At 38.4% G+C, this 142,277-nt stretch overlaps 1 protein-coding gene across 2 annotated transcripts; it reads right to left on the bottom strand.

Moving 5' to 3' along the window:
• Positions 1 to 22,008: 22,008 nt before the first annotated feature.
• Positions 22,009 to 106,328, bottom strand: FBLN1 (fibulin 1). 2 transcript variants are annotated; one of them, XM_031597245.2, is made up of 17 exons: positions 105,797 to 106,323; positions 92,759 to 92,858; positions 84,089 to 84,224; positions 76,725 to 76,896; positions 74,510 to 74,569; positions 69,087 to 69,188; positions 67,925 to 68,062; positions 66,061 to 66,198; positions 63,914 to 64,057; positions 62,933 to 63,061; positions 62,318 to 62,443; positions 61,726 to 61,845; positions 60,762 to 60,893; positions 60,073 to 60,196; positions 48,069 to 48,211; positions 45,969 to 46,100; positions 22,009 to 23,188 (listed from the first exon to the last, which is right to left on the bottom strand). In XM_031597245.2, the coding sequence occupies exons 1-17, from the start codon at positions 105,873 to 105,875 to the stop codon at positions 23,049 to 23,051; spliced, it is 2,115 nt and encodes a 704-aa protein (XP_031453105.1). In that variant the 5' UTR covers positions 105,876 to 106,323; the 3' UTR covers positions 22,009 to 23,048. The 2 variants fall into 2 exon arrangements, with proteins under 2 accessions (XP_031453105.1, XP_031453107.1); XM_031597247.2 differs by lacking the exons at positions 22,009 to 23,188; positions 45,969 to 46,100; positions 48,069 to 48,211 and adding an exon at positions 53,147 to 53,584 and having other exon boundaries at positions 105,797 to 106,328.
• Positions 106,329 to 142,277: the final 35,949 nt, after the last annotated feature.

Genomic DNA, 142,277 nt, shown 5'->3' with positions numbered 1-142,277 from the left:
TGGTTTACATGATAAATCAAAGTTTGTTTCAGATGTTGATTTAAATATATATATATATTAAGGGGATTTATTCATACTGATGGAAAAGAAATGAAAGAAAGAAATGCAAGCTTGAAGCTTCAGAAGAGGTTCAAAGCTCAATATTCTTTACTTGCCGCATAATCTTCTCTCATCACTCATTGACCTCTGGCAAACAAAGAGTTGAGCTGACAGCAGCTTCCAACTTCCTTTCTCAAGCCAAGTTTCTCAGAAATACCTTCTTTTTAAACTTATATGTTAACTTCCACAGGCACTCTGTCCAAAAATCTCTCTTCAAAACACCATTCTACTTGTTTTTTGCATTTAAGAATCTTGCTAAGAGGACTTCACAGTGAGTTAGGTAGGTAGGTCTTTTAAACATGAATAAAAGAGAAACATTCCACAAGAAGCAAAGCCAACTTGCTTATATAAAGAGGCGATTTTCTTGTTCTGTTCTGTTCTGTTTGTTTGTTTGTTCCTTTAACTTATAAAAATGTCTTCTTAATTCCTGGATGATTTCTCTGAGGGGAAAAATATCTCAGATCCCTGCAAAACAATATAAGTGAGATTCCCATGAAGGAGAAAATATTGATCAACTTAATGATTAAACAAAAAGAGAATGTGTAAATGACTGAGGAATCTATCAGGGAAACATATTAACGGCAGTTTATCAATGTGTCTACCTTTGAATTCTTAATAATTCACTTAGATGAGTTGCTAATGTGGACTGAGTTAGCTCTTGCTAATATTAAATGTACAGACAATAAGGTGTTTTTTTCCTATTTAATCATGAAAAAAAAAATATTAAAAAATCCCCAAACATCAGGCTTTGTTCCATTTGTGAACATTTTTCAGTCTACCTGTCTTTGAGCTGATCGAGGTTTTCCAAATTATGGACAATCTTAAAAATCTGAATTGTTCATTACAATGAACCACCTTCAGCTGAGCACAGATGGAAAGTAAATTGCTTTGGAAATGGAAGTTGCTCAGAAATTTAGAAGCTTCCACTGGACTGATACAACGAAGAGCAAACTGCAATTACCATGCACAGTTGTTTATTCTCCCTTACTGCTCACTTCCTGAGCTCTGAGCATCATTGTCAATGCACGGTCACTGAACCTTGGCTGGTTTGCTGTGTTAGATGGAAAACCCTTACACTTACATGTTAGGTTTGATTTATAAATATTAACACAAATTTAATCTCCTTCCCACATCAGTCTGTGAACTTATTGGAAAAAAATACCAAGGTCTGCCCCTTAAATGACTTTAGCACAAATACCAGCAGTGCAGTACTACAGCTGTTCCCATAGTGCTCCAGTAAGAACAAGAGCTTGCATTTCAGTTTGTATTCAATTTGAAGCCCTTTCCCTGGTGACCAAAAGATGGTACGCATTCAAACATGATCAATACCTGCTGTTGGCATAGCACCAATCCATGTCTGGCAAGCTTCCAGACAGAGAGGTGTTATTTGTACTGGGTGTTGTGGAAGTGGTTAGAAGACCATGACTGACTGTGAAGGATGCCTAAGAACAGGGGAATGTCTGTCTCAGAGAGTTTGGCTGTTACTAAGGGGGTGAGATTTGAACCAATGGCCGTCAAGCCAAGGATTCTGCAATTCATTAGTTGCTTCACACGCCAAGCCTCTCCATCCCACCACTTAAGATTCATCTTATTACAGAACTTGTCTTTGTATCACACAGCAAAATATTGCTGGCTGCAATGCATAGATATGTGTTAGCCAGCTTGAGGCTGCAGAAGAGCTTACAAGAGCCCACTGGTAAACCAGGATATCAAGTTCTGATATCCTCCCTGGTGCATTCTTTTTTCCTTGCTCCAGCTGGGAACTTTCTTGTTTAGTAGTCATATTAGATGTACGTTATCTTCTCCTCCATGAATGCTCTCAAATTATAGGAAAAAAGCAAAAATTCCACCCACTTATGACCACCTCCATGTTCCTCCCCTCCCACCTCTCCAAAAACTGTCCCACCAATCTCTCTCAGACAGCTCTGGCCACACCTGTTGTTACCAAATGGTTTCAATGTGTGCCTTTCAGAAGAGTAGAGGGATGTGAGAGGAAGCTGTGGCTGCACATTAACCAGCAGAAGCTTGACGTGCACTTTCCCTGTTATCAGTTTGGAAACTGTGGAGTGGAGCAGGAAGGAGTTTCTGGTTGGTGTGCACATTTTCTCAGTTCAATTTAGCTGGAATACCACATACACATGTGGTTCATCCTCAAAAATGCCATATCAGGCCTAAAGCCAATGCAAACACCAAGTCTGTCTTCCATATATAGAGTGAAAAATAAATAATAGTTCCAGATCACTTCAAATTAGAATGTGCATGTGAAGAGAGGGAGCAGTGAAATGAAGAGGGCTCTGATAGTAGTTGCAGAGTTATGCTGAATTTGGCTCTTAAATAGTTTATGATGTGGAAGGCATAGCTATTTCCTCTAGCTGTCATGCTTTAGAGTAGATTGTAATACAAATAAAACACGCTCAAAAACAGTAGACCAAAGATCTCAAAGTAATGTGCCATAATTCTTTAGGATAAGAATTTGCACAGGGCCTAGTGGGAATTAAGGTGCCTGTACTCCGTGTAGTTTCAGAGAGAAAGCAAGACTTCATGCCCCACTCCAGTATGAAACTTCCAGGCTTCATTCCTGGCAAAAATGTGGTAACAAGTGTCATGATATTTGTTGACTTTGTTTTCAGAATACTGTAAAAGTCTGCAAAATCATCTTCCCCAAACTCAGCACTTTGTAAAAATGATCAAAGCTGACATTCAAACAGGCTGACATCTTCAGATCTATTTATTTTTCTTGTGTCTTAGTATCCCTTCATGGAAATAGAGCAAATGAAAATAAAACAAGAACTTTGCAAGAACTGCTGCAACTGAAATGGATTCAGACCAGTGTTTGATTACAACTCAAGTTAGGAAGAAGAAAAGAGAAAAATTAACTTTGTTTGCAGGTGGTGGGTCGCAAAAAATTAAATTAAAAATAAAAGAGACCATATAAATTAATAAATTATTCATGGCAATTAGTTTGCCAAGCATAAATCCATGAAGTTTTTATTGAGAATAAAGGATCCTAGTCTGGCTTTCTGGCTGGATTCCAGATAAGGTAATTACATTGTGCCTACTTAAATTTCCCCTTCAGTTCAGCATGATATATGTGTCTTCCTCTCCAAAAACTGTTGTCTAACAAATCTAAAGCCTGCCACTTGTCTTTTGATGGTAGATAGTTTCAGGTTTTGTTACAAGATTCTTTATGACCCTACACTGTTAAGCTTCATATTTCTTAGCCTGATAGCCTAAAAAATAGGGCTTAAGTCAGAGTGTTGCTAAATCCTAATACTTCCAGTATTTTCATGCAATTAAATATTTTAATGCGTGAGCCATTCCACAGAAACGCAGTTCAGCCCAGAAAGCACGCAAGCTTCTCCCAACCTCTCAAAGCTGCTGGGTGCTTTTATCATTAGTCAAGAGGTAAACTTCAGCCTGGCTACCTTCCACAGATAGGAACCTTAAATCTGAATGCTTCCCTGGGGGCTAGGGATTATCTGCATGTGACTTCACCTTTCAAAGCAAGCTTGAAAACTGTTCAAAAGCAGCCAAAGGCTGTTCCTGCAGCTCCACCTTTTGGGAGCTGAAGAGCAATCAGATTGCTTGAACTGATTATTTCTTTACTAGAGAAGGACTTAACCTTGTACTTATGGCTGATGATCATGTCTAGAATATAAAGAATAACATGCAGTGAAGGTCAGAAGGCCCTGAAATGTGTTCTGCTGGATACATTCTTTTCAGAGTAGTTCCTGAAGGCCACTCAGTATCAGTAGGGACACTGGCATATGTGCTTCTAATCATCATCATAAAAAAGCTTTCATCTGACCTTTCTGCTCAAGATTCACTTGAAATCATCATGCCAGATTGAGATGGGATATAAGTAAACCATATCAAATATAACAGCATGTAATCCATGCCAATTCTGTACTGTTCTTGCACATTCAAGTTGAATTTGGTTTCTAACTCTCCATTTTCACATATAAACGTGCTTGCAACCTAGAGACTTCATGCCGGAAGGTTCTGAGTTCTTTCACACCACTGAGTAATTTCTATGCTCCAGCAAGGACTCAGGTTGTGTGGTGCCTTTTAAAAGGGCCCAGTACATGGCAGAAGGGTGTCAGGGTAGTGGGATAAAGATATTTAAAGCCTATGCAAAAAGAAACCTCAATGCCAGGAGCTACCAGGCATCTGGAACTGCACTGCAGCAGAAGACTACCTCTGCTGGAAAAAAACAGGGCTGTGCAGGAGGCTGCAGAAGGTCCTAACCTACACAACTGCTTCTGCTGGGACTGTGTTCAAGTCTGCAGTGAGATTCAAGATCAGAAGGTTCTGCAGCAGCCAAGAGTGATCTTCAGGAGAAGCGCATCCCCACAGAATAAATCTCCTCACTTGTTGGTCCCACAAAGTGGAAGGATGAGTGAAAAAAAACTAATAACTCACAGATCAACAACAGAAAGCCCCTTTTACCTCTTTTTATTATCCAGCCATGGTTTACATTGCTTTGATGAATATAAAACACACATTTGCCTTTCATCACTTTTCAATTTCTAAACCTTGCCCCCAGACTCAGCCTCTGTTTCATACTGCTAAATATTATATGTGCACAGGAGCAATTTGGTGCATATAATGATAGGCACGATTGTTAAATTGGTTTCCAGTGTCTTTCAGGCTGTGTCCCTAAAGAATTGTAATTAAACACTTGACAAACCACAAGGCTGTGTTAATCCCGCTTCAAAACACCCTGACGCTGAGGATGGCAGCCTGCCTTACTGCTCCACCAGAGGCCGAGAGACCCAGTGTTACTTTGACTCTCCTTAAAAATACTCTGCTTTTCCCTTCGGCTCCCGGTTCAAGTTTCAGCTGTAACATTCGGCCTCAGCTCACTCTTGCCACGTAACAATCTCCCCTTTGTTTAGCCCTGCTACCTCATTTCTCTCTATTAGCCTTTAATCCCTGTCAGGGTTTCACCTTTGCAACGATGAGGTCACAGCTCATGTTGATTGGGAAAGGAAATCCTGATGATTGTTGCTGACAGAAAGCTGATAATGCTGGTTTTGGCAGCAATAAATTCTCAGTCTCTAAATGAAGACTAATCTTTGAGCCAGAAATCAGTTCTTTCAGTAGGTTTTTTTGGCCTCATTCACAAATATTTTCCCATGCTCAAGCTGCTTGACCTTTGGAGCATTCAGTGCACCTATGTTATTGTGCAGAACTGTTTTCTAGCGACCAAAATAAGCAGTCATCTATCAGTAAGAGACAGGTGAACTTATGAAAAAAAATCAATTATATATTCTTCGCTGGGAATGCAGCTCTCAGGGCTCTCTGTAGCTTCTGCAACTATAAGCATAAAATTCATATCTGCTGCTGTTCTGTCAGCATTATTATTTCTTGAACTGACTGTTGTCAGGACCAGTTTGATGTTTATTTTTTCATGGCAGAAGAGCTTTGCGCAGAGAGAAAGGAGAAGAGCAGAAAGGGTTGATGCTGTTAAATCCATGTTGCTATTCTGATGGGTGTTTCAATAAAGTTCTTGACTATCCCTGAGCAATGCAGATGCTTCTTATACAACATCATAAACTCTGTGTGATTCACCACCTTAAATCATGCATCGACATTGAATTGTCCCTTCTCAGCTGCAGTTTCCATTATGTGCAATGCCTGGGACCTCTTGCAAGAACATCTTGCCAGCAGTGAGAAGCAGGAAGTTCTCCACTGAGGAATGGAAAAATGAAGAAAAAAATCATTGAGTATCCAAAGCTGAAGAGCAAACAAAGTTGTCAATACCATGAAAAATTAGCTTCTGCATGTTATGTTCTCTCTGTTACTTTTTCTGTTCTCCAGACTAGATTTTCCTTAGCACACTGAAGGGAGCTAATTATCTAATAGAGTTCATCTCTGGTGCATTGCCTATATAAGATAACTTCAGTGTTCCCAAGTGCAGCTTTTTTCTGAATTAATTCACTCTTGGGCAGCTGTGTCCAGATTCAGTGCTCAATGAAAATGTTTTCTGGTTGAAAACTTCAGCTCGCTCTGCTGGTCCGGTCTGGCTTTTGGTTTTTGTTGTTGTTTTTTTTTTTAACTCTATAGCAGACTATGCTCACTTCTTTGATCAAAGTAACCCTGGACTTTGGTCTGAATGCAATTTGAACTTTACAAATTGGGTCTCCCCCAGCTAACAAAGTGGGCATTTTACTCCTTTTCTTGCTTGCAGCAACAAAATTCCATGCTTCTGTGCACAGCTGGTAGCATTTTAGTCAGGCAATCCCTATGTAATCTATTATAATTTTTTTCTTCCTTCCACAGTGTGTGGGTCTTCGAAATGGTGAAAATCAACCATCGCCTGACTATAATTCTATCCAAATACAGGTTCCAGCAGAGCTCCCTATGGGAGCAATCCAGGTGCCTGATCACAGATGTGTAGTGCCATTTGGGATGATTTAGGCTAGCTGAGATGCCCACATAGGGATATAGGAACTATGGAAGACACAGCTTTCCGGAGAGGCAGACAGAGACAAGGAGGGCTATGATAGTCTCAAACATCTCAACTAATTTCAAACACCTGAATCATTCCTTCAGCACCTCCAGGAGACACCACACAGTTAGAGGGCAGATTGCTTCTCAGCTCATTAGCTGAATGCTCTACACAAGTTTGCTCCATACATTATGAAGTGTCAGTAATGGATTATTTCATGATGGTGTAGAAACCAGCACTTCAGTTCTGCACTGGCATCCCTACCCTTGCAAGATGGGAATCAGTATGTTTGTATTGTAAGCCTAATGTTAATAGGTAACTACTTCATCTGTCTTACACATATCTGGGTGTAGCATATTTTTAGAGTACTTTTGTCAACTTAATCTGTTGGTCTATGGGTTGGACTGCCTAGAGGAGAAACTGAATCTTCCTTCTATGAATTATTTTGACTTTAGGATTCTTTTCAATCTTAGTTTATTGAGAACTCTAGCATTTGCTACACTTCATTTGTATGCAAGAGAAATTTCTCCTTAGAGAAATTTGGCTGAACCAAAACTCCTGACTGGACCTGCCTCATGCTCCTAGCCAAGAGCCCTTCTTCACACATTAGCATCCCACTTTCTTTCAGGGAGAACTCAGGATCTCAACAACAGCAACAAACACAACAGCCATGGGTCAGACCAAAGGTCTAGCTCTCCAATTTGGACCAAAGAATACAAAGCAGAAAAGCAGTTGCGATATAAAAAGCAAAAGCAGAGAAGATTGCCTGGCTACCCTGGTTTTCATTACTTGCTTTGGCTGAATAAGACTGAATTTCCTTAATAACTAAAGTGTTGTCTGCAAGGCACTGGGCTGGACAGCATATCCCTTGCTTCTGCTCTTCATTTGCATGCCCCTGGATGTTGTTGAGATGAAGTACTGCATTAATGCATGGGTAAATACAGTCCAGCATAGAAGTCAAACTCAACAAAACTACTGTATCATCTATCTCTTCAGCCCTCCTGGGTTATTGAGCTTACTGTTTTGTGCTGGCTCCTTGAGCATTTCTGCTGCTACTACACAACTTTATTTCAGGGGGTTTAAACCTAAAAATAAAAATGAGCATACTAATATATCCTGAATGGCAGATGTGTGTATAGACATGCTAATTGCTGATGGATAAAATCCCAGTAGGTTCTAGTTATTGCTCATGGACCAGATCAAACTTCCTTCTATGCATTGCAAACAGCTTTCCTTGCACATCTCTACATGCAGCTCTTAACACGCACACTATCCTGCTTTTATTACAGATCTGCTGCTAAAGAGGACATATATTATGCTTTTAGAGTCATGCTTTTGGTGTCTTGCGTTTTATACATCAGTGTAACATAAAAGTCAAGAAGAAAAATGAACTAATCCAGGTATTGTTGAAATGTTACCTAACCCAGCCCAACTTGCATGCTGAATCTTATCAGAAGGAAAAGAGTAAGCAGCCTAAGAAATGGAAAACCTTCTAAGGAAGAAAAATTGAGATGGCAAGTACAGTGCTACTATTCTGCAAAGCCATTTAAAGCCATTTACACAACTATGACTGAATAATTAATGTTACCATAAAGCTTTCTCTAGTTCCACACTGAATACATGATTCCCCCTTCAAAATGTAATCACTTAAGCTAAAGTTTACTGTCACAGCTCTGTTCTGCAGCAGCTAGATAGCACACCTTTAATCCTTGGCAAGCATTAGAGCTGAAGAGGAATCCTACAACAGAACAGCCTGAATGCTACACCATGATTACACGACACAAGACTGGGGACTGAGAATTGCCTTGAGTTTGGGAAATTTTATGTAAATAAAAGCTTTTTCTTGAAAAACAAAGAATTAATGTCATAATACCCCACTGCTGCAGGTGTTTCTCCCTCTAAGTGCATTTTCTATTCCACAGCTTACCTCTTTGCAGCACACAGTGTGCAGTGTTCTCTGCACACCATGCTTCTATTCAAGAAAATCCATGTGCTTTCAAGTAGCTCTGGAACCTGGTTTGGCCTGCCTCTGAATTTCATGCAGTAATTGGGAACTCTGAAGGGATGGGGTTAGGTTTAAAAAGAAAAAATACTTGGGCTTTATAAACTAGGAGGCTGACAACATATATATATATTTTAAAGTGATTAATTGCTAGGAAGCAATAGATCAGTACCAGCTGGCTCACTGCTGGAGCTGGGACTTCCTTATCCCCAACACCTAGAAAAAAATTTTATGGCTTAGGAATGACAGATCCAAAAGGGGAAAAAAAAACAAAGCCAGACCTTACCTAGTCTATGGGTAAGAGGTTAAATTTTATTTTCTGTAGTGTCACCCAGGTTGTATTGACTGATTGATAAAAAGTCCACATTTTGCATTGCACAAAGAACGTAGCTGTTGTGTGGGTCTGTGAAGGAAACGTGATGGCTTTGGAGCCAAAATCTGGACAAATAAATGAGAGTCACTACAAGCATAAGTACAACAAACAGTGTGTAACTTAATTCTATTGCAAAAGCAGGATATTTTTTCAAAATTTTTAAAAAATCCCTGTCTAGTTAGCTGCTTTGTTATGCTTACACAATCTTTTAGTGTAATGAGCTATGTAGTGTGCAGCTAAAAGCATCTGGGTTAAAATACGTTCCAGAGAAGAGAGATGTATTTATTTTTTAAATACAAAAAAGACTTGGTTTACAGCACAAATGACATAAGGTTAGCATTAACCACAGTACTAGGATAGGGAAATGGCATGCAGGGTTTGAAAAGTCTTCTGAGTAGTAGGAGCTTCTGAAGTTGGTGTTGAGAAGAAAAGCTGTCAGGAGCACATAACCAGTATCAGCTATAGGTGCATCCTGCATCGTATGTGTGAGCTGAGGCTTTCCTCCAGTAGCAGATTAAGAGCTTTGGTGTGAACTAATAGGGAACTTTTGCCCTTTTGGTAGATTCCGAAGATTTTTATGGAACAGATTTGTACGGGAACTCTTGAGTCACAGCCTGAATCACTGACTGTGCACGTGGGGAAAGGACTGGGTCAGCCTTAGGAGCACAGGTGAAGGCAGTTCAGCTGTGTGACTGAAAGGGGTGGAGCCTTGCTGCACCCCTCCTAGACCTCATTTAAGGGCTGACTGCCACAGGGGAAGGATCTCTTTCTGGAAATCTCTCCTTTTTGGTGCTTTCCACTGTGAGCCTAGATCCTCAGATACAATTAAGCATTTCTTCCTTGATAGTTTCTTTCTCACCATGATAATTTTTTCAGCTATAACACGTATAAAGTACCATCCTAATTGCACTACTCTTCCAACTATATAGGATTAGTTTTCATAAAGAGTGTCTGGTTTCAGGGGAAGCGACCATTCTGTGTAAATGTGTGAATGCCCAGTCCCCCAGATGCTGAGGCTGAAATAGAAATGTTCAATTTTCAGCACTTCACCATAACGCTGAGGAGCCAAAGTTTATATCCTATGCTCAAGAGAGGCTGTTTCTCATCACAGATCGTTCTCTATTGAGATGGAGAGACATGTGGCATTACTTTGTGACTGACAATCTGCAGAAGGAGCTCTGCTGTTTCCTTTTTCCATAATCTTTGTCCAAAGAGGTGTATTTCAAATATAATTAGTTAAAAAACTCGAATCATTGAAACTAATTTCATTTGAGTTTAGTTATATGAATTAGATTTGGAAGCTTCTGAAGGATTTTATGGAAGTGAACATTTCAGGAGTTGTTCTGGCATTTTAGATCACAGGGACACCTTGTCCTATTACCCTCTCTCTGGGAGTAGCCAGTACTGGGTAACTGGGTTGAGCACATGACGACTCTTCCTAAGGATACTCTCTCATCCTCCAGGAATTTGCAGCTCAGAGTTGCTGAGATGTAGGAGAAATATCCCTCCGTGAATTTTTTTTCCTCCAAAATCTGAGCAACCACTTTTGTAACTTAGTGAGCTTCTAGTATCTACAGTATGCTGTAGCATGGAACCCCACAGCTGAATTACCCACTGTGTAGAAAAAAAACCCACTTTTTGTGCATTCTCAGCCTAACCTATGTTTATCACACACCTGCTAAACATTATTGATCTTTGCGTAGGTATTGCTAAGTGGACTCAAATAGTATATACTATCTTATTTACTGTTAGGTTCCTACATGACTGTCATTATCATAAAAACTAAACATGCCTTGCATCTCAATGAGCTTACTATAGAAATATCTTTATGAAACAAGAGGAGTGAAATCGTTATTCACTTTAGCATTTTAAGTTTGCACTGTTACTGCACCTCTGAAATTATCTCCTGATTTTCCCCACCTGTTCTGCTTTGGTTTGCCCTTTGGAGAATTCATAAAAAAGATGGATTCAACCTGGATGAAACTAAACCAGAGATGCACATCAGCCTCATGGACACTTACTGCAAAGGATCAGACTTGACTTCACCAAAGGGAAAAATTCTCTGTAGGATGGATGGATGTGAGTGTCAACTCTTATCCTCAGTTGTTTTGGTCTCCAGCTCTAACCATTCCATTTCACTACTTGCTAGCGCAGACAAAGCCTAAGCAATTTGCTCAAGGCCATAGAATAAATGTCAGCAGCACTGGGAAGACTGCTCAGCCCTACTGAGTTTCTTTTCATCTCTTCAAGACATTCAACTCAATCCCATGTGCAGCTATATATAACCTACTGCATCCAAACAGCTCAGGCTAGATATAACCTCATGTCAGGATGCACATCTGCTCTGCCACCAGCTGTGGTCAGACCAGATGCCCCCCCCTATACATGGGCCTATCCCTCACATCTTTCTTTTCCACAGTAAAGTGCCTTTCCTTCCATCAGTGAGTACCACAGTGAAATGGGACAATTCTACCCACTGACTTCTGACAAACCAAATTAGTTGCGGATGATGATATAGCATGACTAATAATAGGTCAGCAGTGCACATACTGTGAGGCCAGAAAAAATATAACATGGTGATGACAGGCTGTTGGTGCTGAAAGAATAAATTGCCAGTGCTGCTTTTCAAATGAGATTTATTGACCATGAGCTGAAGGTGAAGAGGCTGCAAGTCTTTCTACCAGTAGACTTTCGCCCACTGTATAACAAGTGACTATTTTCTGTACTCTGTAGGTGGTTTACAGTCAGTTGATTCATAGCTCACTGATATCCTATATGATATTAACTTTTCTATGCCTGTCAGCATTTCTATTCCTCTGTCCCAGTTCAAGGGCCAATACCATTGTCATTTGTTTTGAATTTTATGTATATAAACTCTGGTTTAATTGTAAGGCTGGGCAGCAGGAAAATGCAACTTTATAGGAAGTCAAATGTATTTTTGGTATCATGTCTTTTTTGTCAAGAAAGACTGATATTTAAAAAAATGCATTTCTGTACATATTTTGGCATATATTTACTTATTTGTAACACAGCCAGCTTTTCTCAGGAGCTTAATGGCTAGATTAAGTAAGACACCTATCTGCCTTGATTCTTACGACAACTTCACTAGGTAGCTGCAAACCTTCAGAAGCCTGGCGGCGTGAAAAATGGCTTTGAATCTGCAGAACCTATCAAATCTTCATTCTTTTTTCTCCCCAGGAGTTTCCTTCGTAGTGAATAAAAAAGAATGTTGAATTGTTATAAAGGATTTATTGCATTTAGGAATGTAAAAGAGTAAAAAGAAAAAGACAAAAAAGTGGGGTGAAAGAGAGGCAGAGAGAGATTCAGTCATTAATGGAATTGTGAGTTTTCTCTAGTCAAAACTAACGCAAAAGCTCCACTGACTCCAGGAAAGCCATCATAGGCCTTGAAACATAAATGGAAGAAGAGATTAGAAGCAGAGTCTGGACAAGATCTTGATGAAGTATAAGTTCAGAGATGGATGTTACTCGGCCATTTTACCATGTTGCTTATCTGAGCACTCCTTATCTGAATATGAATGATGTTTCATACAGTGCTTACTAGCTGCAGAACAGAGTTCACATTGACACAGTGGCTTATATGATATTTCAAAGAATTACTAGAGAGTATGGCAGGTACCAAAGAGCTGTACAGTGCATGCGGTAAGATGGCTTATGTACATAATTAGTCTTGCAAAGGAAATTAAATAAGCTGAACATGATTACCAAGTTGGTATATGCCTGCTTTTACAGAGCCCTTGAAAAAAAAGTAAACTCTTTAGCATACTGCAAATAATTACATTCTTATATTTCCTTTAATCTCACATGTGTAGGATGTGGTTTGAAGATGATTTGTTGAATTTACTTGCATCTGATAGTTCCTGATATTGCATTTTAAGTTAGTCATAGCTATTTTGGTTATATCTAGGCTTTACCTATATACTTTATTATGACATCTTTTTGTTATGCATTATCCTGACTGCAGCTATCCTATCTGTGTTGACTTTTTCCAAATGCTGATGATCTAGAGCAGAACTGAATCCTGTCCCCTTAACTTGAGCTGTGAGCACATGTAACCAGAGAGCCATTTTGACTTCTGGTCATTTCCCAATCATATTAACTAAAACAGGAAAAAGCATTTGTAACAGTCTCAAGATTGTGTGGCATCCTTCCCATTCTAGGGATCTGTTGGTGTAATAAGGTTATTTTATCGCACCCTTCTTTGACTGAACTCAAATTCCAATCAAATGGGGCAGAATAGCGTGAGTGTAATTTAGAGTTTTGCATTTAAAGGTCACACCAGTTCAGTAAGAAGTTAGTGATATAGAAGTTAATTCAGTTAAACAGCCTTTTTAAAAGAATTCAGCTGCAGATCCTCACTGCCTTGTGATAGCATTCACTGGGCAATGAAAATCACGGGTAGAACTGAGTTCCTCCAGTGACATTTTCCTCTGACAAGACACTGATGGCCTTTTCTATAGAGTTGATGTAGTTTCCTATGTTATTACATTAACTTGATTTTGTAAAACTTATATGTATGTTTACAAATATATGTTTTAATATAATATGCAAATTAATGGAGACTAATACAGTATGACTTAAAATAGGGTGGAGAATAGTTTCATTCCTGCCTCACCACTAAATCATCCTGAACCCTAATCTCAGTGTGTTTCCTGTGAATGGGGAAAAATATTCATACAACTCTTTCATATATAATGGAAAAATAATGGGATTTAAGCTTCTTAGATTGCTGCTGGTCATTTCAACTGATAGATCCCTAAAGATGGAAGCACTTCATGCAGAGGTCTCCCTGAGCACAGCTTTGGGCAGAGTGGGAGGTCTGATTCTGTTTCTATAAAAAACCAGACAAATGATAGCACTTCTCATCCATATCAGAGTTTGTGGTCTATACATAACTTATCTGATTGACATACAGGTAGCATCAATCACATGCTCTTCTCTCATCTGAGCAGTTACACTGATAGTACCTGGCAGCCACTCAAACACCCAGCTGTAAACCCACTGCACCAAAATTACTTCAATCAGATGAAAAGGGAAGAAGCAAATAGATAAACTGTCAGTTCTACACATCTCCTTGTTAAATCTTTCTTTCTGCCTATATTGCTGTGCCATTTTGATCAATCTTTGCTTTAATATTTATTGTCCCAGTTTCTTCCTGGTCTGCATGTTCTATGTTTTGGATGATTAAGATCATACTGAACATTCTTCTCTTCCTTGCTTCATTGCTTGCAGACACCTTTCCCTATTGATAGCATCTGCTTTTGCTTATCCTCTCTGACAAGCATGGTGGGATGACAGAAAACAACCTTTTTGTCTACACAATTCATTATTTTCCTGTTATCTCTGCTAGATCAAGCCTCATTTTCCTCTTTTACAGTGGCTTGCCAGCATATGGTTATGAAAGCCCACCAGTACGGATCCCTGCCAGCAGTTACTCTGCTGAATTTGATGGTCAAATCCCTGTTGCTATCAATGACTGGCTCCAGCCCTACATGATTAACCACAGCCCTTGCCTATCAGATAGGTAGGAAATAGGAATGAGGCTAACATGCTAAAACCATTTAGTGACACCTTGGATGCCCCTGGTCTCCACCCTCTCACAGAAGGGTGTGTGTCTCCTTGAAGTCCTCCATCATATATTATGACAAGTCAGTTTTATCTTCTCTCTTTAACACACTCTCAGTAGGCTGTTTGCTTGTAAATCTGGGTTTTGTGAAGAAATAATAATAAATTAATCACATTCTGTCAATGTCCTTCAGTAAGAGCAATCTTTCAGTCACCCACACCTATCAGCTAACTCTGGCCAGACATCAAAAACAAAGTGAAGCCTGAACCACCAATGAATTCGGTCTAACCTTCACCTAGGAGGAATTCAGGGAAACCTACATGTTGTCAAACAGCACTGATGCCCACTTTTTGGCTGGCTAAGAATGGTGCTTTGCTGCACATCATGTCCACATAGTCCATAGTCTTCTTCCTGACATGGATTGAGAAGCTATACAAACATGTTGGCTTGGAGGGGCAAACCAGCTCATTTCAGTTTAATTGGCACAAACATCAGCAAATGAAGTGCTCTTTTCCTGTTCCCAGCTATTTCCCAGCTTACAGAGCTGGAGGTGGAACAGGGGATCAGGTGTGAGGATAGGATCCTTATAAGGATCAAATGGAATTATAAGGGAATTATACACATTCATAGAAAGGTGAGCAGGCAGAAGTACATGAGTTAGAAAGAATCCAGCTGCCTGGATGAGCTGAAGAAATATCACTGAAATAAGTCTCTCATATACAACTTATGGCAAAATGAACCTCAAAATTACTATAGAAAGTGAACTGATAAGGACTGATGAACAGCCAACAAAAATTAGTGGCTATGAATCAGGTCTTTAATCCAAAAGAGGCGAAGTGCATTGTGAAGTTAAGGTTACGGAGACCCTTTCTGCTTATATTTTGTGCAGCTGCTTACAAAGTACTTTTATCATCTGTTGGCTGCTTGCATACAGCCGATAGCCTGATGTTTCCTGGTGGACTGGACAAATGGTCACCAGCTCAGTATGCACAAACGTACAGCAATTTTTCCACTTTAGAAGGGAGAAGCATTCTTTACTAATTTCTAAATACTAGACAGCTGGCCGCAGTTAAAACACCATCTAGTACTTTCTGGTTAGCCTTACTTAAACACATATTTGTAATTTTCAAAACCTAAACTGTAGTTATGGAGTTATGATGGTATCCATTACACTGGTGCTTTTTTATCATTATTACAACTTCTGCCCAGAATGCTGGCAATATTAGAACAATCCAGCAGCATATAATTTAACTTGCTTTGCGTCCAGAGATGAGGGTGGTCCTTCAGATCAGGTTCAAGGTCATAGATGGGGCAGATTCGGAGAAAGTCACTTTTGCCTTTTTCAGGGTCAGTATGATTGGGGGAACCAAGCCTCTTGTCTCAGCTCTCCCTCATCAGCCCCGTGTGACCTGCATCACATCTCACTTGTATAAGAAACATCAGCTCAAGACGCACCAAAAGAGCAAATCACCATCCTGCAGATAAACCTGCACCAATCATGTTGTGCTAATTGCCAGCCCAAAACATCTATCATCAGGTGTCAGGCAAGACACAACTGTTTTTCTTTCATTTGATTTCTTTAGTGTAAAGGGGTTGAGGGAATCCATTTCCACCAGACCAATGACACGCTTCTATCACATGCACTCACAGAGAAACCCTCAGAAAAATAGATCTGAAAGCAGCGGGAAGAAAGTGTATTTATATCTCCATATAAATGTATTATTTCTCATAATTTTCCTTCATCTGTGGAGCTAATTCAGAGAATCAGAATCATAGAATGGCCTGAGTTGAATAGGACCACAATGATCACCTAGTTTCAACCCCCTGCTATGTGCAGGGTCGTCAGTCACCACACCAGGCTGCCCAGAGCCACATCCAGCCTGGCCTTGAATGCCTCCAGGGATGGGGCATCCACAACCTCCTTGGGCAACCTGTTCCAGTGTGTCACCACCCTCTGTGTGAAAAACTTCCTCCTAATATCCAACCTAAACCTTCCCAGTCTTAGTTAAAAACCATTCCCCCTTCCCCTATCACTAACAACCCATGTAAACAGTCGTTAATTCTGGTCCCAGCGTTTTCTCTGGGATCTGCCCATACAGACACGCTCACAAGGCTGCGTGCAGGGGTTTTAGCTGGACCCTGTGACACACTGTGGACGAAGCATGGTGCACTCAAAAACATTGTTTGCCACAAATCTGGAAGCTCAGTGATTCCCTCTGTGGCCTGTCTTCCAGCAGGGAGTGACAAAGTACCATCCCAAATAGGAAAACCCTACAGAAAAAGGGGCTTCTGAATCTTCTCTGTTGCCCCACATTGGCTATTCCACCTTAAAAGGAAGAAGTACATTGATTTAATTGTTAGGGGAAAAAAAAAGGAGAGAGTGGGCATCAACTGTCCAACGTAGGTGTCCATACTGGCATAATCTGGAAATGCCAGAATAAAATCTTTGGGGTATGAAACCAAGATGTGCCTCTGGCTATCTATCAGGATCCCAGGGCGGATTTTCTTTCTGCAGCTCTTCAAGGTCTCTCCTGTGGGTCTGGTGGACATGTTTAACTCCAATTGCTTAGTTTCAAGTAAACACTCAAACAGTGATAGAAGAAAAAGTAGAGTGGGGAGTAAGAATAAGAAAAGGGAGAAGAGAGTACAATAAATTGAAAGGGTTGGAGAAGATGAAATAGGATAAGGTGAAAGCAAAAAAGGGGCTTATTACAGAACAGATAGTGCATTATTAGCCCCAGCAGGAATGAAAAATCTTTCATCAGATCAATGATTTTGGAGACTTGGTGGGTGTACTTTATGTCTCTCTCGTCTGGGAGCAGCAATTTCTACACAGCCTCACACCTCCTGCGCTCACCGCAGGCAGCAGGGAACAAAGACACTCAGAAACGATCCTGGGAACGGCTGCGGAATTCCATGCAGTCGCGGAGCAGAGTAGCGCTCAGCGCCCGGCCGCACGGGTAATTTGAGGAAAGAGCCTCCACAGGCACGCGGTGAGGCCCAGCAGCCTGGCCATGGCGGGCAGAGGCAGAGGTGCAGAGGGCAGCGAGGGTGTGGTAGGCCTGTGTGTGTGTCAGAAACCTCAGGCAGAGCCGGGGCGTGAGGCATTAAATCAAGCTCTGGGGCCTTCTGGAAAAAGCAGCATTTGTTCGCTGGCTAAGTGCGCACTGGCCAACCAGAAGTGGCTCTGGCATTATTATCAAAACTGTGCTCGCTTCAGGCTCAGCCAAGACAGAACAATCAAGTGCTATTTGTGAGGGCGACTGACTGCAGCCCTTGGAACGAGCGTCTGGAGGAGTCCTCATCTGACATCTTTTAAAGATCCAGCAGAAATCCCGGCGGACGGAAAGAGCGATTTTCTTTTTTTCCTTTCAGACGGAATGGCCTATTCCACAAATCAAGAGGAGTATATTTAATTAGCTCTGACTGTGTCTTAAACCTACTGAAAAACAAAAACAGATCTGCAGCCAATGGACCCAAACTTGAACCTTTCTATTGAAAACACCTTTCAAAGGGGGTACATATAGTAGCAAGACAGTAGGTATGCCTGTAGAAGAAAAATTGCAGAATGCTTCTGTAAGCAGATTTTTATTTCTTTTTTAAATAAAATAAAAGAGAATATTTACAGATTTTGATTCTACTGAATTCCAACAACCGTGTTTCAAATTCACTTAGAATCATATCATAGAGTCATAGAATGGCTTATGTTAGAGGGGATCTTAAGTATCATCTAGTTCCATCCCCACTACCATGGCAGGGTTGCCAGTGCTAAATCAGGCTGCCCAGGATCCTATGTGTTCTGGCCTCGAATGCTTCCAGGAATGGAGCATTCACAACTTCTCTGGGCAACCTGTTCCAGTGCCTCACCACCTTCTGAGTGAAAAATTTCTTCTTGACATCTAACCTAAATCTCTCCTCTTTTAATTTTAAGCCCTTTCTTCTTGTCCTGTTTGTATCAGATAACATAAAAAGACAGTCCCCCTCCTGCCTGTAAGCTTCCTTCAATCACTTGAAGGCCGCAATCAGATCTGCTCAAACCATTCGCTTCTCCAGTCTGAACAAACCCAACTCCCTCAAGCTTTCTTCATAAGAGAGGTGCTCCAGTTCATGGATCATTCTCATGGCCTCCTCTGGACCACCCTCCAACAGCTCTGCATCCTTTCTGTACTGGGGATTGCCTGGATGCAGTACTCAAGATGGGGCCTCACAAGGGCAGTGGAGAGGGAGACAATCACCTCCCTCTTCCTTGTGGCCACTTCTCTTTTGATGCAGCCCCACATACTGTTGACCTTCTGGGCTGCAAGCACACACTGCTGGCTCATGTTCAGCTTCTCATCCATCAGGACCCCGAGGTCCTTTTGCACAGGGCTGATCTCAATGAGTTCAACACTGGTTGCCATAAATCAGTAGGTATAACCAGCACAGAAGCACAGAAATAAGAGTTAATAATATAGAAAATTATTGTTTCATTGTGGTTGTGTTTTTTTTTTTGTTTTTTTTTTTTTCATATATTTTCTAGAGTTAACTTTTTTTTTTCACAAAAAATTCTTAGGATACCGTTTGTGAGAATAGCAGGAAAAATGGGAGTTTTGATAATGATAATAGATGGTGCACTGCAAGCAAACAAGGCTAAGGATAGATGAGGAATTTAGTTTTGGGGGTTCACAATGAATCAAGGTAGTGGACTTCTATGATGGAGTGATGGCATGTTGGACAAAGAAAGAGCACCTGATGTCATCTACCTGGACTTGTGCAAGGCCCTTGACATGGTTCTGCACCATATTCTTATCGCTGAGTTGGAAAGAGATTGATTGAAAGGCTGGACTGATAGGTGGATAAAGAATTGGTTAGATGACTGTAGGCAGATCAATGGCTCTGTGTCCAGGTGGAGGCCAGTCATAAGTGGTGTCCCCTAGGGGTCAGTCTTGGAACTGGTACTCTTCAACATTGATAACAATGGCATAGACAGTGGGTTTGAGTGTACCCTCAGCAGATTTGCTGATGACACCAAGCTGAGCAGCACACTTGGCTTGGTGCCAGTCTTCAGAACTAGACACAAACTGAACAGACAGACATCAACCTGCTCCAGAAGTCCGCTTGCACCAAGTTTTTCACTCAACCCTGCCTTGCACAAGCTCTCTCACAGGAGATTTCACATGGGTCATGTTTGCAGCACTAATTGATTGCATTTGTTCAGTCACTGAAGCAGTCCTGAATGGGGTAGACAAAATGGATGCTATAATATTTTTCATGTGCATAGTGTGATTTTGTGGTTGAGACAGGAACACATTACTGGTGCACAATCTCTAAATAACATACATATTCACAGTGATGACAAGCTATTTGCCATGCTGCGTCATTGCAGTCAGTCACCACTGGCTTTCAACTGTTACCATGCTTTGCAGTTAGGAAAGTTAACCTGGACTGACACACAGCATTTCTCTCAAATCACAAAACAACTTTTGTCATCACTGCACCAGCTATCATACATGGAACATACTCATTATTGTGAAATGTTTGTTCTTTATTTCTATTGTCCTTGGCTTCAAAGCCCTCTGTAAAAGTAGTAGCTGTGCTACGATTACATATACTATGTTATTTTGCCTTCTCTGTCTGCTAATAAATTACACATGCATCAAGAAGTGCTTTTTTAACTGTGAAGTAAAAAGTAGACCAGTTTATTAGCAAAACAATCTGAAATATTCCCTTTCTGTTTGTTATTCATCATTTTATTTATTTGAATAAGACTAAGGCTACGGCCCTGCTTACTCAAGGACAGCTCTGTACACTGCATCATTTTTTAGCCAAACTGTTCTAATCCCCCTAGAAATAGCTCTGAAATATCTGTACTTGTTTGTTGTTATTACTCATTCTTTTAGTGGTGTATTCTTATTTTTCTGGGGCATGTGACATCATTCTGTGTGTGAGTCTTAAAAAGCAGACCAATAAACAGTTGGAAGTGTATACTTACTCTTTTGTTTTCTGCTAAATGCTCATTTACATGTGATTCTCAGTATCCCCAGGATTAAAGTGTTTTGTATCTAATGAATCCAAACGGAGCCCAGCAAAAGAAAAGCCCTTGAAGTGAGGGGATCTCAGTGGCTACTTCTAAGCATGTTCTTCTACTTAAACAGTTCTAATGATTTTCCAATAAAAATTAGAAATTAGAAATAAAAATTAGATATGGGTTTATTTTGTCCCATTTATAACAAATTATAGTTTATTGCAACAAGTTTAGAAGACACAAATGCTTAATCTATCCTATGGAATTTTCCAGATATTCCGTGCTGGTCTACTAAAAGTTAGGACATGTCAAAGTGACCACAGCACTCGATGCACTTCTGATTATACACAGAACAAAATTGTCCATGGATTAACATTCTCATATGACAACAAGACTATTTAAAAAGCTGGCTGCAATTCTTTAAGTGTTATTTGGGACACTGTAGGAAAACAGTTTTCCAAGAAGTAGCGGCAATCTTTTTTCTACCCTATTTTTACTCAAAAATGCAGAGAGAAGAAAGGGAGAGGTGTGTGGTGCTGTGTGGTTTCTCCTTTACAAAAATAAGTGTGTAAATTGGATTGTTCATCAGATTGATTCTAAAATTAGATTTCTGCTGTCCCAAATTTCATTCCACTGCAAGTAAATACCATGTACAGAGGAAATAAAGGAAATAAAATTACAGTTTAGAAAATTAGATGGAAAGAGTTTTTGTATTTTCGGTACTAAAGGCTACTTAGTTCCCTACTCTGGCAAGAAAAAGAACTTGACAACATAGTTGGAGTCTTCCATCCTCTTTTTCTTGGAGCAGAAGATAATAAAACATTTTTTTCTTTCCAATCTAAATCAGAATTACCTATGCTGGTAACCACTGAAATCAACCCCCACAATTTGGAGTTTTCCAAAATCCCCTTAAGGTAGCTAAATGATGGACGCTACAAATATATCTGCTACAAATATATCTGTTTCACAGCATTTTGCTACTCAAGTATAATAATGAAATTGGACTGTAATGAAATTGGACTGTAGAGGCAGCCACTGAAAATACTTACAATATATTCAGCTGAAGTCATCCTAAAAAGCAGGTTTGGTATGGGGCTGAGATTCTCTGTAAGTGCAGGGAGGGAACCAAACACTGCCAAGAGGGTAATCTTTACTCGACACATATTTATGAAAATGTGTTATCATAAAATCTGAATTTATAGAATGAGACAGCTGCAGGCAGAGAATTTGCCCTACCACAGAGAACTGCATGAAAGCTTCTGTATGTTCACAGTAAAGTTGCTGCGGTCATTTGTTTGCAGTAGATCAGAGTGGACTCTTTTAGTTTAACTTAAAAGATAATTCAGCTCAATAGAATGATTCCCTTTAGCTTGAGGGGCTTCTGTGTAAAGTTAAGAGACGAATGCATAACATACACATATAATTAATGTCCCTACTGGATATATATTTTTGTATATTCTGGTAAACAGAAAGCATAGCACACTTCTGAGTATTTCCCATTTGACTTTCTTTATTTTTTCATATCTTAACACATGTGACAAATGAAACATGGAGCTACTTATATTCCGTTCTGTAATAAAAATGATACATTACTTTGATGCCCAAAAAATTACATTAAAAATTCATTTATTTATGAACATTTCATTGTATTAGTATATATGCCTTGATTTGGTGCATAGAAGGTGTATAGTTTAACATGCTCATCTGAATACCAATTTTAAAAAGGTGTCAAGATAGACAGGAGATACAGGCTTGAGTTTCCATGTATTGCTGAGTACAGATGAGACTGGAATTTAAGCAATATTCCTTACCCTTGTATCAAATAATTTCACTGAGAGGTATTTGTTTAATTAGAATCAAACATAACTTTACAATCAAATAACAAGTAGCAAAAAAAGTAATTTTTTAATATGTGCAATAGCTTGTTAGTCTTCTACTATTTCTAATTCTTTTTGTACTTTCTCTTGTAACCATACCCGAATATGTAGATTAACATTTCAGAAATGATTAGTAATTTGGGGTGTCCATTCAGAATTACTCTACTGGAGCCCAAAAGTGAATATTTGGCACTTTCTGACAGTCTAACTCCTTCAAAGTAATTTATGTGGAGCTGAAACAACTAATCCTTACCGAACTTCTTCCATCCAAAGATACCATATATTCATCCCAGTGAACTCTGATAAGTAGTTTGTTCCACATCCTCAGTCGCTCTGGTTATCAGGCCAAGGAGCAATAGTTAAGTCTGCATAAACATTTAGAAAAGTTTTAAATTTCACTAGGCAGTTGAGCACTTTCACACACTACTTATTTATACACACAACTAAATCAGCTCACTTAATTTGCCCCACTCTATGTCTAATCACCATAACACCTTGTTATTTTGCTTAAACCAAGAACCAAATATTTAAAAACAAAACAACAACAACAACAAAAAACTCTACTGGGTTTTACAAACAAGTATATGACATAGTAGTTTGTTGTAATGACTTAGGTTGGAGCAGCTTGCTTGTCTGGGATCTTAAAAGCTTTCTCAGAACCAGTACTCAGAGACGAAGATGTGAACATTGACAATGTTACGATGAGATACCACTCCACCCATGACATAGTTCATCTCCAGTTTCAGGATGGCATGGAAAGGTCCAACAATGGGTCTCACTTGGCGCACCACGCCTGTTGGGACAGAGAAAGGTTGCTGAGATTAACGGGAATCAAATGGGCTTTTATGAATTATATAGCCTGTTTTGTTTCTGCAAGAGAAAAGCTCCCCTTCATTTTTGATATAGCTGAAAGAAAGTTACCAAGAGGATCAGTAAATAGCTTTCAAGAAAGCTTGCAATATAAGAATAAAACAAATTTTTGTTCAAAATATCTCGCAGAAGGTCCAGAAATAGCACTAAAATGCTGCTAAAGGCAGCATTCTGAAACTAGCTTAAATTTTATTCTTTATTCAGAGGCAAAGTCTGCATAAGAAAGAAAAAAACTCAAGTTGGACTCTGTTGAAAACTCAAGTTATGTGATAGCAAATCTTATTGCAAAAAAAATCAAAACTGCTTCATGATAGTGAGTTTGTTCAGCAGTGTATGGAAAGCATGGCAGGTATAGTACGCCCTGATAAAAAAAAAATGATTTTTCTGAAAACAGTTTGTCTCACCAGACTGTAGTCAGATGAAATGAAGAAAACGGGAAAATCTACCGAAAAAAAAAATGTTGGAAACGAAAGTTGCTAATTTCAAATTTTATGCTGTGGTGATAGTTGAAAGTATTGATGCTTAGATATGGCTCGACTTGCCATTTTCATTAGCAGTATTGATAGTGAATATAATGTCACTAAAGAAACGGATTCTTTGATGCCACTGAAATACACAACTAAATCTCTTGATTTGTATGAAGCAGCAAAAAAATAAATCAATTTTCTATATCCTTTGCCAACATATCTGCTATTGCTACTGATGGTGCCACAGTGACGGTTGGGAAAAAGGAGGGACTTGTAAAATTAATAGAAGATGATGCAACTACAACTGATGACCCACATTCTATGAAGTATCACTGCATTAGAAATCAAGAAAAATTATGTGCAAAAGCTTTAAAAATGGATAATGTCATCAAAGCTGTGAACTTTGTGCAGTCAAGGGGACTGAATCACCTCCAATTCGAGGAGTTTATTGTACGTATGGCTGCATCAAAAGGAAAATTTGTGTCAGAATGTGAAGATTAAGAATGGCTCACAGATTTATCATTTTTGGTGGACTTGTCCACTCATTTAAATGAGTTAATGTGAGTCTTCAATGTGAAAATCACCTTATCTGTTCTGTGTTTCATACAACAACAGCATTTGAAATGAAACTTTTATCATGGCAAGGTCAAGTTATAGCAAATAATCTCATGCATTTTGATACACTGGCTAAACACAGTCCTGTGAACAGTGAAAAATATGCAACCTTATTTTTTTACTCTGAGAAAGGAATTTTAAAAATCATCTTTTTTTTTGTATATTTACAACTCCATTTTCAGTCAAAATTACTTGCAAATTTTCACATGGAGTCTATAGAGTTGGAATCAGATATTCAACTCAGAGAAACATTTGGTCATGTTTCTTAAACAGACTTTCATAAGACCTCTCTTAACAAAGAATATCCCTTGCTTCACAGTCATGCCGTATTCATGTCATCAGTTTTTGACAGTACGTACATTTGTGAGCAGTTACTGTCAAGGATGAAGTACAGGAACAGTAATATTTCATCCAAAATCTCTGATGAACTCCTTGAGAACACACCGGGAATAGCACCAACTTCCACTGAATCAGCCTAATGCGTGAGTTTCACAAAAACAAACATCCCCCTAGTTTTATGGTTTTGTCGCTCCCTGGTTTTTATGTTTTAATAATAAATAAAGAAATAAATAAGTTTTGTTACTTATATACATTAAGTTTATTTTATATTTTATATGTGGCAATTCCTGTTCAATGAACGTGGCCCAGGAAAGCCAAAAGGTTGGACACCCATAGTGTAGGGCAAGCCCTTCTGGGCCACAAGGGTTGTATCAATGCCCTCAGGATCTTGACATGACATGGCTAAAAAGAATAGCATTAAAGCCTTGGACCTAAACAAAAGAAAGTCAGCAGGAGTTTTGCCATAGACTTCAACTGCCTCAGGATCAGACTGTAGGCATGTTCTCACTTCGCATTTATTTTTGAGGCCTGCTGTTATTTTAGTAAGGAGCTACCAAACTCCACGTATCAGAAAAGGTCAAAATCCTGTGAACCTGAGGTAAGTCTGCAAGCAGCTGGAGCCTGGTGGAGACCACTCCCCAGATGCTTCCTTCTGACAACAGACCTATCTGATGTGGTGTTGGATTCAGAAGGAAGTGTGCAGTTTATGAGTTATTTAAGACATATTCTTTCTGCATGCTGGGGGTTATGTTTCACAAGCAGGCAGCACAACAGAGCTTCCTGGAGTCCCAGCCGAACTCCTACATCACTCCCCGACAAACACACTGGCTTAAGATCTGATGGGAGAGATAAATGTTTGCTTATGTAGGCTGTCAGCACCTTTTTCCAAGGCAGTGATGACATTACAGTTTTGTCTTGTTTAAATACCAACTAATATCTTCAGCATCCAGTAAAATTGCAAACTTTTCACCACATTCACTTTGCTTGCCTTATTTCATGAATATGCTTTTCAAGCATTCTTCCCCCCATAATTTAGATGTACATACTTACACACACATACATATATTAATATATATATACATTTTTTTAGCTTTCTTGGCCACTCTCCTGCACCTTATAAAAATTACTGGGCTTGGCAGATGAAACATGGAAGAAGAAAAGCCTTGTTTAAATTGCCCTCCCTTTAGGGTAGCATTTAAAGCATTTTACTAACAACACATCACATTATTGCAGGCAACAATTTAACTGACAACCACGGAAACACATAGCATTGGAATCACTCAATACTGGCAAGTTGTTTAACCCACACAGTTAAGGTCTAATGTAGCAATCACCAAGCATCAGATGACAAAGGCTGCTTTTTCCATTTAGTAACTTTTTGATAGTGCTCTACACTTCCTTGCTCTACTTTATCCAGAAGTGTGATATCAAATTGTGCTGGTTTTTTTTCTGATGTGATACAATTTTACTCGAGCTGATCCATATTACAGTATAGCACTTATCCATACATTGTTGACATGTCGTTCAAAGCAATTAGTAACTTTCACATTATTTGGATATTCTCAGCTATTGGGCAGACCAAAAAAAAAAAAAAAAGTGCTCTTTATTTTCCAGGTAGAATGCCATCATCCTTGGGGAGTAGGTTTCTACATGGGGAGTACGTTTCTACATAGTTCTGCTGAAGTTTTAAAATCAAGCATACTAATAGTATGCAGATGTAATGAATTTAAGGAAAATAGAAGGAAACATGCCCTGTCCCTGGAGGTGTTCAGGGCCAGATTGGATGAGGCCCTGGGCAGCCTGGTCTAGTATTAAATGGGAAGGCTGGTGGCCCTGCATGTGGCAGGGGGGTTGGAGATTCATGATCCTTGAGGTCCCTTCCAACCCTGGCCATTCTGTGATTCTGTGATTCTGTGATTCTGTGAAACAAAATATTATTGCAGTATTGATTTATGCATTTCATTGTCCTAGATTGTCACAAAATGAACTTCAAAAAACTAGTGCAAAACAGCTATTTCCCTTCCTCTTCTATTAAATAAAGAGGATGATGCAGTCACATAAGTATGTGCTACACCACATATATAAAACGGCAGACATTCTAAACATTAAGAAGTTTCCCAAGAAAATAAAAGGAAGGAAAGAAGAAAGGAATGAAGGAAGGAAAAGAATGAAAGAAAGAGCAAAAGCAAGCAAGCAGGAAACAAAGCAAGTGAAAAAAACAAAGCAAGACAGCAAACGAGAAAGCAAGCAAGAAGCCAAGCTAGAAAGAAAGAAAGGAAGAAAGCAAGCAAGAAAGCAAGCAAGAAATACCCTGAAATATTCTGTAGGACAAAGGCATGTGACAGGAATACATGATTTTCAGCTCTTGGAAGACTGACTCATTGAGAATCTACATTTTCAGATTTTTTGTAACAAAGACTGTAATTAAAAGCCTGAGCTTTTTTTTTTTTTTTTTTTTTCCCTCAGCCCAACTCAAGTATAAATGCAGATGGCAACTGTGCAACAACAAAGCTGCTCATAGCCTGAAATCTTGCTACGTGTTTAACTAGTTCCCAGTGACCCTATGACATTGGTCCTAGGTCTCAGAAATGCTGCTGAAGGTCACTGCTATGATATGGCACTGCCTTTTAATGCTACCTGTGTCTGATTCTCTAATGTCAGCTACTAGGCTGCTATAGCTTGTCCAGACCTAAACAAACCCTTGTGCCTCGTCTCACAAACAAGAGCTTAAAGTTTATATAACTCAGGCCCAGTTCATGTAATTCTCGTATATGGCTAAAAGAATCAGCAGGTATCTTCTAAAGCATTTAACAGAGGATCCATTTGAAGATGGCAGGTGTAATAATTCTGGATGTTTTTAAGTTCAGTGGATCTTTCAATTACTGCAACATATGCATAAACATGCTGTTTCACCATGGCCTTTCACAGAGCAATGCTGGGTCCAGATTTGTAATCTGGCATCCTTCAGCAATTTTAGCTGAACTTTCAGTATTAAAATGTAACTTTATAGTAATAGGAGTGCTACAGTTTTTAAATGTACTAACAAGAAAATCATCAGGAATAGTCAGCAGAATTTGACTAAGGGGAAGTTCTGCTTGACCCACTTGATAAGCTTCTATAATATAATGACTGGCCTGGTAGATGTGGGAAGAACACATAGATAAGCTGCTGATGCATGGCTGTATGAGCAGAAAGTGAGATGTACAAGAAACTAGCTGAAAGGGCTCAAAGGTTGGTGACTATGGCACAAAGTCCAGTCGGAGGCCAGGAACCTGTGGTGTACCCTAGGCCTTTATGCTGGGCTGATAGAAACTTGAGGTTTAATGAGTTTAACAAGTAGTGCAGAGTCCTGTGTGCGGGGAAGAACAACCCCATGCAAATGTACATCCCGGGAGTTGCTCAGTTAGAAAGCAGCTTGGCAGAAAAAGTCATTGAGGCCCTGACAGACACAAAGTTGAACATGAGCCAGCAGTGTGCCCTTGCTGCAAAGAAGGCTAATGGAATCCTGGGCTGCACTGAGCAAAGGACAAGGGAGGTGATCCCTTCTATCCAGCAGTGCTGAGGCTGTGTTCCTGTACGGGCTCCTGAGTATGGACTAATTGGAAGGAGTCCAACATAAGGTCATGAAGACAATTAAGAGACTAGAGCATCTCTCCCATTAGTAAAGGCTGACAGATATGGGACAGTTCAGACTTTTTTTACTAATCTAAAACCAAAGTAGCTGGATGGAGCCAGTCAGAGGTGACATGGGGATAAATGCAGAATGGGATATGGTTCTGGATTACTGTAACTGTACACACAATCCCATGAGTCACTGTAGAATGCCAGAGGAGTACCAGTGAAGCTTATGATGTGATCTGAAAACACAGTGCTCTCAGACACTGAGATCAACTGGTGTTCACTGGGAGCAAATCCGCAAACTCAACAGTAGGTAAACAGGCTGAATTTATTTAAGCAAGTTCACACAGATTCTTTTCCAACAGCATTAGATCTCAGCTAGAGTTTTGCATAAAGTAAGAGCCAGGTTAATTTTTGCCAATTAAATAAAAAAGTTTATATATAAAGCAGGGTGAATCACTGATAATAAATGAATAAAACAGTTCTGCTGATATGGAATCGTGAAGATTCAGGTGCATCATTCAGTGCACCCACTGTTATTGCAGAGGTATCACAGCTAACATACATGGTTGATATATTTGCATGCACCTCCTGAGCATCAATTTCCTGATAACATTTACATAACAGCTCACCATTTTGCTTCTACAGATCAAACTATTAAGGGATGCCATTGCTAATGTCTCAATGGCTCAGTGACAAGAGCCAAGGAGATCCTCACTGCTACTGAATCCCATGTGCCATACAGTCTTGAATATCTTTCTACAGGCATACCAAAGCAAGTGCTGTTATGCATAAATCTGCTATGCTGCTGTTGCTGTTTATCCTCTTCAGTTCATAATGTGAACTGACTCAACCTACAGAAAGTCCTACATGTTACAAGCCAGGTAAATGACTTTCCATCAGCTCCAATTTATTTGTTTTTGCTTTTTTGTTAACTGATCAGAGATGTTATTACTTGTCCCAGATTTTCTTGTTTTGATGACCTCTTTTTAGAAAACAACATTACAACCTTCTTTTTCTTGCACATTTTGCCCATACTGTAAATAGGATCTATGCCAATCCTTTCCCTCTGCTGACTTGTTTGAGCAACAGCTTCAGCCCGACATGCAGCAAGCTCTTGGATGTCACAATTACTTCTGCAGGGATTGTCACTCCACAGTCCAAACTATAAAGCTCTGTAATTAATACATTGAGCTGTTCTCCTACTCTGTCTTCTCCTTTTATGTACTGCATTTCAACTTTGTCTGGGGCAAAAGCAGGTCACTTTTAATGAAGAGATTCTTCTTGTAAAGCATCATATGTAGTAAAGACATTACTCTAAATAATATGTAATATTTATTTTCAAGTGAAAATATCTTGGAGATACCATGACTGGATTACTGAAGTTCTGCTTATCAAAGAATATGGGATAAATGAGACAGCAAGGTTAATATTGTTAATCTTCCTAAGCCTTTCAGCAGAATTTCTATTATTGTAATCAGATGACACAGGTATTCTTTGGCTTGTCCATACCTCTTTAAGATATCGTTACATTTCTCTGCTTTGAAATATGTGGGACCCTCAGGCAATTCACCTCTGTGTCTGGTTTCTGCTTGTAGTTTTGCATTATGCAGCCAATTTGCTAAGAAGCTCCATTTTGAACTCAGAAGAAACACTGCTGTTTTATAACACATTAACCCATTCTGGATGACAAGTTCCTGTGTCATCACACATTAGCACTTGTTTTCCAGAAATCCTAACTTCTGGTTCTGATTTTTACACTGTTTCCTGCCCAGTATGCCAAAGGAACTCTTGCAAAAATCTTTAAAATACTTCCTTTTAAAACTTTACTTTACTTTTTTTTTTTTTTCTTCAATACTAACCAAAAAATCTGCAGCAATTACACTTGCACTGAATCTGGGTCATTGTGTTCCTTACACCATTTGCAGAACACTGCATTTGCATTTTCTCTAGAGAAAGCTCCTCTAACAGGATCTCTGTGGCTAGCCAGAAAGCAAAGCAGAAACAGTGAGCATGAAGCTTATTTTCGTACTGCCACTAGAAAAGGCTGTTTTAGGTTGGCAGAGAGAATTAATCATGATATGTTTTCTGTTCTGGAGGCAAAGGTTGAACAGATTTTCCACAGGGGAGATTCCTGATTATATTCAAATGTTTGTATTTGTAATTACACAAGAACAATACAAATATAAATTGCATCCTTTTAAAAGTACTCTTCTTCAGAAAGAAATCCTCAGATCCCCCCACAAAATCAATTGGAGAAGCATTAGAGGAGTGGGCGAGGGATCAGGGGCTGGAGGGAGAGGCAATGGGTGCAGCTGATGACTGGGGAGCTGTACTTGTTGGCTGCTGGAAGAGAGGATCTGCTGAAGTAAACCTCCTCTTGTCTTACCTGAATATGTATATGCAGGCCTGTGTTTTTGTGTATATATAAACAGTTCACACTACCGCCAAATCAAATTTCTGTTTCTTCCAAATAACCTGTGAGCTACTCTCTGGGAAGTACAATAAACAGAGTTATCAAAAATGTCATCAATCCCCTCAACAACACTGCAAGCCTTATGTTAAGGATCAAGCACAGATTCTGTTTTCTTTTTACCACCTTCCCATCTTTTTCTCTATATGCTGTGTTACAGGTACATTGTTTTGTTCTGGTCATCGCATGCTGAAGGCTGGTATTCTTTGTGCTCATAACACACACACAGTCTCCTTCCCATGATTCTTCTCAGGTGGCAAATTAACAGACACAGCTTTGACTATCAGTATTCAACAGCATTACTCTTTTCTCATTAGTACAAAACTTCACTCTTGACTTTACAGGCAAGTACTAATTTAGCCAACTTTTCTGGCAATAACTGATTTACTTAAGAAAAATTTCTAGTTTTTTTTTTTTTTTTAACATTGTTTACTTGTATGATTTGTAGTCAACTAAAAACTGACCACAAAATGACTAAACTTGGAATGGATGGTGTGAAATTACTGAAGGAGTTTGAACCAGTGGAAAAAACGAACCAATTCGCTTTTCTGAATCTCCATTCTGTACTGAACAATTAATCCAACCCTAAATAGAACAAAACTCATCTTTTAGTTCATTTTGTTTTAAAATAAACACTGTGTAAAAAGTTATCTAAAATAGCAAGGATGAGATATATTTTTGAAATACTATAGGTAGACAAACAAGTCTGAACATATTTCGTTGTTCACTTTTCCTTCAAAATAACCACTCACAGCTAGGTTTTGTTTGTTTGTTTGTTTGTTTTGTTTTGTTTTTTGCCTTTGTATTTGCATTTGCATTTGCATCCTGGCCATGCATTATTAAAATCAGCTTCCACAAAGCAGAATCTAACAGCACAATTGAGAGCTAGTCTTCGTTCACTCTAATGAAAGTGGACATACTGACCATATTAAAGAAAAATAAGAATATTTTTCATTACTTAGAATTAACTGAAATTTAGGATATTGAATATGACATGAATTCCGTGTGGAATATGGCTCCATAGAAAATACAGTCATAGATGGCAAAGGTTCTAAGGACTGTGAAAGCTACAGAATCTCCCAAGATCCACATGGTAATTCTGTGTGTGGTGAAGCTTCACCAGGTTGATGCACATCCTGTTTCATTGGGTCCCTCTCTCTGAAATCCCCAGGCAATTCCTAATCAAGTACAAGCCAGTGAGGCAAGAAGGAGAGATGGACTGAAAACTTGAGCAGGGTATAAGGCTTAACAAGAGAAAGGCAGAAATACATACTAGAAGAAAAAATAAGAAAAAAAAGAAAAAAGAAAAGAAAAGGAAGAGATTTCTCATGCAGAATGTGATGTTTTGGTAGCAATATATTCATTTCTATTCCAGAGATTATTAATGAGATAAATAAAATCATAAAATCTTGCGTGAGGTGCTTAAGATCACAATGAAATCCATTTTCCCCCTATATTTCCTAATCTTCAGGGTATGAGACTACAGATGTGATTGTAAGTGAAAGCTGAAGTCCATCACAATTTGTGGCCCTTTTGAAAAATATCACAGAAAGGTTCTTCACAGAAAGAAAATGTGCTATTATATGGTGAGAGTTAGTGCTGTCTTTTTTATTCAGATGGAACATCTCAGATGAATTACACCTACAAGAGAGACCATTTCCCTACGTGCTTTCCACATCCTTGGAATGAACACATAGAACACGAAATGATTAATTTATTGGGCTTTATAGTAACTTCCAAATAATCTCCACCTATGTTATGAAGTCCTATATATTTGGCTGTTCTCTAATTCTGTTTCCCCACAAGAAACTCTCTGGTCTTTTTTACAGCTTTGTCAGACATGAATAGCCCTAGCTGCCACTATGCAACAGTAACTACCTTCTTCTTAGCAATGGATCTTTTGAATCTCAAAAATAGCTTTCATAACGTCTGCAAGCTCGTGTCGAGCTACAGGTATGTAAGACTGCATACAAAGGAGGGATGTAGGCTATCCTCTAATTTCAGCAAACTTTAAGTCTACAAAAATGAAGCATTGCAGCCTCCTGGAATTTAAGGCTATTGTATGGCTGTTAAAGGAAACTAGTCTCAAACATCTGCACAGTAGTTGTAATGTGCAATGAACTTTTTGTAGGTGAAAAGCATGCTTATGAGCTTCCCTTAAGCAATACAAGAAGACCGATCTCCTCATGTTAATGCAAGATCCTGAACTATAATTTGAAATGTGCTTTTATCCTCAAGGCCTCTTGCTTTATACTGCTGGCCAAGATTTTCAAAATTAAGAGTAACACCTCAGATGCATCAGTGTTACTTAACAGCCTAGTCATCGTTTCAGAAGAGATGTTCAGGCAATTAGGAAGTTTATGGTTAGGGAAATGAGCGTTGCAGTGGCTATTTTAAAAGGCAGTAGTGATAGGATCATTCCAGAAATGAGCAGAAAAAAAATCCAGCCATGAGTAAATGCTTCTTTGGATCAAACCACAGACAACACAGACAAGTTGCAAGTTAGGCTTGAATACCAGACTATATCAATCTACAACATGTAAATACATATCTACTGTGTGAAGCAAAAACTATACAGGTCATTTTTTAAATTTTTTATTACTTTTTTCTCTTTGGCTCTGTAGACCTCAATTCAAAGAATTTACATCGAGATTTATAAGGAAAGGGTTATTTCTTCTTCAGTATTCATTACAAACACGCAAACTTCATTGATAAGTTTGAAAACAACTGACAGCCTGGCTGCAAACAGAAAACATATAGTTTAAGCTATTTTATCCTTTTTTTTTTTTTTTTCTGTCAAAATGTTTAAAGCTCTGCGTGAATTAAAGCTTAATTAAATTCCATTCCTAGTAGCTTCTCTTTATTCCAAAAGGTTGTGTCAATGTAATGATTTAAATTACTTCTGTCAGCTAGTTACTGGAGTAGTTAATGACTCCTATACCATGCCTGAGTAGAGATAAGTGAACATCCTCTTGGATAATTCCTTGATATTGAATAATTCCTTGATTCCTTGATAATTCAAATTTGAAAATCTAACGCTTCAAATATCACACATTAGAGAATGTTTTACTGCATTTCATAGAGTAAATGCTACAAAATGTTTCTGTAGCAATCCAGTCTTGTCATGGTTTCAACAACACCACACTCAAAATAACAGAGTAGCTGAGAATGGAAGACACTTCTGACGACTGTACCATTTCTTTCTCAAAGCAGTCACCTACAGCATGTTGCTCTTGGCTGTGTCCAGTCAGGTTTTGAATATCTCCAAGCATGGAGACTTCAAGATACAACTTGTTCAAATATTCAACCTTCATAGTAACAAAAAAAACAAAAACAAAAACAAACAAAAAAAGTTTTTTTTCTTATGTGTAAATGGAAATCATATTATTTCCATTTATACCCTTTGGCTTGCCATTTCACTGACACTACAGCGAAGACTCTAACTCTACCTTCCTTATTCCCCTCATCACATTGATAAGATAAGAAGAAGAAGAAAGGGACCTGGGGGTGTTGGTTGATGCTCGGCTGAACATGAGCCGACGGTGTGCCCAGGTGGCCAAGAGGGCCAACGCATCCTGGCCTGCATTAGAAATAGTGTGGCCAGCAGGAGCAGGGAGGTGATCATCCCCCTGTGCTCAGCACTGGTGAGGCCGCACCTCAAGTAATGTGTTCAGTTTTGGGCCCCTCACTCCAGGAAAGATATTGAGGCCCTGGAGCGTGTCCAGAGAAGGGCAACGAAACTGGTGAGGGGTCTGGAGCACAAATCTTATGAGGAGCGGCTGAGGGAGCTGGGATTGTTTAGTCTGGAGAAGAGGAGGCTGAGGGGAGACCTCATTGCACTTTACAACTTCCTGAAGAGAGGTTGTGGTGAAGAGGGGTTTGGCCTCTTCTCCCAGGGACCGAGGAAATGGCAGCAAGTTGTATCAGAGGAGGTTTAGGTTAGATATGAGGAATAACAACTTCTCTCAGGGAGTGGTCAGGCACTGGAATGGCCTGCCCAGGGAGGTGGTGGAGTCGCATCCCTGGCAGTGTTCAAGAGGCGTCTGGATGAGGAGCTGCGAGATATGGTTTAGTTTGTGATAGCAGTGGTAATGAGAAGATGGTTGGACTAGATGATCTTATAGGTTGTTTCCAACTTTGTGATTCTATGATTCTCCCGAGCCTCCTTTTGTTCAGGCAGGGCAGTTCCAGCTTTCAGAGTTTCCTCATCCAGCAGATGCTCCAGTGCCTTGATCCTCTTCAGCACATATTTCTGGATTATACCCACATCTGTCTTGTACCAGGAAGCCCAGAACAGGACACAGCACTTCAGATGTGTTTTACCAGAGAAGATCAATCAATCTGCTGACAACACTCTTCCTAATGCAGACCAGGAGGCTATTACCTGCCTTTGACTCATTATCAACAGAGTGTCCACCAAGACAGAAAGGTCTTTTTTCACCAGAGCTACTTTCCAGCTTGTCAGCCTCCAGTGTGTTCTAAAGTATGAGATTTTTCCTGCTCAGGGAAAAAACTTTGCACTTCCCTTTACTGAACTTCATGAGATTCCTATTAGCACATTTTCCCCAACCTGCAAAGGTCTCTCTGGGCAGTAGCCCAATCCTCTGGTGTATCAGCCACTCCTCACAATTCTGTTCAAACCTCTTAAGGTGCACTCTTGACCCTTCATCCAGGTCATTAAAGAAGATGCTGAACAGTATTGGTTGATCACTCAGATATACCACTAGCAACTGGCTGCCAGCTGAACTTTATGCTGCTGTTCACAACCCTCTAAGCCTTGTAGTTCAGCTCTTTTTCAGACCGCCTCACTATAGACATATCTAGTCCACATTTCCTCAGGTTGCCTATGAAGTTGTTGAAAGAGATAATGTTCAAAGCCTTGTGACATCTGCTCTCTTCCTCTCTTTCACTCATCCAATAATCTCTGTGTAGACGGCTTGTAGGTTGGTCAGGGATTGTTTTCCCTTCATAAACTTTCGCTGACTACTCCCGGTTACCTTCTTGTCCTCAGTATATTTGAAAATAGTTTCCATGTGGATTTGCTCCATCACCTTCCTAGAGATTGAGGTGAGGCTGACTGAGCTGTACTTCCACAGAACCTCCTTTTGCCATTCTAGAAGACTGAGGTGATATTTGCTCTCTTCCAGACCTCAGGAACTGCTGATCACCACAGTCTTTTAAAAACAGTTGAGGATTGTTTTGCAGTGACATCAATCAGTTCCTTCAGTATTTGTGCATATACCCCAACAAGTCTCACAGACCCCTGGTAAGTCTAGTTTGTTTGAATGCTCTATACCATAATCCCCCTTCAACAAGGACAAGGGTTTCTTGCTACAAACCTTCTAATTGTTCTGAGAGTCTTGTGACTCCTGAAGACCAGTCTTATCAGTAAAGAATGAGAAAAGAAGGCGCTGAATATTTAAACTTTCCCTATGTCTTTTGTCACAAGATTTCCTGCCCCAACTGGGGCAGTCTTCATTTTACTACTGATGTACTTGTAGACGCCTTTCTTGTTGCACTTCAGAGCAGAAGGCTGTGCCTCTGTAGGCAGTCTTACAAACAGTATGTTCCTCCACTCCCCTAGTTCATGACTGTGCCTAAAGGCACAATCTAGCTGTCAAATTGCAGGTATTTCCCAGCCCACCAGATGTCTGCTGCTTCAGAAGGTTAATGCACACCTTAGATTCCTCCATCTTTCAAAAGCTTAACAGTCCTTTTCATTTTTTTTTATCACTTTCGTGTGTGTGTGTGTGAAAGCTATCTATATTTCTCTCAATTATTTGTGACAATAACAATGTAGACTCCTGCTATGTGGCATTCTATAGCTTTTTATATAATCTCCTTTATTAATAAGCGGCTGTTCATTGGAAAATGAAATATTTCATGGTAATCATCACTGCAGGCGTCAAACCATACACAGAAAAATAGCTCTGAAGATATCATTAATCCTGGAACTGTCACACTTGACAAACATAAATACAGTTAAAGGATTCAGAAAACTCATTAATCAAAATGCTAGTACTGAAATAGATTTCCTCTTGCTTTGAAGTATATTGCCCTCACAACATTGTGAATTAGACCTTCATTCAAGTTTGATGGGAAGCATTTCATAAAAGAATAGATTAGGAGAATGAAGTTTAGAGCTCAACATTTTCAAGGTTTCCATGCTAATGCCATGCTTCCATGCTTCATAGGAGTGTAATTGCTGTACAAACCTTTGCTGAAGTATCTGGGACAAGATTTTGAAAAACGTGCTTTTGAAACATTGTCCCCTCAGTTCAAATTCCTAAGAACTTTCAACTGTTGAGAAAACAAGTGCTTATAAAATGCTACAGAAGTAAGTTTGGAGATGTACAATTACATTTTCATAAGCTACATTTCTCTGTTGGCTTAAAATAAAAAATAGTAGTCCTATATCCTCCACCCCTTCTCTTGGATCAATACCTGAAAGATAAACAAAAATGAAATTTGCTACAGAAGCACTAATGCTGACAGAAGGGAAAAGGCTGGAGTATTTTTGCAAATGTAGACTGGAGATTTCCCTTTTGAGCATCGACAGAACTCCAGATCCCGTAATACAACATCAGTTTTTCCTACTAGGAAACAAAAAGGCAACAGCAATTCAGGTTTTGAAACAGTGAATATTGCACCAATAGCATGAACATGACTCCAAATGATGTGGGTCAGTTGGTGCAACACTGACTGTAGTGGCACATTATTTCTGAATCAAGAAAAATGTCTGTCCTCGGGTCCGTTCAACAGTTTAACAGCACAGCTGAGAGACATACTGGATCCTTTTCCAAAAGATGTAAAAGAGTATCAAATTTAGAGCAAGACGCCCCTCAGAAAAGAAGAGCATGTAATACTGATGGCTTGTGCTGTGACCATAAGCAACGCCTATATATCTAATACGTACACAGTGTACCTTGGACAGAGTGAACATTTATGAACTGTGTAAAGACAAGGTTCTCATTTAAAATCTGATCTAATAATTGTGTCTAACACTACAGGTACTCAGGATCTCAGGAATTCTCACCTCCGGTACAGATCTTCCTTTAGTTTAGCTTACATTTTTTACCTGCTTCTTTTTTTGCCTTTCATTTTATCTCTGAATAAAGGAAAGTGAAGAAAGAAATTACAGTAAATGAGTTGCATTTCAGCTTGTACCTAAGAAAACAGGATCTTTTTGATTAACCTTCTTCAACAGATTAGAAATTTGGGATTCAATTTATTATAAATTGTATCCTTCAACTACTTGACAAGGTTGAGTTTCATCAACGCTTGGGCTTCTCTAGAAAGCCTTGATTGCTGAAATGCACCAAATAAAGAGGCAATAAAGAGGCCTCATGGTATTAATATATTTTTGGCCAGAAACAAATGGTAAATGTTTTCAAAGCTATTATCTGTCATGTTGGATCACATGGAGCCTTGGTATTATGAAAGAATTAAAAACAACCTTTGATTTTACTGAGGTTTGGCTGGTTTACAAATACTATGATCTTTATTAAGGATACCAAATAACTTCAGAGAGATGTGCTCTTAACTTGGTTTGGCAAACTCAGAGTGCTTTTAGATCTCTGGTTTGCCTTCCAGCCAAAACTTGCAATGGCTTTTAATGTTGACAATGCTGTGAAATCACTCACGCCTAAAACGCAATAACTGTACTTGAGGTAGTCTCATTAAAAAATAGTTTCCACCATAAATATTTTAATCCTTCCTATTTCTCCTTGGAGAATGCATCACACTTTGTGTAATATAAGAATCTTATGTATTACAAAAACAGGTGGAAAAACGTCAAGGCTGAATTGAAAATCAGACTTTGAAATGATTCAAAATTACATATATCTGCTTCCTGATACTTTATTTCCACACTCCTTTTTACTCGAGGTTTAATGCCCATCACAGTAATACCTAAGTGCTTAACATGCATGTAGTTAGTCCATTAAGGGAGAGTGGCTGAGTTTACCCAACCTCATCCCACTGCTACATTATTCAGTTTCAGCCAAGTTTTGATACAGTAGTATCATGTAGTAGTACCATGACACCTGGGCAATTAATTTTTGTAACCCTAAACATTTCTTGGCAAAGAGCCACATTATGGCATACAGCATGCTATAGCTCTGTGATTCAATCTATCAAGGAAGAAAAAGTACCTAATCCCGAGGATTTGCCATGAAAGCCTTCAAATAGCTGCTCAGTCATCATGTAGAGGCAACAGCTCTGCTGGCATTATTTGCAGAATTTTTGATGAAAGATAATTTCTGAATGTTAATGTGGATTAATCCCTGACTAAATTCACAAAATAAGACTGAAATAAGAGGTCACTGTGACATTTGACCCCTTTAAAAATAAAATTGTTCTTTTTTATATGTGCCATGCATTTTTGCATCATGTAGGGAAAGATTTATGATATACTTTGAGTTTCTTATCTTCTGTCTCCAGCTTTTATAGGGTGTCGGAACTACTGCAAGAATGAAATTCCTACTATGAACACACACAAACTCAGGAGCAGCAGCTAAAGTAGCTTAATGTGCTGAACAAATATTTCACACTTGAAGATCCTCAGAAAAGCAGGTTTTCCAATACTCTTTAAACTGGGTCAAAGCAAGAGGAATTCTATAGTATGTTTCTTGGTGTACTGGATTACAAATGCGGCTTTATTCATTCATTCATGTAATATTTCTGCCCAGAGTTTGAAATTAATACCAAAAAATGCACACTACGCAATGTGAGCCAACAACCTTCAGCAGTCCCTTTAGCTCTTCTCTGACTCACACACTTTCTCTCCCAAGCTGGCAGGGTCTATGCTTCATGCAGCAGCTCACAAAACTTTGTCAGAGTTGCAGTATTATTTATTTGTCTGGATTATAAAAACTGCAATCAAAGGAGGTCTGGATTAATGATTTTGTAATACATTATTTCTTCTTACCCAAGGAATGAAATGAATATTGATTATGGAAAAGTGGGATTAACCAGCTACTTGCAATGTGCTGGGGCAAAATTTGGCACTAGGGATGACATTTTGTTCCAGCAGGAGACTCATTCTCACCAGAAAGGAACTTTCAGCAATTCTCAGATGTGAAATGAAAATTCATCTCCTGCTAGAGATGCCTATTTGCCTCAAGAAGAGCTCTGCAGCCTACCATTTTTTCTGGAGGGAAGGGAGGGTTTTGAGAGATCTGACTACAGCACAGTGCAGTCAGCAGCATCCGAGAAGGGCAGGTTCAGGCAATAAATCTAGGATCCCATTTACCAAATAGCTTCTGGGCACCCAAGTTGCAAATGTATAACTACTAATTTTGAGAGGGCAAGCTGGTATAGAAAAAAGCTCGCAAGACATTCTGTGCAGAGGAGCTTCTATTGTGAAAGGGGCAAGCCTGGCTACAATTAGAACAAAAATACTGAAAGAGCCTGTGTCTTTTTTAATGTAAGGCTGCAAGAGCCTGTCTAAAAACCTGCTGAATTATGTCACCGCTCTGTGTGCTATTTGTGAATGACTGGACAACATCGTTTTTGTATTGCCAGACACCATTGTTGTTTCATGCTAATGACATTATAGTCACAACAAAAGTTGGCTATTGTTGCTTACTTTCCAGAAGAGTATCCACAAGGGAAGATAACGTATGTGCTGAAATCCTCGCCCCTGCAAACACTGGATCTCTCCTGGACACTCCTGCTCTGCCTTTGCCTGGGCTCAATTTCAGTGCAGCAAAGCAGCTGTAGGTGAGTTGCTACTTTCAACATTACTTCCCTGACAGAAAGCCCAAATCAGTCCAGGGATCTCATTATGCTAAATATTGTACAAAGGCACGGTAAGAGCCAGCCAACTTCTGGCTGAAAGGTAAAGAGAGCAGAGAAACAGCATACAGAAGCAGAGAGAAATGTGAAGGCACTTGCCTGGCACTTCAGTGTCCCCTGTCAAAGGTCAGAACCCATGTTTAGTAGCCCAGTAACTCTGAATTTAACAGGCCATACAAACATGCACGTGCTGACTGTGAAAACACTTTGCTGTAACTGGGGATGGACAAATTGCTTGTGAGATACTGAAGTGTCTTTGTGCTAAGAGCAGGTTTGCCCAAAAAGGAAAAAAATTGTTCAGTTTCCTACTTCCACACCCAATCAGTATGGGTTCCTGCAAGCACAGTTACATTTGCCATCTATTTTGGTTTATCTTTGGCTCATTTTTAAAATGTTTCTGTCCAGACTCTGGAATATACTAAAGGATCATAGTATCATAGTAAAAATTAGACTACCAATAAATCCAGTGTTATAACACCAATAGTTAAGACATTCTCTGTAATGGTTCAACAGTAACATCATGAGCTATCGCACATGGAAAAGAGCATGGAAACGGGACAGAATTTGGCAGTGAAACCCTTGCAAACGTAACTGACATCGCTGTCTCTTGCTAATTGGTGGCAGAAGAAGAATTTAAATGACAGGAACTGTGATAAATTAAGCTTCCTCAAATAATTGCTTTAAGTAAACAATAAAACAAATCCTAGATCTCATTGCAAGCTAAAAAACACATTCAGTAGCACAATATAAATGATATCTCCAGTAACAGTATGATTTGAAAAATATGAATGCATGCATACACCAATCACAATGGAGAGTAGTAGTGCATATCTGTAAAATTATAAGCAACTGATGATATCAGCACATTCAAGCACCAGCACAACACCCCTGGGAAGCTCTCCTAATTGTATTGGCTCTGGATTTTTGCTAAGAATAGTATCATTCTGCTTAACAAGCAAAAAAATATAGGCTTATGTTGCCATCAAATGTGGTGGGGAAGATTTCATCCTGCCAACAGTACTTTTAGTTATATTAAGAAATTTTAAAACTTTCCTGATGTTTACCAGACTACAAGGTGGTATTACAGTCACCTAAGGAAATGAATGCATAGCTGAAGGCAAAAATGTTTTATAGTATCTGATAATACCTTAGGCCTTAATAGGACATTTTTGTACAGGTTGAAAATGCATTCTTCATTTTTCACTGACAGCTGGTTAAAGGAGGAATGCAGTGAGAAGTCTATAAAAGCTTTAAAAAAAACAACAAAACTGGATAGGTCTGAGCTTCTTTTTTTCTCCCACCCATGCTAACAAGCGATGTGCAGTTGTTAGCTTCAAGTTGAATCTTTTGGATTAAGTGGCCCCTTGGCCTGTAACTACACCAGGCAACAGAGAGTTTAGCACTTTTGGTACAAGGAAAAAAAGTCTGGCATTCTAATACAATTGGGTAGAGATACTGGAGGTAACTGTTTGCACAATTCTCTCTTTTTTTTTTTTTTCCCAGGTTGCATGAAGTCTATGTACTGCCATCCCAGTAGGCTGGCTTTTGTTCCCTCTGTTCCATTGAAAGATACTTTCTGTAGGGCAGAATAGCTAGTTGTTGTAGTCAGTGCTTACTTTTTTTTGTTCCTCTGCTACTGCTACTGGTCATTGATTCCCATTTGATATATTTTCTTTCTTTTACTTTGCAATAGTGTCCTTGTCTCCTTCATCTCCTACTTTGGTGGTGGCTCCTCCTACAACTCTTTTGGGAAAGCTTGTTCTTTCTTCTTCTAACCTAAATCCTTCCTTTGTTTCTAGCGCTCTTTTTCCTTCCTCACAACGTGCTCCTACACTCCTCCTATGACCTCAGCTTCCATCTCTCCATCAGCAAATCACAAACCAGACTGATCAGTCATTCTCCATCCATTCCTACATATTTCTCAGCTTCTTTTACATCTTCTCTTTGATGGCTCAGTGTCAACTTAATGGGATAATGACTAAAACTGATGATCTGACTCTCTTCAGGCCATAATTTTCTCTCAATACCAATGTCCTCGCTTTCCTTCTGAAAATCCATCTTTCACAGATCCTCCCTCTCTCTAAGCATTTTTCCAAAAGAAAGCTGCATGTTTTCATTTTTTAAAATGTTACACTTTTAAGACCATTTCCATTCACACAAACACAGCTTAGATGCAGCTACTCCTGTAGAGATTTTCCATGCTTACTCTTGTAGAAAATGGTAATCTAATGGTGACCTACTTTCCATTATAAGATAAAATAGCTTTGATATTCTGATAATTTCTCCTGAAATATTACAACAGAATGAAACATGAACATTAGTATTTTTACCCATGCATCTATAACATACTATCAGGGTACATATATTCTTTCCTCTGTATTTTAAGAAGCAAAGAAAAGTTTTAAAAGAACCTGAACAGATTCAAGAGGACTATGTCCATTAGTGGCCATTAAGAAGCTCAGATGTGCTCTCCCAGAAATCAGAAGCACATAAACTGATGATTACAATAGTTGGGTCATTATTTTTGGAGAAAAATTCCTCAATACTCATCTGTTATAACATTGGATGCTGGATACTCAGATAGTTTGGCATTTGCTCTGCTAAATTACGTGTTTTACATTCCCATAGTTTTTACATTCTTTTAATTTAATGGGATAACCAACAAATCTTTCTGATATCACCTCACCTTTCTTCTTATTCCATCATTATGCAAAATCTTCCCCTCTCTTTATAAAAGGGATTTAGCATAGTTAATTCCTGTAGACTAGGATGCAGTCTTATTTATTTGTCTAGCAAACTTCTACAGGAACACATAACATTCTGATTATTATTAACAAGAAAAGTGATATTATGATGGGAACAGCAGAACTGCTGATGGCAGAATTATTTGCAATCCTAATTTCACACAGACAGCATGCTGTCCTGAGCCCCTCGCCCTCCAGGGGCAGGGCTTAATTTTTCTTTTCCAATTCTGCTGCAGGCAGTTTACTTTGCAGCTTCCATCCATTAATCTTGAAGTACTTTTACATAGAGGAATTAATTAAGATTCTTACATACAAGAATTAATTAAGACAGTAGGCAAGTTATATCATCTCCATTTTGCACATGGGGGAACTGAGGTGATGAAATTGTTGCCCAATTCTTCAGTAAAGCTGGGAATGTATTTGGGTATATATCACATCCTTTCAACATGGAATATCTCTCATTGTGAGGCATATATCCAGTTTACCAAGTAAAATACCATTGACATGCAGTCCTATTATTCAAAATGGAAACATTTCCCTCAGGCGAATACCTTAGCCAGTCAAGTTTCTAAACACATCCTTCTTTCTTATTTCAGACAGAAAGAAGCACATAGCACAAAAAGCAAACTACTGTAACTATTGCGGGATCTGATAACATTTATACTGTTTTAAAGAATCAACCCAGTTCTTGAAATCTGTAATCTTATCATCCTGCTTTAACAGACTCTCCCTCTTTCTCAGCATTCACATGTATACCTCTGTTTGATAAAGAAAGAAATATAAACCTAATGACTTGTTTTATCTACAGTTCATAATACCTTTGTACAGCTGACACTGTAATATTGTGCTTCTGAAATGCAACAGTGCCACCTTCAGATCATGCTGAATATGGCTTATCACAAAATTTATGGAAGAACAATGATTTTTCTCTCCATCCAGACAAATACTGCTAGCAAGCCTAGAAGCATGTGTATAAAGCTGAGCAAAACCTGCACATTTGCCTAATACAACACACATTCAGATGCTGAAGCACAAGTGTTCACTGGGAACTGCCATCCTTTCTTTCCATAAATAAGCATTAATAGGGTGTAATCAAATATCACTTTTTAATAAAGCACACTTGCTACGTAGGTTGCTCCAAAATTGATACCTCCTATTTGTTTCCATGGAAACTACAGTAAATACAAAGAGCACGGTAGCAGCATTTGATAGAACAAATTCTCAACTACAAAAAACTATTTTTCAACACAGTCACCACCATTAATTACGCATTTTTGCCAGCGATGAACAAGAGCCTGCATGTTGCACTTGTAAAAATCTGCACCAGCGGAGGTGACCCACTGTCCCAGTCACTGCTGCTGAAATGCACCACCCACCACCTCACTGTGCTCACATCCACTGTTTGGTCTCCATAAACAATCAGCAAGTGTTAATGAATGCCAACGGGTCTCATTTTTTCCACATGGTGGAATTCAATGACACCTTCCATGTCAGACGCCATTTTCCAGACTGCCCCTCTGCTGCCATCTGTTGTCTGGCAACAAAATGTAACGGAATATTGGTGGAAATGTTCAATTCCTATTGCCTCCAACATCTGCCTCTCACATTGTGGGCCAACATAATAAAACTGGAGGCATTACCTTCAGAACAGCCCTCGTATATTCATTCTCTGAGCATGACAAACACAGAATATTCCCCTACCACTGCAGTAGCAATTCACATGGGGCTGAGTAACACAGCTGGAACTGCTCCTGCTCTGTGACTTCCACATCATTTGCCAGCTACAACTGAATATGTTGGGTCCCAGGGTGAGAGCCAAATCACAACAAACATTTTAAATATATTTCTGTGTATCTGTATGTATATATACCAGATATACTCAACAGATTATGTACTGAATACAGTATACAGTATATCCTCCTAAAGAGCCCTGCTCTGGAAGAAACCTTTCATAATATGCAATTCCACATTGTCCTGCAGCCTCTCTCTCCTATGTGATGAGTTGCAGGTCTTGCACATGACCACACACACTGGTAAATCTCCCCTCTGCCAAAATGAGGCTGTAAATCAAATGTGTATGATCAATTCTGGTTTTCAAATTTATTGTAAACCATGGCATTTGACAGACCCCTTTTACCTTCAACAGAAAGCGGTATTAATTTACACTTGAACAAGCCTGCTATTTAACATTAAAACAGGAAACAGATTCAGAAAATTTATTCTGGCAATAAAAATTCAATTATTATCCAAAAAAACTTGATGCCATGCTGTTTAAACAAGAAAGAAGAGCTAATTAAATTTACAGTCTTTCTTCTGACAGACTATACATTTTATATTTGGCTTGCTGATAATAGCCAAATCCTATAATTTTAAAGTTAAGTCATTTGCATTTGCAGTTGGAGTTAATTCTGAAAAAAAAAAATAAAATTAAAATGCTTCTGAAATTAAGGTTTAGGCCACTTATCTTAAGAACAGTTTAAAAAAAATGGTGATATGAGTACAAATCAGTCATACTGGACTGGAGAAAGAGAATATTAAATCAATGGAGCCTTGAGAATCAAGGTGTGAAAGAATTACTCAAATCTCTGACATTATTCTACAATATTATTGAAATATGAAACTGTATTGTACGTAGAAATGACTACTCACCCACTGTCATACCATCCATGTAACGTTTGATGATATCAAAGGATTCTCTTAAGTTTCCTTCTGTTATGTCAAATATGATATCTGCCTGGTTGGCCGGATATGTAGGTGTAATGGCACGAAGAAAAATAATCTCTGCAAATAAAAGGTATCACAGAATATACTGAGAAGTAATGAAAATATCACTGAGAAACCCAACATTTGATCCAAAATGACTTATTCTCAAAGCCAGTGGAAGACTAATATCCCTCTCTCCTTCCTTCTCATTTGTCTTTTAACATGGAAAGAAATAATTTCTGTGGGAAGAGAACATTCAGATGGATTTATTTTCTCCCCCTGTACCATCCAAGAACCCTGAAGCCAAAACACTTTTACTTTAGAGTCCAGGAAGACCACTCTTAGAAATGCATCAGACCTCTAGCATGTACATAAAAAGGACAATGCTAAAGATCCACAGGGTGGGGAGAAGAGAGGGGCCAAACAGGTAGACCTTTGAACTCTCATTACCTTAGGCAGTTACACGAAGTATCGATATTACAAATTGTAGAGTCTTTTTAAGAATTGGAGGAGAAATTTAGGTCCAAATAAATAAATTAATTAATAAACTAACTCCCTTACGTGAGGGAGAAATTTTATTATTCACATTATTATCCTTGCTCTACAGATGATAAAACCAAAGCACGGATCTGTAAGAATTCACCCAAGGCCATGCAGTGAATTACAGTTCAGGAATGTCTTCTGGGCTCTGGTATTACTTTCAGATTGCTAAGTCTCATCTCTTGTTGTTCAGTCATGATGGACTACGGAGTGAACTGCTTGGGAAGAGTCCTGGGCTAAATCCTTAGCTCTGCTGCCAGTACACCTGGTAAAACAGATGGAGTGTGTCTGGTAGTAAAGGTGGCTATGGAGCATTCCTTCATTTTCTGCAAAGTAGGTCCAGCTAAGGCAGGCAGTATGCCCAGTATTCTTTAGAGCAGACCTCTGAATCAAAGTTATTTGTGGCTAAATTGAACAGGGATTGGGATGTCTCTTGCCCTGCTCTCTGTCCCTACCTGGAAGGGTAGTGATAGTGACTGATAGAGACATGAAGAATCAGCCTTGGCTTTCATTTAGGACAGTTTCCTGAAGGATCAAGGCTGAGACTCTGGGTGGATCAGAAATAGAAATTTAAGAACGATCTTTCTATTTTCCCTCTCCTTCTTCTCTTCCTGTGTCTTTATCACACAGTAAATTGATGAGTGGCTCATCCTACAAAGAAGCTGAGATGAAGGCAGTCATTCCACCTCTTGATGCACAGATAAATCCCAGTAAACCTGCCTGAAAGTGAATACAAATGGCAAGTAGAAAAAGATTGATTCTTTATATGTGAATTAAGCAAAGTGAGTGTAATCCTTCTGAAACTTCAGGATATAAAGGCTCCCAGGTACCATGGAAAATGAAGGAATTAAAGAAATACACACTAAAGGGCATCACGTGGGGCTGGAAAACACCTTTTGTTCACTGGGATGTTTTTTGAAAATCTTAGCTTAGAAAGCTTTCTGGCCAATCCTTCCTTCCTTTATTTTATAGAATTTTCCCTTCATTTTGTATTTAGAAAATGTATACTAATTTTTCAGAGCTCAAAAGTCAGCAAATCACAGTACTAGATGTATAAATGCATACTACATTTTGTGATTTAGGACCTACATGGAGATAAAGGCCATATTCTTGGAACAAGACACTTGCCAATAGCTTGCAACAGACTGTAAACAGACGAGAAAAGTATAAGGAGTACCTACTTCCTACAGTAAAATCTGCAAGAGGGAAGAAAAAGCAATGGGACACACTGCTATTATGTGAGTAAATGTGGTAAACTGGAATTCAGACTCAGTATTTCCTTAGACTGATAAGTCATATGAGTTAGAGCTCAGATTTACTTTTTTTGCCCCATAAAATTAAAACTCCTGGATATTGAAGGTTTTAATTAAATGACTAGTACACTATAATTTTGAACTGTGCAAACATTTTACTGCAGTGGTAGTTAGTCTGGCTTTAGGCAAGGATTTCCGGTGGAGGTTTTATACGTTGTAGTCTATTAAATGGAGCAAGGAACAAACCACTTACCTTCAGGTCTTGTAAATTCTCTGAATGTGGGTAGTGAAATGACAGTGTGGGAAATTGTGTGGACTGGATCCAACACACAGTTGACATCATTTGGTCGACAAGATTTAATGCAACGGATAGTATCTGTCTTTTCAAGTCTGACACTAAGAGAAACAAGAGAGAGATGCATGTATGTTCTGAATTTTTTTTTTTTTTTTTTTTTTTTTTTCATGTTTTGCAATCCAGGGAGCTAGAAACTGGATGTAAGTACTCATTCCTCTCCTCAAAAGTGTTGACAAAAGCAGATTAGCAGAATTGCTAGTCCACAGGAAAACAAAACAAAACAAAACAAAACAAAACAAAACCCACACACAAAAAAAAAAAAAATACTGACTAAGAGTTGCAGTCAAAATCACCTCAAACCCATTTCATCAAGTCAGGTGTGTAAAATCTGGGAGAACTGTAGTATAAAATACCATGTAAAGTCACCTTACAACAGAACCAGGTCCTCACATGCATTGCTTTGGGAATGTCTCACCAATTTCAGTAGACCTACAATGATTTACACAAGCCTACTTGTATTCAATTTGATATCAGTCGTATAAAGGAGAAACAATTGTTTCCATTCTAGAAATCTGGCAGGATATCTCAGAAAAGTCCACTTTTTTTTTTTTTTTTGCAATATTTTGTGCAGCAAGAAACAGAAAAGCCTCTCTTCAGTCTTTTTTATACACAACCCTTTCTATCTAAACTGAGAAAACACAGAGAAATGGAAACTGGGGGAGGTAAAAGTTAACTACATTATTCAAAACCTCAAAGATTGAATTCTAAGTTTGGGGAAATGGAAAGGGTCATTCCATATTCTATCTCAACCAGCTGCTCACTCGGCCTTGAAAGTCTATTAAAAGTTAAATGACTTCTTCTCACCCTTGTCCACCAGAGTGAATTTAAAGTCACTTACAGTTCAAGAACTTCACACAATACCCAGTCTGTGTTCATGAGAGATGAAAGGGCTGTGCTGGGACTTACAATGTGGCTAAGCCCCACAAATGATCTCAACTTTGACCTGCCCATTTCTTCATATTTCGAAGTAAAAGAAAGAAAAGACTGCAGTGTCAGAGTGAGGGAATTAAAAGATTAAAAGAAAGAAAAATTCAGTGAATAAATGGGAAACAAAAATGGAAGTTTTAGTTTGTCAGATACCTCTAGAAACAAATGGTTCTTGCTCTTTTCAAAATGCGTTACCCAAGCCCACACCCAGAAGCCATCTTTTTAAAATGTTTCAAGGGCCTTTATGGTTTTATTAATAATAAAAGGAAATCATGCTTCAACAAGTGTGAACTGGCATATTCCAAGAGAAGGCAATGAAGCTCGATTAATTCACCTCTGCTGGTTTGTTATTCTCATTCCATAGTCGAGAATGAGAAGAGAAGCTAGAGAATGGAGATACAGATCAAGAGAGATCCTTTACTCCCTATCTTTATTCAGGTACAAAATTTCACGATTTCCTAAATATCAGTGAAGAGAACAAGGCTTTCTGCTGAAATGCCTCATGATGGCATTAATTCTGCGTATATGGACATAGTCCAACCTACAACAACAGATTGTACTCTCTTATTTTAAAACCCAGCTGCCAAATTAGGAAAGGATTTCCAGCAGCTAGATGACCCTTGCATCTCTGCAATAAAGAAGAGCTAAGTTGTACAGACTACTTCCAGTAGTCTATTTCAAAATACATAAGAAATAGAACAGAGGTTATGTGCATCAGTCATGTATTTCCCTTTCTCCCTTTTTTTCCTACTGTGTATATGGGAGTTTAGTGGATGTTTACACATACACAGACATACAAACAAATAGAGAGTCATTACTGTGCTGGGGTCATAACAGCTAAGTCAGGCCAGTTTTACTTCCAATAGCATGCTTAAGAATCCTGAGACATTTAATTGAAAGTATTCTTTGCTTTACAACACATAAAGAATAACAATGGGTTCTTCTAAAGGTTTGAAGGACACCATTAACCAATGGCTTGTGTAATTCATTTTAGGCTTTTATAACTAATGAAGTACTGTACAATACATACAGAATCTTAAATTTTCAAAGCTATTGTTAGAGATGAGGATTTGTATGCAAAACCATTCTGGTGGGAGTGTATGAAGTTTTCTGTATCACAGTACCTTTGCTCCTTCCTGGGAAGGAAAGAAAGCCTCACCCTCAACCTCAGCTTGAACATTTGACAAATGAAAACGTTTCTGAAATTCTCATCCAAAAAAAGTCATTAATTTGTTCACAATTAAGCCTTAAGTAATGTACGTGTTCATAATTCTACCTTCTGATTCACTGGAGTAAAGCATTGTGACATGAATTAGGTACCCTCTGTACCCAAGAAACGGAAGATCACAGTGAGCACAAGTGATCTTGTTAGCAACTAACTAAAGTGAGTGCATAGATGCATCCAGCTTGTAACTATATGACATGAGAACAAATAGAGCTTTGAGTCAGCTCTATTTATTTGCATCTTTTCTCTCTTTTCTTCGAAATCGCTCAACTTGTGTGTTTGTGTGCTCCATCCACACTGATGAACTTGAGTTTGTGCTTTCATTTTCTACTGCCTAAATTTTCCTTTTCTGGTGTTCTTTCTTTTGCAGTCAGTTTATCCAGAATGAACTTGGTAACACTTTGCTCTTCCAATGCTCTGACTGAACGTATTTAGGAATCTTCTTGAACAATGTCTTCGCTCATTTCAAATTCTGAATACTTACTACTAATGATGCTTTCAACACTCTTCTTATTTTGCCCTTACACAAAATTTGATATTTTAGCCAGCTGAAGACTTCCTTTTTTTTGCCCACATCCTCCAATACTGGGTGCTACTATTGACAAAATTTATTTCTATATGCTTTATTTATTCAAATCTTTTCTTGAAGTTGCCTTCTCTGTCACAAATTGGAATGTTGGAACTGCTATCTCCTCCAGATTTTTTTTTTATTTAGAAAAGAAAAAAAAAAAAAGAAATAGCTCAGTTGAATTGATTGTTCTGCATATAATGCTTTCCTGAATATAGTTTTTTTCTTTCTTCTTGAGGACTGGTGTCTTTCATTTTCATATTTTCTTCTGGATTCAGTGAGTAAGTTCTTTGGAGCCCTGATTTCATTTTCATTTGAAAGACCCATACACATAAGTTGTGCTATATAATTACATCTTCCTGGAAGTTCCAGCTATGCTGCAGCATCTCTGTCTTCTTGAGTTAATTGCTGAATGCAATGAAATGATAGAATGTGGTAGAATTTTACAATACTGAGGACCAGATTCTTACATTCTCTTCTTTTCCTGCCAAATAAATATATACTGATGCTTGCTAAAACAAATGTTATTTTTGAATCTTTATCCTACTTAATTATGGCCTCATAATGAACTGGTAGCCAGAGGGCATTTATATACAAGCATCTTCTGGGGCAGCAAGAAATCCCATTAGTTCAAGTAGAATGAGATTGTGCTTTCAGTATTCAGTGTGGGGACACTATCCCCACTGGCAACTTCCAGAAGATTTATAAGTATGCATCAACAGACTCATTAAACATTAGCATTCCTCATTGAAATTGAACTCCTGTCAGCCAGCTGGGATAAGCTTTAATGTGGGGAATTTGTAATTGTTTATCAGAGTGCTGCAATCATGTCCCAGTCCAGTCCTTGGTTTACAATGAGCTCAACAGCTTGCAGCTAATCATAATCATTTCAATCATAGAATGGCTTGGGTTGGGAGGGACCTCAAAGATCATTTAGTTCTAATCCTGGCTGGGCAGGGTTGCCAACCACTAAATCAGGCACTGGATCAGGCTCAAATAAGATCTCAAATAAAGAAATTACTGGATTCAGGTGATAAAGATTTGTGAACTTGATTTAGGAGGTTTCCAGTTTCTAACCTTGTACCTTGCCAGCTCTTTGAATGTACATAGGTAGATGTTTTCAATATGTATTTTCACCCTGATTATTCTTCATTCATCTGTCAACTGACTGTTCTGCCTGTGTAGAGAAATTGAGCCCAGGATGGTGTCAATGAACACTGATTTGTAGATCATCTGGGGCTGAGCTTTTGATATTTATCAATACAAGGACTGAAGAGTAAAATAATTCCTCTTCCAAATCAAAGTACAAAAGAATTTTAAAAAAAATCCATTTGTATTGTCTATACAGCTCTTGATATCATAGAAGTAAGGCAAGAAAGATTTGGATATTAGAAAGATTTGGATATTAGAAAGATTTGGATATTAGATATTCGGATATTAGAATTCTAGCTGACTTTTGAGGGCTGCTACTTTGGCAGGTAAAGTCTTTAAAGTTTCAAATTTACCAGCTTTGATTTGAATGTCAGAGAAATTAAAAAGTTATGAGACTAATATCTTATTTAAATATTCCTGTAGATACTTCTCAGGACATAGTCTGTGAATCCCTGCTACTAACTTAATGTTGCTAGGAGTACATTGCTATTTTGTCATCATTAGTTGTACAATTAAATGGAAATTCTACAGAAAAGAGGATGAAAAAAGGTCTAAAATAAATCTTATTTTGAGGAGATTCTTTTTTACACCATCCTGATAAGAAGTGAGATTTGCACCTGGTGTGTATCATCACAGGTGCAATAGCTACAACAGAGCAGTGACAACTGGTGTATCTTGAGAATCTGGCTACATGCTTTCACAGCAACTTCTGTGCTGGGGCGTCTCTGAGATACCAAGGCCCTAATTTGTGCCATTTTGATTCACTTTGATTTAAAATATATATATATATATCCCATATGATGAAACTCTTTAAATTTGTTTCAGCAAATTATGTATCTATTTTGCTTGTAAAATTTAGACCTAAGCATATGGAGTTGTGTCTTTACAGATGACACCAATTCCACTACTGAGTGAAGCAACTTCATAGTTTCAGTCTTCAGTACGTTCAGATAATTACTTCATGTGCACTTATTTCTGCTTTTGATAATGATGCCAAGTAGACAGAATAATCTCTCAAAATTCAGATGTTCAGTGATGGGAGAAGGTGAAGAACTATAATGATCATGGTAAATAAAATGCAAGTGCAGCATGCAACAGATGAACTAAAACTTTATTAAAATTGGAGGGAAAAAAACAAGCTACTCTCAAGAGAAGAAATGTAGTCACTTATGCCTGTAAGTTAGAGATCAAAGCTGTGCAGAGACAAAGACAAAAAGTTTGGCAATAAATGTGTTGACAGTTCCATGGCGGGTAAGTTGCATTTGAATTGTCAGAAGAAGGTCTCTGGGCTCTGTGATTTGCCGCTGCATGACCACAATGCCACTGTGGTTGTTCACTTTTTTTGTGGTGAAAAAACCCTCCTGGTTCCCGCTGATGATGGACAGCAGTATTTTATCCCCAGGGACAGCATTGGAAGGTCCCATGCGGAAAATGTCGGTGGGTACTTGAATGTTGGTAGGAAAAGAGAGGTGATAGTAGGTTATTCTCAGAGGCAGGCTCTGGCACTCCTTATTTTCATTACAAGGCAAGCGCTCACAGCGACTGCAAGAAAAGTGAGAACACAAGACAAGAGGAAGATTAGCGTACATTCAGCAAGCGTGATAGGAAAGCAAGGGCAGTGGGGATGGGAAAAGATACGTTGACTTGCATACTGACTTGCATTCTTCAGCCTGGCAGCTCAGTTATATAGCAAATGGACATTTATTAAATAAGGATGAACTTGTCTGTAGTTAGTGCTTTTGAAGGAGGGTTGCCATTTTCGGAAGTGTGGCTCTTTCTTTGCAAACACAGGTGGACTGGGTCTGGCACCTCAGACTATACTTTTTAAGAAGAGCATCAGTTTTTTTACCTTTAAATTTTACTATCTTTCTGATTGGATTAAATAAAGGAGATGATCCTAGGTGGCTGTGTCTAGTTTGGGTATCCTTATAGGGTTGGATTTTAAGACTGACCAAAGTATTCTGAAAACAACAGTGTAGGTTTAGAAGTAGAGCTGAAGAAGGCAGTGATATTTATTAGAGAAGAGGCACTATAGATACTGCACTGTGTACATTCATTATCTGACAGCATTCAGGAGAACATAAAAATTGATCCCTTGCTGTATGTTCAAGTTTATTTGCTTTAAAAACAAACTTTCTTCCTTCTCCTGATGGATGGCAGAGTATTTCTCTGTGCCATGAACAGAATCAACCTAAGTCATTTTAACATGCTCCTAAGCCAGAACTGAAAAAATCCAACAGCTGGACACAGCACTACACTACACATTCAGTACATTCTTAGGCAGAATCAAATCACAGGAATGATACTCATGAGTGAGGAAATACTGGTCTGCTAATGCTATCGCTGTGCACTATGTTATAGCAACAAGTCCATCTTAATAAAAAGAGATTGCCCATACAGGCTAGCAAACATTGAACTCAGTCCCAGTGTCAGCACTGGAAATCCAGATCTTCATGAAAAGAAGGAAAAAATCTCATCCTTTCCTGCTATTGAAAGAAGTAAAGTTGGATTTGAGAAATATTTATAATACTGCATAAAAGGAAAGATTATATGAATTTCAGATGAAAAATACGTCCAATTCATCAAATTAAAATTGGTAGTTAATGGAAGTAGAGGTAGACAACTAAACAAGATGTTGACTTCACAAAATTTCAGGAAGATCAGGTCATGAGCTTGGCTCCAAATCTGCCTCACAATAGCTATGAATCAATGAAAGCATGTACAAGAATCTCTGAACTTAGTACAATATTCAGTCCACATGCTGAGATTTTGGATCCTAACATGCTTATTCATTTCTTTACAAAGGAATGCTCCAGCCAGAAAGGACAGTTTGCTTCTTATTCCCTCACAGTGTATTAAGAAATCTGACTGCCCATTTCATTTATTTTATTTTGACATATAAAATTAAGCTTTTATCAGGAATATCTGGTATCAAAAGAACTGTGGCTCATTATATGCAAAATACACATTTTCAAAAAGATTAGTTAAAAGCACCCTCAGTTCTTCAGTTAATGAGTTGTATGTTTTCTTTTAACATCACTTGCAAACCAAAGTACAAAGCAATTCTTTGAAGACTTAAATGCATTTTTAATTTTATTCATATGTGTGAAGAGCAAACACAAGTCTTCACAGGATGGCTGTCTAATTAAGTGTGGATTCTCTAGGAATATTTTCAGGTATAGTAAGTTCTGCAATGTTTTCTGAAATGTCATCACTAACTCCACAAAAGAGAATTACTCAGATTTAGCAAATTATTCCGGAGGCTATTTGGTTTTGTTGAAATCATGAAGCAAGACAACACAGTTAATTTCTTAGTTGAAATTGTTTTCTCCATGTAAATCTTTTTGGAAGCCCATATATATTCATGAAAGTGCCACAACTTACTCTTTTATAAATGTAAAATGTTTTGCAATAAGCCAGATTTTTTTAAAGAACAATAACAACAGCAACAAAAAAAAATCGCCATAAGATTTGGAAAAGGACACCGTGCTGATTCAGAAAGATATTTGTGGAGACAGATGTGCCTGGGGCTAGAAGTTAAGAATTATTCAAAATTTATCATCTTTTATCTTATTCTTTGGTGGTACACACTTACATACTGCACACTTCACTCTAGGTTTAGTTAATGCGTGCTAATTGTTCCTTCAAATAACCACAAAGAAGAGATAGCAAATATTATTGCTTTCAAGAGCCAGAGTTCATTCTGGGGTCATGCACCACAAAGGCAATAAGCAACGAGCATTTAAGTCATGGTGTATTCTCTAGATCTTATTTAAATGCTACCTCTCATGGACAGAAGAAAATCATACAGCAGGAGTATTCAGTAGCTAGTGAGTGAGCATCCTGAGACTCTGGGTGCTGTCCCAGCTCTCAGACATCTCAAGATGGATGAAGTGGCTGTGCAGTCTATGCCTGACCACCACACTGTGGATACTGTGTGCAGGATCATAGGGAAACCTATAGGAGAAGGGATGGGCTGGAGGAGGTACAGGTATGCTGCCAGAGAAATGCACACCACTAGGCAGTGAGGAAGCTATAAATGCATCCTTGTAGATCTGTGCAGTGAGGAGCATGGGCTAGAAAAATAAGTGCACAGTGCTACTAACTGCTTATTCCTGAATTTGTTTCTGATTATTTAGCTAACTTCCTACTCTCTTACACTGAATTTCTTTATTTAGATGAAATACTAGCTTCAAGGAATTACAAATAGTCTGAATTTTATGTACCAAATATCAGTTACATATAAATGAAATTAAAACTATCAAATCCAAAAAGATTCTATTTTAGAGAATGAATGTCACATTTCCTACACAAGAAAATATTTTGCCGTTCTTCTTGTTAAGTTCTGAGTCTGGTTTTCACATGGTATAGAGGCAATTTATTATATTGTACCAGAAGAAGCTGAGTGGTACACAACTACTCATACACTGAAAAGAACTTTTTTAGCAGGGTTTATGGCTTTGCAATTTACTTCATATAGGGAAACTATCTCAACTTGCTGAATGACAAACCAAATCATACACTACACATTTCTGAAATCCATCACTGTAGATTTTCAGAGCTGTAACTATCTTTTGTACCTCAAACAAAAAGATGCTGAGAAGCTGTCAAGGTTGGCAGTGCTGGGCCCAGGACAGCTTGGAGCTAACATTTCAGGGAAGATCTGGCTACTTCATATGTGGGAACAGGCTAAGACAGTCGTGGTACATGCACATTTTAGACTGCTTTAAGGGCTGCAAGAAGATTGTGTCTTCTAAATGAGAAGAGAATTGTGTGCTGCTAAAATAGAAAGACTTCTCTACAGAGGAGAGAATTTAAATTGCACTGAGGAGGACAGTCAAACACAGAGAACAGTTGCCACTGGAACTTAACGATCTTTGAGGTCCCTTTCAATCCAAGCCATTCTATAACTCTGTTATGCTGAGAAATCTTTATCACTGAAGGATTTGCAGCAAAAGTTAAATACCTTTCAGAAATACTCTGGTAGACCTGATCCTATCTTGGTACGTAAGGGCTGATTAACCATCAAGGTCCTTATTTTCTAAGGATTATGAAAAAAGCTAGCTGCTATTATGCAAAAATTTTTTACTTCAAAAATTTCAGAGGCTTTTGGTAAGGATAAAGAAAAGTGCCGAAGTAATCTGACAACTTCAGGTTTCTGCTCCAAACAGTTAAATTAAAAAAAACAACACACCTTCTCATGCACACGAAACAACTTGTTTCTGCCTATCTTTGTTCCTGAAAATAACTGAATTGCTTTGAAAGAAATTTGCCAAAACCTGAGCCTGCATTAGACACCTGGCATGTAAAATTTCAGACGTTGGTTACATTTTGGCATCTTTCTAAGCAATTAAAAGCCGGTATTAATAATGAGAAGAGACAGACAACCTTAGTAATACACAGGCAGGTTTAAAATATGAAAATATTTCCCAATCTGGCTCAGTGCAGCATACATTTTTTTCACACACCACCATAACTTCTTCTTTATCTTTACTACTATTTTTCTTGGCTTAAATATTACAAATGTTTGACTTCAGTGTCACATAAAGGGAATTTAATTGTTATGCAATTTGATAACAAGAAGTGTTTGGCAAGGGCAGTGCAGCACGTTAAGTCCTATTGTGAGGAGTAGTAAGTCATAATTATCCTTGGAAAATTACCAAGCCTATGGGTTTCTAAGAAAAAAAAAACAACAACCAGATAGAATTTAAGCAAAAGTGTTATGACTTTCAAAAAGTTAAAAGTTATTACATTACGGACCACACCATGCCAGGCACTTTGCTGGTCTCCAGGGAATCTTACACAGAGTGTTTGCTCACAAAGCAGAGCATATCTGTCCACCATTCTGAGCTTTCAGCCTGTAGCTTCTGACAATCCTGCAATTACATCACCCAGTGGCAAACATCTTTGCTATAGCCAAGATGCAAAAATCTCTGCTTCAAAGGTATTAGGTACGGAATTTTTAGATCACTGACAACTGTTGCCTGTAGATAAGGACTTTAAGGAAAAATTAGATTCAAAAAACTTTTGTTTGAAGGACTGAGACTCATTAAATTATAGCTGATCAAAAGAAAATTAGGGGCATAGAATAAAAAGTCTTGTGAGGTGCCAACTTGATAGGAATGGAAAATGCATTGTCTTTCTTATGATATGCCAAATTAGTGAAATTGGAATGTGTTTTGAATGAAAGAGAGGAAACTAGTATTAATAATAGGTAGGTGTTACAAGAAGCCAACCATTTTGATTTTAGAGTCTTGGCACAAGGTTAGGTGAAAAAGTTATTTAATGCCATTATTGTGCAAAGGCTAACAAGGATCAGTTAGCTATCAGGTACGTTGCCTCATATATGCTAAAAAATAAATGATTCAAGAATGTATAAACTAGCTTGGATGTAGAAAAGGTGGTAAAGAGCTATCCTAAGGAACTAATCTCCAGTGGAAACAAGGTAACCCGATATATACACCTTGATTCAGGCGTGCTGGTATAATAATCTCATTTTGGCTTACCAGCATGTCCACTAAACTAACCTGGACTTCTTGCAATAAGGATAATATACTTGTACTCTCTTTCATTGATGAAATGACATTTTTTGACAACACATTTAGGATCTGTGTCTGCAGCTGCTGAGAGGAGAAAGCCTAATAAATTCAAGAAGATAATAATTAAAATAATTAAAATAATTAGAACTTTACTGAGTAGCTACAGGATTTGTGTCTGACTCACTGCCTAATTATAGTCTTGGCACATCAGAAGAATTTCTCCCTATTAATCTGTTTGAGTTAGGCAGAGTAAGCCATTACAGAGCTGTTACAACCCAGACAGAAAAACAATTCAGACATTCTATTACTTCCAAAAAAGATCCTTAACTTCTCAGACAGCCGTTACTTTCAACACTTTCAATACATAAAAATATAGAAAAAAAACCCAACAAGATGAAAATGGAGTGTGTATTTATATCTATTTCATAGAATGAACCTAGGATCTCTGCAAGAGTGAATATCTGCTAATTCTGCTTAGTGGCCCATTGCAAATGACTTTTTTTGAATATATTGATAATAAACAGTCCATTCATGTCATGAGACACTTCTTGTTTACAAAAGTGACAAAAGTAATTTAAAATTTAATTACTACTGATGCCTTTTAAAATAGAAGAATATTTTATAAAAACCTGTTTTTATACAATGAATTTCTATAACATTCTTATCAAATACATCTGCTGAACTACTTACATGGCATTTTACAGCTTAAGGTTTAAATGGAATCTAAATAAGTCCACAAAATCTCTCAGAGTAAGATAAGCACCAGTTTTATTCTACAGTGAAAGTACAGAATACTCAACTTCCTCAAAGGGACTGTGGATATATGAACACCATGAAGAGCAATAGCAGGCTGATGACCAATGTGATTTATTAGCTTTCCTCTCCAGCTGATGCATACACTTACCTGGGTATGGTGCACATTAGAAGAATGTTGAGCAGCCTCCTAAAAAACATCTGGAGTACATGGTGGCCATAAAGCCATGGGACAGGTGGAAAAATAGCCATCTGCATCAGCCATATAGTTATGCTACTGATATTTTGCAACTTCTCCACATTGCTAGCAGCTGCCAGCTGCCTCTCCTCCCATTTCTATTTCTCCTATTTTAGAAACCAGAATGCATAGATTTTCACTAACCTAGGTTAAGAGACAGTATAAAAGATGACTGTCACTGGAGTGTAATATAAGCAAAAACTGAGGTTCACCCTCAGTCAGAATTTCGTAGCTGAACATAACTCTCCTAACAGACAAGGCACCTAGAGAGAGAACATCATTTTATGCCTCTAAAGATCATTACAATGCAAACAATTGACACGTGGTGACTTTTAAAGGGGCTGAAACAGGACTATGAAAAAGAGATACGAGTGTGTGCAAAGTACAGTGTAAGCCTACCAATAACATCTGCCAGAATCCCTTACATATTCAGTCAGCATTAGTGTGACATTAAGGAGAGTCACCCCAGAAGATTGTACCTTGAAAAGGAAAGTACTTACGTATCTCCAGACTTGCGGTAATTTTCTGGACATTCCAAAGACAGGCAGCGAAACCCTCCCTGGATGTTAAAGCAGGTCTCATTGAAAGAGCAGTTGTGAGTTTCTGTAACACATTCATCAATATCTGCCAAATGGAAAAAGAAGAGTGGGTTAAATACATGCTTTTCCTCTATTTGCTGGTGCCAGATGATGAAAGTATCATATTATGTACAACAGAATATGGGGTGCAATTAAGCACTATTACAGGATTGGGTAGCAATGGCAGGAGAACAAAAAAGAAGAAAACTAACCCAAACAACAGGCAAGAACAAGAAAAGGAAGAGCAGCAGTGCCACTAAGTGGACAAGACCTAAATATTTGATGAAATGTCCATAGCATGATCATATTTCCTTTTGACAATTAAACTTATTTACTTCATTTCACCGTGGGAGTCTTCATTGAGTTGGTTAGAATTCTTTAATTTAGGTAGAAGATTTTTACTCCACTCTATAGGAATTCTATAGAAATTTTTATAAGCTCTTATTTGTTTTTTATAAAATATTAGTCTCTACAGATTTCAAATTGGTATTGATTACTTTGCCTATAAACTTGTAGGAAAGGAGCATTTTAAAATTTAAAACCTTCTCAAAACTTTTCAGAAGCCCACAGTCCCCCCACAGTTAAGTTTCCCTGAAGCTACAGGGACGTACCTTGGCAATTGCGTGCATTGGGTGCCAACCTGTAACCCGTGGAGGGACAAGTACATTGAAAGCTCCCAGGAATATTAATACACCGAAAAGAACAGATATGACCTCCAGTAGGTAAAGCACATTCATCAATATCTGCAAGAAGAAAACAGTGTTAATTTACTATGTCTACATCATGTTCAACCAACAACACGTGTATGGTATTCATGCTGTGAGGTTCAAACACTATTCTTGTTTGGGGTAAGGAAAAAAAAAATCAAATAAGGGTGGTTCTAATCAATAAAGGGTGTCAAGAATAAATGGAGGAATGAAAATTAAAATCAATATAAATGTCCAAGAGGCAGTCTGATTTTGTTTTGTATATGTGTAGTGACACTTTACGTTGACGCATTATTGAACAATTTTACTATAGGGAGAGAGAGAACAGTATTATCTCTATTTTTATAAAAGAGAAAATTAGATGTTTTGCCCGAGGTCTTACTGTCTAGTAAATCCTAGACATCTGATTTGTGCTTTCAAGATCTTGTCAGCTGGGTGCCAACCACATCTTTCTAGTATTTGAACAAAGCTTGCTTAAACATTCGTTCAGAGCAAGCCACAAAAAGAAGATATATAAAATACTATATAGTAATATAATGTAATACACAAACATGGTTGTACTTTCACTTCCTGAAGACGAGAAATTGTTTGCTGATCAGAAAAAAAAAAAATTCTGATAAGATAGAAGAGTATGCAAAGATACAGTTCATTGTAAACAACAAAATGATACCTTGCAAGCACAGGTACTTCTAGACTAAGACATGGATGGAAGATCTTCATTAAGTACAGTTTCGGTGTTTCACAGGAAAATACCAAGAAGAATCAGATGTTAAAATGCAACAATTAAGATTGCATGGAACTGTTTATGTATGTTTTGGCGTGAATAAAAAATGCTAACTCATCCTCTATCTGCAAAAACAGTTCTTACCTTCACATGAAATTCCATCTATGTCACTAAGTTGAAAGCCACGTCGGCAGTAACACTGATAAGAGCCATACACATTGGCACACTCTTGACTACAGGGGCTGCTCTCACACTCATTTAAATCTGAAATGCAAAATTAAATGTGTGATACTCAAATTTCTTGATATATTTGTCACTCCTGTTATAGGACTGAAGCAAAACTTTGAAAAAATAACTGGAAGTAATGGGCTTTGGATGTATTACTCTCAACAGGGTCTGGCAGTATAAGCTACTATGTGCTATCTGTTTCCCGCTGTCCTTCAAGGTGTGTGACTTGGTGGGACTCATTAGCAACACACTTGCATTTTTACTTCCGGGTATCAGCAACACTGATTGTGAAGAACTGGTCACATCATTTAGCCAAACAGCAATATATTGGAACTGTGGACTGCAGTGGCTTTGATTAACCATAACAGCCTTCACGTAATCAAAGGCACCAAATGGGTTATTTATCATGCCGTTCAAGTGCAGTCATGTGAGCTAAAATCAAAAAAAAATAGCTGAACGACAACAGTTACATCTCACACTACATGGTCAGTACATATGACAGCAGTACCTTCACATGACCTGCCATCAGATGAAAGTTTGAATCCCATGGTACAAGTGCAGTAGTAGGAACCAGGAGTATTCTCACACTTGTGAGCACAAAGGCGACCTGGATAGCGTCTGCATTCATTGATATCTGCAATGATAAATACATACAAAGATCTGTGGATTGTCTGGTTTCCCTACAGTAGTACTCTGGATGATAATGTGGTCTTGAGTTTGATTTTTATTTTCCAGATGTAAATTTCCTTGATAGAAAAGGAAGGAATTGCTCAAAATACTCATTTAGAAGAATCCCGGTGCACAACTGAATTAACTGTATAAAAAAGAAAGTCACTTTGATCTTTCAAAGGAATGTTTTGCTCTAAGTGCTTGTTAAAATATCACAGAAAAAAATCACATGCACTCTCATAATCTTACCTTATAACAATGTAATTGAGTACACGTTGACAATACTAATACATCTCCCTTTAAAGTATCAGTATCTTTATAGTATGGTATTAGATTTATATAAACAATATAGAAGTCCATTTTACTTTCAGATGAAAAAGATTATGCAGAGAGCAATAATTTTTTTTACACAGGTTCATTTTTTAAAATGCCATTGTTAATAGGTGCAACTTACCAATACAGGTTCTACTGATGACATCAAAAGAATAGCCAGACTTGCACTCACAGCGGTAATTGCCTGGTCCATTTATACAAACATGTCCTTCACCACATGGCTGATTAGAAGATGAGCATTCATCCACATCTAAAAAAAGAGAAGTGATTGGAAGTATACTTACGAGCATGCAAGTTGAGAAAAAAGCAACATGTTAGCCCTTATTTCAGATGCATATTTGTGTGCCCCTTTCATCTATAAAATAAAGCATAAATTCTTTCTGCTTTACAAGCGTGTCACAAGCTTCCTTCAGTGGTAGTTGTAAAGTGTTTTGAAACAGAAAGGAAGACTGATCAAACTACCAGCTTCAATAAGAAGATCAGAGAAATACATGCAAACTTTCGAATGGAAAATTTTTACTGAACCAGGTAAACAACTAGCACTTGTGCTGCAAATATTAATGAACTTGCAAGGTAAAAATAATCAGAAAAATAGATAGTTTTTGGAGGAAATCAGGTGCAAAATTATTTTATTAGGGATACTCAATATTCATGGAACAATTCTTTAGCTAAGGTAAGATGTCAGAGGACCACAGTCAGTTACTTTGATAAACATTTACAATAATTAAAAACACATGCAGAACACCTCTCATTGAAAAAGCCACTTTAGCTAAATGCTAGATCAAGGCATGTATGCCTTTCAACTGTATTTGACTATCTTCTGAGAGACATCAAGTGGCAGGTGGGCCACTGATAATGTCATTTTGCAGGGGTGATCATCACTTCAATTCTTCTCAGCATATAGAGTTTTATGAGTTATTTGAAGGACAGAGAGGATCTTTGTTATTTTTTATGTGCTGGGACTGTTATGATGGAAAGAATAGGGTCAAGAGTTGATTGTAGAAACAAGAAAAACTTTGGGTAGACTTCAAGAAACAGGCCAATATAAAAAGGTGTGGTTCATTTCCTTTAAACTGTTTTATTTTTCAGAACTGTTACTTACCTACACATCTTGTTCCATCTTCATTGAGATGATAACCTCGGCCGCAGCTGGGTGAGATTCGCTGACAGGTATATGAGCCATCAGTGTTGATACATATCTGACCAGCTGGACATGGCATGTTGGTGCTCAAGCATTCATTAATATCTGCAAGAGCACAACAAGTTCATGTAATAATCTGCTGCCTGAACATGTTTCTTACATGCTTCATGGTCTGAAAGGCTCTACTCATGGAAAAGCACAAATTTATGTAATTTAGTCTATGTGATTAAGACTGGGAGAAATATGGAAAAGCAGTGGAAATTGGGTATAGAATTTGTATTTATTTAAAAGCCTCTGAAAGTCTCCCCTAAAAGCCCAAAGAGATGACCAAAAACTGAGTTTATCAGCTCAACTAGGTATTCACCATAGATACTTTGCCTTGTCTTATAAGAGGCTATCCATATAAACATGAAAGAACTTAAAGAACTCTTGTATGTATCCAAAAGACTATGCATCCCTCCACTATTTATCTTTTTACAAACTAGACATCAGTTTGTGACACAGATACCCTTTGCCTATTAAAAATAAAGCCTAAAAAGTAAGACCCCAGAATATGTAATGAGATGAAACTAATCTATACTAGAGTGTGATCTAGTGCAATGTATCTACCTAAGAAAACAGGGAACTTGCTGTTAACCAAGTTTAGCAACATGCTATTAGTTTGGGGAAAAGGAGTTTCAGAGTGAGAAATCATTGGCTACAGGAGACAACCTTCATCAAACTGAAATGTTAATGTATCTGTGATCTGGAAGTCTGTAGGACAGTCACTGCTTGGGAGTGTATGAACCTGTGTCTCATAACCTTCAGCAATGTCCAGTTTCATGTGTGTACTTAGCCTAAAATTTTTCTCCCTACATCACTGAGACATTTTGTACTGTGGCATTGCTAACTGCTGAAGAGTTACTGTTTTCCAGTTGGTGTGGTATTAAGCAAAGTACTCCTTTGCTGGAAAGGCAGTAATTTTTTCATTCTTTTTCCTTCCTACTGCCACATAGGGAAGCCCTTGATTCATATTTTGTAAAATCCATCTGTAAAATTGTTTTGGTGATTATTTTATTTCAGGGGATGTAACTATTACTGCTGCAAATTGGTGTGGCTTTACTAATGTCAGTTTGGGAATGCTAACTCCTACAGCTACAGATCTAGTGCTACCTGTGGCAGATGCATGTCTTCAAAGAGTTTATTGTACACAGTCATCAGCTGCCTTCATTTTAAAGGCTTCAATTTTGTTTTCAGCATCAGTGTTGCCGGTGTTGGATTTCAGTGCTGCAGAGTATGAGATGGTCAGGAAAACATGGCAGTGAGCTACAACTGGCAGCTGCTGCTGCTCAGCCAGTTCCACAAGTTCAAAACATGCTTCGCCGCTGGGGTAATTTAGTTAGGTTGAGACTTGAAAATAATACTTAAGGGAGTAACTGATAGACTGGTAGGTCAGGAGACAATTTCATTTAGAGTCTGCTGGAAAGTAGTAATTGTAACATATTTACAATAAGGTTCTAATTCTATTTTGTAGAAGCCTCACAATAATTTGACAGGTCTTGGAAACAAGGCACTAGCACAGTTTATAAGCAGTCATTAAAATAAAAGTTCTCTCTACAGTGTATTATAACCAGCCCATCACCAGTACACAGTAAGATTCTTCGTAAGCAGGATAGGTCTACTAAGACCTACATATACATATATACCTGTAGAACTTCTGCATGCTAGTATAAACAAAGTTTCCACAGAGGATATCATAACTTACAGTTTTTATACTAAGCTTGAGCTAAAATCTTTTGGATGGTTGGAGATCATACACATCACTTTTTTTTTCCTGATTTTCCTTTTCCAGATAAAATCCCCAAAGACAACGAAAATTCAAACACAGCCATGTAATTTAAGTACTTAAATCTCATAGATTCAGTATTTAACTCGTATCTAGAAGGGTTTTGTCTGCAAATTTTACCTGCAGGACCAACCTATATCTTTAAAAAAGAGAAAAAACACATAATAGAAAAATACATACGCACATAAAGAATGACTTGAGAAGCTCAGAACTTACCCTGTGAAGCTATAATTTATCTCATAAGCAGCACTTAAGCACTCGCTGAGATAAGAGAATATCTTACCAATACAGTTGCCTAGAGCATCTTGTATAAACCCATTCATGCACTGTAGCTTGGGTCTGCAACGGAAAGATCCTGGAGTATTCTGACAGATAAAATCGGGGGGGCAGTTATGAGTACCAGTCTCACATTCGTCAATATCTGGTACATCACAAAAAAAAATTGTTAGGAGCGTGACAAACATTTGCAACACATTCAAAATACAACACACAGTTAAAAAAGTCACACAGATTAAAGCCACAGCACATCTTGTGCAATTCATTGCAATGAACAGTGAATCAATTTGAACTGTTGCCTAAAACAGAATCTCAGGAAAAAAACATATAGGTGTGTGTATGTGTTTCTATAGCACTGCACACTCTCACAACTAAAAGGTTCAAAATTACTATAGAGCATCTGAAGCACCATGTTCAGTAGTGTTCACTCTTGCTTCAGCACTGTGCTTATGCATAGGCTTGACATTGAAGTCAGTGCAACTTAATTAGATGTCCAAGAGTTAATTTTAACATTCAACTCAATGTAGACGTTGTTCATTTCTTTCAAAAGGGAATTGATTGGCCTTGATTCTCATCCATACTAAGGTCTCCTTAAATTATTCTGCTTTAAAATGCATATGATTTCTGTATACTTTAATATTCCATTCTACTTCATCATAGAAAACAAATATTTGTGAATAAGTTATCTTTCAGACAAAACAGATGAGGAGTAACAAGGCTTTATCCAGGAATGTAGCCTAGTCCATATGCAAATAAAATTTTGTGTCTGCCACCTTCAATTGGAAGAAATTTCCTGAAATTATTAAAATGAAGGCAATTCCTAGCTATAGGATGCCTTATCTTTCCCACCAATACAGTGGACAAAACAGGAGAGGCAAACTGCTAAATCCTGTGAGATTCAGAAAATAATTATGGAGCCTGCTTAAAATTTCTGATGATTTAATACTGAATTGGGATAAATCAGCAGAGTTTTACATGTTCCTCAATTCAGTAATGAGACAAGTATTTTCCATGTCATTTTACGAGGCTTTTAAAAATTATAGTCTAATATCATTCCTCTTCTATTTTCATTACTATTAGCATAATGTTAATAATTAACATTATTAACATATCTTATCCAGATAGGAAATTTCTAAAGCTAACAGCATGCATAATTTAATGGCTGTACTCCCACTTTTCCATCACAGAAATATTGTTAATACTTGCTGGTAAGCAACTTGTTGGCCTAAAATCGATGTAACTTACATCAGTAGAAATTTTACTTGAAAGGGAGCAAAGTTAGACCATAATACTTTGAAAATTATTGTCTGCATATCTGGGGGGTTTTCTGTTGGAGTTTGTTCATCAGTTCTTTTTATTTCTGTTCTCGCCCATCCCCACACTCTATTACACTTCACTGATCAGCTCCTATAATAAAAGCTTACCCAGAATTCTGGCTAAGTTCACTTACTCAATGCAACGAAATTATAGTCTGTTTTTAAACAATTCTAAGCTCTAGAGGAACATACTTCTTCATGGTGAAAATCAATTCTACAACAAATGGAGTTTACTAGCTGTATACTTTGAGTTAGATGCAACTTGGAATCAGTCATTTATGGAATAAATAAAAAGACTTTTTTACCCCTTTTTTTTTCAAATATAGCTTGTCAACAACACCAGCTTTAACTTTTTTTTTTTTTCTTTTTTTTCTCAAGTTTTACATCCTTGAGAATATTTTGTTTAAGAACTGAATCCCTCTGTAACAAATTTAAACCTCCTGAGGACAAAGGCTGCATCTACCACCTTAGCATTTTGAAACTGAAACACCTGCTCACTTTTTCTTTCTTTTTACACAAGTCTGGAAGACATTAGTTTCTCTGCTCAGGACATACCTTTGCAACGACTGTCATCAGTTAGCTCATAACCAGTTCCACAGCTCGTGTCCCGCTGACAACGAAAAGATCCTAATGTATTGACACAAGTTTGTCCAATCCCACAGCTGTGTGTCCCAGTGATACACTCGTTAATATCTAGAATATGCAAAATGAGAGACAAACAAACAAAAAAATGAGAGTGAATTAAAAAAAAAGAAAAAATCCCTGAGAAAAGATCAGGTGAAAAGTTAGTAGTGGGCATACCTTCAAGCAGTCATTATTTTTGAGCATTATAAGGATGCAAAGAATTGTATGGATTCGGCTCAAGCTCACAACATGGCTGCTCATCTGTGTTCTCAGTGTTAGTCAGTAAAGACATTTTGACCCCACTGTTAACAGGATCAATAACTGCTGGCTCACTGTATTTAAGAATGGAAAGAAGTTGTACTAAACGAGAGCAAACTACCATCAACTATCTGGCTGTGTCCAGTAGCAGAAAACTAGAGTGACTTCATGAATGAGGCAAACTTTCAGAAAGATTGACTTTGTTCTGGATCCCACCCACACATGGCCTAGGGACCGCTCAACCCACAGACTGCAACTGTCCACTTCCTACTTTCTAGATACTGAAAAACATTTCACACTAGGCTAGTGTTAATTTGACCAATCATCAGTATCTTATTTATAATCTGAATTTTGTATCAGATCTACTTACTCAGACTCCATCTTCAGTTAATGAGAGAAAAAGGCACTCCTGATGAGTAACACCTTTTGTTATTGAATAGCTCAAGTATTCCCCTGTGATTAATAGTATCAACAACTTTCAAACTTTCTGTCAGCAAGCTGAACAATTCTACTCTATTTCATCTGTCTTATCATTTACTACAGTAAAAGAAAACAGGCTTTTGTTACTCACAATAAAAAGCTCAAGATTTCCTCCGTCTTTTCTACTCTGAATCCTCCACTTGCTCTACTGATTTAACATCTCACCTTCAAACTATTTCCAACATTCTATTTAAACAAACTTTTTAAGGATCTCACATCCTTCCCCATCTGGGATAAGTCTGTGTAAGAATATTCTGATCTCTTCCGACTGGATTTTTTTTTCTTTAATTCTATTCTTGCTCTTTTAAAATAAATGTGTTGTTAATCATCAAGGACATGTTTTCAGTTCTTTTACCTTCACAGTTGACACCATCTGATTGAAGCTGATATCCAACAAAGCACGAGCAGACATAACTGGATCCTGTGTCTCTGCACTGCTGAGAGCAGGGACCACCACCTAATTAGATTTTAAGAAATCTTATAAAATTAGGAGGCTCTTTACAGGAACTGAAACAAACCACTTGTTTACAGTTGCTCACTGATTTATTTTAAAAGTAACTAAACATACACATATATAAAAGAAGGAAAGGGCTAAACACTGCAAGAAGTGTTTGAAATTACTGATTCTTTTTATCACTATAGAATACAAGGAGGAAGTAAATTAAACAATTGCCCATAACTCATCATTTTTAGAACCTGAAGTAAAAATGCTGGGAATTCAGATACCTCCTAAAATTTTGTCTGGACTTTATATGATTGCTACTGTATAATAGGGATGACAAATGCACTGCCATAAATTAATGAAGCATTTTCACTATTACACGCATTAGGTTTTATTTTCAGCCTATCAATATTAGAATCATACTCCTGAGTCAGCTAAAACATGTGCTCTTTCCTATTCAGCAGGCAGGAAACATGAAAGAGAGAAGAGAGTATTGTAGGTGACAAAAGGTTTAGAGAACATAAAGGAATGAAGACTTCCTCTGGAGATACTAAGGACTTAGTGAGGGGTGTGCAGCAGTCACAAAGGATGTGGAAGAGAGCTGCGTTTGTTCTGGCAACAGAAAGAGAGGACACTACAAAATTTACACAAAATTTGGCTTATCATGAAGAAAACTTTTTTTTTTCTGATCTTGCTCAGAAATAAATTAATCACAGAACTGTAGGAGTTAGAAGGGGCCTATGGAGATCATTTAGTCCAACTCCCCTGCTAAAGCAGGTTCTCTACAGTAGGTTACACAGGAAAGCATCCAGGTGGGTTCTGAATATCTCCAGACAAGAAGAATCCACAACTGCTCTGGGGCACCTGTTCCAGTGCTCTGTCACCCTCACATTAAAAAAGTTTTTCCACGTGTTTGTATGGAACTTCTTATGCCCCAATTTGTGCCCATTGCCCCTCCCCTTTTTTTTTTTTTTTTTTCTGTTGCTAGGCACCACCTAAAAGAACCTGGCCTCATTTACTTGATTCCCACGCTTTAGATATTTATAAGCATTGATAAGATCCCTTCTCACATTTCTCCAAGCTGAAGAGTCCCAGAGTCCCAGATCTTTTAGCCTTTCCTCAAAAGGAAAATGCACCAGCCCCCTGATTACCTTTGATGCCCTCTGCTGGACTCTCCATGGAAGCTCCCTGTCTTTCTTGAACTGAAGAGTCCTGAACAGGATACAGATGTGGCCTCACGAGGGCAGAGTAGACGGGGAGGAGAATTTCTCTCAGCCTGCTGGCTGCACTCTTTTTAAGGCATCGCAAGATACCATTGGCCTTCCTGGCCACAAGAACACACTGCTGGCTCACAGTCGACCTGTTGTCCACCAGGACACCTAGATTCTCTGCACAGCTCAGAACAGCAGGTCAGCCTCTAGCCTGTACTGATGTTTGCAATTATTACTCCATGTGTAGGACTCTGCTTTTGTCCTTGTTGTACCTCATAAGGTTCCTCTCTGCCTGACACTCCAGCCTGCCCAGCTTTCTGGTGTGTCAACCACTCTTCCCAGCTTTATATCGCAATCTTGCTGAGGGTGCACTCTATCCTTTAATTCAGATAATTGATGAAGATGCTGAACAAGACTAGACCCAGGACCAACCCCTGGGGACCACCAGTAGCTACAGGCCTACAGTCAGACTTTGTGTCAGTGATCACAACCCTCTGCCAGTCAGCCAGTTCTCAAACCACATCGCTGTCCATGCCTCTATCCCACACTTCCTAAGCTTACCTACAAGGATGTTGTGAGAGACAGTGTCAAAAATCTTGCTGAAGTCAAGGTACGCAACATTCACTGCTCTCCCCTCATCTACCCAGCTGGTCACAACATCATGGAAGTCTACCATGCTGGTCAAGCATGATTTTCCCTTGGTGAATTCATGTTGGCTACTCTTGATAACCTCCTTTTCTTTCACTTGCTTGGAGATGACATCCAGAATAAGCTGTTCCATCGCCTTGGATGGAGGGATGGAGGTAAGGCATCTCTCTCATTCACCATGACCTTTCAAGAGAGCAGCCTGGCAATCACTTCTGCCAGCTCCCTCAATATTCATGGCGCATCCAATGAGGGCCCCTGGATTTGTGTGTGCAGTTTGCCTCAATGATTTCTAACCAGAAACTCCTCAACCAAGGAGAAGGCTTTCTTTCCCCAGACTCTCTTTCTTATCTCCAGGGTTTGGGATTCCCTAAAGACAGTCTTAGAAATACAGACTGATGCAAAGAAGGTGTTCAGAGGTCAAAATTGGCTCTCCTGAAATCCAGGGTTGCAATCCTACTTACTGCCTCTCCTCTTTCATATAAAATCCTGAACTCCAGTATCTAATGATTGCTACATCCAAGGCTGCCCCCAAGCTTTACACTCCCAACCAGTCCTTCCTTGTTTTAAAGAGCACTGTCTAGCATCACACCTCTCCTCATTGGCTCCTCCATCACCTGTATCAGAAGGTTATTGTCCACACACTGCAGAAATCTGCTGGACTGTGTGTGCCTGAAAGTATTGTTTTTCCAGCAAATATCAGTGTGACTGAAGTCCCCCATGAAAACCAATGTCTCTGATCATGAGGCTACTTTCAGCTACCCGTAGAAGGCCAACTTCATCCACCTGATCAGGCAGCCTGTAGTAAACACCTATAATGATATCACCCATATCATTATGCCACTTAATTCTTACCCTTAAGTTCTCCATTCATTCAACACAAATCCCTAGGCAGAGCTTGATACATTCCAGTTGTTCTCTCACATAAGGAGCAACTCTACCACCCTGTCTTGCTGGTCTGCCTTTCCTAAAACGTACATAGCCATACATGACATTTCAGTCATGCAAGCTGTCTCTGTCATCACAATGAAATTATGGCCCTGTGATCATGCAGAGATCTCTAATTCTTCCTCTTTATTCCCCATGCTGCATGCATTGGTATACAGGCACTTCAGAGAAGAAAATAGTCTAGGATGCACGTTTCCCTAGAGGGATGCAAAAGGATCCTCCATAGCTATACAAACCCTTGAGGCGGCTGGCCTTCTGGCTCATGTCACAGGATGCTGCTATGGAAAATTTGTCACTGTTCTGATTGGCCTGGCTGATTCCCATTTGATAGCAATGCATGAGCATAGCCATTTTAGGCCCCACATTCCAAGCCCTTCAGATTAAAGGCCACTTCACTAAGTCAGCCAGCCTACTGTCAAAGATTGCCCTGCATCTTCTAGACAAGTGGATTCCATACCTACCTAACAGTTTATAATGTTCACAGAAAGTCTTATTGTCATTAAACCCAAAACTCTCATGCCAGCATCAGCCACGTAGCCAGAGTTGATAGGACTTGATGTACAGTATACATCTAGTTCTAGCTTCCCTCTTTCCTCCAACTGGAAAAATGGAAGAGTTGGGCATCAGCATTCTTCATTTGTGTTCCCATGGCTTTATAATCTTCTTTGATTCTGTCCATGTTCTAGATTGCAGTTCAAGTCCAAAGGAAAGAGCAATAGTGGATAGTAGTCTGTGCTCTTGATAAGCTGCATCCCAGCTTATCAAACTGGGATGGCAGCATCCCAGATCTTGGCTCCTGGGAGGCAGCAGAACTCTTGAGACTCTCTGTCAGGCCAGCAGAGGGGAACTTCAGTGCCTTTTAACAAAGAGTTATCCACTACAAGCACATAGTGTTTCTTTTTATAATATCCACTGCAAGCTGCTGGTACGGTTTCTTCTTGCAGGTCCTGATCATTGGTATCATGACTGTCTATAGATGTAAAAGCTTCATATCTGAAGCTGGAGGGTAGGGACTGAAGCAGTGACCTATTTTTGTGGTCACCGCGGATCAAGGTGCCTCTTCTTTTAATATTCTCAGAATAGAAAAAGGGTTACAATCTTCCAACTATTTTTTTTAAACAATATTGATAGTACACACTCTCAGTACAAACCTATCTTTTGTTTTTCAAGAGAATAGTTGGATAGGCATTAAACAAAAAGTTTGAGATAAGCACAACCAATGTGGGCAAATGCAGCTATCAAAATTAAAACTTTCAAGTGAATTAAGGAAAACAATTTTTAAAATTATCACGGTTTCTGATGAGAGGTATTAACAGAAACTAAGAAATTCATTCTTCAGACAAAGCACTGGCAAAGGCAATGACACTACATGGAATAGTCTTGAGCTGAGATGGCCAGCAACTGCTTTTCGAACCTCTGCTAATAATGTGAGCTCCAGTTAAGCAAAGCAAAATCTATTGTTGAGGTGCTGGCATAATAGAATTTATTTCTTTGCGTGTCATGACAGTGCTCCAAAACAAACTGTTGGAAGTTCTACTTCTTAATACATTTAAGTTTCCCCCTGGTGAAACTTGGAAAATCACAAGTAATTTTAGCTTGCCAAGTTTATCAGAAAATATACCGCAGACAGAAACTCTCATTTCTAATTAGTCACAACAATACGTCTCATGAAGACAGTTGATTAACTGACAAATGCAACAACAGATTACATCAAGAAATAATGCTAGGAAAATATGTAACACATTTTTTATGTCATCTCTTGTACATCACTGGCAGCAAGAGACAAGAGTTGGTACTTGTGTTGGCTTTGACTAGCTAATGACCTAATACACATTTCCAACCTCTCTAGAATTTAATAGCAATCCAACATGCAGCACAGTAAATCATCTCTCAACTGGAATTGAAGTCCATTAAATTGATTTTAACCTAAATACATTACTTAGTTCTGAAATGCTTGTAGAACATAATACATCACTGCTGTTTTAAGTTTATAGACATATAAATCACATGTGACAAGCAGTAAATCAGAATACTTAGCAGAACAATACCCCAACAACACATTCTTCCCACGAGACAGAACTGTTCAATTAATGAGGACACTAGATACTTTTCTTCCATCTCAAAAGGAAACAAGTCCCATTTTATATCCCATCACTCTGATCATCCCAAGAGAAGAACGCTCATATTTAATATAGCATCCATATAGTCTGAAGAATCCAGAGTACTCCATGCATTCAACAAGTAACACAACAGAGGTATTATCAACTAGAAGTTAAATGAAAGTTAAATGTATTGTCCAAGCTTCAGCAGGGTAAGATTTAATTTCATCATGATAGACAATGCCTTCCTTTAAGAACAACTGAGGCATCCCATAATGCTCTACTATTTCTTTAAAAGGATTCTGATTCTGTTATTTTTACTCAAAACTAGCTTAGGCAAAAGATTTTGACTAATCACTAGATCTAAGTCTGCTAAACTTTATTGGAGGCAATCACAAAAGACCTGGCTACCAGGACTAGTCATGTGACTTACCTCTGCAGCCATCATGCAGATAAGGATCTTCTTGGTCTAGTTCTTCCTTTGAAATTTCAACTAAAAGGAGGAGAGAGAGGCATTAGAAGAGAAAGCACTTTTCTTCTAACAGTAAAAAGCTGCCTGCTTGGGATGGGGTTCAGAACAGAGCTTTGGGATACAACAGGACAAAATTAAAGAGCATTATTTACATATTTTACAGCTATTTCATACTTAAATTTGACATTCAAATGCATATGCCCATGGGGCAATTTCCATCTGACCTATTCAGTATGAAAGTCATGCTGTGATCATAGATTATATATGGGCTGAGATTTGCAAATGCAGGTTCTTACCATTAGGCTTTTAACCAGAGCTTAACCTGATTTTCATAAAACATGTTGTTGAGGCATGCTTGGTTTTCACTGAATATACATTAGCTTGGGGTACTTACAGTTTTAATGAAAATCAGATTAACCTCAGTTATTTATTTAGACTCCATTCCAAAAAAACTCCACACCCAACATTTGGGAACCTAATTATAGCATTCTTTCAAATATACTTTATGATCAGCAATACATTTGCTTCATACATGTGTCCCGAGAGTTATTTTTCCCTACATGAAAGGCAGAAAAGGGCTGGATACATCCACTCTCTGAATCCCCTTCCTTGGCCAAAGAATTAGTTAATGGACTTCCCCAATCCCCACTAATTTGAATACTTTGGGAATGGTAGGCTGGTAGTGATGTGTGTAAAAACACAATCTCAAAATACTCTGGTTATTGAATAGTAAGCTTAGTCACACTTCAATACTTGTCCACATACCTTTAAACCCATGGTCACTTACAAGAAAATACTACATCATGGATGCGGAAGCAAGTTTGTGTGCACAAGGTTGAGACCCCTGAAGCCATAAGGATACATTTTGATCACACAGAAGCTATTGTAAATAGTTTGCTCAAGTCTGATCTGACTTGATATAGAACTTTTGGGACGTAGTACCAGAGACTTCTCTTCACGTGACCAAGAAGGTATCATACATGGAGTCACTCTGTCTTGTCCTGTGCAGCATAACCCCTATGTGCCTTGCTATTGCATAATACAATCACAAGGTGCTGTATTACAAAACAAAGGTGTCTATTCCTGTTGTTTGCTCTGCCTTTCTTTGACATAGATTCTTTGACTTAGAGGATATCTGACATACGTTCAACCACATGGCTGTCTCTTAGCTTAGTGATGAGAATTTTGTCCTGCCCTGCTTGCTGGTATCTTCAAATTAAAGCTCTCTGTAAGTGACAATTGCCCATGGAATTAAGTGGCAAAATACTGCACATTGTGTTTTGCAATTCTGCCTTTTCAGGTACTGATATATTTCTCCTGCCATGCAAATAATTTGAGTCTGCAAATTCTTAGTATAGACACAGTAAGCTAGGTGCAAGGTATCTACCCTGCAGTTACATACCCTTCAGCCAGAACAAATGGACAAGGGCAATTTCCCTGCTGTGAGAGCAGTACACAAAGAAATTGGCAGGCTATTTCTAAAGGTTACTTGATAAGGATGTACACTGACATAAGCAGAATTTCAAAGATCTGAAACAAGGCTGATAACACACTGGCTCAGGCACACTAGTGCAAGTTGTTGCGGTGGGGTTTGAGCTTAAGTAGTCCATTTTTATAATTTGCTACTGATGATCTACAAGCTAGAGCACGTATTTTCAGTGCTCAGCTGTCCATGAAGGGGGCAACGTTCTACAGCATGACTTTTCTGCAGTTTCAGTTAAGTCTGTTGAGTGAAAGATGAAAAAAAGACAAAAATAGGTCTGTAAGGATCAGTATGTCCATGCTGATTCTCTTCAGATCTGTGGACTAGGTATGGAGAGGTGTGTCAAGAACTGTTGCTGTCTAGATCTTCCCCTCCTCTGACAATATCAAATAAATGCAGACATAATGTTGTCTAGAAATGATCAGTCCTCCCAGCATCTCAAATCTGTGGGCACATGTCTCACACAAAAAGCAACATTTGAATTCCACATAGTTGGCAATTGTTTAGCTTCTTGGAATATACATTTCAGCCACCACTAGACAAAAAATGAGTTCCAATATACATGCATCATTAAATTGTTAAAGGAGATCTCAAATTAGAGGAATTGCAGCAGAAATTCTTTCAAATACAAGTGCTCTTTCTATCCCATATCATTTTCTGCCTCAGTTTTTTATAATTTGCAATATAGAATACCTTGTTCCTTTTTAGGAGCATCATCACTGATGGATACATCTGTGCCTTCTTGACCCTTCACACAACAAGCTCTGAAGACAATTCCACACTGGTATCCTATCTTCAGGTTGGGTTCACAGCTCTGGCCTTGAACTTGGGCAGTCTTTCCCAGTAGACAACAGTAACAACATTTCTGTTTTAAAAATATGAGAGAGTCACATCTTAGCCCCAGACAAATCACTGCAAGTTTTCTCAGTAGTATCAAGTGTTATCTCACCTTGGCAAACTGATCAAAATTTTTCTGCAAATTCTTCAACAACTTCTGCTATACTTAGCCTGAGATATTTTAATCTGTAGTTGAATTCAACAAGCTCTGGATCTGCTTACATAGAGCCAAAATCAGTACTTGGATCTAGATCTCATAAATAATGTGTATATGTGGATGTTTTATACAAATACACCAGTATGGTATGGAGGACCAGAACTGTCCACCCATGTGTATGGAATTACATGGTTGTCTGCCTGCACACCCCAGCTTCAAACACAAGTGAACAGCTGGAATTCTTAACATCTCCGTGTCCCTTTTGTGTCCAGTTCCTTAAATCGGGGCACGATCAATAAAGTGCATCCTTCTCAAAACTAACAGACAAACAGGCAAGCAAGGATGATTCATCCAAAGCTAGAATTAACTGGTCAGAAAAAGAATCTACTCTGCTCTGAAAAACAAACCACATTGTCAAGTATTATTTAAGAGCATCTCAGTACTGACATGACTTCCAGCAATTAAACATGACCCACACCTTCCAGACTTGCTGAACTACAGCCCAGGAGTACACCACAGAAGTGAACACAGGGGAAGTTACTCCTGTGTATATTTATTTCAATTTTTGTATTGAGGGGACACTGCTAACTTATTTGCTGTTCTTTCTTGCTGTTAGAAAGTGGCAAAAATATTTGGTTCTTTGGAACTGGTATCTGCTAACTGCTACTGTCATGTGCAAAGCAGATTTAAGCTCTTATTATTAACTTTATTATTCTTGAAAAAAGAAAAGTGGTCTGCACCATTAAACAGAGCAGATGGAATAAACAAATAAACAACAAATCAGATTTCTGTAAATCTAAGCACCTCACTTACTGAAAAGAAGGTAACCGTTACATTACACTGCATTACTTTCACTACTTTGGAGCTGCCTATATTCTCAGTTTTCCCATAGAGGGCATTGCATGTATGTTTCTCTCATTACATGGCAGTAAAATGCTCATTTAAAGCACAGAGTATCATGAAGGTAAAATAATAAAATATTTTTTCCTTGTTTTTTTCTTTTTTTTTCTTTCTTTTTTTTTTTTTTTTTTCCAGTGGCAGATGCTCTGGCTTCATCACCAACATGTCTGGAATATTTTCATATTCTGGATTATGTTAGAAATAAAGACTTGATCTCTTTTTTCAAAAACTCCCACATTTCTGAATATTTATTTTGCCTAACTTGTCTAATACCTTCCTGAGGCATCCTTCTCAAAGTTTTAAATATGTCTAAAATTTTGGTGGATTTCCAATTTCTGCAAACATTTTTTAGAATACAGAAATTTAAACTGAGCTAAAGATTGCTTGGCTTAAGATCATGTATTTTTGACAACCAAATGTTGAATTATTGCTGATAATTTGCCAAACTGTCCTATTACATCCTTCTGGATATCCTCACTGGCTCCTACTGTGAGGAGTATGAAGTAACTCACATCTAATTATTTGTCTTGTCACAGAATGCTCAAACTGGGAAGAGTTCCTCTGGATGTTTTTGTAGGGAGTGATCATTCATCTTGCTGTTCTTGAAGTGCTGAATAACCTTATGTTCTTTATCTGCTTCAGGCTGAGACAGCACTTAAAAAATTTCTGTCTCCAGCTAATGTGAATCTTCAACTGTAGAGCCTGCTATGTCTTGCAATGTTTGTGAGAAACTGAATCCTCATTTAAAATAATTACACGCATTGAAACATTTGTTCAAGCCTATATTTATTTTAACTGATCACTATCCATCTTGATTTAAAATCTTGATAATAATAATAATTTAGGTTCATGTACCATGAACCTAATGGTATGGCAAAATTATCTAGACACGGTAAGAGTCAAACATTTTCTTAACTGATGTTTAATGTAGGTGGCTTTTAATATTGACCCAAGAATATTTTGTACTGGAAGTTCTAAAACCTAAGATTCCTTGTTCAGCTACAGAAGTAAGATGAAGAAGCTGATGGATGGCCTCATACACAGAGCCTGTATGCTTTCATAATCCTCTACACACATCATCTGCGAACTCAAAAAGGCACTTAATTCTCCTTTTTTTTTTTCAGTTCTTCTACAGTGGAATGGTAATACAGCAGCAATAAAGCTTGTTTAATTGATATTAACTGAGCATTCTAGTACACCAAGACACAAGGCATTATGTCATTATAACATGCATTATGTCATTATAGCACTACCCGGATAAAATTAATTTCAATATTTTTTTTTTCACACAATTTTTTTCCAGGGTTGTTAATTTATTTTGATAGTCTTTAATCCTTTAAACTGAAATGCAGTCTAAAGTCAGTATCAGTTCAGTTCTTAATGTGTTTGCAGCTTTTTTCCAAAGGCTGCCAGCTGTCTATAGGCTGACCATTTACTAATTTGCTAGAGCCACTGCATAGCACCATTTCTCTGCCTCTAAGTTTTTGCATTTTAAGTGATCCTAATAATTGTCTCAAACATTTTTGCTTTGTCTCTCACCTGCAAAAGTCCAAGCAGCATCAAAGACATGACTTGATCTTCATGCTAGGATTGGATCAGATGACATTCAGAGGCCCCTTTCAACCTCAACCTTTCTGTGATTGAAAGCTGTGTCCCACCTTTATTCCTATGATCCCTCCACTGCTCTCAGATTTTGCCTTCTCACCGAAAGGAACAAGTACATGCTGCAATGCCATACAGTTGTTTTAGAAATAAGCATTTACTATACTGTCCTGATAGCTGGTGTTGACTACATTGAGTGAAAAATCACCAGTGCCTAAGAACGTGAAAATGAAGTTGCATATATATTTCAGTCCAGCAACAGTTACTTATAAAAAGTCTGAAGTTTTATTTTCATTTGATTAAAAATCATCTGAAATTTCTGTTTCTGATAAGCTTTCTTGATTAGTTACCTTTGGTAATAATTCTTTTATGACTCTGTATGTCATTGTTTAAGGTACCAAAACTTGAAGAGTAAACCGTATACTAACACTGTGTTTTCTGTCTGTCCACAAGAGGTCTCTCACTTGCTGAAATCCAGACTATCAGTAGATGGCTATGAAAAATGGTCGGAAAAATACATGCAATTCAGTGGAATTTTGCATAATTTTTGAAGAGATGAACAGAAATTAAAACTATGTTCAGCAGGCCAAAGGAATGAAAATGCTAAGCTCAATTCATATATACAAACAAAATACTTTTGACAAAATTTGAGAAAGATGTACCTTGATCTTTGGAAAAAGAAAGCACCTATGATTTGGAGAAGATTTCCAAGCATCTTAAAGAATGTGAAATGTCTACAAATTTCTATCCTTTCAAGGAGCTGCACAGGTAGAAGCTTCCTAACTCCATTTCTAAATCTCCTCTATCAGCAATAAAACCTGCATTTGTTTACAATCTTTTGAGGAATATTTTAAAGATTTATTATTACTTTTGCATTCATTTTTTTAAGGCAAGAGACGTTGTAATTCCAAAAACCTGAAGAAGCAGAATTATGTCCATTATTACCTATGCCTACAGCCAAAGTACAAAAATTGAGGGAAATGTTTTCACAACTTTTTATCTTCTTTCCAGTGGCAATTTTTTTGATTCAAAACAAAACTAGCTGCCTCATTTGATCCAGTAATCCTAACAGTGATTAGTGATCCTGGCAGTGTTCAAGAGGCATCTGGACGAGGAAATACAAGATATGGTTTAGTAGCTTGTGGTAGCAATGGTAATGGGTGGATGGTTGGACTAGATGATTTTGTATGTCCTTTCCAACCTTGTGATTCTATGATTCTATGATTCTAATAAATGAAATACCAAACCACTCTTTCTGTTTTCTTGAAGGAGACAAAAGATCCAAAAGATTTCCTGTAGTATTTAAACTAAACTAAAATGGACCATCCTAGGCAAAATGAGATCCAAGTCCATGTGAGATAAGCTTGATGTGAATGTCAGTTTACCACAGCAGAGTATAATCACCAAAAATACTGAATGAACCCAGATAATCAGGTGCAAAATAATATCAGCAAAAAAATGACTATCCTGGATTAAAGAGATTATTTATAACAGCTAGACATGTGCATGTTGATATTTGTATTAGGGAACAGAGAACAGAATGTGGCTCACAAATGTTAAATATCACTGATAATGTTTATACAACCAAATTAAACAGGGACAGAACATGGGCTCAGACATTAGCCCACACTCTTCTCTACCATTTAAGTATTAGGAAGCTCTAGTGACTACTAACATTCTCTTGGACAGCCCTGAAGCATATTTTGGGGTTACCAAAGGTCAGAAAATGTTCACAACTGCCTATACACATGCGTTTTGCAGGGGGAAGACTTCACTTACGTGACATGAGCTATGCTGAGTTATTTATTCCCAGGGCTAAAGATCAAGGCCCAGCTCATTTTAGTCCATTTTATTTAATAATACAGCTGTCAACATAAAAACCTGACATCTTTAAAGCCTGTACTTCTTAAAACAAAATCACTAACACTTCTTCCTCATGCTGACAAGCCAACATACAGAAGCACCAATCAATAGACAGGAAAGTGATTTCCCTTGAACAGTTGTATTCTGTTTTAGAGTTGTGCTTTGTCATGTGTTTACAGTTGTACTGCTATTATAAACATATCTCTAACAGCAAGCACTTGAATCAGCAGAGTACTTGCCATTCCAGTCCTTGTTCATTCATTCCTTGCCTCTCAGTGTGATGAAATAGAGGGCTAAATATTTTTTCCATATTCCAAATATTTTCCATATTGTCCATATTCATATGGACAAGCTTCTTAATGGTACAAGAATCTCAGTGTACATGTCCTTGACAGAGCAGGGTGTATCCCACCCACAGTCAACAAGTGAGAGATGTCCCCTCTGTGGTTCTGTTATCTCATGAATAAGAAATCGTGATGTATGTGCAAACAAGTCTGTGGCAAGCCAATGCCAGGCTCAACAGAATATGTTATGGTTTTTCTGCTCATAGCTGAATGTGCTTCACTTCACAGCCCCACCATCAGTGTGGTCTTACTGCCAGGAACATGGTCCATTCAGTCCATTCAGAGAGCAATGCAATTTTTGAATTAGACATTTTCTGCCATCCTCTATATAATAGATGGGTTTTGTTTAAACTGAATTATCAGCCAGTGTGAGTTCATGAAAGGCAGGTCCTCCTTGACCAATCTGATCTCATTCCATGATAGAGTGGCCCACCTGGTGGATGAGGGAAAGACTGTCAATTAGTCTACCTAGACTTTAGCAAAGCCTTTGACAGCGTTTCTCAAAGTATTCTCCTTGAGAAGCTGGCAGCCCGTGGTTTGGTACGCTCTTTGCTGGGTAAGGAACTGGCAGGAAAGCTGGGCCTAGAGAGTGGTAGTGAAGGGAGTTAAATGCAGCTGGGGAGCTGGTGTCCCCCACGGGTTGGTATTGAGGCCAGTCCTATTAAATATTTTTATTGATGACCTGGACAGGAGAATTGACTGCACCCTCAGTAAGTTTGCAGATGACACCAAGCTGGGAAGTGTCGACCTGCCTGGGAGTAGGAAGGCCCTTCAGAGGGATCTGGACAGGCTGCATTGCTGGGCTGAGGCAAGTGCGATGAAGGTCAGCAAGTCCAAGTGTCAGGTCCTGCACTTGAGCCACAAAAATCCCAGACAACACTACAGGCTTTGGGCAGAGTGGCTGGAAAACTGTGTGGAAGAAATGAACTTAGGGGGTATTGGTTGATGCTGTTCATGAGCTGAACATGAGCCAGCATTATGCCTAGGTAGCCAAGAAGGCCAGTGGCATCCTGGATTGTATCAGAAATAGTGTTGCCAGCAGCAGCAGGAAGTGATTGTCCTCCTGTACTCAGCACTGGTGAGGCTGCATCTTGAGAACTGTGTTCCTTTTCAGGCCCTTCTGAGCATGTCCAGAGAAGGGCAACAAAGCTGTCGAGGCATCTGGAGCACAAGTCTTATGAGGAGCAGCTCAGGGAACTGGGATTGTTTAGTCTGGAGAAGAGGAGGCTCAAGGGAAACCTTATAGCTCTCTACAGCTACATGACAGGAGGTTGTGGTGAGGTGGGGTCAGCCTCTTCTTCCTCATAAGTAGCAATAGGACAAGAGGGAATGGCCTCAAGTTGCACCAGGGGTGGTTCAGTTTGGGTATTAGGAAAAGCTTCTTCTCACAAAGAGTAGTCATGCACTGGAATGGGCTGCCCAGGAAAGCAGTTGAGTCACTGTCCCTGGATATGTTCATGAAATGTTTAGATGTTGCACTAAGGGACATGGTTTAGCAAGTGGTGGGAGAACAATTGGACTGCATGATCTTGGAGGTCTTTTCCAACCTTGTTGATTCAGTGATTCTATGATACCAAAACATTCAGCATTTTTGAGTAGTGTGAAGTAGTAAAATCACTCTCATATCTTCACCATCACTGAACAAAATCTATAATAGGACTAGACTGTGTGTGATTGGGTCACGGTCAAGGTCAAGGTCTCAGACTTACTGGTAGAACTTTCTTCCAAAAACATTCTGCAGAATGGTAAGACTATGATCTTTTTTTTTTTAAAAAAAAAAGGACAGACAGTAATAAAGGTGAAGGATAGAACACACAAAAATGCCACTGATGGGCATTTTTATTCTAGTATCAAATATTGTTATTACAAGCTTACAGATGTCTCAATTAAATTGTAAATCAAAGTCAGATAACTAAAGATATGTACACTAATTGAAATTATAAAGTGCACTGTGAGGATTTACTTCAGTCCTACCCCTAGGACCACCATCTTAGGCAATGAAACTCATGAAAGCTGAAGCTGAAATGAGTCTGAGTTTCTTACCCATCCCTTCCTACACTGTGTTGATGCAAAAGTAGTTTCCTAGCCAATTATGCATTTGAGACTTTCCACCCTTTTGTATTTACCATCTGTCTTCGCTAAAATATAATTAAGAAGACTGCTTTGCTCAAAGAGGGACTGTTCTCTCAAAGAAGCACAAAGCTCACTGTCTTAACTGAGACAAGAAGCGTAGGTGGGGAAGAACTGTTTACGTGCATCAGGACTGAGTACAGTGACCTGATGAATCAACCTCAATACTAATCTAGTTAATACAATTTCTGAACAGATGAACAGGAGTAGCTCTGATATCTCACCTTAAAGTATTCAGCTTCACAGGTGGAATTTTCACCAATGTGTGAGTCACACTCCTCATGCACGCTGGCAAATTCAATCCCATCTGAACAGTAGTGCTCCTCCAGCTTGCTGCGACAGCACTGCACCTGAGTCATGCTGACAAGAGCATGGAAGCAATGGGAGAAGAATGTCACATGTAAGTTAAGAACAGATAGTGCAGCTGGGTTTGGCAATTAGCACTTGTACTTATCACATGGAAAGAGGTTCCTGTGGACATTCGTGAAATTTCAAGAGTGAAAATATTGTTTAGGCATAGGCAGAATGTCTAGGTGACTTGTTTAATAGTTAAGGTAAAATGTATAATACAATTAAACTCTGTCTATCCTGCAGTTTCTTATAACAGTTTTTGAAGTAAATGCATAACTTCAACTACATTTGTCACAGTACTCTAGGACACTGCAATCTGGTAAGCATTATCACAGCTGGAGGCTAAACACAGAATGATAAGAATCCAGTCAGCACCTCCCACTAATGGAAAAGGGAAGTCAGGCTGTGGACACTAAGAATTTGCAATCCTATGGCCAATCGACACCAGCATTTGCTGACCACTGCTCAAACAAATCCAACATACTGAAGGAGGCTCAGAGTGTCATGCTGTGGGAGAAATGGAAATAAGGCATGGACTGAAGATAAGAAGGACAGTGAGAAACAGTGTGTACTGCAATAAAAAGAAGAAAGACAATGAAGAAGGAAACTCAGTTTTGTTAGTTCTGCTGCTCGTAAAATCATTTCCTCTCCATTTCATTGAATGAATTGAAAAAATGTATCCTCCTTCCTACAGAAAAATTCTGAGCAAGCAAGGCTTTAAACACTACTACATCTCTCACCCACTCAAGGAGACATTTCTAATGTGCAACTCTGTTGTATGGGCTAGCACTGTCAGTAAAACTTGAGGCTTAATGCCCTCCCACTACTACCTCCTGTAACAAACAGCATTGAAAAGGGGGAAAAAAAAAAAAACAAAACAACCAAATCAGACTACACACAAGATATAAACACAAGATATAAACATACCCTTCAGTTTTCTGATAACGCTGTTCACTGTGAATAAAATTGCAGGAGTTTCTCAGGGGAAAGAAAACTTTCCCAAAGTAATCCAAGCTGCTAAATTAATTCTATTCCTAGTCCAACAGAAGCACGTAAAAGGCATGCCCAGGTATATTAAAGCTCTATAAAAATATACAGCATGGGAAGCTCTGCATATCTTACAGATCTATGGCATTGAATACATTAATATGAGGCTTAGAGTGCTTTGCTGTGCATGCTGGTAAGGCAAGGATATCAAGCTATCTAATTCTTATTTACTGGATTCTTTAATGGTCTGACAGTACAGTTCTCACATGGACAAAAACAGCTATGGAATTTCAAGGCATAGGAACAGAAGGCAAACTTCATGAACAAATTATTCAAAAATAGACTCTAAAGTCATAGCTAGAAGTTATGCCCAGTACGGTAACTTTATTGGCAGAATATATGAAGTTTTTGATATTTGATTTAGTTCCAGTCTGGAAGAACACGCCGCTTTTTTGTTGCTGCGATTCCCTCTGAAGCAGAATTTCCAGTCCCTGCCCAGCTCCGAGGTGGTCTGCCTGTCAGGGCTCTGCAAGCCTGTAAAACCTGAGCTTCAGGCCTAGGAGTGGGGGAGCTGAGACTTTACAGATCCTTTTAGTCCTGTTGAAGAGCTAGAGATGTTGGCCACAGACAAACAAACAAACAATCAGCAGCAGTCTTTCAGTAGATCTGTTTGATTTCCAGTGTAGCATTTTTTTCTCTTTTCTTTTTCAAATACAAGACGTCTCTTTGAAATCCCCGACAAATTGGCAATTGCAACCAAAACAAAAAAGTTTCTCAAAATGTTTCCCACAGCTGTATTCGTAAGTCATGTGGCCCATCCCAACTGTAACAAGGAATTTCCAATTGAATGGAAATACTAGATTAAAATACCATTTGTTCATTCTCAGAACAACAACAGTAAAATTACACTTAATTGCCCAAATCCTACAGTGAAGCTACATTGGTAAGAAATATTGCTTGAGACTGTAAACACTTGCGTGGCTATAACAGAGACACAAACTCTTGAAAGGTGGCAGAGAAAAATGCTACAAAAATTGTACATTACTGGTCTTAACCTTGATTTGTTCAGTCCAGCTGGCCAGCCTTTTTCCCTTGCTCACCAGCTCCAATGCTGGTGGTGAGGGAGATGGAACTGTATGATCTTTAAGGTCCCTCCCAGCCCAAGCCATTCTTTGGTGTCTAGAGCATGCCACCAGAAGCAATTTAGACTCAAGACTTTTGAGATGAAGATTCTTTCTCCTTACCTTTGCTAAGCTACGTGTTCCCCTAGCTTAGACCCTAATATGATCCATACTCACTTTCTACTTCACAGTAAAGGAACCAACTGTAATGGTTAGTAGGACATCCAGATTTGTCTCTCTGCAAGAAAAAAAATAACTTATCCTGTTTACTACTTCTGAAAAAATAAATTAGGGAAGTACTTTCCTGGTTTTGTTTTTGGTTCTGGTTGTTTTCTTTTGTCTTGTTTTTAATTACTCCTAGTGATCAAAGAAGCTACTTCTTCCTCATCTGCTTTATTTTCATTTTCAGTTAAAATAGCATAAATAAACTTCACTGAATTAACTTCTTATAATATGCATTTAAAATATGGCTGAAATCTTACTAGGATGGAAAACATTACATATGGGATATCTAGGACCAGGTGGTATCACAACTAATACTCACTCAGGATATTTCAGCTACTATCATGCATATTCTAGTCTCTGAAGATGGGTTTTATTTATGAATCACTAACAGATATTACTCAGATCTTTGGAAAATACTTATTCTCTGTTGCAGATGTTCATTTAAAATTCAATTTATTCCATTATAAGATAATTAGATTATAAATGAAGTTAAGAAATTATGCTGATGCTGAAGGGATCAGGAGCACAGGTAGGTAAAGCATAAGCAGTAGAAGCAGAGATGGGTGGCCTAGGAAGGAATAGGAATGCTGTCTGGACATGCAGAGAGGGGATCAGGAAAGCCAAGGTGCCGGAGGAACAAAATCTGGTGAGGGATGTGAAAAATAACAAAAAGTGTTTCTGTAGAAACACTGATCAGAAGAGACAGGCAAAGGAGAATGTACCCATTCTAATAAATGAGGAGCAAAAACTGGCTACAGCAGACATGGAGAAGGCTGGCAGTCAGGCTTCCCACACCTCTCATTATCCTGAACCTTTAGGTGGGGTTTGGGGGAGCAAAATCCATCCCACTGTAAGAGCAGAGCAAGTCCAAAATTGCCTCATGAGACTAAATGTGTACCAGTCTATGCAGTAGATGATATGCATCCCAAGGTCCTGAGGGAATTGGCTGATGTGGTTGCCAAGTCACTCTCCATCTTATTTAAAAAATCACAGCTGTCAGGTGAAATCTTTGGTGAGTGGAAAAAGGAAAACATCACTTTCATTTTCAAGAAAGGGAGAAAGGAAGACCAAGGGAACTATAGGCTAGTAAGTCTCATTTCTGTGCCTGGGGAAGTAATGGAGTAGATCCTCCTGGAAGCAACATTAAGGCACATACATGATAAAGAGGTGATCTGAAACAGCCAGGATGGTGTTACCAAGGGGAGATCATGCCAGACCAATCTGAAGGCCTTCTACGATGAAGTGACAGCATCAGCAGACAAAGGAAGTGTAGCTGATGATATCTACATGGACTTCTGCAAGGCCCTTGATGTGGTCCTGCACAAAATAAACTGTTCTCTAAATTGGAGAGATGTGGATTTGAAAGCTGGACTATTTGGTGAATAAAGAATTGGTTGGGTCGTCATAACCAGAGGGCTGTTGTCAGTGGCTCTCTTTTCAGGTGGAGACCAGTTACAAGTGGTATACTTCAGGGGTCCACCTTGGGACTGTGCTCTTCAGCATCTTCATCAGTGACAGGGGGATTGAGTGTATCCTCAGCAAGTCTGGATATAACACCAAGATGTGTGGCACAGTTGACACAATAGAAGGAAGGAATGCCATCCAGAAGAGGAGAACTTTCCCGGACAGGAGCGCTGACAAGAAGGATTTTTGGGTCCTGGTGGATGAAAACTGGACTTGAGCCTGCAGTGTGTGCTTTTAGCTCAGAAAGCCAACTGTATCCTGGGTTGCATCAAAAGAGGGCTGGCCAGCAGGGACAGGGTGGTGATTGTCCCCTTCTATTCTGCCTCCATGAGGCCTGACCTGGATTGAATACTGCATCTAGGTTTTGGGCCCTCAGCAAAAGAAAGATGCAGAACTGTTGGAGCTGGTCCAGAGGAAGGCCAAGAAGATGACCAGAGGGCAGAAGTACCTCTTCTGCAAAGACAGGTTGAGAGAACTGGGATGGTTCAACTTGGAAAAGAGAAGGCTCAGAAGAGAAGGCTCCAGTACTTGAGGGGAGCTTAAAAGCTGGAGGCAGACTGACTTTTTACACAGTCTTATAATGACAGGATAAGGAGGAATGATTTTAAATTAAAAGATTTTAGATTAGATGATATACACCTAAACCAATGTAGATTTCCTAATTACTTATTTTTCTTTCTTTTTCTTTCCATAAAAACATTATAACAATTTTGCATTGAAAACAATTTATTTATTGTCACCCTCACTTAAGAAACAAAATGTCTTCATTAACCTCTCCATCTCTCCTGCCTGTTAGCCTTCAAAATGTGTAGGTGCTAGACATGCATCTATATAGGTTGCATAAAAAGAATTTAAAAGTAAAACAAACTGATTTAAAAAGAGAATGATCCCATTCTAGAATTATTTTGCAAATACAAGCTGAATCTTCCACCTTTCATCCTTTCAGTTAAAAGTTTAACATGCTACACAAGCAAGAGCAAGATCTGATATTATGAATGACACACTAAGTAAAGAGTTGCACAACAATTAAAAATACATATGTTTGATCATATGTTGCAGGTTAGCAAGGGACTGAAAAGTCATTGATTTAACAAGCCTCAAAATTAATCATCTGCAATCCATATCTAAATTTAGTAATTTACTTAATTGAAGTTTTCCTGAAGGAAAGAGGTAAAATTGTACTTGATGCCATACACTAATTAGAGAAATGATACTAATAACTTTGTGGCAGAGAAAGGACTGATTCTGTGATGAAGTAAGCAAATCATCCTACATGAGTGGCAATAAAACTCTGACAGCATAACATTGTTCTTCTATCCATCTGATTGCAAAGCAAAAAATTGACCGAGGCACATTTAGAAAGCTAAAGAGAAGAGATGACAAATTTCTCAAGAAGTAAACAGCTTTCTCAGACACAAAACTGTCACGATTTTGATGTCTGAAGTCTCAGGCTCTTCCAGGATTTCAATGGCATAAATCAACAACCATCTACCAGCATTTAAACATCTGGTTCCTATCACTCCAAGCAGTCATGTCTTATTACTTCCTTGTGTTCCTACTTGGGTTTGAATTCAAGTGCTGCTGCTGGTCTCTGCTTGGGAACATGGATCACCTTTTTGCTCTGTTTGTGCACAGCAAATAGCAGTGTGTTGTGCATCTTTTTTTTTTTTTTTTTTAATGCATTCTTGCAAAACTGATTATGAATAATGTTATTCCAAATGTAATTCCAAAAAACTTTACGCAATGCTAATGGCAAGCAATTGTCAAATGAAGAGATGCTATTTCTGGCACAGGAATTATGTTCATTTGCTAAAAGTTCTGAGCAGGGGAAACTCTACATTTTGAAAGGAAGATTTATTGCTCAGATTGAGTTTCCAAAAAAAAAAAAAAGAAAAAAGAAAAAAAAAGCAGCTGTTTCCAGCTGCTGTGAGTTTGACCACATTATAAGTAAATGGATGAATGGGCAAAAAGTTACTGTTATGACAGCCAAATTCATCATTCATCAAAACCCTACATTCACCCTTTCTGAGTTATGAGAGCATGCAAAAAAACCCTGTCATTTTAAAGAGTGATAATATAAGGAGTTATATTAACTTGTAGACAAGAAGCCACAATAAAAGATTGCAGAGGTGATTGGACTTTAGGCTAGGAGCTGTGTTTCAAGCTAAATGCAACCAAGTAACAAATACATTTTAGGAATTCACGTGAACTTCAGCTGGCTCACCTTTGGTGTAGCATGTACACCTGCATTATGAACTGTTCTATATTCAGTGATGCTTACACAAATGGCAAGTCCCTCAGCAACCACAAATAACTTCATGGGATGGATCCTAAAGAGCTAGTGAAGCCCACAACTATCTGCTTGTTTCTAGGAAGCACTAGAATGGCAGTGTTTGCATGGAAGTCCTTCTGGATTCCTATGAATGTGGCACTAAGGGATGGTGGGGATGGGTTGGGGCTGGACTTGATGATCTTGGAGGTCTTTTCCAGCCTTAATGATTCTATGATTCTATGAATGTGCTTTAAGTGATTGGAAAAAAGGTCAAGCGGGTGCACTGTAATTCAATAAGGCAGCTTACTCCTCATACAACCAGTGAACATGGCATTGTTTTGCACACGCGGGACAAACCAAGCACCCTCTGGCATAATGTATTAATGGATTCTAAACTCAGGAGGTCATGGCTTTTTAAACAAGGGGCTTTTTAGACTGTTTGTTCAACATCATGATGCAGTAAATACTCAGAAGATCCCAGCTGTGCTTTAAACAACTAAATAAACGACAGACATCAGACAGACTGGCCCCCAGCAGCTCCTGTTGTGTACGTGTCTAAATAGAAAGCAAGCTTTGAAATCTGAAGCTCTTTTTGAAATCTGTAACCAATAAGATATCCTGTGCCATATTCTCCCTGCCTAGATGTCAGCAAATGTAATGAATCTGGTTTTAGTTTTGCTCACATCTTTGTGCAACAGGAATGTTTGTGCAAAATCAGTGTTGTTACCCAAGCATTCTTGCAAAGGGAATCATGTTCCCTCATCGTTCATTCTGGCTCCAGTTACAATAATAAAAAAGAGTAGAATTTGGCTCTTACTTTTGTGTCTGAAACGGCATCATAAAGTGATTCTCTTGTATTTTTAACAGATATGCCAGTCTGCAACCATAACTAGAGTAAAATAAGAAAGTAGTTAAGAGTGCCAATTTTACTTAGCCATTTTTTAGAGTGGAGCCAAGCTTCAAGGGGAGTTATGTTTATTTATGCCACAGCCATGAACAGATGCAACTGAATTTATACACTTCTATTTTTGTCAACTGAGCGCTCATACTTCTCACAGAATATGTGAGTTTACCCATTTCTGATTTACTATCACATCACTATAATTCACTTACTATGCCAGTTATACACAAAAGTTAGGTAAAGTAGTAATAAGGTTTTTTTTCAGTTTTCCTATGAAGATGTAGAGACTCTTTAAAATGGCAGTCTTTGAAAATGAATTACATTTACAGCAGAATCACACATCAGAGTAATTAAATGATAATCATAAAGACTCTTGCTCCCAGATCGCTCAATAAACTTGGCTCCCTGTTTTTCCCTCATGTTCTGTCTGTAACTCTTCTGATACTTCAAGTATTTTCTAAACTGGGATTTAAGTCCTATTTGTCAATTCTTCTGCGTAAGAGACTGCTTTCAATGCCAATACAAATGCAGAAGTCAGAAAACATGAGCAGACAGGACTGTGAGAAACATTCTTTCCATAATAAAGATCAATCCAACACTTCTAGAGTTACTGAAGTTAAATTATTTTGCAATGCACTTGAGGAGATAGAGGAGGCAATGCAATGTTTATAAAATTGTCTGTGAAGCTGTCCCTCAAATTACCAACCACAAACTGTTAGATTCACAAATAAGATGTAACAAGTGTAACAAGTGGCAAAAACATCATAAACGGAGAGAAAAAATGTGTACGTCTCCAATCATATAAGATATTCAGTATAACCAAAATACTACTGTGCAACTAATTTTAAGGTTTAACTTCATTGTTTCATTTGCTAGATAGCATAAAATAAATAAGTATCATATAAAGTCTAATTTGAAGTAAGAAATGTATTTATTAAGTAAAGGTTACTGTTCTAAACAATAGAATATATTTGATAGAAGTCAGATGCTCTAAGTAACTAGCAGTCTCCCTGATTGAAGTTTAAAGCTCCCCCATCAAGAAATACAACTAAGACCTGCAGACAATTTTCTGTGTAGCATCACAGAGAAGAGGCAGTTTTAAGAGACTGCCTTAAATACATACATATATACAGAGTCTATATATTATTCATGTACATGATCTGCTGTTTCTTCAAAAACGTGTACTCAAAATTTGTACTTGGGCTACATTTTCAGTCAGCATAAAGTGAAGATGCTCTGACATCACTAAAGCCATGCTGAGATACACTGACTGTAGGCTGAGTTCAAGCCCTGTGAGCAGGTATCAGTGGAAAACCTTCTAAGCAACACGGTGCACAATGAACAGGTTAGAGTAGGGTGACTCTGCACCAGACCAGCAGCAGAAATTTAAAGGACTTAATGGAAGTGAATTTGGTTCTCAGGTTTCTTCAAGACTGGAGAACACAGATATCAAAAACTCTTATTTGAGAGCTAGATTTTTCACCTTATAATAATCAGATTTCATACCTTCCATTTCCATGGTTTTATACAAGAATTCATATTTTCATGTAATATATAATGCATAACAGTATACCTGCATTCTCTGGACTCAGAAATTAATGGTAGAGAAGTACATATTCTGTTTTTGTTTGCCCATTCAACACCCTTGTCGCAACATTCTTCCATCGAAAGATCTGCAGAAATGAGAAAGGAAAGAAAAGCACAACAATATATTTATTACAGTCTTAATAAATAGCACCATATCTGTCAGTGTAAAGAAAGAAGGATAGTTCATTTTCCCTCCCTAATCTACACACAAAACAGTGCACAAGGCCCAAAAAGGCAGCCAAGGCCCAATGAGACATCCTTTAATACCTTGCAATAAGCCCAAGGTACTTCTTCATTCGTGAAGTAAACTACAGTTTCCCTTATCCTTCCAAATAAAGACACAGACCAAAGACTGATACTCCAACAGAAAACAGTTCAGACAGAGATTGCATAATAAAGAGGTATGCCTCACTGCACTTCTTTATTATCAAAGGTATCATAAGAAACCATCAAAATCCAGAAGAAAACAGGATAAATCAAATAACTGAGTGATACGAAAGATGAGTGACTCTCAGTATAAAGTAATTCACAGAACTATTTGCTTTTTTTTTCCTGATGTTATCATCCAATTAATCTGTTTGACCCAAAACTATGTCTGTAATGCAAAAATATTGTACAGAAAGAAAGGTATACAGTTTTTTAATCACTTAACATATGAAAGAAAAATTATATGGAAACCAATTGATACCAACCCTGAAACTCAGAGCAAAAGCATACTTAAGATAATTATCTGTGCAGAGCATTATTTTTGCTGAAATCTCTAATTGAAGAAAACTAAATAATGAACTGACAATCACTACAAGTTTGTTTCATATTCCAAGTGCAAAAGTTCACTGCACAGCAGGTGTATCAGAACTTGGAATAAAACATGAGTCACATTTTCCTATCAATTATTTTGCAGTCCACACACTGAACAGCTCCTTGTATAACAAATATGCAACCTTTGTTTCATCTATTTTTGACTAATTGACCTCATGGGTTGCACTGAGGAGTGCTGAGGTGGCTGGCTGACGTCACTGTGAAACTACTCTTGATTATCTCTGCTCTGAAAAAAGTTCCTGAAGAACAGGAGAAAAAATTTCCCCCTATCTTCAAAAAGGGCAAGAGAGAACATTGGGGAAAGTACAAATCTGTCAGTGTCATCTCGCAACCTGGGAAGCTATGGAGAAAATCCTCCTGGAAAGGAGAAGTGGCTGATGCCCAAGATGCCATCCAGAGGGAGCTCAGCACGCTGGAGGACTGGGCAGTCAGGAACCTCGTGATATTCAACAAAGGGAAATACAAAGTCCTGCATCTGAAGAGGAATAAAACCCATCCACCAGTACACTGGGGCCCAATAAAGCATAAAATAGCTCTGCAGAGAAGGATCTGAGTGTCCTGTCGGACACCAAGCTTCCCGTGAGCAAATATCATGACCATCAATGCTTCTGTGGCAGTGGCAGTCAACACCATCTTAAGCTGAATAAATGACTTCCTGCAGAGTCATGCATCTGTCTCCTCTGGTTCTCCCTGTTCTAGTAATGAGGTTATTCTCCAAGTGCTCCTGCTGTCTGAGGGTTACAGCCTCCTTTCACCTGTCTGCAGATCCACCTTCTAACCTGTTGCAATCGTTAAAACAAATCAGAATGTTATTTAACCTGTTTATAATCACATTTATTTTGACAAAGACCAGAAGGAACTTGCATGAGTTCCTCAAGTGGCAGACTTTCATTCACGGAGCAATAAAGAGCAGCTGAAAGCAAGAAGATAACCCTCCCCAGTAACAAAGTTGCTTTCAGAGAATAACCAATATTCCTGATAAGTGATTATAACCTAACAATTCAAAGCAAAAAGGAAAAAGGTCAGATAAGATTTTAGGATGTATTAGTCATCTAAGGTTAGGTACCCTTAAGGATGCTACTCCTACTGTACAAATTTCTCAATCACTGAGAATAATTCTGCTATCCCTCTTTAGGAAAATCAAAATGGAAAATGTGTGAAGAAAGGCTGGGAGGATTATCAGGGGAATCAAAGCCTTGGTATATGAGAAGAGGCTAGAAAAAAAACAAAACAAAACAAAACAAAACTCAGACTATTTTAAGCCTAGATAAGTAAAGCTTCTGAAAGGATGTGGTTTCCATCAACAAATATTACAGAGGTAAACAGTAATCAGAATGATGGGATCAAGCAAGCCAAACATTCTTTAATAAGAAAATCATTATATTTCTAAATGGAATTGCATTTAATGTTAGCTTATAAGAGAGCTTTGTACTCTATGACCCAGGTCATTCTTCTACTCTTACTTGCATATCCAAAATACTGATCAAAACTGTAACTCTGAAGTCCAGGCAATATTCCTCTTGAATTCCTCAGTGTGGCCAAAATTTATGCCAGTGTCTGAAAGCTAATTGCAGCTTATAATGATGCAGGGAAAATCTGTCCTGTGAATAAATATCCGCCTGTGGTGAAAGACATACATTTGTGTCTGATCTTTTCTTTGGGAATAGGGGATCCTGTCTGCTGCTCTCTGTCTGCCAGTATACTGCTAACAAACATTTCATGCATTGAATTTGATACAATGCGTTACAAATAATTGTATTTTTTAGTGCTGTTGACTGCAATTAATCTTACTCATGCTGAAAAATGATACACATTTAACTGAAGTGCAGAGCTGGCTGCAGGCTTTTGCATGGCTTTGTACAAATGGGTCTTTAGCCAAATTCCTCTCCAGAAGGACAATCCCTGGCTCTGGACACAGATTCTTCCTCCCAGCTCTGGCAATACACCTCTACTCCAACCAAATAACTCAAGAATTCAAAGCAGGCCAAGCTAAGCAACTTCCTCTGTAGAAGTGTGTCCAGAAAAAGAAGGCTTTCGGATAGATTGTTGAGGGAGAACTGTGGTCCAAGATCCCTTTCTTTTTTTCCTTTTGTGACATCAGAATTCATATCCTCCAAAGATCCTGCTAGAACTCTCTGGAGAACAGGGGGAAGTGGAAAACAAGCAGAAGAAAAAAAAAAGGACTCCACCCTCAAGGCCATTCTTCTCATACATAACAATAAAAGAGTGGAAAACATTTTCTCTAGCTTTGCTTCACAGTTTGCCTTTTAAAATGGTATTTCATGGATAAAACTCTATTCTTACAAAATCTCTAAAAGTGCATGTCTCACCTCAAGGTTCATCTCCCGACTGCACTGGAATTTATTCTGATTTTTTTGGCATTAAGAGTTACTAATGATTATTTAGAAACAGGATAGACTTATTGCCTTGTAACTTTATTTTTCCAGTGTTCAGTGGACTCAGCTGTAAATGTGTATATTCATGTGGCTTCCAGTTGGAAGTTTCTGGGCAAGCAATTTGTATTCAGGCCATTTGTGCTTTCTTCATCCTCTTCAGGGGACCAACAGCATGGGGCAGCCATGGCATGTCTCACTTCTAATAAGCAGAAGTTCCTCATATAGAGGACCTGGAAAGAAGGAGTAGTGGAAAGCAGACAATAGAAACTACCTTGACAACAACATCTCAAGGATTCTCACTTTGTAAAACGTAATGATTCTTTTTTTCCTTCTGAATATAACTACATGGCTTTTATTGCAGCTGAGTGGCTCATAGCACCCTTCTGTGCTGGAATGCTGGAGATTAAATACACATTACAGTACTGCTCTTCTGAACTTAGTGCCCCTACAACTGTTTAGCCAAGTGCTTAATGTTACATGCAATTCAGACAAAGAAATCTCAGGCGTCTGAGAGACAAAACATTTCTGGGAAAAGGCTGATTATACTGTTCGCATTCAGAAAAAATATGCACTTTTATTTGGAAGGAAGAACTCTACAGGGAAGTTGTAATATGCAGGAATACACTGTGTGGTCCATTGTGTAAGCTTCTGAAGCAATTGTTCAGCTTTCTGATATCATGAGACAAAGATATGAAGATAAACCCAAGATCTGTTAGGATGGTAACATCCACTTCTCATTCAGATTTTGCAGGTTACTCGGCCGATTCAGGAGAAAATTCAAACCTAATTTGGATAAAATCAGATGCATCTCCATCACTACCTTATCCTAGTAAAAAAGTATGTGCAGAAGGGCAGCTGTAAGAACTTGAGTTGTGAAAACTCTACATGTTAATATAAGGACAGCTGGGATCCCTATCTTGATGTTAAGGTGGTATGTGTAGTATTCTGAGAGAAGTTCCAGGAGTCCTCTTCAAGGAAGAGGACAGAAGAAACACAGCTGGAACTCAGATCTCTAATTTTATAAAAGCTGCCATGAAGGGACTTATCAGATAACAATTGGTTAAAAGGCACAGTATTTAAAACGTTTTGTGCACATGATGCATTCATCTGCTAGCTATGAATTACGCTGACATTGGCAAAACATGCAGCAGCATATGGTTGTTTTAAAAAAAGGCATTTGCTAATCTTAAAAGGGCTGCCATACTGTGAAGGAGTTCAAAGCAAAAAACGTGGTCAAATTCTGTAAAAATTTCTATAACTTTAGACTTCTATGATGTAATAACTGCTTATTCAGCTGCTACAGTTAATAATTCCTGTAAAAGAAAGATAAGCTTAAGAATGTTATCCAAAAGCATGATTCCTGGAATGAGAAACCCTGAATTGCTGCTGGGAATCATGGAAAAAAGTAAGCAGGAGTAAAACGGACTGGATAATTCTCATGATGCTAGCTTTCCAACTAGATCAAAAAAGGTCAGATTTTTTAATTAACAACCTACAATAGCAGCTATTCTGTAGAGCTGCACTGCTGATGGAAAAGCCTATGCACAACCCAGGATTAAGATAGCTGTTCATTACTCAGTGCTGATCTATGGATCACTTATAAAGCTGCAATTACTGATCATACTATCAGACTAAAGGCTATACCTAAGCATAGGTGGACTTATCAAGTTAGTGCTATTCGAGCCTTCGAGTTCCTCACTACAAGTGAAGCAATCATGATATTCATGGACTCCCCAGCACTAACAACCAGCTGTAGTAGGGTACAGATTTGGAAATAAGACCAGGGCAAGGGTCAAAGTCACAACTTCTTACTAAGATGTTTTCAATCTTTTAAGCACATCAATTTACTCTGTAGGAGACTCAGCACTAATGGAATGCAAGAGAACAGAACATGATTATGACTTCTCAGCATATGCAGATGCAGACAGCAGTCAGACTCTGTGAAAGCTCAACACCAGTCCAACAAGTTTCAGCAACAGTACGTCATCCTGAATTTCTGGAACTCTTGCTTACAACAGACATGCATTAGGTTAGGTTTCCAATTAGAAAAAATATTTTCAACTTCTACAGCATATCTTTCTTGTCAAGAAAACTCCCTTACTGGTAGTACTCATCTAACTCCTAGCTGAAAAAAAAATAAATAATGCAAGTCTATATACATTATTCGATCTTCAAAATGACAAGTTGGCAATCTATATTAATTAGGGCCATGTTTTTTGTTCCTGCCTCCCTTTATAATTATACTCTTCTGATGGATTCAGAGAAACTGCATATCCCTTTGGCCAAGGCTTCACTGTGATGTAGGTTCAGTGCAGACTAACTGCGCTAGGCCAGCTCTGCCACTGCCATACTAATTGTTCACGAAACAATGATACCTGGCTAACATTAGGTAGACAGGTCAGCTGCCTTTGTAGCAAGGATGGCAGTGAAGTACTGGTGGCTGGAATTTGTAGTTTTCATTTTTTGGTTATCCTTACCGCAAACTGTAGAAAAGCTCTTTCTGGCAACGCAAACACTAGCTGGAGACATACAGGATCAAATAGACACAGAAACACATTTAGACAAGGGAAGAAAGCTGATTTCAAAGGTCCAACTAGTAACAGAGTAACAGGATAAGACTGCCTTGTTGCACCCAATCCTGTGGGTAAACCTAGGGATTAGGCGCACAGAGAGGAGGAAATGATGAAAGAGAACAACATACAAACAAAAACTTGGCCTCACAAGTTCTTGAAACAAACGCTTTGAATTGAGAGTAATGGAGCAATGAAGGAAAGCACAGCATCCCTCAGCATGAGATGGTGTATTTGCTGGATTTCTTCAGAATTAAACTGGAATGAAGCTCTTCCTCCCTTACGCATCTAGAGAAAGAAGTAAATCAAATGGATACTTTTCCTCCTTGCTTTCTCTCAAAGAATCTTCTCCACAGCTCTGTAACAGAAATACCAAGCCAAAAAAAAAGAAGTTGAGTGGGTAAATAAGGGAGTGATCTGGGGATTGGAAGGAGAAGCAGGTTGTAAACATTGTCTCCTTTGGACACTTACCTATTCTCAGTTCTACCATTAAGCTGCTCTTACAGTTTTCCTAACAAATACACAAGTACTGCATCCAAGCCTGAGGCCCCCAACACAAGAAAGATATGGTGCTGTCGGAGAGGGTGCAAAGGAGGGCCACAGAGACGATCAGAGGGCTGGAGCATCTCTCCTATAAAGAAAGGTTGAGGGAGCTGGGCTGGTTCTGCCTGGAGAAGAGAAGTCTCTGGGGAGATTTCATTGGGCCTTCCAGTACTTGAAGGAAGCTTATAAAGCAGGAGGGAGACTGACTTTTTACACAGTCTGATAGTGATGGGACAGCAGGGAACGATTTTAAATTAAAAGAGGCAAGATTTTAGATTAGATGTTAGGAAAAAATTATTTACTCAGAAGCACTGTCACAGGCTGCCCAAAGAAACTGTGGATATCACATCCCTGGAAGCACTCAAGGTCAGGCTGGATGGGGCCTTGGGCAACCTGACCTAGCAGTAGCAGCTCTGCCTGTGGCAGGGAGTCTGGAAATATACCATCTTTGAGATCCCTTTCAACTCAACCCATTCTATGATTGTATGATATTTCATAACACATGCACAAAATCTGAAGCCAGGATGCCCTTCTGACAAAAACACAAACTAGTGAATCTGCTGCATTCTACAAGGCCCAGCTTCACCACCCACTGGTCCTCCCCAGTGCAGCTCAAGGCTACTCTGAGGGAACCTGTGAAAATGGTGCCTCTCTCCAATCCAGGAGGGCTTAAAAGTTATGGACTGACAGCTAATCACTCACGGTTCATATGTCGCTTAAAAAGGGAATATTCTCCACAAACACCCTTAATGGTTTCAGTTTCTACCTTCAGATGATTTCTCATCTGAGTGTGATTATTTCAGGACAGCTGAGATTACTGAGAAAACCCAGCTAGCATACTAACTAAAGTAGCAGCACCCTAAAGGAAATGCCTGGTATGTTAGAGTGTTTTGTGGTTGGTTTTAAAACAGCCAGCATTTTACTGGAAATTTTTTTTAGATCTGGAGAACACTCATTTATGGGGAATGTGGCTCTGGTAGCACCAGCAGTGGCCATCACACAATTAAGGGGATTTTTCAAATATGGCCAAACCTCAATTTATGAGGTGTGTCTGTTTGCAGTCTATAAAATGAAGCTCTTAAAATTGTTGATGGTGGCAGCTGGGGGATGAAGTAGCTGATGTGTTTGGTGATAAGGGATGCAATGCTTTTTTGTAACATGCCTTACTTCTTCTGACGGAGAAAGTAAATATTAAGTGTGGTTTTTTTTTTGTTTTTTTTTTTTAATTTTGTCTAAATCCTAATAAAAAAAAATCTTTCAAAAAAGAAGGTAATTGCATACTCAAAAAATTAGAAAAGACTCCATCATTTTGCAGGAAAACCATAAGGCAATCCAAATGCATATCAGAATGCCACAGAAACAAGGATGAAAGAGCTTATGAGAGGTTATCTTGTTATATCCACCACTCTCCTGCAGAAATCATAAAATTTGGTACTTCTAGGCAGACCTCTTTTTAGTTGTTCATAACAATATCAAGAGAGGCTGCTTTCCCAACCCTGAACTTTAAAAATAAAATCACTTCACAGAGTGCTGATAATCCTAAGCAGTGTTTTTTCCTTTCTCATTTAAGAACAATTTTTTATCTCCTGATTTCTCATTTCAAATCTTCAGAGAAAATGTCATCGAGAAGCTTTATATAAGATGTTATAATTTATTTATTATTAGTCCTGTTCATTTCTATGAAGGCCATGATCCAAAATGTACTGTAATAAAGAACAGACAGACCTCAAATAGCTTTGAATCAAGGCCAAGTGAACATATATATTTAAATTAAAGCAACTGAAATAGGAAGTATGTGAAAATATGATTGAGCAGCACATCTCAGAGCTTAAAACAAATTCGTGCTCTAACATTCCTGCACCTTCCCATGTAAAATTGTTGTCAGTTTCATACTGGGATCTCTCTATTTTCATCTGACCAGAGAATCAGCAATAATAATAATAATAATGTTATTAGATACTGTTCATATGACATATATAGACATCTACTCTATAAGCATCGTTATTGAAAATATAAGATTAAGATGGACAAAGATGATTGATTCTGATTTTCTTCTACTGTTACATTTGAAGAATAGTCTGGAGACACTATAGAGACTGTATAAAATGTACAGCACAATGGGATAAGGTTCAAGTAACTAATGAATACGGAAGAAACCTGAAGAAAATAAAGATCCATTTTTTGTACATAGTTACATAGCAATGAGTTAGGAAAGGTTCTCTTAGAGAACTAAGCAAGTAAGACTAAAACTGTCTTACTTGAAATCTTCCTCATTAGTCAAATTATGTATATTGAACCACAAATTGCTATCTAGCTCTTAGAGATTTTCTTCCAAAGTACTGACATTAGAGGTATTCTGTACTCTGAACCCAGAACTCAGCCAGTAGCAAGAGCAGAGCAGACTGACAGTCTGTTCTGTTTCAAATGGATGTAGTGCTGGTATCATTCGTACAGCGTAGAGCTTAGTAAATACTGAAAGCTCCTTATCAGGAAACATCTTACAAGCTATTGGCTGCTACTGCAATTCCAAAAATAACATGACTCTCCTGTACTTGAGCAATAAATACGTAAATCTTCATCAGAGGTGTCTGTCAGCTCTTTCTGAAGGAAAACTTTAAATAAATTTGATTAACTGAAATGAGTTCAAATGAGAATTCCTGAGAATTTAGAAATTCTTATTCAATTCCTTTTCAAGATCAAACCAGACTTGGAAACCAGAGGACAATTTCCCAAACCTTTTAGAAGTCTAAAGTAGGTTATACTAAGCACAGGGGACTCACAAATGCTGGAAAAAAAAAAAAAAAGTGTTATTTTTTATTTCAAAGCAAAGGCAAGTAGTTTCATTAACTGCATTAGCAGAAGATGTGCCAGTGCACTGAGGAAAACATTAGCACTGAAGATTATTGTATTCTGTCAACAAGAGAAGAATTTCAACACAGCTTTTACTAATAATTTCAGCATAACTCTTACTGCAGTGCCCTACTGTCTTGCCAGAGATGACTGTAGCAGGATAAGAATCACCATCCTGTCTGATAAACTTGCAAGTTACTATCGTAATTTTTCCCTTATTGTACGCCCTGTTCCTGTCACTGAAAAATACCCAGTATGCTGCCTTTGTAGTTACTACTTTGACTATTCCTGTTTCCAAGCTACATTTTACTACCACCATATTATGCCCAAGAATTCTTCACATTCTTCTAGGGCTCTTCACTGATCTTTATTGACCCTTCCTCTACTTCATATTCTTTTGGCTTCACGTGACCTCTTGCAATATGTTCCCTCTTGCTCCTATTGACTCCTTCACTGACTGCTTTGTGGACAACCTTTCTGTTAGTTCTGTGTCAGCAGAGTCTTAGTCTTCTTCCTCCACTTACACATTTTATCTTGGAATAATGTCATCCACTCCTCCAGTTGCATGTAATGACTTAACTATTAAAATCCCAGCTCCTGACCTATTTCCTTTCATCTAATCCACGTGTAACTACATGTGCATGACATTTCCTGAGTGCTTTACAAAAACATTTGTCTATTCTGGCTAAAATTATCTGCTATTTTCTTCCTTCCTCGACTTCTTCCATTTTCCTTATTCCTTGTCACTGGCAAGCACCATTTTCTGCTACCTGTATTCACAAAGTTTGGGTTATTTATCTTTTTCATACTAAGCCATTTTATCCTACAATGAAGATTCTTGCCCATACCAGGATTTTTTAATTTAGATTTCAATTCTCTTTCTGCCTCATTCCCCCTGTGTCTTTTACAAGTATTCTTTGAAGACAGTAGACACTTATTCTGCTATCAAATTGATTTCGACACCGATTTCTTTAGGTCTATCCGTAACTCATGAAAACAAATTTATGTTCTTTTATGGTCCCAGGTAACTATCTCAGCCAAATTCTGGAAGAGCTACAATTCACCTTTCATTTTCAAAAATGCTAAGAAAAATACTGCTGAACAAGTTGGTCTTGACATAGCTATTTATTGACAGTAAACGTAGAGTTGATATCAAGCTTGCAGAACAGGCTATACATAGCAATCAATAAATAGATTTTGAAAATCCACTGACCTGCTATCAGATCTTGCCTGAAATATTAAGTAATCATATAAACACGCTGCAGTAACTTGATAAGTTAGTTTATGGATTTTCATCTTGGATTTGACTAACACGTCTGCTTTCAATTACGGAGATGAAAAACAAGAGTTTAACATTTTGCTCTTCCCCTGATTGCAATAAAACATCATGCCTGAAAATGGTCTATTAAAAGGAAATTCAGCTGAAAACTAATTTAGAGGTAGAGAGCACTCATGCTTTAGAATTTGATTTTTAGGGGGGTTGTAACTAGATCATCTTCAAGCCATTCTATGATTCTCTGATTAGGGAGACTAGCTATGATAGCAGGCAAAAAAAAAAGAATAAAGCCAGCCTTTTATAAGTCCTACTCCACCCACATATTTCTTATAAATTTATTGCTATAAAAGCACATGTAAAAATCATGATCTTAAAATAAAACTCATTCCACAAACTCAGTGGAACATTTTTTTTATTACAAAGTATAAGCTCACACTGAATAGACATGTTTCCAGATGTTTAGTGAGTTAAACTGTCTGTGTCTGTAGTTCCAAGACATGCCAAAGACCCAGCAAGAGGGTGAACTGTTCATACACTGACTGGACATAATGATGTGACTAATCCATCTTTTTCAGTAGGAATGGCAGTTTATACCATAAGCAAAAATTGTTATAATAAAAGTGTAACGTCTAAAGTAAAATGAAGTTGCATCATAAAATTTAAGTATGCACATTCTTATAAGCATTCTATCTTCACATGCATTGGGCAGTTCCCCTGAACTTAGCCCCAGGTCTTTAATTAATAGATATTGATGATCTGATAATTCATTAGAAGAGGAAAGCAAATAAGAAAACTGAAAGAAACAAAGTTTATGAGGAGGCTGTATTTCAGAAATAAGTTGATAAAGTAATTAGGCAATTACATCATTAAAGCCCTCGGGAGACTGCTTTTATCCCAAGCCTCTTTACACACTACGCACACAGAGGAAAACAGACTCTGCCCCAAAGAGCATATACTCAAACAACATGAGCTCGCCATGTAATAACCAGCTCATTTGCCTGCAAAACAGATGGCCTTGTGAAAGAAAGCAGAAAAAAAATCTTACAGTGATTACAATTACTAGTAATTTCCATAGCATATCTACATCTTCGAATAATACTTTATCTGAGCAAAGTCTCTTCTTCAAGAAGCAGTATCCTAAACAAGGACACTCACTTACCTTTAGAAATTTAAGTCTAATTTTATCTAATTTACTGTTTTAGAATTCTGAAGACACAGCAATTCCCAGTGAAATTGGAGTTCTGATTTTTATTTGAGAATAAAGACCCGATATACCTTTTTTTTTTTGCCAAATTTGTCTATAATTTGCAGTAAACTTCAAAAACCTGACATGCACATCCCATGACGTATTTTATGTCATATATTTTATGACATACAGTGAATTAGCTAAGGTTAAAGGTACACTGGATTATGAAGTGTAGTTATTTAGTATTTTATAGCAATTTTCAGCAGTCAATATTATTATGTCCCTTCCTCATGAAGCATCAAAGCCACAGATGTACCCTGTCCTCAAAAGGAAAGTAGAAGTTATCCTGGGATTTTAGCACTCCCCTTCGCTTTCCAATTCCCTCCTTATATTCTGATCCTCCTTTAAAAGGAGTGGCTAACATCTCCATCCAAGGCAAGTATTTCAAAGGACGGCTGCGACAAGCGCCATGCAATTGGGAAATCCAAGAGCAAAAATGCAGTGATAGTAAATAATAAATCACCTCCCTGGCTTTTGTCTGCCATCGTTAGGCCGGGGGCCACGTGTTTGTAAATGTTTGCTGGCGTGCGGGATGATCCAGCGTGGGCTCTGAACGGCCCCTCAGAGTTAGGCAGACAGATGCCACTTAGCCGCTAGCTATGATGAACGCACCGTCACAGCACAAAAAGTAGCTTCTCTGGCATGTCTTAACAGTTATGTTTTCGTACGCCCCGCCGATTTAAACCAAACAGATATCCTCTTTTCATGCGGTGCCGAGAGAACAGGGAAATACGTGCACGCTATAGAGACAGGGCCAGCAGGACCCAGGTCCTCGCCCTCCTCACCAACCCCACCACGCAGTGCCACTCGGACTTTTCACGTTCTGTCTTTAACAGGCCCGCACCCTGCCTCACTGCCTCCTCCTTCGGCCACATCTCCCCCTCAGATCCACGTCTCACTTTTGGGGGTGCAGCCCGGTGCCCGGCGGCTCACACCTGCCCTCTCTCCGAGGCCGGCCTCGGGGCCCCTCGCGTCGCTGCTCCGGGGCTGCCGAACCCAGCGGGCCGCGCCCGGCCCCGCCGCCCGGCTATCTCCGCCACGTCCGGCTCACCGACTCCGCGCGGCGAAGCCAACCTGCCTGGCCGGAGCCCCGGGCGCGGTGCTCGCCACGCCTTTCTCCTCGCAAGAACGTGGCAGCGGCGCTTTGAAGCCCGTCCGGGACGTCCAGGGGCACGGGCGAGAAGGGAAGGGGGGCGGGGTGGGGGGGTGAAAGCCGCAGGGAAGCCCGGCGGCCCCTCGCCCTAAGTTCGCTCCCGCTCTCCCCTCGGGCAGCCGGCCGGGACCCCGCCGCCCGCCCGCGCTGGGTGCCGCTTCCCGCACTTACCTTGGCCCCGGAGCGCGGGCAGCAGCGCCAGGAGCAGCAGCAGCAGCCGCAGCGGCCGGGCCCCGCGGAGCTTGTCCATCGGCCGGCGGGAGCACTCGAACCGAGCGGGGCTTGGCTCTCCCCGCTTCTCGCTCGCCGCCGTTGCTGCTGTGGCTGATGTTATATCCCAGCCGCCTGAGACCGGTTGGAAAAGAGCTCGCAGGAACCCCCCGCTCGGTGGGCTTTACAAAGATTTAATTCACTGCCTCCCACGGTTAATTACACAGCCTGCAAGTGCTCAGCAGAACTGAGCGGCACCGCGGCTCGGAGGCAGAGCCCCTGTTGTGCTGATACCCCTACTCTCTCCTCGCCACCCCCACACAGGCTGGGCTGTAAATGTGACTCCCTTCGGCTCGGAAAACTTTACAGATCCTCAGCATGAACCTAGGGACGGCCTGACTGATTCCGTGCGCGAGAAACGCAGCGAATTCTGTCGGAGCCAAGTGGGAGAAAGCCACAAACAAAGGCAAAGCAGAGAAAAACAAAAGAAACCACCTAGCAGGGGAGGAAAGGTTTAACCTCTGGAGAGATTTTCAACACCCCCTCCCACCCCCCTTCGGTCTTTCCATGGATTTTACTCTGCCATAACTTTTTTTTTTTTTTTTTTCTCAAAGTACAAAGGATTTTAAAAAGGAGAGATATTCCAGAATCTTTAAACGAACTTCACTGGGGGGGAAAAAAAAGAAAAGAAAAAAAAAAACAAAAAAACAACCACTGTTCTTATTTCTGGTAAAATATCAGGATGAGAATTTCTACCCAGGTGAGGCAGACAGCTCTGCTCTATCGACCCCCACCTCCTTATCTTATTTAAACAGGAACACAAACACTGATAGTGGTCAAAGGCAAAGCTGGGTTGGAGGCGCTCAGTTGGCTATGTTGCTGCCAAGATCTTTCAGATAATGCTGGGACAACGTTTACATGCAAATACATGCGGGAGCAAACAGGGAGTTCATCTCTCCACTCCACTTTGCCATCGGTTTTACTCAGGAACAGCTGTAAGTTGCTTTATGTTTCTTTTGCAGTTGTGCCACAGGGGACTCTGATTGGACTGTTTGTCTTGTGAGCACTCAGTAACTCAATGTCTGTGAGTATTTCTCCTCAAAACATCCAACTGGAAAACAGCATTTAAGACACATGAGAGCTGAAAGTATGCAGATTTTTTTTCTGCCCCTGGTGACTTGCTCTCTTCTTTCCTTAGAAAAGAACACGAGGCCATGTGGCCAAGGGTCCAACTAACCCAACAGCTTGCCTTTAGCAATGATTGCTAGTGGTCACCAGAGGAAGGGCAAACCTAAGGAAAGCCTTCTCTTAGCCATCCTGCCAGCCTCCAGCTGCTTTGAGTTTGGAACATTTCCTCAGAGCAACGTAATTTTTGTGTACTTAGTAGCCCTCAGTGAATTCCTATTCCAGGTATTTATCCAGTCGCACTGTGAGTTCTCGTAAACCTTTATCATCTGAAATATCCTTTGGCAACAGATTTACACCAATCTTCCACTGCCTGTGTGAAAGACCATTTCATTTTGTTCCCTCTGCACCCACCTTCGTCCATCTTCTACTGCTGCCTCCTCACTGCTGCAGGAAGATACATCAAAGAACTGAGTCCTATCCTTACTCCTCATGCCATGAACATATCCTGCTCAGCTCATCCTTTCTTGACCACTGTTTCTTTTTCCCCCCTTTATTTACTTATTTATTTATTTATTCTTCCCCTATTTCATTTGTGTGTAGGGGACAGTTTAAAAAAGTTGAGGAAGGATGGAGGACTGACTTTATTCAGGGGTATTTTGCTTCCCTTTTCTACACATGCCCGTCTATTTCTGTCTCTTCTTTAAATGCCCTGTTTTCAAGTCTTCTTGCATCAGTTATAGTGGGACTTAAGCAGTTTCCTCACAACCTCCCAGCTGCAGTTTTTAACACATCAGACAGCTGCAGGAGGCAACTAACAAAGATCACACCTTGTCTAAATTTTGCACCAGCTTAACTGGAACAGCAGTGTCTCCTCATAGAAACCTTAGAGTCAGTCCCACAGTGAACTTATTTCACATTACTTTAAACCTGCTCCTAATTGATAAAAGATGAATATAAAGAAGTTCACCAGTTTTACTGAAGCAATATAAAGTCACACATAAAAGCTAGTCCACACATGGACTTACCCTGATTAACATCATCTGTAGAGTAAGAATTCCTTTTTCCTGCTTAGTTTGCCACCACAAGTTGTTTACCAGGAATGAGGCAAACTCAACTGAGAATTTAAGAAATATTTCTAGAAACCCTCACAGCTATGGCCATTTGAGGATCTGATAATAGCTCTTGGTTGCCTTTTTCTTTTTCATATTAATACATATCTCCAGTATAAATTGGCACTCTCACCTACAATCAGATTCAGTGGCTTCAAGTACATGTGATTCTAATTACTGACCCCAAGCTTTGTAGTGAGCTAAGCCATGCACTTGGTGCTCAATTCAAAGCTCCTGGAAGTCCATGGAAAATAAGGGCTTATGAGAGGGAACATTTTGCACGATCACATTTTTTCTTACATCTGTTTGCAAAAGCCTTGTAATCCTTTGTGTAGCTTTTAAAACAAACAAATTCTTTAATTAGGATTTTATTTTTACTTCAGAAGAATAAAAATCATTTGCAAAAGCTCAGATTAATGAGTAATGACAGCGTAACAAATCATTGCATAAGTCATTTCCAAGGGTCTTGTTGCGAGTAGATACAATCAAGAAGAATGACAAAGAATTTTGATTTGCTCCAACAAACCCATTACCATCTATGGCAGCAGGTTCACAGTTGTCATTTTTCTACTGATTTTCATGGGAACAGCAGTTCTTGAAGTGGCTTTAACAAGCCTGTGTAAAGCCTGGTGAACAAAGCTCACCCATGTTCCCAGCCTTCCAGCCTTTCTGGTTTACTACAGCTCTGACATTCTGCTTTCTTTTTGCCCTCCACTTGTTTGTCCAGAAATTGTGAGAAAACCAAAAGGAAAGGAAATTTTTCTATCTTCGCTGCTGTAGGGAAGAAAATAGATGTACCTAGAAATTAAATCTATCCATTGTTAATGAAGGAAAACTTCTTGGCCCCAATGGAAAAAAAAAGAAGCAATGTTTTCTTCTCATTAAGGAAATACACTAAACCAAAGATGCACAAAAAGGCCTCTTTTTCTTTCTTAAAAAGAATAATACTCTACTCACATATGAATGCAAAGTGATCAACCAAAGTCCATGGAGTCTATCTCCCAGCATTAAAATAAGACCCCAAACTCTACAGTAAGACAATCCATAGTTACTGGAGCACAGATGATCCATGCAAATTAATTCCAACCATTGGTATGCGTCAACTGGCATTCAGTTTCTTTGCTGTAGAAAACACTACCTAAATCTTTTTTGAATTAAAATATAATTGTACTAATAAAGCTTTCTCTTTGCAAAAGACATGGAAACAACTGTGTCAAATAATCACTTTATCACTGGAAATTTGGCCTATGAAGATTTTTTAGCAACTTAATACTGGAAACTGATTTTTGATGTTTATGGGCACTGTTCTGATTTTCTTGCCTGTCCTCATTGGGCATTAATTTCTCTGATTGAAGTACAACACACCTTTTACAGAAAATCCTCATCAAAATTTTCAGAAATGAATGCACAACAATTCTAAGTTGTCTTTCAAAATTGTTAGTATCATCAAAGATAACAATTTATTTGTTATTTTGAACTATATCAATCTAGTTAATTTTTTGATAGATATCTGGGCTCATACTCATGGTGAAGTTACCATCACTCCATCACTATGCATTCAGTGCTTTGTGCATCCTAAGTGACCATCAAAATAACTTAGATAATGCAGCTTGAGGACAATTCATATCACTTGCATATCTTTGCTAGGGATTAGCTTGTAATATATCTCCTTTCAGATAAGCCAGTTTCTACCCCAAGCCATAGGCTCCTCAAAATCAAGACTACTGATTATCCATACCAAACAGATACTGGCCTGAATTGTGCCAGGCCCTAGATGAGCAGGCTTGGGAGCCAGCTCGGTTCCCTCGTGTGTACAAAACTGTGCTTCCAGCTGTGTCAAGAAGGCTGACCTGGACACCATCCCATATCCCATTTGGTTTAGAATGGTATCCTGCAGCTAATCTGGCTCAGGAATCTTTCCAGAATAATTGCAATATCAGATAACATTTTTAACCATACTAACTTTGAAGTGCTCTTTATACAAATATATATGTATACTGTATATAAGCATATATATAAAATAATATGAATTCCTATAGTCCAAGCAACTTATACCATAACGGTAGCAATACAGATGGTTGCATCCGAACCAGAGAGTGTAGCTGTTCTCTATAGCTCAAATACATAAGAGGATAGTTCATAGAGCTCTCCTCACACAGACAAACCCTTTCACTGCTAGATTGATCTCCCAATATTTTTTTCTTCTTTGTGTGGATTAGTTTGTTAATATTGAGGCAGAATTCAACTTCTTTTTCCTTTTCTTTAACATTCCAGGCTGAGACTCAACCCTGAGTCTTTTTCAACATAATTTCTTCTAAATATTTTGAGTTTTTACCCATTTTTGAGTTGATATCCTTTTTGCAAGTGTTACCTACTTTCTATTTTCCGTCTGATTGAGAAAAACATAGATATAGATATCTTGGACATTCAAAAGAGATAATGGCTTTCTATTAATATGGCTTCTTCTAAGACAAGGAAGAGCTTATTGAGGAATAAAGGAATGCTTTGATGAGTCACGTCATTTCCCTTGTGGCATTCCTTGTAGAATTCAGGAATAAGTCAGTCTGACATTCATGAGGTATTTCCTGGCTCTCCATCTAGGGATGCATCCTTGCAGTCTCTCAGGTCTCCCCCATTCCATAAATTTCCTTCCCCTTTCTAGACTGTCTCATGTCACTCCAGGAAAAGCTAGTCTTCTGTGTGAACAGTCAAGGCCAGGACCTGAGGCTTAGGAAGGCTGGACTCAGTTTACATAAGATGTAGAGCAGTGTGAGTCATGCATATATGGCTTGGAGGGGACAACGGTATCTGCCTTAGATTCTGCCTGGGGCCTCCAGAAATCTAACAGCATGGATCAGTCATTATTTTTACTGCAGTCTCTTGGAGGGTGACTTAAATTTGCCTATCAGTATCTGTGCCAGTAGTTAGTTTCAATGTTCAAACAAAAATAAAATCACATTATAAAGGTTGGGGAAAAGCCATCAATAAAGTAAATGGCCATTCTGGCAAAAAGCCATTTCCCTTTCTGACATCTCTGATAAATCTGAGCTCCATCCCTGTCAAACAAAAACAATATCCAAGTATGTGACCAAGTGATCTTTGAAAAGGAGAAAATACACAAGTGAATACAAGACATTTCAGATTTTCATAAATAAAATTCCAGAGTAATTAACAGCTCAAAATCAGGGACATGCAGTTTTCTACATTTCCTCCTGGTCACTTAAACTTTATTTCTTTCACTGCTACTTCATTATTTTATGAATTTGCTGTGTTTACTATGAATGTTTTTTTGATAAATCTAATAAGGAAAAAAGAGATCCATCTGCAAACAGTCCCAGTCCTGCCAGAAAACCTTTATCTTACCAATAAAGACTGAGATTTAAACTCAGGATAATGTAAGCAGCCAGTCAGCAGAAAAGAGCATTCATGTTCATAAAACTCTGTAACAAGTTAATGTATATTGGGTTTCCTTCTCTTCCTTTAGCTTTGTAGACTGTGTCTCTTCCTTTTCCTTAGCCTTGGATTCTTTAACAGAGATTCCCAAACTTCGTTTACTTGTCTGCCACGTTACAGACTTTACAGACTTGGGCTGTGATGTCTTTGTCTCAGGAAGCCGAGATCATCCTTGGTGGCCTGACTTCATGAGGGCTGCTTCAAAAGTAGTGCCTCCTATTTCATTATGCTGTCCCACAATGTCTGAGGTGGACATTGGTTCTATGGCAGTAGAAGTTGAACTTCCCACCATCTTCCATTACATTTTGTTGTCTTGCAACAGATGGTAGCAGCTGTAAAAGAATAAAAAACAAAAGCCAATAGATTAGACCCGTTAAATGAACACTAATAGGTTAAACTATCCCATGCTGCTTGTACCCTATGGTTCACAGTAATCATTTTCAACTGTATATACTACATTATTAGGAACAGCCTACGCAGATGTGGAGATTATCCCAGAATCTTTGGAGGAGTACTGTAATTTACTTTTAGCTTTGCATTCAAATTGAGATTTCTATCTGTCAGAGCCTACTGTGATGTTCCCATATTAGGTCCTTGCAGAGTTCTCGAAGTGGACCTAGCAGTAGAATTGAGGCTCGATTTGAAAATGAGGTCTAACCAACCAGCCCTGTACTATCTGCTTATTCCAGCAAACTACTTTCTCTCACTTTTCTACTTAATTCTTTTGACTGTAATCTCACAATTTTTCTTAGATCTAGTCACACTTTGGAACTGGATCAGTGAGATATTCCAACTAGAGGAAAGAACTGTCACCAGTGCAATGTATAGGAGGAGGATGTGACATACAGTCAGCAACAACTTACTCTAAAAGGAAGTAGAAAAACCATGCTTGGTCTCCTCTCAAAAAATGACCCCCCACACCCTGCAATACCCAACTGTTCAGCAAATAATTACCTGGCGAAACATGGCCTGGTAAATAACACGTGAGCAGTCTTTAATAGAGGCTCTGCTTCCAGCTTTCTCTCTGGCTTATAAGACGTCTTTTGGCAAAATACTTTACAATCCTGTGCTTCGTTTTATCTATAAGAATAACCTGGCCTGTAAAACATTTTGAGCTCCATAAAATTCAACAAACTATATAAGGTGCAGCTTATGTTATAGTTAGCTGTTATGAACTTGCTAACTTAGCTGTTAGGAACTAGCAACTGCAAGCCATTAAGTTCACATGCATGTGATGTGAAGTGATTCAGGCCAATGTTAGCTTAGATTCTATTTCTGTTATTTAAAAATGTCATATTATATACAGTCATCTGTATTGGGGTAATGTTAGTGTTCAGCACAGCCTTCATATTCTTTTCTCTAAACTTAGAAATGTACAAATTTCCAGCTGCATAGCAGGTACATACATTTGCTTGGATTGTTATTCCATAATTTTACTTCTGAAAAGTTCCACAAACATACAGGCCAGTCATTACAACAATCTAACTTATGCATGTAAGTAATAGCTTCACTGCAAGTCGAAAAATAGTATTATTTCAAGATTTTAGATTTCTCATTCAGAAGGTGTCATTAACTGTATATTTGGGCGTAATATAAATTGTCTTAGCACTTATAAAGAAAAATCTAGTAAGAACATCATTTACAGAATCATTAACATGAATCCAGGAGAAGTTTCCTTATTTTCAGCTTTCATTTTTTTCCTCAGTTTATGCTATATACTGTATTTAATATATATATATATATAAATCTGCTAAAGATGAAATAAATCTTGGCTCTATGGAAATCATTGGCAACATTCCCACTGACTTCAGTGGGGCCATTACTGCTGTTAACTCTTCCCTATAGCAAAAATCAAGACTGCCTATGAAACTGACCTGCCATAGTTAAGACTCTGATTCAGACTGCTTATAAGCTGAACAGACCTTGCACAATTACTAAGGCTGTTCTTGAGAATTTGCCAAATCCTTCAGACAAAATTAGCATCATAAATTTTTCCCGGAATTATGCCCCGGAGTAAAACATACCTTCTCACTTCATAAGTGAAAGCACCTACATAGTCATATCTCCTGAATGTTTCAATGACAGTTTTGCTTGTATAGAAATTTAAAAGTAATTCTCAGTTACAGAAGAAAACTCATGTTGTTAAGTGTACACTGATGAAACGTTTTACCCTCAGGTCTGACATTTCACCATAAATACACTTAAAATACTCAGAATTTGGTGATGCATTACTATGTTATTTTCATATCTCCTGAAGCTATCAAAATCAGGGATGATTTAATTATGTGTTTACACCAGACTATTCATTGCTACGCTTGGTATGTTTCAGCTTGTTTATTCCCATCAGAATATAAAGATGACTTTGTGATCTGAAGAGAAAAAAAACAAACAAACTTCTAAGACTAATGCACGAAGATACACATATAACACTTCTGCACCATCCACCATAGACTCAGATCTACTTCAGTAATCTACCGAAGTTTCTCCCTTCATTTAGTCACTTCTTATAACATGCCTTACTCCTCAGATCTGTTCCACCTAGCAGGAGAAATACCGGAAGCCAATGCTATTTTATTTGTGACATTCAGTGAAGATAGGCCATTAATATCTATCACAATATGACCTTTTACTGCATATTATGCTACTGAAATAAACTTTACAATCATGAATGGTTTGGTGGCATTATGATCCATAATCCAAATGCATTATGCATGACTTATTTCTGCCCATCCCCTAATTCACAGAATCACAGAATCACAGAATGGCCTGGGTTGGAAGGGACCTCAAGGATCATCAATCTCCAAGCCCCCTGCCACATGCAGGGCCACCAACCACTAATTATCACACAAAGACTGAAAACCAGGTACTGAACTATAACCAGACAACAAGAATCTCTGCATTCAACAGATGGAAGAAAGTATAGCAGTATAGTCATACAGCAAAAAAACTCTAAAAATCCAACCACTAAGATTCTATAGAATCATAGAATCATAGAATGATTTAGGTTGGAAGAGACCTGTAAGATCATTTAGTTCCAACCCCCTACTATAGGCAGGGACACCTCCCTCTAGACTAGATTGCTCAAAGTCCCATCCAGCCTGGTTTTGAATGCTTCCAGAGAGGGGGCATCCACAGCCTCGCTGAGCAATCTGTTCCAGTGTCTCACCACAATCACAGTAAATAATTTCTTGCTAATATCTAGTCTAAATCTACCCTCTTCCAGTTTAAAACAATTTCTCCTCATCCTATTTGTACCTACCTTTATGAAAGTTTCCTCCCCAGCTTTCCTGTAGGCCCCCTTCAGGTACTGGAAGGCCATTATAAGGTCTCCCCAGAGCCTTCTCTTCTCCAGGCTGAAGAGCCCCATTCTCTCAGCCTGTCCTTGTAGGAGAGGTGTTTCAGCTCTCTAACCATCTTTGTGGCCCTCCTCTGGACCTGCTCCAACAGCTTTGTGTTGTTCTTGTTTTGGGGGCTTTCCTAAGCACAGTGAATTCAGATACGTGTCAGCAGCCATTGAATAAAATGTCTTTGTAGCTGCTTAAACAGATTTTTCTTTTGAACTCTGAAGAATTTTCCAATGAGTGTTAAAAGTACTGCTGTTCTTGTCCTAAAAATGTTACCCCAAAATTGCAAAGTGAATAATAGCTTTAAGTTTGAAAATAACCATTGCAGAAATAAACTGTATTGCTACTGGAATACTGTAAGACTTGTTCCCATGAGATGGTATACAGTCTGATTTTAATATTGCAAAATGCTTCACTGTTAATGATGTTACTAATTTCAGTGAGATTATTCACACATATTAATTTATAGTTGTCCTTAAATTCTTTACTAACTGGTGTTATATAAAGTATCCTAAACAGAGAAGCTCACTCATGCTTTTCATTTTGTAATGATATGTTGGGAACTGCAATCTTTCACTACTATTTCTCAAGTGTTATTTAAAACTTAGCACTAGCCACAGTCCATCAAGGGTCAAAAGAACTGTTTTCACGTGCATACTCCTAGTGCCTTCTTCTGGACCTCCTGACAGCTCATGCAGTTTGAAGTCCATTTGTTGTTACAGTGAGCTATTTCCTCCTTTAGAAAAGCAACCCTTAACAGAAATGTCAGCACAGTCTCTTCTGTTTTCCTGTTCATTTTCTAGTAAAAAATTCTTGCTGGGGCTACTAATGATTTTTCACTCAGTTTTGGAGAAGTTATGAATAATAATGACAGCACTGCATTTGTGTCTAAAAGTGGACCTAGATTTAGAAAAGTTGTTAATTCAGTAGTCTCTTTGTCTGATATTCAAAATCTAAGGAGGCACAATCACACTCCACCCAAAGGAATGAGGTAGAGAACTGGAAACAAAATACAACTCATGGGTTGAGATGAAAGTTATTTACTAAAACAGAGAAATAAAATGGAAACAAAAATGCAAATATAACAATATATATAGATATATAGATATAGTTGCAATGCAATTACTCACCTCCCACCAACCAACACCCTGCAACTCCCTGAAAACGGCCTCTTAACTTTAATCTATGCAGTAGAGCTAATTACAAGAGCAAAGACACATAGGCTTCAGGCAGTTATACAGGTTGCTAGTTTTTATTTCAATACCATGCTGTGACATCACTGGAACTATTGCTCATTGTTAGCTAAATTTCAGGCACAGCTGTACATAGCACAGTTATTCCCTTGATTACACAGATATTAGCTTTATGCTGCTAGAATATATGGCACTGTGGGATCCGATTTGTAAGACAGATCTCTAGATATTGTCTTGCTATAAATAATAACTAATAATAGTAATAACATGCTTTAAATAAATAGCAAGTGCAGAAAACTTTTTGATAACAACCTAAAGAATTCCTTTCATCTGTCCTTTTTTCTTTCTTGCATGGCTCTTCCTTTTAAAATATACGCAATATTTGTCTTAGATGCCAGTTAAAATAATCAAGCCTTAAGCTCTTGAAGTTGTTGACAGCTTATCATCAGCCTGGGAGCATTTCAGATAGGTGACTAATAAGATAACTGTGTTGTTTGAAAGACATGACAGCTCCTAGAGCACAGCCAGGCTGGACAGGGGACTGAACTGCGACTGTACACAAGTGTCACTATTTATGCTAGCAGGTTAGCAAGGCCCAGAAGTATTTATTGGAAAGACTTTAGCACCCTTATACTGCTTTCAGCATACGCTCTTTTGAGCATACTCTGAGTATTCACAGTATTTTCTGAATGTTTTTCTATGGTCTTTATTCTTGTATGACCTTTAAGTCCAGGCATATAATGATGGGAGAAGCTTAAAGTACTTTTTTCTAGAATTATTATTATTTTAAACTAATACGGATTCTAGAGGAAGCTTGTATCATATCTAAGAACAACCATCTGTAACAACCATCTACAAATACTGCCAAAGAATGACAAAACAGTTGTGTTTTTCATGCATTTCAAGTACTTGCTGTTGTTTAAAGTATTTCCTACCTGGTATTCTTTTATCGTTTTTATTTGTTTGTTTTGTTTGCAGTTTTTTTTTTCTTTGCAGTCATTTTATGGTTGGCTGTTACACAACTATGGTATTCCATGGTAACTATGCCTTTGTGAGACGCCGACTAATAAATTCACTTTAAAGTTCCTCATTTCTATCCAGAGAAATGCAAAAAAAGTTTTGTTTACATCCTCTTTCTTACTAACTGCCACAGCTGAGCAACATACACAGTAGCTGACTACAAGGGCCTTACACAGCCTGTGTACCTGGACATGCACAGTGATCTCTGTCTGCCCATCTATGTCTGTCCCACATGACAGTCTTCAAAAGTTTTTTTTTTTTTTTTTAATTTAAAAGAAAATAGCCAGTGTGAGTAAGCTTGGAGTCTGGCTCATGTTTTACTTACTTTGTGAGTACTAATTTGGACTTTGGCATTACCATATACCACCCAAGTTGTACATCATTTGGAGGCATTTTCATGGTGTTCCCTTCTGTATTTCAGCGGACTCAAAAGTATAATGTTTTGCTGTTTTCCACTGCACATCTGACACTGGCCTGACATTTCCTCTGTAGTGTGGGTTTGTAGCTGTCATTACAGCATGTATACTACATATATGCAACTAATTACTTAAGCACTCTTAGCTGTCACAAGAAAAATGTATCTACTTTCTGGAACACCAGAAAATAATTTACTTGAATTTACTTGAATTATTATCACAGAATTGCTAAGCTTGAGCATATACTTTTTTGCATGTCCGTGTATTTATGCATGTGTATTTTTACATTCGTCTGGTCTTTGGTTCAACATATCACGGAATCACAGAATTGCAGGGGTTGGAAGGGACCTCAAAGGATCATCACATTCAAACCCTCAGCTAAAGCAGTGCCCTGAAATAGGTCACACAGGTAGGTGTGCAGTCAGGTCTTGAATATCTCCATAGAAGACTTCACAACCCCTCTGGGCAACCTGTTCCAGTACTCTGTCACCCTTGCTGTAGAGAAGTTCTTCTACATGTTTGTATGGAACTTCTTATGTTCAAGTGTTAACTTCCTGTGTTCCAGCTGAAAGGCAAGAGAGGTTAATGCTCTCTCGAAATTAAGATTTCACGTATAAAAGATCACATGTATATTTCAGCAAATTAGATGTTTCTGCCTCAGGACTCCTTCAATCCAGCCATAATTTCATTGAATGACAACAGATGCTTAGTCTAAAAAATCATACATGGTGTGAAGAAAAACAGAAGTGCTATCAGCACCAACAATGCAAAGGCAATATAAATATATATGCATGCCAAGATTCTGTATAAATCCTTATGGCTGCATTCATTTCAAATCAACTATGCCAACTTACAACACAAGAGGATTTCCAACTCTTGGAAAAGGAGGTTTTCAACCTCTTTCTAAATTTTTATATGCAAGATATTCCAGTTCATCTCTGAATAAAATAAAGTAAAATAAAACAATGTTAAAAAGGGCTTTAAAGCAATGCTAGCCAAAGTCAGACCTTTTGCACACCATGGTGTAAAGCACTGCACTTTGCTGTGATACTTAAAAAATATTATGACATTGCTTCTGATATTGTATACAGGACTTGGGTTTAACGTTTCTTCTGTTATTACACTTCCCATCTCCTTTTTTATGCCTTTTTTTTTTAGGAGACAAAACTTCTAAAAGCCTCTGCTTTAAATGAAAGAAATCTGGTCCCAGATGTCACTAATTGGTAACAGGTTAGCAGGGAGATTTAAACAGAAATGCCTGAAGTTACAATTCATCATGTGTGATCTGACAACGTCCTATTTCACTAGTCTCTTTCATTTAGTATGCAAGATAATAACAAGCTTTAGCTAGTACCATGCAAAGTAAAAAATATGTATTTAAGTAGGAAAGTAATACAGATCTTTCTAAATGCTGTGTTCACAGTAAACTATATATCCCATTAACATCTCCTTTTCATTCATGCACAAACTGAGAAAAATAGCCATTAATCAAATTATTTTGTTTCTCATTTCAAGCAACCTGTTTCTTAACTTCTGACATTTAAAAAATGAATTGAAAGAGTTCTTTCTGTAGATCAATATGTAAAGATCATTTAAAAATACATCTAAAACAAACAAGATATTTGGAGAGGGGGTAGAGAGTAGAAGGATGGGTTAGTTAAGATACAACCTGGTTTTGCTGCTGGAATCAGCAGGAATTTTGCCATTAATTTCAATGATTGAAGGACCAAGCAAACTACTTTACAGATCCACTAATGTAATCATCACAATTACTTACTGCTCACAGACTTAAAATAGACCACAGTCCATTTGAAATCTAGTAAAAATAATAAAAAATTGTAAAAAATAAAAGCATCTAATTACAAATAATCAAGACAGTTTTGTACATTTACACATAACCCTTGTGTAAAGTCCACCAAAGTCAGCCAGCAGCTGTTACCAGCTTTTCAAAAAGTTTGTATTAGCCATTCTAATTATTTAACTGAATAAGAAAGTAGCATTTGCGCCCCATTAAAAACATTGATTTTGCGTTTACAGAGATTTTTTCTACCATACAATGTAACAGTATAATGGAACATATGAAGTCTGACATGCTCCGAATATCAGTGTCATGTGAGGCTTATTTCCTTTGTCCCATATCTCATGTTAGTCATTAGCACTGGTGCTAATTGCAAATAAGACACAATAACGGTGCTTTTTTTTCTTTCATTTTCTTTCCTTGACTCAAATGACTATATCAACATTCAGGCAAGAGTTAGGTTCATTGAATACTATGGCAAAAGTTTACTCGACTTCATGGGAAACAGGAACCAATCCAAGTTATGTGAAATATTTTACTCTGCAGAGATGAGTTTAGCCATAATCTGTCCTTCAAAGGAAATGAAAACTAACGGGCAGTTGGTGTGTACTCATATAATAATCAACCATGTATGTGTTATTCTTGGATGCTATTTATTAATGTGCAAAATCTCTTTACTCTTAATGTTCTTTCTATTATACTTAATTGATTATATGAGGGCTGCCCTGAAAGCACTGTTTTATTATTTTAGCCCACGATATCAGAGGTGGATGTTGGAGATATGGCAGTAGAGTTGAACCTTCCCACCAATATTCCATTACATTTTGTTGCTGTGTGACAGATGGCAGCAGAGAGGCAGTCAAAAAAGGGGTGTCACTGAATTCCTCTACACAGAAAAAATGGCACTCATTGAGATTCCTTGATCCTTGCTGAACATTTATGAAGACCAAAACGTGAATGCAGTGAGACAGTGGGTGGTAAGTTTCAGCAATGGTGACAGCAACAGTGGGTCATGCGTGTAAGTGTAGCATGCAGACTCTCTTGTTCCTGGCTGGAGATAATGCACAGCTAATGGTGGTGACTATATTGAAAAAAACAGCATTATAGCTAAGAATCTGCTCTATCAAATGGTGTTATTCTGCTCTTTGTATCTGTTGTAGTTTCCATGGAAATAAATAGTAAGCATTACTTTCGGAGTGATTTACATGCTTATGCTGCACTATAATTCATGGCCTTTCCTTCCAGCACGATTACAGTCACATGTCTATAAAAGTCCAGTAGGCTTTTACTTAGTCTAAGGGAAAAATTAAAAACCTTTAACATCCTTAAGTAATTAAAATGCAACTCTTTTTGTATATACTGTGTCTCCTTTCAAACAGCAAATTTGTCTTCCCAGTGTGTAACAAGAAAAATAAATGTACTGTGTTTTGCCCGTACTACTACAGATTTGCCTGTGCTAAACCCCCTGATGTACTCAGAAGAAATTTTTAATAAGAGAAAGACAATATAGCAGATGCTTTTTGGCAATTTGCCCAGATCCAGACACATATCATCTGGCATAATGCAAAACAGAAACTGGTTATGTCAAAAGTGGCATGCATTACTTCAAGAAATAAATCTCCATGCTGCAAGGAATTTGAACATGAGCTTAAGTACCTGAAATATGCTCTTAATTGAACACGACAACTCTCATTTAATGTGACAAACTGCATTAAGGATCTTCCTCAATGAATGCCAATACAAAGTAACTGACGCACTCTGTCTTATGGTCTTAAGATTGAAGTAATATGCTAACAGATTAAATATGCTAGATGCTATCAAGAACACTAACAAAACTATTTGTTAAGGCAAATTAAGGAAAATTCTCAGTGAGTTTTCCCTCCTTCATTCAAAACTTTAGAAATACTCTCATATTCTAACTAAAAAAATCTTGAATTTCTGCACTTCATTATTTACTAGATGTGTAGATCAAGAAACAAGCTGTTATCCGCTACCTCACACTGTTATATCACACATGTATCTGACATTAAGAACTAATGTGCTGCCCCATACAATATTATTATTACTGAGGATTAAAATACACTGCAACCAAAATACCTTGATGTAGAAAACAAATTCTGGATTTTATCAGTAATCTTGTACTGGATTGCTAGATATACTAGATATGTATATAAATACATTTATTCATTTTCTAATTAGCCAGTAACAGCCTTAGGTGTAATACAGAGTCCTAGTGTGCTAACTAGAAGACTTACTTAACGATGAAGTCGGGCATGCTAATGATGAGCAGTGTGGTAGCATCTGGATAGACAGCAAATTACCAGATTTTTCTTGACTACTTATCCCTTCATTTGTAGATTTATGCCAATACAATAATGTTATCTTTAAAGTCCTAAACTTGCATAAATCTCATAAAGTTGAATATAAAAGGATTAATTGCTATAATAGCATTAAGCTGAAGTTAACACTGTAAAATATACTCTTCTGAAATCCCTGGAATTCATTAAAGAACTGTGTATAAAGCACTGTAGCTGTGGTGGACTGACTGTTAATCTAATGCATATGCTCTGGGAATGTCCATTCACACATAAATTCTCAGAAGAAATATTTGAAAGCATTAATATAATCTTGGACAGCAATATTCTTTTAGATCTTAGACTGGTTAGTTTGACGTTTTAAGAAATATATTCATTAAGGAACCACATAATTTTTTGTTGAGTATTAGCTGAACAAAGAAAAAACAGTTGATTTTTTAGAAAAAGATATTCTGAAGGGTTACACATTCTGAAGTGTCATAAGAGCCTCAGTGAATCAGCAAAAGCAGAGAGCACTACTGCACTGGAATAAACAAGATAGCACATTCATGGAACAGTTAATTAAAGTGCAGATATTGACATAATTTTACTGGAATCATAACTTGCTAATTTGTTTGTATGATATTTTATGCCCAAGTTCTCAAGGACATAAGATACAATGAAGTATATATGCCTGATTGCAATACAGTCACATCACACTGGGAAGACAGGCTCCCCAACATCAGCTCTAAGTTTCTTCTTTGATATCTATATAGCCTAGTAACATCGAATAAATACAGGATAAGCATAAATACAGGATGAGCAGAGAATGGCTTGAGAGCAGCCCAGAAGAGAAGGATTTGTGGGTGTCGGTAGATGAACGGCTCAACACGCACCAGCAATAAGGCACTTAAAGCTCAGAAAGCCAACAGTATCCTAGGATGCATCAAGAGAAACATGACCAGCAGGTCGAGGGAAGTGACTCTGCCCCTCCACTCTCGTGAGACCCCACCTGGAGTACTGCGTCCAGTTCTGCGGCCCTCAACACAAGAAAGACATGGAGCTGTTGGAGCAGATCCAGATGAGGGCCACAAAGATTATCAGAGGGCTGAAGCACCTCCCCTACAAGGACAGGCTGAGAGAGTTGGAGCTATTCAGCCTGGAGAAGAGAAGGCGCTGGGAGGACCTTATAGCAGCATTCGAGTACCTGAAGGGAGCCTACAGGAAAGCTGAGGATGGACTTTTTATAAGGGCATGCAGCAACAGGATGAGGGGAAATCGTTTTAAACTGGAAGAGGGTAGATTTAGACTAGATATTAGCAAGAAATTCTTTACTGTGAGGGTGGTGAGACACTGGAACAGGTTGCCCAGTGAGGTTGTGGATGTCTCCTCCCTAGAAGCATTCAAAGCCAGGCTGGATGGGCCTTTGAGCAACCCGGTCTAGTAGGAAGTGTCCCTGCCTATAGCAGGGGGTTGGAACTAGATGATCTTACAGGTCTCTTTCAACCAAAACCATTCTGATTCTATGATTTTATGCCTATCATTCTAATTAGGTAGCAGTGATCTTTACTGTTTTCAAACAGAGAAACACTGTTTGCACTTCATACATTCCCAGCACAAGCATTCAGCATCTGGAGCTGAGCAGAAGAAATGCTTCTATGGATTCAAACCAAAAATACACTTTTCCTAGTATCTTTTCCCTAACAGTAGCCATAAGTGGATTCTCAGAGAAGAGTAATAGAAGCAATAGACTTCAATTTCCCTTAATACTCCCTCAACCTTCAATTATATTCAGGTCACATTCCCTCCTGAGCTTAATGGAGTTTTTCTACTTAGTAAACTTCAGTGGACTTCTCTACAATGTGTTTGTCCACTCTCCCTTAAAATACACATAAATGTTGAGCACATGCAGTGCTTGGATATCTTAGTCTATTTAACGTGATGGACCTTCACTCTTCTATGACTAGAGACAGTGAATATCTCATCCCCAGAGAGAGTCTCATCGAAACTCAGGATTCTATAAATTTCTATCATCAGCCCCCTGTGTCATTCTTTTCCAAGTTAAAAATGGCTAGTCTCCTAATACATCCCTTCGGTAAAAACTGTTCCATATTTTCAACACCATTTTTGCCTTCTTTTGAACCTTTTTCCAGTTTTAATATCCTCCTTTTAGAGATCAAGGGATCTGAACTTGCACAGCATTTAAAACACGGCTGAACTATAGATGTTGAGGGTGGTACAATGGTGTTCTGTTTTGTTTTCAGTTCTGGAAATGCCTAACAGTTGATTTATTTTTTTGAATGTAATTGAGCAATGAATCAATGCTTTCATGAAACTAAAGATCATAACCTCAGAATCTTGCTCTTGAGTGGTAACAGCTGGTTCAATTTTATACATGACTCCGTTTGTTTTCACTATGTGTATCACTTGACATCTTTCCACCCTGAATTTCAACTGTCATTTTAATACCTTGCATCTCAGCTTTAATAAGTTCTTTACTGACTTCTCATTTCTGCCTTGAATAGCAGAGTATTTCCCACAAACCTTTTCCATTCACTATTCACCCCCACTTCTAAGCTATTTATGAGTGCGTTGAATACAGTAGACCTTGACACAGACTCCTACCAAACTTTACCAGTGACCACTGTCTATTGCAAAACTGACTTTGTATTCTTATTCTCCAATAATAATGGTTCAGAAAATCAGAAAATCCTGCTTGCTATCTTAGCCCTTTCGTCAAATACAAATTGACATAAGGGCAGCATTTGCTGCAAATTAGTGGTGCTGTGCTAGTTGTGCTCAGCATTCAGCTCAACAAGATATCCTGCTCATTTATATTCAGGCTGCATAGTCTGAAAAGGAGAAAAGATATGTTGCACCTTTTACTTTTGTATGTCAGATCCTCAAGTTGAGAAAGTAGAATGCCTTATTCCATTTAACTTCCTTGCATAGATGTGCAGCTGAATTACCATCTTCTAAACTTCCACTCAGGTTCAAGGAAACAGGAAAGAGACTTTGTTGTGCAATAAGAGAGGTTCTCAAAGCAGAATAAGCCATTCTCTGCTCTGAAACTTGCACACACAGCTCAATTAGAAGACATCTTCCAGAGCAAAGACATGGGTTTGCTGATCTTCAGTCTACACCAGCAGTTTTGCTACAGCTTTAGCAATGGACATAGCCATCTATCTTTTTTAATATTAGATATCTTAGTTTGTAAAAGCAGCTGCTGCTAATATTTGATGTAATGTCAGTCAAATTTGTATATCACTATTTTACTCCTCCCTGTTGGAAAACGGTTAGCCTTTTACTTTCATCCTAATGCACAACTTTGAGAGCCAAAATCACAAGTTTTACTAAAAATGTACAATTAAATGATTTACTCTTTTTTTTTTTTAATTCATGAGAAGGGAAATAAATAAATGAGTAATTGTGAAAACTTAGAAATCTGGAAGGCTAAAGTTGTCTGGGAAACAAGTTCACATAGCTATTGCTTGAACTTTTCATAGGCAAAGTAAAAAAAACTTTTAAAAAACCCCAAAACCACAAAAACCCAACAGCATTTAACTGCGACTCTTCTTCCTCCTCCAAACGGAATGGGATTTAAAAGTAACTGTACTAGCTAAAGTAGCATTTTAAATGTGATACCCACAGCCAGTGTCCATAACCAGCTGTACTGCCTTCCAATCGTTATGCATCACACTGGCTCATAATCCCTATAAAATCAATTCTGAACATAGAGAATATAGTGAATAGAGATATTCACTAGAAAGTGAATTCAAGAGGTGTACAAGGAGAACTAATGTTAGTGGCACAGCCACAGATCAGCGTCCTGGGTGTGGGCAGCAGCTTTACGTATGCAGAAAAATCAATTTCATTTTATTCTATTTTAATGAATACTACTTTACTACAGACTTTCTGCAAAAATGAACCGATGGCAGGAGTGTGATGGTGTGCTCCTCCCTGACCCCGTAAATAGCGAGCAGCCCAAGAACCACTTGAGTTCAGTCCTCAATTTCTTCTAAATATTGTGAAGATTGAGTGAATATAGTCACACGATAGATTACGTAGAGTAATTGGTGGTGACTGATGGACATGGCCACCTCTTTAGAAAAGGTACAGCTCTGAGGAAACCTCCAGGGTGGAACGTGGTGAATATGCAAGGAGTCTGTTCCATGACAGTTCCCTAAGCAAGACAGACCTGCAGCCTTAGATGTTAATAACACTGGGGGAGCTTGGTATGCTGACTCTAAGAGATGCAGGATGGAGGGCAAAATGCAGCACAGACATCATGGGCCAGACCCTGTGCTAACAGGGCAGGGATAGGAACTCAGTGGTACTATGAAACTGATAGATTCCATAGCTGTTACCCTGAGTCAGCAGTTTTCCATTTTTCATCAGCACCAACTGCAACAAAGATATGTATGACTAGAGTCACTCAAGCTCCACCTGAAAGTAAGAAAATAGTATAAAAATTGTTTAAGAGGTATTTGGGGAAGATAACACTACAGGTGAGTCAGGAGGATATTGCTGACTTCTGGGACCTGTTGATAGGCTAATCTTTTCCTCCTCCCCAAAATGGCACAGATGGCACATGGTAAGATTTGCACACTCATACTAAGTGCATCTCAGGGAAATTTAGAAATCCCTGTACAGTTATTCCATAGTTTAATGTGTTCCTGGTTGCTGTTTATCTTGCTCCACAGCTTCTGCTCTGAACAGTTTTTCTTGCATTCCCACACCTGGACAGCCATATTATTCACATTCTTGGTACATGCACATGCCCTGCAGGCAGTATATTTATCACTGGCAATACAAGAGCTCTGAGCAACTTGATCTAGCTATAGAGGTCCCTGTTCATTGCAGGGGAGTTGGATTAGATCACGTTTAAAGGTCCCTACCAATCCAAACAATTCTACGATTTTATGAAAATAATCTGCATTCTGTTGCTTCAATAAACAGCATTCTTCATTAATCTAGCCTTGAGAGTTCTCACTGAGCACAACCAAACTCCTTTTAGGGTAGCCATGATACCTCATTCAAATGCAATCAGACTTGCAGCACCTAATTGGGTATCACTCAGGATCTAACCCCAGTCACCCCCAAACCCTCTTATAACTGAGGACAAGCTGGAACGGAAGGGGGTTTCTGTTTTGCCAAACTTCTTCTCCCCTTAATGCAACTAGGAGTTGCAATATGGAGTAAAGAACGCAAGTATGTGAAGATATGTTGCTCATATCTTTTGGTAATAACCAGAGTCCGGCCAGCTCTCAAGTATGGAGACCATATGGTATACTTCACAAACACTCTGAAAACAGTGCTCTGAAAACTACTTAAGACAGCAGGGAGCATGTAACAATTACAGCATTCTTACTGTATGCTTCAGCATGGACAGAAGAGGTAGCTATAGCAACAAAATGAAAATCAGAATATTTTAGGGGCAATTGCTGGGTCTTTGGCAATAGAAGTTGAGCAAGTGAGTGGATAATTTTTTGCCCTTCGGTGGTTGTAATATAACAGATGTTACAATTATATACAACTGTAGAGAAAACAAGTTGGGAGTGGGGTATTAGTTAAATTTCCAATGTACTGTAATCACTTTAGACTGAAAGGTGCTGTGAGTTTGATTTGTTTGCATGGAAAAGTAGACATTCAGTGCCCCACACCCTATCATACCGACAGGCTTATCTTCAGCGTTAGTTTGAAATATAATTTACCTGCCTCTTCAGGGCCCCTTGTGAGATTCAAGACATTTCCAAAAGAGAAGAATCTTCTCAAGATTTCCTTAGGAGTTCAAAATCTCATTAAAAATCCCTCCTTTCTCCATAAAAACACCGTAACTCCAAGTATGAATACTGCACTTCAATATCAGGTAACAACTATTCCCAAGACAATAGAAAAGTCAGCTATAAAAACCTAACTAGGAGTAACTGATCATGAAGTGCCTTGGCAAATGATGGCGAGTATTTCCCACTGTGCAATGCTGCTTCCTTGGGAATCATTAATGCTATGTTACATTTTAGGGAACTAGTGAAAAGCGACAACATGCCAGCAACGTGTATGCAGTACATTGTCAAATGTGCAAAACAGTTAAACAATTTTTACCTTGGCATATTAGAATTTCTTGCTTGACATTTGTTCACACTTGTTCTATTTTACTCCAACTGAATTTCAGCAATTACCTTTTGCATTTGATTTGCTTGATTTCTAGCTAGTTTGGTAAATTCTTGTAAACAACATGTCTTAAAAGGCAAATAGGAAAGGCTTAAAAAAAAAAAAAAGAAAAGAAAAGAAAAAGAAAAAAATGCAGGAAAAAATGGATTGTATAACATACTTTTTTCCCCCTCCCCCCCTCATGCAGTCACACTTCTGTCTCTTGTACATTCCCCAGTTATTTTTGCTACCTGGGTCAGATTCAACAGACACATGAATATCCAAAAACATAATTAAGTTCCATTAAGGCCTGTGATGACAGGTACTTGGATAAAGAAAGATCATCCCTGATCTAAGTTTGCTATTTAATTAGATGGCAGAGAATTTTGATATGAGAGGTACCGGGTGAGAAAGATAACATACCAATTTCTCAGCCTTGGCTGAAGCCAAGTTAACAGCTAAAACTTCTTAAGACTCCAAAGATGAGACAAAAGTATGTATGAAGCGAGCACTATTCATCATTATTTTGCAGATAATTTTACAAAAAAACATTAGCAATCCACTTAGTAATTGGCATTGCAAACTGCATTATGCAGTTCCCTCAAAGATTCTCAGAAACAGAAAAAGTAATCCAAATAGACTGCATAATTTTGGTTTCGCACCAGGAAGATTGCACTGCAGACTGATGTTTAGTTAATTCTGGCAGCTCTGATGTTAAGCAGATCTGGCATCACGCTGTGTGAAAGTTTATTAGTTTCTAATTACTGGGAGCAGATCTGTGAACTGGAATGTGACACCGGCAAACATACACTTTTGTATGTAACAGGTCTACTATATTTACTGTTGGAACTGAATATAAGCAACCAGATCTTTGATTCTGTCATTAAGTCAGAGCGAACATCATTTCATAAGATGGAAGACAACAAAAAAAAATTCTGCCTTTTTAAGTGACAAGTTGTGTAGCATCTACAACTGCATGGCTGCCTCACGTAGTAACAATGATACTGCTTCCATACTATTGCTGAGGAGGAAATCCAATGAGTCTTATATATGTTCTTCATATTCCAAAGTAGTCTGGAATCACAGAATCATAGAATGGCCTGTGTTGAAAAGGACCACAACGATCATCTATTTTCAACCCCCTTGCTATGTGCAGGGTCACCAACCACTAAACTGGCTCTTTATCTACCAGTTGTAAATTCATACTACATATTGGGCTACAGCTTGATACATCCTCACTAGATAAAGAGGAGGAGAAAAGATAAAGACACCAGGCTGCCCAGAGCCACATCTAGCTTGAATATTCTACCTCAACTGGGAAGCAGCGCTGTATTGCAGGAGCAAAGGAAAAAGCACAATCTTGCCTGTCTCCTAAACAATAGTACCTTTCCTCCTCTGTCTATTGCAGTCTACTGGCATTATTTATGCAGCTGGGAGTGTTTTTATTCTGTTGAACTGATAGAAAAACAATGATCCTGCTTCTCATGCCACTATCAAGAATGCATAATACCTGTCTTTGGAGGAACTACACTTTATTTATATGTTCCTTGCTGTGGATTCAGTATGAGGAGAGAATTAGTAACTTTGTCTGTAAAACAAACAAAGAAAAGAAGCAATGCATAAATTTTGAAAACAGTACTACATTCTGAAACCCTAAACTCTTCCCAAAAGGATTTAAAACTTTCTAGTTAACCTTCCAACCCCCTTCCCCCCCCACCTTGTTACTACTTCAGATTTTTTCTCTTCCCTTTGTGTTTTATGTTTTTCCTTTCTCCTACCTAAGGCCTTTTGAGACTTTAATAACATAGAAAAACAAATGAAAGCAATAGATAATCAACCCATGGGATTTAACAATCTACTTTTGTTTGCATATTACTTCAGAAATGACTTGTGTATTACTTGCCTTGGTAGCCATCCAAATAGCCTGGAAGTTATGCTTTACGCACTATTGTATGTAGCTGACATGCAAATGTTCCCTTGTTTCACTGAATGTCACAGTGATATTTAGATGAAAAGATGTTTCGATACACAGATGGAAATTTTATCTGGAAAAGAAAATCTACTTCATATATCTATCCACTGTTTCCACTTCTATCTACCCACTGCATAAAACTTCTCTTTAATCACAGCCAACTGTCTTTTCTCCTCCAATCTTCCTTTCTTGTTTTCTTCTCATCATTTTTCCTGGACACTACATAAATATTAGGACAAGTTACATTAAAATATCAAAACTAAACTTGGTTTCTGACATTTTTTTTCTTATCATTATTTGAAGCAGATGTTTAAAAAGATATAAACTCCTTTGGGTGTTTCTCGTGGCTGAAAAAATTTATATTCTTTTTTCCCCCATGTAGTTTTATTGGAGACAAATACAGATGCAATTTTTCTTCAGCTAAACCCATTAAAAATTCCTCCTGCAAAAGAAAACAACTTGTTACCTATATTCAAACTCGTGAGAATTTCTCAATGAAACCTTTCCTACTCAGCTGAACATGATTGAAAATGCCTAAGGAGCATCAACTTATTAAGGGAGCCATCCAGATAAACTGATACATACAGAGTAGTTGCATAGTCTTTATCCCATAAGAAGACTTGTAAATTACAAAAAGTTAATATGGTTCTTGGTTTTCTTCATCATTCCTCAGTTCTTCTCTACCTATTTGCTGCTAAGGGCAGAGAACGTAATGGATGTGGATGGTGACAGTAAGAACTTCGAGCTAAGACTTGTTATGTCTGTTCAGTGCATTTCTCTTTCAGGATTCCTTAACTGATATCAGTTTAATCAGATTGGAACACTTGTATATTGATGCAACTATTATACATATTTTCTCTACACGTTCCAGAAAACATAGCTAAAACTTAGAAACACCTTAGGGATACTTATTTAGAGAAACCTTCCATGAAAAGTAAGAGTAGAAAGCCTTCTCTGGTACCTAATTTTTACACAACTGACTCAGAGCATGAAGATTCAGCATTCAAATCTTCTCCTTCTCTTGCACGTAGTCCTAATTCAGGTCGCAAGATGACAGTACTATGCAGCAAGATTATCAGAATTTGATTATTTTGTGCATCAATGACCTCACATTTTAGCATCTTAAAACTATTAACGTGGCTCCACTCTAAAGATAAACAACAGTTTCTAGACACAACAACAGCTTTTGTTTGCATAAATGCTTTTTACTGAATTTGAAGAACATTTGAAAACCATACATTCTTTGTTTAAAGTTACTTGCCAAGAATGAGAACATTTGGGCTCCAAGCTTAGTGACATCATTGCTGAATAATGACATGACTCCCCCACCTACTTAAAAATTAGAATGCTGTGTGTTTAGAAAAGGTAATTTTCATTGTATGTTCAAATCTCACCATTCATATTTCCTAGAGGATACATCTTCTCTATTTTTAGATGTCAAACAGATTCTGTAGGAGATAAGGTTCACAGTTTGTCACCGTGTACTGCATAAGTAGGAAAAACAAGACTGAAAACTTGTTCATGAAAGGAAAATATAAAAACTTGAATTATCTATTGGATTAGGCCAGTGATTCATTTATTGCAATATTCTGCCTTTTATTTTTTGTTTCAGAGAAAAGAACTGAAATATTAGCTCCCGAGCCAGTAAAACTTGAACGCGTAACACCTTTAAGCATGAACAATTTCCTATTCTTAACATCCTCCAGTGATTCATCAGATGGTGGTCTTAACTGCCTTGAGACTCGAAACATGACTGTTTATATAATAATTTTCTCAAAATACCTAAAGAAGTTCCATGGATTCTCATCAACCATATAGATTAAGAAAATCTAAGGTTGTCTACCCTAGAGATTCTATTTCATCACATTTTGTATTGATTTCAAATTTTTCTTTCTACAGCTTTAAGTATACTGCCTTTGTTTCATTAATTACCTTCTATCATGTTTTCTGAGAATAAATAAAATGCCTACTTGCTTTTCCTATGTTCACAGCTATACTATTTGTGGAAAGCTTGAAAGTATGGAGACAGCTGAGGTAGCCCAAATCAAGACTAATTCTGTATGAATATATCTGTTCTACTTTGAAGTCTATTTTGAAATGCAGTTTGTGTTATCACATTGCACAGAGGACAGGTGAAAAAAGTCCTCACAACCTGAACAGGGTTTGTAATAGATGACCTGAATGTCCCCAGAGAGGTACAGAACTAGCAAGTCAGAATAATATGACACCTGTGATAGCTCAATGTACAGGTGGATCAGCCTATCCATTTGCCCAATAAAACTTGAAGCATATTGCACCTATCAATTTCTTACCTATTTTCTATTGTCTTAAAGCCATGTACATTCTTCAGTATATTTGACCTTTTTTATTCAGTCCCTCTGCTTAAGCTGTCTTTATCATTGGAAGAAATAATGTTATCTAACTAGAGCTGTGCAATAGCCTCTTCAAATTTCAAGGGAGCATAGAAGGTAAGAATTGGCATAACATAAGTGTATATTTATATTTCTCTCTATGCTGTTATTTTCATTTTGCATACTGTGAATATAAGAGCAGAAAGCTTAAAGAATATTATTGTAGTCAGACGTGAAATGCATGGTAGACAGAGGGTATACCATCAAGGTCTTATGTGTTCTAAGTTATTGCACAATTTTGTGAGATTCAGTGTCTTTTTTCTTACTCTCCTTTCTCATCTCCAAAATCCCTCTTCTCAACTTCTTAGGCTTTTTTTCTTTTTTTCTTTTCTTTTCTTTTTTTTTTTTTTCCTTTTAAAGGAGACAATCAGAGCCAAGCATCATGCATTGGATCACATACTACTGAGCTACATAATCCATTAATCTCTTGCACTGCATCTAGAAGAGGGCCACAAAAGTGATCTAAGGGATGGAACACCCTCCCTGTGAGGACAGGTGAGAGAGCTGGGGCTGTTCGACCTGGAGAAGAGAAGGCTTCAGGAAGAACTAATAGTGGCCTTTCAGTATCTAAAGGGAAGCTAAAGGAAAGAACAAGACAGACCCTTTAGCAGGATCTGTTATGGTAGAACAAGTGGAAATTGTTTCAAACTAAAAGAAGGGAGATTTGGACTGAACTAAGAAAAAAGTTCTTCACAATAAGGTGGTAAAGCACTGCAACAGGTTGCCCACAGATATGGTGGAAACCCCTTCCTTGGAGATATTCAACATCAGGCTGGACAGGGCTCTGAATGACATCTAGTTATAGATGTCGCCATTCACTGCAAGGAAGTTGGGCTACGTGGCTTTTTAAAGGCCCCCTCCAACTCAAATGATTATATGACAAGAAAATAGTTCTTCTAGGACTTAGTAGGACACTGCTGGAGGAGACCAAGATCTTTCCTATTCCCTAAGCCCTGGTATATTGAGCTATAAATTATTATCTTCAGGGCATATTTTTTTTTTTCCCCGCAACCAATACAAAACATATTTTCTTTAGCATAAGCTATATTTCCAAGATATTATTACTTCAAAGCCTTCCTCATGTCTAGCAAAGTCTTTTCTTTCCTCCTCTCTGATACGTTTCCTCCTAAGCACTTTCTGCAGCACTTTTATAGACAGGCTAAGCTTAAAACTGAGGCTGCCTTCGGCACTTAAGAGGGGAAAGAAAATTGCAAGTCAAAACATTGCTGAGAGTTCCTTCTGTTTTTATACTGAAGAAGCTTAATCACTTTTTGTGGTTTGCTAATTCCAACATGGAACATAACTTGAAATACATGCTCTCTTGGTAGCCTGTAATATATTCATCTCTACATAAGCTGGTTCTTGGGTAAAATTATGCAGGAAGAATTTTGAAGATTTCTGTTTAACCCCATAGTAGAAGTACCCAGATTGTATGTTTCCCAAACGTCCTTCTGTCAGAAACTGTAACCTTGCATTATTTCAGTCCTGGGTGCATATTGCTTTTCATGTTTTGGGAGAGGATTATGAAAGCTGTATACCTTTTCACTTTCACATCGTGCCCGCAGCCAACAGGATCTGTAATCACAACTGAAACTTTGGTGAATCCTGCCCTATTTTGTTCATAAATTCCCTTTAAGAGGCTCAAAAGTGTAAAAACCAGAAGTAGTGATTAGCTGCATAACTTACCCTAATTTTAATGCGGCCATCCTTTAAAATCTGTGGGTTTTTTCCCACCAATATTATTATTTTTTATTTTATATATTTATATTTGTATTTTCAGTTCTATTTCTTGGTTAGATGTCTGAAAACATACAGGATCCTAGTTATGTAGCGTGAAATCTGTTATATATAAAATATGTTATTGAGAGCAGCTGCTTTAGAGGCAGCCCACCCAAACTGGAGCTACTGATCTCAAGATACACGTGGGTTTCAGGGATTTCTTTTACCAGGGAAACAGAGAACAGGTGCTCTCCTGAGAGGGGCTGACACAGCATAGGTGTTGCCAGAGAAAACAGAGACCATATACATAGGCCTAAAAAAAGCATCAGGGAGGACAGTAGTTAAGGCCAGGCTGGATGGGGCTTTCAGCAACCCAGTTTAATGGGAGGTGTCCATGCTTAATGCAGGAGAGTTGGAACTAGGTGATCTCAGAGGTCCCTTCCAACCCAAACCATTTTATGATTACATTAGGTGCTACCAAACAATGCCTTGTGCTAGTACTGACTGGAGAGCAGTAATTAAAAAATGCTGTTTCCTCATTTGTTGTCAATTGTTGTCACTAGTCATAACTTTGTATAGTGTGTTATTTTTTTTTTTTCCAGAAAATACAAATCCTTTATACATAATTTTCCCATTCACACACAATTTTGTTAACAAAAAACAGGTAAAGAGCAAGTACTTTTTAAAATGGGAACAAAGCCTCTTGAGCTTTCACACAAAAGCATACATTGTGCAACATAAACTTTACTAGGAATTTTAGCACCCATTTTAATTCGGTGGTTCTTTAAAATTTTACAGAGATTCTTCATTTACTTTTCATTTCAGATAGGTTAAAACATATAATGTACAGCATTAAGAACATCTCACATAATCGTTCTGCTCACAAAGAAGCAGAATTGCTTCTGACAGGCTCACGGCAATACAAGGCAAAGTATTCACAGGTAGGCCAGTAGTCATATAAAGAAAGAGGAGTTAGCACTTGCCCAACTAGTGGTCTCTGAGTACACAGCATTCCACTTCAGGAAAGAGCCTAGGACCAAGACAAGCTCTCCCTACAATAGCTGGCCCATTTATGAGCCCAAGGCTCCACTTTGGGTCCACCCCTTCTAGTCTTGTGGAGAGGACAGATACAAAAATTTTGTGCATTTTTATTTATTTATTTATTTTTTTACTATAATGTCATTTGTTGATTGTTTGGATCTATTTCCTATTCTTTCCAGACCATGAAATGTAAAGTCATTTCTCACCTGACCTACGTTATGAGCTATCTTGTCTGTTTGGGACTTTATCTTCTCATGTTCTCTTATAGAATCCTTAGAATTGGTAGTGACCTCTGAGGGCCATCTAGTCCAACTCGCCTGCAATGAACAGGGACATGCACAGCCAGATCAAGTTGCCCAGGGCCTGATCCAGTCTCACCTTGAAAGTCTCCAGGGACAGGGCACCAACCTCATCACTGGGCAACGTTCCAGTGCCTTTTTCCTTATATCTAACCTAAATCTACTCTGTTTGAGCTTGAAACCATTTCCTCTTATTCTATCATTACGGACCCTGTCCCCTTTTTCCTATAGCTTCCCTTCAGATACTGAAAGGCCACCTGACGGTGGCCTCTCAGTCATCTCTTCTCCAAGCTGAACAGGCCCAGCTCTCCAACTTTCTTCATCACTGGATACGTGCAACCCAATAAAATTGGTGTCTTCTCTGTCTAGTTTGTAGAAAGTATACCTACTGAAGGCATTATGTTGAGTTTGGAAGGTGGGAAAGAGAAGAGGAAAAGAAAATGGATGGAATCCTGGTTCTGCTCAGGGATTAAATTTTTACATACTATATATCTGTCATACATGCACATATGTTTGCATCACTAGAACTCTCATTTGAACCATGCATGACTAATGCTTCTGGTTCTGAAGGAATTGTAATATGTACTGCTAAGGTCTCAAAATAGAAAAGCTAGGAGCTTTGAGACCCTTAATACAATTCATAGAAGAAACAAGCTCTTTCCCAACTCTTCACCATCTGTGTAACACTTGGGTAGCCTTGGCAGAATCTCTCATTCTTCAGTGTCTGAGGCTTTCAATGAAAACACATTTTTCTTTGTAGAAAACAAGCTTATGATCTCTGTTGGAATTAGCTCTGTTGAGAATCATCCCTCCAGAAGCCCAGTCATTTTTTATTTATTTAAAGTCAGCAGGGGATAAACAGATGGCTTTGAAAACTGCATTTTCATTTATATGGATGTATATTCATCTACACGCAGACATTATACACTCATACACATATATAGTGGTAGGCTAAGGAATTGATCCACCTCAATTAGACTTAAGGAGACCTGAATCTCTCAAGAATTCATAACTCAAACTTGTTAGTACTTGAGACTGTTAGTGCAGCAGAAGCACAAACCTGGAAAACAAGCACACGCAAAAGGACATGCTGTAAGACAGACAGCTTTCTCCAGGCAGATGGGTTGCTGATCACTGAGCAGCAAATGGGTAAAATAATAAAACTCCAATTACTATGTTGCTGTGCAGTTTCTAATACCCAAGACTTTTCATAGAGTACATTATTAAACTATCCAGTTTCACTGCTTTCTTATCCATGTATTCACTCATTACCTCACTCACCCTGTTGCCAGAGGAGTGTTGTTGGTTTCAAGTATTCTAACTTATTTTCCTGACATCTGTGTTTCAACATCTCATCACTTAGTTGTCTGTGATAGCATAAGGAGCAAGTAAGTTAATATTACAAATGAAATCTTTCATTTAAAAAAAAAAAAAACATCTTTAACATCTTTATGTTACTTGCTGTTCCTTCTTGTAAATTTTTCCTGCATATGCAGTTTTTTTCCAAATCTTACTCCTTTTCTAGCATTTTCAATTACTGAAGTTGTATGATTAGACTCTTAAACAGCGTTGATGGAAGAACACCGTAGAAAATTTTATAAAGCTCAAAGCTGAGTAATTTTCATTTTTTACATGCTGACTCATAAATAGATAGCTAGTGCTCAAGGTATTTTTTTCTCTGTAAAACTTATTTCAAGTTCCACCACTATCACAGCAAATGTTCTATCAGGAAAACCAGACTGCATACCGAACTGCTGCTTTGTTTCAACTTGGCATAAAGATGATGCATCTAGATCCTCAGTATTTCCATTCTTCTGTTTTCTTGCAAAACGGCATAATTAGATTAGATAAAGTATTATTATGAAAGATTGGCTTAAAAACAACTCTTATCCATCTTTTCTATGGATAGAAAGAAGGAGGCTGTTAGTCTTTGGAGTTTAATGAAAGTATTTTTTGCTGTGCTAACAGCAATTGTGCAATTTCTACTATGACGTCTAGTAGCTGTTGTTTATTTTCTGTGGTTTCTTCTACAGACAGAATTTTTATGGTTTCTTCTGTAAAGAATTAGGATTGCTAATAAGAAGCCACAGGAATTAGATTTGTCAGGGTCAAAGTTCCTCACAATTTTGCTAAGCAGCACTAGATCTGTGAGCGAGACTACCCATGGAAAGGAAAAATTTAACAACACCCTCTCCTGACTATCAAATTCTCATGCAAATACTTCACTTTTTAGTATCACTAAAGAAACTAATGCATATTTTTCTAGAACTGGGATGTACCTATATTCACATGGCAGTCAATTTTCATGACCAGTGTCTTGTATACATTTTAATCAATTCTTCTGGCTGGTAGTTAGTAAAAAAAAAAAAAAAAAAAAAAAAAAAACACCACCACTTTAAACTGCAGTAAGGATTATCTTTCTGAAGCTGATTGTATAAAATGCAGGGAGTACATACAATCAGTAAGGCATCTGTCTGTGCCTTGTAATAAAACTTGAAGAGCATAGTATCCTCCAAGACATATTTAAACCAACAGGAAGCAGGATTAAGTCCTAGAGCAGATTATTCAAAGATTTATGCAGAGAAAAGCACAAAAGCATGTTAGTAATAACATAAATTTACAGAAAAGTAGTGGTAATGTATCTGGTTAATTAAAAAAAAAAAACAAAAACAATCTAAAACAACCCAAAGATGCTGAATAAGTTCCAATAAAATTGCTTTCAAAAAGAATCATCTAATGCTAATCATTTGAAGTACCCTTCATACTTTCATTCTATCTTCAGCCATTGATTAGAATGACAATAGGAGGCAGCAGATGCAGTTGCCTTTAACCAGTTTCAGATCACCCAAGAAAGGTAGAAGTCACAATTCAATTATCACAATAATAAAGAAGGAATTGCTTACCCCCTTTCCGAAGATCAGGGCTCACTAGAAACTCCTAAAGGAGGCAATCTCCAAGTAGAAATGCTTCCCTTTCAGCTGTCAGCCCTTAAATGAGGCTACAGGTGAGCAGCTTGCACCTGCCCTCCCAGGGCTGGCTAAGTCCTTCCCCAGGTACTCAATCACTGGTTCAGGCTGTGATCTAATGGCTCTCATACAGTTCTCAACATGTTTTGCTTAGGCTGGTGATAGACTTTAAACATGTTTCCCATGCAACGTGAACACGCTAACTTTTTAATTTTGATAGGAGCATTAAATTCTACTTCAGAGATGTCTTTCATCAACTACTGTCATGTTTAATTGCAGTAAATTGTGATATTACGCAGACCAAAAAAGAGCTGAATCTTGTCTGCTCACTTCTGATACTAACCTCACTAATATCTGAATGACTCTTAGAAGATTTTTCTGGGTTTTGTAAATTAGAGAAAGAGATAATAGTACATTATCATAACTTAGTGCCTCAGCCAAATAAATGTCCTTGTAAAATAGCAAACAAACCAACAGACTTATATTTCCTTGAACTTTCAGTTAGCAGATAAAACTGGAAAATTTCTGTATGCTTGGCTGAAGATATCCTCATGTCAGTAGACAGTTTAAGAGGGTTTCTTTGTTTTATTTATGTTGTCTCTCTCGCATACATAAAAAATGAAACCAATGAAAAAATATTTTTAATAACATGACCTTTCAAATTCTTTTGCTAAAGATCATGAAAATTCCTAGTTAATAAAATTAGTGAAAAATAAATTATGCAAATTTAACTACCATCAAAATCTTAGAGAACAATGTTTCACCAAGCATCATTGGGAAACTTTTTCAAGGATGCCTTCAGGGGTCAGTATCAGATGCTGTGGGAAAAATAAACAAATCTCTGGAAGTTAAATGTAAAAATTTAACAACAGAGACAAAAGGAATTCAAGGATCTTTGCAATAAACACATGACATTTATAATAGATTCATTTCTGAATGCCTCAGTGGCAGGAAACCTGAAAGAGAAGCTGATAAATGAAATTTATACAAGCAGCAGTTAGAAAAAGTAAGGTCACTGCAAAAACATTAAAAGATTTTATTGTGAGAATAGTGCAGGACAGCAGTGATATTTCTGAATTAGAATACTTTCTTATATGGAACATAATGGAAGATGTGTCAAACCGTTATGCCAGTTACAAAGTCTACAGAACAGTGTAATAAAAATGGATGGTAATAGACTGCCAAGAATGAGTGGCCTCCTACTAATGCCCCTGACCCAGGCCCCAGGGAGGTAGCACACTTCCCTACAGGTAGGGTCTGGCCAACATATGGGGCCCTCTGTTCCTTAGAAGGGAGTCACCTATGACAATTCTTTCCTTCTCAGTGGGAGCAATCTTGAGGTGTGGAGTCAACTGCCTCACTGTAGGCAACCTCCTATGGACCTTCCAATGCATCCTCACTTACATCTCCCTTGAGTTCCAGAGCTTCAAACCTAGTATGTAGGGGTACTTGGGAATTGAGATATTTGGGACAGGATTGGCCTGCAATGCTGAGCTGGAACCTGTTTCCACCCCTCCTCATCTCATAAATCCCTTTCCTCTACCCAATGGTGGCAGAGCAGGGCATCTACCACTGTTTGGAGGGATCTCACCCCAGTGCCTGGCTTGCAGGTATGGCAGGGAGTCACTCCACCAGTCTATCTCCTCACACTCCCTGAGGATCATTAACCTCTCTGCCTCCTCAAGCTCCGCCATGTTACTGAGCACATCATCCACTTGCTCACACCTCACACAAATTATATCCCTGCTGCCCTCCACTGGCAACAACAGGCTCAGGCACTCCCTGAGCCACACATTTTTTTGGCGGGCACTCCATCTGAGTCACCATGTTCTTTTTGTCAGGAGCTTTCTGCCTTGTGGAGACCACAGCCAGATTTGTTGTCTGGGAGGCAGCTGGTAGGTGAGCCAGTCTCCTGAGTAGGGACGAATACTCCACATTCCCCCTGCTTGCCTTCCCCCAGGGAGAAACTGCCTGCACCGTGCCCATCTGACATGCCATGTCCTGTTTGCCAAGCTCCTGGTTCACTGTGCTCCCCAGGGCTGTGTTAATACACACAGAAACTGTTAGGAATTGATCACTGTTTTCCCCCCAACATCGCGTCCTAACAAATATTCCATACCCGAATTATTTCAGAGATACTCCATGAAGGCTATATAAACGTCACCAATTTTGTAGTACTAGTATCTAATTAAATAGATTAATCATAAGGACAATACTTACATATAATGTACAGCATTAGGAACATCTCACATAATCGTTCTGCTCACAAAGAAGCAGAATTGCTTCTGACAGGCTCACGGCAATACGAGGCAAAGTATTCACAGGTAGGCCAATAGTCATATAAAGAAAGAGGAGTTAGAACTTGCCCAACTAGTGGTCTCTGAGTACACAGCATTCCACTTCAGGAAAGAGCCTAGGACCAAGACAGGCTCTCCCTACAATAGCTGGCCCATTTATGAGCCCAAGGCTCCACCTTGGGTTCACCCCTTCTAGTCTTGTGGAGAAGACAGGTACAAAAACTTGCCTGTGCTCCCTAGGCCAGCCACAACCCTTCACAAGGTGCTCAATCACTAGTTCAAGCCATGACTGAACAGCATACCTCCAAGTGTTTATAGTGTTTTTAAAAGTTAAAAAATGATTTAAAAAATATTAAAGATGGTCAGAATCCTCTTACTTGAATTTCTATCACAGGGTAACTGAGAAGTCTATCCTTTTTCTATCTTCATATCAATGTTTTCAAGAAATTAAGCATATAAACACAAAAAGGATTTGATCGTATATTCCTTCCTTAAGGAAACTTAAATATCACCTCACTAGGTCCAGCACATTTTATTTAAACTGTACTGCTACTGTAAAAGCTGTAGATACCTACTCACACAGAATGAAAAAATGAAGTCAACACCATGAACTTTTTCAACACTTTCTTTATTCGGTTTTCTGTCAAGTAACTAAAATATAATTAAAAAAAAAAAAGAGAGAGAAAAGAAAAATAAAAGAGTCAGAGCCTGAAATAGTCGATACAGATAAAGAATAACTTCAGCTAAATAAAGCCTATTTTTCTGTCCTCCCACTTCACTTGATGGCCTTTTTATTTTAAGGCAACTAGATGAACTCCCTAGATTGACACCTCAATACAACATAGTACATCACAATAATACAAAGATAAGCCATGTCTGAATCCCAGTCTGACAACTTTTCTGAATGGCACATTTTTCAGTTCAGTTTCCCAGCCACACTCCTTTCCCAGCTGGTTTCTACCTATATTGTAATTGAGTAGCTGCAGTTTTAATACGTTAACACAGGGACTTTATTCTTGCTGTGGGTTATTCAGTTCCCATTGTCATGTTGTAATTAGTTGATTTTCCTTTACTTTCCTATCCAGAAGTATTAAATGCTACTGACTTTACCAAACTGTTCTTGTTACTACCTGGTTCAATACGGTACATTATCATGTCAGCCTGATCCCATGAGATCATGACTTCAGCAGAGAAAAATTGACCAGTCTGAGCCCCTTTCAAGGAATGTTTCCTTTGAACACCTCAAAATCCATCTAATAACATCTACCTTGAGACCTGTGTATTCTTCGTTATTTTCACCAAGATGAGAATAGTTCACTTGAATTTATCTCTGTCTCAGTTTAACATTTTTCCTAGTTAGCTTGGTGGGAATCATCTTCAACCTGTTTCACCAGAATTCAATTATCACTTATCTCATTACAGACATCAGTGGAACTCCACGTCAACATCATTAGGATGCTTTTACTGCAAGTTGACATCATAGAACCTAGGGCAAACCACACTTAATCTCATAAAGAGCCTATTTTTACTTAGTGTGCCATCTTTTAGAGATCTTAGAATTGAATATGACCAAATATTCAGATACACATCACTCCTGTTTTAGATCTTTTAAATCGTCTATCCCTCTTTCCAGTCCTTTGCATGTAATCTCTTTCCCTAGTAGATTCCATTTTTCGTTATCTCCATATCCATCTTACGTAGCTACTTACCTAGCTTCTACATATTTTTTTCCCCATGTGTTTATGTTCCCCATTTTTAAATTACCCCTGACTGCCTCTTCAATTGCTAAGTCAATTCTTAATCATAGGGATGGAAAACAGTTAACTATTACC

The sequence above is a fragment of the Phasianus colchicus genome, chromosome 1 (assembly GCF_987193195.1).
Source record: "Phasianus colchicus chromosome 1, bPhaCol1.hap1.1, whole genome shotgun sequence".
Lineage (NCBI taxonomy): Eukaryota > Metazoa > Chordata > Aves > Galliformes > Phasianidae > Phasianus > Phasianus colchicus.
The sequence above is the reverse complement of the archived record's forward strand: the minus strand, read 5'-3'. Positions and strand labels throughout refer to the sequence as shown.

Coding starts and splice junctions, on each gene's coding strand:
- FBLN1 (XM_031597245.2), bottom strand. CDS start 105,875: ATGGACAAGCTCCGCGGGGCCCGGCCGCTGCGGCTGCTGCTGCTGCTC. Junction 48,212..60,072: donor TACCGCAAGTCTGGAGATAC/GTAAGTACTTTC, acceptor TGTTTCTCTTAG/TGTCAGACTTGAAAAGACAG. Junction 23,189..45,968: donor CATGGATGGTATGACAGTGG/GTGAGTAGTCAT, acceptor CTGTCCCAACAG/GCGTGGTGCGCCAAGTGAGA.